The sequence below is a fragment of the Chenopodium album genome, chromosome 12 (genome assembly GCF_948465745.1).
Source record: "Chenopodium album chromosome 12, dcCheAlbu1.1, whole genome shotgun sequence".
Taxonomy (NCBI): Eukaryota; Viridiplantae; Streptophyta; class Magnoliopsida; order Caryophyllales; family Amaranthaceae; genus Chenopodium; species Chenopodium album.
In genome coordinates, this window is record NC_137845.1 from 18,779,551 (window position 1) to 18,923,729 (window position 144,179).

Genomic DNA, 144,179 nt, shown 5'->3' on the forward strand with positions numbered 1-144,179 from the left:
CTCGACCATGAGTATTATGAGTTCTCTTGTTTGATTACTAGTTTGCTTTGATGTTGTCAAACGTCTGCCATAATAGGGGATTATAACGGCAACACTCGGGCTGCTAGGTCATCTCAGTAAGAGAAGCTACATTACAAGACAGGGAATGTCCCCTTACTAAAAAAAGGGAAGATGTCTTTGTTGTTTACAAGGCCTCTCGAAGAGCGAGACTGTAAAATGCATGGCCGTGCTCGGATGGATTTTAGAAATCATCTGTTTGTTGTGAAAGGAATGGTGTCCTTCGAACAAGTGTATTATTCTGATAAAGGGTTCGGAATTATTAAAAAGCTAATTATTCAGTGAGGTCAAGTGATCGGAATGCCTGTGTGGAGGCCGCTTCCGATCAGTAATATTAATTATTATTAATATTACAGCTTAATCTTGACTGAACCCTCCGGGTCACACCCAAGCAACTAGCGAACCAAAGCGGCGAATTAATTCGGAAGGAATTAATGAGTCACCCGAGTAATTAATATTTAGACGTCAGAAATTCGAGCTTAGAGCGTCGAAACCGAGCGTCGGAAGTCAAGTAGAAAATAATAAAAAGACGAGACGAGAAAAACTAATAAATCAACAAATTCCCAAAATACCCCTAGCATCGGAATGCCCCGAGAAAACCGAGTGCTAGGGGCATATAGCCTAGCATGGTGGCTAGCATGCGCACCAAGCCGAGCCTATGGCTGGCTGGTGCGTGCTAGCGCACCTAAGCTAGCATGGCTGCCGCAGCCATGTGCGCGCATGAGGGCCGGCAACAGGCCTCGACAGTAGCCCGCACACTTGGTGCAAGGCTTGCTGGTTGAGAGCGCTAGCAGCAGCCCACGGCTGTAGCAGCCCGCACGCACGTGCTAGGCCTGCTGGCCGTGGGTGGCCGCAAGCATGGCAGCCCACTTGGGGTGCCTTGGTGCCCAAGTGGGGCTGCCTTGTGGCGCAAATCAAGAGAGTACAAGGAGAGTGAGGTGGCCGATTTTTAGGAGAGGAGTGGGGAGCAAGTTTGGACCCCCCTCCTCCAAATGGTCCTTACCTAACCCCTCATATGAGCTTGACACTTGTTGATTTATTAGTAGCTTGCTTATTCATTTTATTTTAGATTTAAAATAAAATGAATAAAATCAAAATTTCCCACATGGAAAGATGATGGGAATTTTTAGAGCCTTTGCCTATAAATACCAACCTTGGGTGTTGGGATTCTTCACTTGAGTAAGTGTTGAAAAAGGCATCAAAGTGTGAAAACCTTTGAACACTAATTACTCGGGTTTTGAGGTCGGGCCTTGCTAACTCCAAGGCAATAGATCGAGTTCAGTGCTCGCGTTGCGGGTGGATTTCGAAGGAGGTCTCCGTGTGAGCGGAGCTAAAGGGATTTCAAAGTAAGAGCTCAATTAAGTGAGCGAAGTACGCGACAAAGGTATTAATCTCTTTCTTAATCTTGTTGTTTATTTTAATTATGCATTATGGTTATAATTATTGTGAGTTTGGTTTTGGGGTAGGGTTTCTTTCCACGGTGGGTCGGACTCACCAAAACCCAACAGTGATATCAGAGCCTTGCTCATTTATTTTTATAATCATATTTTTCAAGGTGTTTTTATGGCTTGATTTTTATGGTTTTAAGTTGCTAATTAGCTTAGTAGCTCGGTTTATTAATTTTAATCTCGTATTAGAGCTGATTTCAGCCCCGAACCCAGATTTTCGCCCAAAAATAGCGAATTTGTGGAAAAGGCGTTCTGGAAATGGTTTTACCCTTTTAGAACTGTGTTTTTAGCTAAAAAATGACCAGAAATGCACTTTTCGAGGGATTTTTCGTTTTGACGTAAAATTTTAAGTCTTTCTAACCTTGAAAATTCATTGCATATTTATGGTGGTTATGTGTTTAGTTCATTCCTTAATTTTATGCAATTTTAAACCTCTTTAAGCATGATTACTTGGTAGTAATTTGTGCTTGAAAGTTTGGTTTTAATTTCACATAATTGCAAATTAATTGCATTAAGTGTGAAAAGTTTGTTCTTTGTTGCTTCCAAGTACTAAAGATTCAATCTCTAATTGTTTCAAGTGATTGAAACTTTGAGTTACTAAATTCCATGAATTTTTTGTTGAACTTTTGATTTTATCATGTATTAAGTTAATTGGAAACATAAAGTTTGAAACTTGTGATAGAAATTTCATTTATCTTCATATTGGAAGATATAATTTTTCAAGGACTCACAAGTATTAAAGTTGGAATTTTTATTGAACTTGTGTTCATATTTACAACTCCCTTTTAATTAGTCAAAATCTCATGATTAATTTAAATTAATAGTGAGTATTACCCTCATTCATTTTATAGCATCAAGTTGAACCAATTTTATTAAAGAGTAGTTCTTGGAAATAATTTTGGTCTAGTGCACTTGAATGAATTAATTAAGTTGGACTTGTTTTATTTTCATTTATTTTTGCTCATAATAATATTGATTCTAAAATTAATTTAGAATTGATTAGAAACGTCACACAAAATCGAGAAATAATCTCTGGGCACAAGCACGCAAACCAAGGCACAATAGCCATGAGCATTCCTCGGCCAGTTGGGCCGCTCGCGCAGCCCGCATGTGGCTGCCGAGGAATGATGGTTGCTACGCTTGGTGCGTGTGGTGCTAGGAGTGTGCGAGGAGCTATGTGCTTGGTGTGTGAGGGGCGTGCGAGAGGATACTAGGCGCAGCAGCAGTGCTAAGCAAGTGCAGCTAGACGCGCCCCATAGAGTGCGCGCTGCCAAGCAGTGCCCTGCAGCATCTCTACACGCAAGGCCAAGGCTGCTAGGCAGCGCCCAACACTTGCGTGCGTACGAGTGCTCAAGGGTGCTAGCCTTGGGTAGTAGAGACATTTTTCTCTCAGGTTTTAATTTTGCTTTTTGCCGTTTTAATTATTTTATTAATTTAATTTGGTTTTAATTATTTTAATAAACTAGTCTTTTGGCCCGTGCAAATGCACAGGTTGTTCATAGAAAATTAAATTGAGAGATGAGTAAGGAAATACCAATAAATCATTATGAGTGCAATGTGCAACCGAAATCATGAATAAATCAATTAAATTTTTGAGACTTTGATTCGAAATTATGCTTGAAAAAAAGGTGGAAGGACTAAATTAAAGAGAGAAAACGAAAAGTTTGAATTAAAGAGGGGAGCTAAAGATGAAGTGTTTAATGAAAGAGTTAAAGATGATGTATTAAAAAAATTTAAAAAATTAAAGATGTGAAAAGACTTGTGGCACATTGGATTGGAAAAGAACATAGAAAAGTGTAATAGGAGAGAACATGTGTCTTTCTTGGTTTGAGTTTTTAAATACTAAGTATAGATTTTGGAGGTTAGGCCTCGGTGTTTTTTTTTTTTTTTTTTTGAGCGGCATTTGCAAAATTTAATTTTGGCAAATAATTGGGTTTACCGGCTTAATTAATTGGATTAATTAAGTTGGATGCGGAATTTAGTGGGAGCTTCAATAATTAATTGCATTAAATTACATAATCAATTAAACAACTTTGACTAGTTTTAATTAGGCATGTTAATTGGATTAACAACCTAAATTAGTTACTAGTTTACGCGCGTTTTATGCATTGTTACTTGTTTTATCGTTGTAAAATGCATGGGCCATTTCACAAATATTGAATGGATGAATGGAATGTATATTCTCTCACAGGTCTTATAAAATGGCAACTAGTGGGGCCCGATTAGGATAGAAAATACGGACTGCGATCCGTGATGTATTTTTTGTAAATCTAAATACGGTCTGCGAACCGTTGAGTATTTTTGTACCTTAATATTTAGATTAGTCCTAATCGTAGATACTAGTATTTGTATAATTATGGTCGTGTCTTGAAGACGGAGGTTCTTGGAAGACGAAGCCTTGAAGTTGCAAAAGCCGCCCCTTAAAGACTTGAAGATTCAAGGGGTCATGCTAGTTGCCAAATGCATCTTTATTTATGTTTTCGACATTTATCTATTTATGAATATTTATATAGGAAGTATATGTCAGATGCATGTTTAGGATTTCGAATGTTGTGATGATTAATTAAGTTCACTTAAATCAACCAACATAGAAACCCTAGGTCCCTAAAATATTGAGTGAAATTGCCATTCCAAAACAACACTTATCGACCTAATGAGAGTAGTGATGGGATACGCCAAAGCGAGGCATCACTATTACTACGCCAAAGTGAATAAATTGTTGAGAGAGCATTAGATGCGACGATTTATTCAACCAAGAGTGGCTTGGAACCATTAGCATAGCGTTGCTTACCTTAGGAGATTGAGTGTTAAGACAAGCCAAAGCATGCTTAACCACTCTTTGTTTCTTTGGATTTTGGAATCGACTTATTTTCACTAAAATTGGGACAATTTTAATGTGTGAATAAGACGTTTAAATAATTTTGATTAAAATGCATGATTTCATCTTATTTAAGTATTATGAATGATTTTTCATTTCAAATTCTTTCAATTGTAGAATCATGTCTTCAAATAACTCAAACAACCAATTCTCGTTACGCTCAATTCTCGACAAGGAGAACTTGAGTGGGCCAAATTTTCTTGATTGGCAAAGGAACTTGCGTATAGTTCTCATGCAAGAGCAAAAGGAATATGTCCTTGATGAGGAAATGCCCAAGACTCCCAATGAGGAGGTGACTCAGGCTGCCCTAAACCGATAGCAAAGTGCCAATCGGGATATTAAATGCATCATGTTGGCCACAATGTCTCCCGAGCTTCAAAAGACTTTCTTTGAAAAAGAGACAGCTTTTGAGATCATTCCTGAGCTGTAGAACATGTTCCAAGAGCAGGCCCGAACTGAAAGGTTTGAAACCCACAGGCAGATCCTTGAGAGTAACCTCAAGAAAGGACAGCCAGTCAGCCCACATGTACTCAAAATGATAGGATTGTTTGAGAACATGGAAAGGCTTGATGCAGGGTATTCAACTGAGATGGCAATTGACATCATTTTCCACTCGCTGCACAAAGGTTATGATCAGTTCAAGATGAACTATAACATGCATAGCATGGAGATAACCCTTACCGAGCTTCATGGTATGTTGAAGCAAGCCGAGCAAACGCTCAAGGATGAGGGGAAGCATGACATGCTCATGATTAAAAGGGGAAAGCCGTTCCAATTCTCAAGCAAGAAGAAGAAAAGATTTAAGGGGAAGGGTAAGAAAAAGACCTTTCCGCCTAAGTCTAAAGCTACCATGGACAACAAGGAGAAAAAGGTAGCGTCTTCTAAATCTCATTCCGAATGCTTCTACTGTAAGAAGAAAGGGCATTGGAAGAGAGATTGCCTCAAGTTCGAGGAAGATAAGAAGAACGGAACTGTTGCTTCTGAATCAGGTATATTCGTTATAGACTTAAACTTCACTAGCTCAACATCATGGGTATTAGATACCGGATGTGGCTCACACCTTTGTTTCAATTCTCAGGGTCTAAGGAACATTAGGAAGCTAGTGAAGGGAGAGGTTGAACTCCAGGTCGGCAATTGAGCCAGAATTGCAGCCGTATCCATAGGAACTTTCAGTTTGTCTTTTCCCTCTAGGCTTATTTTGGAACTTGAAAACTGCTTTTATGTTCCCAACATTACCAAAAACATTATTTCAATTTCGGCATTGGACGCCAATGGTTTTGAATTTCGAGTAAAGAACAATGAATGTTCGTTTTATCTCGATAATGTTTTATATGGTATTGCACATTCTGAAAATGGTCTTTATGTGCTTTCTTTAGACAAACAAGTTTATAATGTGAATAATACTGCCAAAAGGGCTAAGACCATGGCGTCAAATCAAACGTACTTGTGGCATTGTCGTATTGTCCACATTAACATCAAACGCATCAAGAAAATTCTACAAGAAGATGTTCTTGACTCTTTCGATTTCGAATCGTTTGACAATTGCGAAGGATGTTTGTTAGGCAGGATAATTACACAGACATTCTCCAAGTTGGGAAAAAGGGCAGGAGACTTATTAGGTCTAATACATACCGATGTATGTGGACCAATGAGATCCGCTACAAGGAACGGACATCGATATTTTATCACCTTCACAGACGACTATAGTAGATATGGCTATGTCTACCTCATGTCGCATAAATCTAAATCGTTTGAAAAGTTCAAAGAATTTCAGAGTGAAGTTGAAAATCAACTTGGCAAGAAAATCAAAGCCCTTCGATCAAATTGAGGTGGTGAATACTTGAGCCAAGAATTCGATGATTAACTGAAAGAAAAGGGTATACTTTCAGAATTGAAAACTCTAGGAACTCCACAATGGAACGAAGTATCCGAAAGGAGAAATCGAACCTTGTTAGACATGGTACGATCAACAATGGGTCTTAGTCATCTTCCTATCTCTTTCTGGGGACACGCACTTCTAACTGCGGCACTAACACTGAACTGTGCTCCATCAAAAGCTGTAGAAAAGACTCAATATGAATTATGGACAAAGAAACCTCCTAGGTTATCTATTCTAAAGATATGGGGATGCGAAGCATATGTCAAGAAATTGATTTCTGACAAATTCATCCCATATCTGACAAGGTTTACTTTGTGGGCTACCCAAAAGAAACTAAAGGGTATTACTTCTACAACAAATCGGAGAACAAAGATTTTGTTGCTCGCGATGGTGTCTTTTTGGAGAACGAGCACCTTTCCATAATGACAAGTGGGAGGAAAATCAAACTCGACGAAGTTCATAAGGATGAGCAACAAAATCATAATGACAGTCAAAGTGCTCAAAACAGCATCTGTTGACGTAGGTCAAAATAATCAAAATGTGCAAAGTCAAACCGACAATGCAAATGCTCAGTCCATTACCCTACGTAAGTCCCAGAGGATGAGATGTCAACCTAATAGATATCTTGGTTTAGTATTAACCGAGAATCAGGACATCCTGATCATGGATGGAGATGAAGCGGCAACCTACAAGCAAGCGATGTCAAGCGCCGACTCTGCTAAATGGCAAGAGGCCATGAGATCTGAAATGGATTCCATGTTTGAAAATCAAGTCTAGGACTTGGTTAACTTACCTGAAGGTTACACACCTATCGGATGTAAGTGGATTTTCAAGTTGAAAACCAAAAGATGGAAATGTATTCATTTACAAAGCCAGATTGGTAGCAAAAGGTTACAAGCAAGTTCATGGTATTGACTACGATGAAACCTTTTCTCCAGTCGCTATGCTTAAATCTGTTCGGATCCTCCTAGCGATTGTTGCATATTACAATTGTGAAATATGGCAGATGGACGTCAAAACGGCCTTCCTAAATGGTATCTTGGAAGAAACTGTGTATATGACACAGCCTGAAGGTTTTGTCGACCAAAACAATGTTGGGAAAGTTTGTAAGCTTAAGAAGTACATTTATGGGCTAAAGCAAGCAAGCAGGAGTTGGAATCTGAGATTCGATGAAGCCATCAGTAAATTTGGTTTTATCAAGAATCCAGATGAATCTTGTGTTTACAAGAAGGTCAGTGGGAGTGACATCGCCTTCCTAGTCTTATATGTCGATGACATATTGCTCATTGGAAACAGCATTCCGTTGTTAGAGTCTGTAAAGGCCTGTCTTGGAAAGTGTTTCTCAATGAAAGACTTGGGAGAGGCTCAGTACATACTAGGCGTCAAGATCTATAGGGATAGATCGAAAAGGATGATTGGATTGAGCCAAAGTACTTATTTGATAAGGAATTTGCTCGATTTAGCATAGAGTAGGTCAAGAGAGGTCACCTGCCAATGTCACATTGCATAACCCTAAGCAAGAAGCAGTGTCCACAGACACCTGATGAGCGGGTAAGGATGAATCAGATTCCATATACTTCGCTTATTGGATCGATCATGAATGCCATGATATGTACTAGGCCAGATGTATCGTATGCCTTGAGTGCTACGATCCGTTACCAATCAAACCCAAGAGAGGCCCATTGGACTGCGGCCAAGAATATCCTAAGATACCTGAAAAGGAACAAGGATAAATTCCTGGTGTATGGTGGTTCAGAGGAATTAGTTGTTGAAGGTTATACCAACGCGAGCTTCTAGAGAGACAAAAACGATTTCAAATCGCAATCTGGATATGTGTTCAGTCTAAATGGAGGAGTGTTTAGTTGGAAGACTGCCAAGCAGAGCACAACTGCAGGTTCTACAACTGAAGCCAAATACTTAGCAGCTGCTGAAGCAACTAAGGAGGCTGTTTAGATTCGTAAGTTCGTTAGTGAACTTGATGTTATACCCTCAATTAAGGGTCCAATAGCCCTCTATTGTGATAACAATGGAGCTATTGCTCAGGCTAGAGAGCCAAGGGAACATCATAAGGTCAAACATCACAAGACTGGGAATGTCCCCCTACTAAAAAAAAGGGAAGATGTCTTTGTTGTTTACAAGGCCTCTCGAAGAGTGAGACTGTAATATGTATTGCCGTGCTCGGATGGATTTTAGAAATCATCTGTTTATTGACAGTCGGACTTGGGATCGAGAAACACTTTTGGACGAAATAAGGATGACGAATAAATCTTACCTTATAGTTCATGAAGAGACAATAAGTGACATAGGAAAAAGGCTATATACTAAATGCGCACTTGTCCGGAAGGACAAGTGGGAGATTGAAAGGAATGGTGTCCTTCGAACAAGTGTGTTATTCCGATAAAGGGTTCGGAATTATTAGAAAGCTAATTATTCAGTGAGGTCAAGTAATCGGAATGCCTGGGTGGAGGCCGCTTCGATCAGTAATATTAATGAATAACTAATATTACAGCTTAATCTTGACTAAACCCTTCGGGTCACACCCAAGAAACTAGCGAACCGAAGCGACGAATTAATTCGAAAGGAATTAATGAGTCTCCCGAGTAATTAATATTTAGACGTCGGAAATTCGAGCTTAAAGCGTCGAAACCGAGCGTCAGAAATCGAGTCGAAAATAATAAAAAGACGAGATGAGATAAACTATTAAATCAACAAATTCCCAAAATACCCCTAGCATCGGAATGCCCCGAGAAAACCGAGTGCTAGGGGCATATAGCCTAGCATGGTGGGTAGCATGCGCACCAAGCCGAGCCTATGGCTTGCTGGTGCGTGCTAGCGCACCTGAGCTAGCATGGCTGCCGCAGCCCTGTGCGTGCATGAGGGCTGGAAACAGGCCTCGGCAGCAGCCCGCACACTTGGTGCAAGGCTTACTGGCCGAGAGCGCTAGCAGCAGCCCATGGCTGCAGCAGCCCGCACACGCGTGCTGGGCTTGCTGGCCGCAAGCATGGCAGCCCACTTGGGGTTCCTTGGTGCCTAAGTGGGGCTGCCATGTGGCGCAAAGCAAGAGGGTGCAAGGAGTAGTACGGTGGCCGATTTTTAGGAGAGGAGTGGGGAGCAAGTTTGGTCCCCCCCCCCCCATCCAAATGGTCCTCACCTAACCCCTCATATGAGCTTGACACTTTTTGATTTGTTAGTAGCTTGCTTATTTATTTTATTTTAGATTTAAAATAAAATGAATAAAATCAAAATCTCCCACATGGAAAGATGATGGGAATTTTGAGCGCCTTTGCCTATAAATACCAACCTTGGGTGTTGGGATTCTTCACTTGAGTAAGTGTTGAAAAAGGCATCACAGTGTGAAAACATTTGAACACTAATTACTCGGGTTTTGAGGTCGGGCCTTGCTAACTCCAAGGCAATAGATCGAGTTCAGTGCTCGCGTTGCGGGTGGATTTCGAAGGAGGTCTCCGTGTGAGCGGAGCTAAAGGGCTTTCGAAGTAAGAGCTCAATTAAGTGAGCGAAGCACGCAACAAAGGTATTAATCTCTTTCTTAATCTTGTTGGTTATTTTAAATATGCATTATGGTTTTAATTATTGTGAGTTTGGTTTTGGGGTCGGGTTTCTTTCCGCGGTGGGTCGGACTCACCGAAACCCAACATGTTGACAGTCGGACTCAGGATCGAGAAACACTTCTGGACATAATAAGGATGACTAATAAATCTTACCTTATAGTTCATGAAGAGATATTAAGTGACATAGGACAAAGGCTATACACTAAATGCGCACTTGTCCGGAAGAACAAGTGGGAGATTGAAAGGAATGGTGTCCTTCGAACAAGTGTATTATTCCGATATAGGGTTCGGAATTATTAGAAAGCTAATTATTCAGTAAGGTCAAGTGATCGGAATGCCTGGGTGGAGGCCGCTTCCGATTAGTAATATTAATGTATAATTAATATTACATCTTAATCTTGACTGAACCCTTTGGGTCACACCCAAGCAACTAACGAACCGAAGCGACGAATTAATTTGGAAGAAATTAATGAGTCGCCCGAGTAATTAATATTTAGACGTCGGAAATTCGAGCTTAGTGCGTCGAAACCGAGCGTTGGAAGTCGAGTCAAAAATGATAAAAAGACAAGACGAGAAAATAACTAATAAAACAACATGATGACCAAAATACCCCTAGCATCGGAAAGCCGAGTGCTAGGGGCATGGCCGAACTAGCAGCCCGCACCAAGTGCGGGGCTTGCTAGCAAGCTACGGCTAGCAACCCGCACTTGATGCGTGGCTTGCTAGCAGTAGCCCGCGGCTGCAGCAGCCTGCACGCACGTGCTGGGCCTGCTGGCCGAGGGTGGCAGCAGCCATGGTAGCCCACTTGGGGTGCCTTGGTGCCCAAGTGGAGCTGCCATGTGGCGCAAGCTAATAAGGGATTAGGGGTGTTTGTTGGCCGGTTTTGGGAGAGGGAGTGGGGAGCAAGTTTGGTCCCCCCCCCCCTCCAAATGGTCCTCACCTAACCTCTCATGTGAGCTTGACACTTGTTGATTTATTAGTAGCTTGATTATTAATTTTATTTTAGATTTAAACTAAAATGGAAAAATCAAATCTCCCACATTGATGGGTGAGCATTTCTCACTCTTGCATTTCCCTATGAATACCCAATTTGGGGTATTGGGAAAAGCGCTTGAGTAAGTGTTGAAAAAGGCATCACAGTGTGAAAACCTTTAAACACAATTAATTACTCGGGTTTAGGTCGGGCCTTGCTAACTCCAAGGCAATAGACTAATTTTCGGTGCTCACGTTGCGGGTGGACTTCGTTGGAGGTCCTCGTGTGAGCGGGGCTAAGAGCTTTCGAAGTAAGAGCTTAATTAAGTGAGCGGGACTTAGTCTTGTGTTTATGTTAATTATGCTTTATGGTTATAATTATTGTGAGTTTGGTTTTGGGTCGGGTTTCTTTCCGCGGTGGGTCGGAAGCACTGAAACCCAACATTTCCTGGATGGCATCAAACAAAAAAAATTCTTTAGTAATAAAATAGATTTTGAACACACGAGATTATTTAGAAATAATAAGTTGTAGTATGATGCGGAGTATATATATCTCATTCACATGTACTAAAGTTTAAAAAAGCTAATATAAGTAGTTAATTGGTACATAATATAGGCCGGGATAGGGAAATTTACTCAATGAATTAGCAATTAAATATGAAATAAATAATAAGAAGGTTGTATCTAACACATTTTAATTTGTACACGTTTAATAAAATGTTATGATTTTTCTTAAACAATTGTTATTGTTACTATATTATCTCTGGATCAACCGGGGAAGTCGCATACGAAATTCATGTGCACTCAATGAATATAATTTTTTTAAGCACCTTAAAAAAAATGGGATTGGGTAGATTGTTTTTTTAAAAGATATACATCCTTTTTTCGTTCTTTTTTTTTTCTTTTTTTTTTTTTTTTTTTTTTGTAAACAAGTTAATAGAAAAGTATTTATTATGTTTTGCATGCAAGAATCTAATTTTGGATTGTTTATTATGTAATTTTTAAAGTTAACACTGTTTCCCATGATGAAAGTTTTTGCTTTATCAATTTTCACATCAACGGCTAATCCACAATGTTTACCTAAAGCACATGAGGGGATAATTTATTAATTTATGTAGGTTTTTTTTTTTTTTTTTTTTTTGTGCACAAGCTAACTTTCTATGCAATTTTAATCATTTTTAATCAATCTTTTGTAAAACCCCAACTACAAAATCCTTGAAACAATCAAAGAAACAAAAATGTCTAGTATATGCAAATATACTCTAATATTCTATTCTATAATCTATACCACAAATTATAAACACAAATTATGTAACCGTCAAATAAATTTTAATAAATTTTACAATTTATTATTATTATTATTATTATTATTATTATTATTATTATTATTATTATTATTATTATATTGAAGGATAGCTATTATTATTATCATCATCATTATCATCATTATTCTATATTGAAGGATAGCTATGTAGATAATAGTTGTTGCTTAAGATTATTTTGTTTTTTACATGATTATTTAGTAACAACTGTTTGATTAGTTTTACTTTTTGTAATTATAACATAACTTGGTAACATAAGAATATTGTAGTAACCATGTAAATGTTACAGTCAATGAAAAAATAATGTAAACCACATTTCTTGTAACAAGTCCATTTGTAATCATGGTTTCAGGGTATAGTCTGCAAATTGCTAATATAAATAGTTAATTTTACTTAAATTTAGTAAACGCTAATATAAATAGTTAATTTTTTTTATAATATAGGTCGGGATAGGAGTTTTGACTCATTTAATTAGCAATTGATTAGTATCTAACATATTTTAATTTAAACATGATAAATGAAATAATATGATTTTACATAAACAATTGTTATTGTTACTAAATAAATATATATCTATGTATCAGCCATGAACGTCGCAAGGACTGAAAATTAATTACCCGTTCAAGTTCACAATCTAGTTTGGAAATTTGTCGAAATCTTAATACAAGAAATGAATGACGTTATTTCAATATAAAGTATATATTATCCAAATTGATATCATATACCGGAAATTAATTAACCGTTCACGATCAATTGTTAAATCTAGAAAAACGAGATAAGTGCAGTAAAATTGATTTAATTAAATTAGAGAAATGTTATAATTAAATTGATCATGGTGGATTGTTAAACATAAAATCGAACTTGTTTGACCAGTGAACATGCTCGCAAATTGAAAATTCTAATTACTTCATCGGAAAAATCGTCAGCGTTGGATTTCGTCATCTTCTCCGATGTCCTATTCATCTTATCTGACGTCCTGTTCATCTTAATCTGTATAATGGTTGTGATAATATCATTGATAAATTAATAGAAATTTCAGGAAAAAAAAAAACAAATAAATTTGTGCATTTAATGTTGTTAGGCGCCAAGATTTTCGCCAGCCATTTTCCTGCTTATAGAGATCGTTGGGTGCCATTAAGGGTGAAATTTTCCCCCCTTATTTTCCCTCTTCTTTTTTTGGCTTTTATTGGTTGGAATTTCACTTTCCCATATACTTTTATTACTTCACATTCTCCACCTTAATTCCCGTGATTTTCCTTCAAAAGTGACAAACAGAAGAGGACAAAGGGAATACTATTTATAAGGCATACTTTGACTAATGTTTGTAATTTATAATAATAAAATTATAGTACTGTGGATACTGATTGGAATCATCTCAATAAATAGATTATTAATTTAAATTTTTTATTATTTATAGTTATTAATAATTAAAAATTATATTCATTAAAAATTTACATCAACATATTTGGTCTAGAGAAATAATGGAGCATGTAATAAAATACGAAAGGAGTAATTATTGAGTGTATTTAAAGGGGGTGTATGAGTCTGACTAGGAATGATAACGAATCAAATTCGGGTCGGATGGACTCGAATCCGAATCCGCTTGATCCGAGTCCGACCCGACTCATATTTCTTGGCATCTGAATCTGGTTCGTTTATTTGGACGTTCGATAAAATCCTCCCCGTTTGTGTGATATACTAATAATTGCTTATATTTTCTCTAATAAACTTTATTTCTTGCATCATATTGGTCGGATTCGGATCCGAAATTAGACTTTGTGGAAGGTCCAAGTCCAATAAGCCGCCTCCTATTTGGATGCGAATCTTTTTAGTTGGATTCGAAGTCGGACTAATTTTTCACAGATCGATTCATATCGGACTTTTTCTTTTAGATCAAATTGAATTTGAATCGAAATCGAATTGAATTGCCATCCTTAAGCTTGACTAGAGCTTAGAGACTCTAATCACATAAAAGCCACACTTCATATTCTTTTTTCAAACAAAAATAAAATCACTTCCCCTGAGACCTTTATCAATAATAATTGGTTTTAAGTAATAAATAAAGGAACATAAGTTTTAATATGAATTAAAATCTTTTAGTATAATTAATTTAATCTCCATTCAAAATAATTTAAGTTCATCAGAAGGAGTAACTGAGTGAATAAGACATGCCTTAAATTCACATGATATTAATTTGATGAATGGGAATTATTTTTACTAAAATTAAATTATTTTTACTGAAATTAAATTATATTTATTAAAACTATATCAACAACTATCATTAAATAAGATATTTTTACTAATTCACTACTAAATTTGTTCTTCAATTATTATTATAAATTTTTTTTAAGAACGAATAATGAGTAAAATTAATTTAGATTTAGATGGTATAAAAAATTACTCATAATTTTAATCATTAAAAATCAATTTGATCGATACATGTAATTCACCATAAATATAAATCAATAACTACAAATACAAAAATGAATTTCTTTAATATTATGGCTTTTAAAAACATCCCCTCCCTAATAATTGACAGAAAAAGTAGGCTACTCTCGTCATTTTGTCTGCATTAATATCGCATTATCACTTAAAACTTAAACACAATTAATACCCTCATAATAGTGTTAAAATCTCTACTCTCATCATTTTGTTTGAATTAATATCGCATTATCACTTAAAACTTAAACACAATTAGTACCCTCATAATAGTGTTAAAATCTCATCCTTAAAATCAAATGGGATGAACGTGCAATGCTATCGACATATTCCAAAGGGTCACAACCCTACCCGACTACCTTATCACCAATATCCCTATCTACTTCTTGACCTTAGGATATATATAAAGAGATTTTATGTAGTCGAGGTCTTTATACTACACATATCTAACATTAAGGGCCTGTTCACGTTTACTGAATTGAGTTGAACTGAATTGAGCTGAATTGAACTGATTGGAGTTGAACTGAACTGAATAGAGATGGAATGAATATTTTATAAGAGAAGGAAATTAGGAGCTGAACTGAACTGATAGAAGCTGAACTGAATTGAACTGAACTAATTACAGCTGAACTGAACTGAACTGAACTGAAATTAAGCTGAAGTGAACAGATCCTAAGTGACCCTTTCTTACACAAACAACTTGAGCCATGCTAGATTTTTGTCAATTGCAATCCCTTACATTATTGTTGTTCAAATGTTGAATTGATTGGGAACCACTATGGACCAAAGACTTTTGATCTCCGATCTTGAGTGTCACCGGAAAAACTTTAACCTATTATAATTAGTTTTTTTCCGGCTTGTAGAATAAGTTTTTAATTTATTAAAGAGAAGCAAATACGCGAAATCAAACAAAAAATCATTAAGAATAGGAAATTTTGCAAAAAAAAACCACCTTTTATAAGTAGTTTTTTACAAGAAATCACCTTATAAATTTTATTTTGCAATGATACACCTTAATCAAATTTTTTTTGCAATGCCACACCTTTGGCCGGAAAAGAGGGTTTGACCCTGTTTCTAGGCATTGACTCGACACGTGCGAGCCACGTGACCTCTTAAAGCCACTCTCCAACTACACCACCCACCAGAACGCCACCAAATAGAGTGGTTTCGGTGGTGGTGGGTGGGTAAGGCGGTTTTGATGGGTGGTTAAGGCGGTCTCGGTGTCATGATGTATCACCCCTTTTGTCTAGTAACGGTATTGACCTTGCTGACAAATCTTTACAAGTTCATCCATAGTTCTGATTCATGTTCTCCATACGTTCCTCAGCTGAGAAGTCAATACCCTATGTTTCAACTGTGCCAAAGAATCAAACAGGCTATGCCAGAAAGAGAAAAGGGAGATAACTGGAACCAACATATGATTATGAATAATTGATTAAGCAACGGAAACATCTGGCCAGAAAAGGATTCAAACGATAATGGGCAAAATATGTATACAATTGATTTCTATTGCCATATATTTCCTTTCTCAGCCCTTTCCTTTCCGTTTAATCTGTCAAGTGTCAACACATTACATAATTCTCCCCCGAAAATTTTACAAATCAGCTCTTCTTGAATCATTAACAGAACACTTATTCCCAACTCTTCTTCGAAATTCAGCAAAATCAATGATATCCCCAGCAAGACCACCTTCATCATTAACAATTCTAGCAATGAGACCAACAATGGGTAATGAACCAATAACTTTGTTTACAAAACTAGAAATTGGGTTAGTGTTTTCAATATATGCTCTAATTACTGAGAAATTTGTTCTTCCATTTGAATGATTTAAAGTTGGGGGTATTCTGAGTTTTCTGGGGTTTATAGAATTGTTGATAATTTGACGGAAAGTTCGATTATTTTGGGTGGTGATGGTGGTGGTGTAGGAGTGTTTTGCTGAGACTCGGGTAGGAGAGAGAGTCACTGCTATGGTTTTTGATCTTTTGAGAGGTTGAGATTTCTCCAGGTATATGGTAGTAGCCTAATAGGATAGTATTCCCTCCGTTCCAAATTACTCACAACAGTTTGACATTTTGCACTATTTTCACATTTTAGTTTGACCATTTTTTTAACTATTATATGAAAGTCAATGTAGTCATGTAAGATGTTGGGTCTATTTTAATGTATAGTTTCCTAATATAAACTTTTTATACTCCGTAACTTAGATAAATATTTAATAAAATATATCAACGGTCAAACATGTGCATCGACAAACGTATCCAGTCAAAATGTTGTAAGTAAATTGGGACAGAATGAGTATACAATTAGTGCTTAAGTGCAACTAGGAGCATAGTTGCTATTTATTTGGAATACATATAGGAGAGCTAATTGATAAATTCACATTATTTTTTTTTGATTTTTTATCATTTCAATGGTACTTTGAATGTACCATTATACTTACAGTTGTATTTTTAATATACTATTATATATGTAATTTATATTACTAGAGTATAGGTTGTTTTAGTAGTACTATTTATAGCTATTGTAGGTAACAGTGGTACAATATTTGTAACACTAGAAAGAAAAAAATGCATTGCTCTTTTGTCTTGTAGCTACTATTTACATGTCATGTAAATAGCAGCTATGCGCGAATACTTAACCGCTTTTTTCGGAGGGCTATCCAATTCCTAATCACTTTTTATTTATTATGATCATCTTTAATTTAATATAATCATTGTTAGAACTCTTACAATGCTTATATTATCTGAGAGTGAGAGATAACTCAAGTGGTTAAAACTTTTCTCCTGATTCCATGTGATAAGAGACCAGATTTTTCAATAACAAGTGTCTTTGATTTTAACAAGAAAATAATAGGCAGAGTAGTTAGCGGTACCTAAGAGACCAGTTAATTAAAATAGGTGATCTCTTTTTTTGTCAGTTTCTTTTTTAGGTGGAATGAGTGTACAACTGTACCTCTGTGTACCCCTTGGATCCGCCACTGAGCACTACTCCCTCCGTTTTTAAATACTTGCTTCATTTCTCCATGCGTGGAGTTTTAGGAGAAATTAGGAAAAGTAATAAAATATGGAGGTAGTGGGGTAGGTGGAAGAATAAAAAATTGTTTAAAGTAAAAGTAGTGGAGAGAATTAAAAGAAAAAGAATATAAAATTAATAAATTTGATTTATGTTGGGTCCATTAGGTGAGAGAAATTAATTAAATATTGTAAAAGATATCCAAATAAAGAAATAGAGCAAATATTTAAAAACGACCGGAAAAAGAAAGAGGAGAGAGTATCTTACAACACGAGTGGATAATGAATTCCCTTTGAATATATTCGATGCCATCCCCAAAAATACAAAAGGATATTCCGAGTTAATTGATTATGAGGCACATTGAACTGCTTAAGATTACCAATCTTAATTTGGAATTGAACCTGTCAATTGATTAAGCGAAGAAAGATTCTCCAAAACATTATTTGGTATTCATTAATTCAACCCTAGGAAAGTTGGTATAATCAACTTTAATTTGGGAAAATCACTCTATGTAAGGTATAATAATCATGTTCTACCTAATTAGATTTTTCTATATACATCGGGTTTATTTTAGAATTTTTACCATATCCCTACCTTATAAAAAGTGGAAAGATACTCTTATGAACAGTGCGAAGACAATTATACCCCTACAAAATGTTTAGTTACATGTTTGCCCCTCTTTAATATATACATTCTTCCTCCTTTGGCTTTGTCTGGTTCATCTTCTCCATTCAAGACTCAATAAAGTTTATTCGTTTTTCATCCTCTCTTCTCTAATATCCTGGCACACATCTTCTGTATTATCCTCTCCTTCACTTTGGTCATTTTCTACCCTAAAATTTAGACTTTATTTGATTTTTAATTTTAATTTTTTGATTTAAAATATTATAAAAGATGATCTGAATGTTAAATTTGGGTCCAAATCATTTGATCAATGAACCGTGCTCATCAAATTAACAATCGAAAGACTTTTGGTGTACAAGTTTATAATTCGTGCGAGTGTTGAAGAACGTATTTGTTAAAATGATATTTTGATAATAATCGGTTGAATTTCGTTTTAATTCCTGATGTTGGTTTATATATTTGATTTTTTGGGTTTAGGCGTTGCCGAATCAACAAAATGTTGATTACTCAAGCTTCAATCTTGTTCTTATTGGTGATGGTGGACTGGTGGTATAGGTAATTTTTCTATTCCGGTTAATTTTGAAAAATTATGAAAATGTTGATTAGGTGGTATTTCATAGGGATGTGAGTTAGGATCAAAGAAATAAGATTAAAATGTATATTTAAAGTGTAGGTTATTGCTGATATTTTTTGTTAAAGAAAGTTATTGCTGAAATTTTGTTTATACTGCAGAGAAAAAGTTCATCAGAATGCATAACTTGTTTTTATTTTTCAATGTTAATGTTTAATTTAATTGTTTCTTGCAGGCTATTACTTCTACTGGGACGAAGAAGGGCGAGTTGTATGTAGCTCCTCTTTTGTGTATATTTCAGTACCTTATGAAGAAAATAGATAATTATAACTTAAAGCTAATTATATGCCGAGGTTATAGTTATAAATTACAATATATAAATATGTCAAGAATTTTTGTAAATTACTCCGTATTATATCTATATTAGGGTACCATGTTGTACATGATTTTATTGTAATGAAAATGTTTATTCACTGCCTACCTATATAGGATTCTCTATATCAAGGTAAATATAATACAATTCCCTCACGATATAATATTCTTTTAACGAAATTCCAAACATTGCATGGATACGCAAATTGTTGTACCAAAATACAATATAATGGACACAACCCTAAGACATTAGCGCAAACTGCTATAACTCTCCCTAAAGAGCAAGCCATTTTACGTGCATGACCCTAAATATTAGCGCCAACTTCTATACTTCTGTTAAAGCTAGCAATTTCGCGCGCATCGCGCGCGTAGGACCCACTAGTTTAATGAAAAGTTGTTTTATTTACAGTTTGCAATATATCTATCTATATACTATTCTAAAATAGGGTACACTAACTCCAAATTTGACACGTGTCCCTGTTTTAGTTTTTTAGATTTTTTTTTTTTGTTTTTTTGTTTTTTAATTTGTCTATTGTTAGAATATATATAATTGTTAAAGATTCTATTTCTTGCCTATTATAAAAAAAATTCATGATACATATAAAATCTGATATATTTTACACATTAATATTGAATATTTTAGTTAAGATTAAGTTTAGTAAAGATATAATTGACTATATTAAAAGTAGATTATCACTCAAATACACTAATTTGTATAAATTATTTTATTTATAAAATATACTACGTATTATACTACCTCCACTTTAACCTTAAGAATAATTCGGGAAAACAAGGGTACAATTAAGTAGCAAATTAATTTTATAAAAGATGTTGAATAATATTTTTATACTTTAACTATATTAAACAATTTTAAATTCTACATACATAATCATAAAAAATAAATTCTTTGTTTTTATTCTTGTATGGACCTCAATATTATTGAATATATAGATTATCACTCATCTATCACTCAAGTATACTATTCCTTAAAATATATATTTTATAATATGTAATAATATTCTATCTTTTCATAGAATATAATATATTATTAGTAAAATGTTATTAAAAGATATGGAGTGATACATATAATTTATAGAAAAGATATCTTTATCCTATATTTTATCACTCTATATATAAAATCTATTATGTACTGTATTAAAAATCTCTTACAGTTTGGTAAAAGATTGACAAGTGATATTTTTTCTAACAATGATAGTCAATGATAGATTATGAATAGCTACAAATTATAAGTATTCTTGCATGTTTAGATTATAGTTTAGTTAATTAATGATATTATTCATAATATAGATTATCAATCATATATCATTCAAATATACTAATTTCCATAACACGTGGTCAAAATAAGAAAGTATGATAAGTGCATTTCCATATTTTTCATTTACTCGAATTTGATCATTTTACATATTTATACACTTATAAAAATTGTTTATACTTAATTATAGAAGGTGATCTGATTACTTTTCGCGAATCTTAGTCTAAAAACATGTAACATTAAAAAAAAAAAAATTACTACACTAAAAAAATCAATCAAAAAAATAATTAACTAAAAATTATTATCAGAATACTATATATAAAAATGATATACCGCTGATTAAAAATCGATCCCAAAATTATGAATTTTGATTGATTATTTGATATACTACGAATTGATTTTGATTGATTCAAAAATATTTTTTAATAGTAGTCTTTTGTTGATTGTGTTTTTTAAATATGTAAATTGTGAGCCAATTATGTTGATGTAATTATGTCAAAAAAAAATGTTGATATAATACTAATTTTCTACTGTATGATTTTACGTATATCATACCTATTTTATAAAAAATTTACATATGGTATATAATTCAATTTCACAAACTTTCATATGTGGCTAGCCACACCGTGCAGCTAGCCATATTATTTTTTAGGAAAAATTAGAAATAATCCCAACTTTCATGAATTTTTCTACAATGATCCCAACTTTGGATTATTCTGGAATAATTCGAACTTTGGGGGTTATTGTTTTTCTTTAATAAAAAAAAATTAATTTCAGCAAAAAATTTATTTAAGTTAAGCAAAAATAATTTAGTTCAGTAAAAATAATTTCATTTCAGCAAATATAAGGTGAAGTGAATAGAGCCTTAGGGCCTGTTTTCATACGTTTATTTTCAGTTCAGTTCAGTTCATCTCTAATCAGTACAGTACAATTCAGTTCAGCTTAGTTCAGTTCAGTTCAATTCAATTCAGTTTTAAGCTCTTATAACAACAACGACAATAATAATAATAATTAATAATAATAATAATAATAATAATAATTAATAATAATAATAATAATAATTAATAATAATAATAATTAATAATAATAATAATTAATAATAATAATAAATTAATAATAAAATTGTATTAATTAGAATAATAAAGAGAGTGGTATACAGTTGGAGGGGTTGGCTCTGTTTAATTTCGTTCCAACTTTTTCTTTTTTTTTAATTGTGGTAATTTTTCACAAAGTGTTTTGTGTTCTTTTGTCATAATAATATTTTATTTTTTAATTAAATAGTATATGTTTTTAAAATGTTTTGGGGTTTCATGTTTTTATTATATTTTCATAAATATTTTAATTATATAGTATATTTTTCTTAAATATTTTAATATGTATATTTGTATATACACATATGTATAATAATAAATAATCAAAGATCACTAATCCGTAGATAAAAATCACTAATTAATAAGTTCAGTTCAGTTCAGTTCAGCTCAGTTCAGTTCAGTTCAGCTCAGTTCAGTTCAGTTCAGTTCAGTTCAGCTCAGTTCAGTCAATGAGAACATGCCCTTAGAAGTTACTCTGTCAATATAATAGGGGTTAGTTTGTTAGTGTTATAGGAGTTACTCCATTTTTTTACAAGCGGTCACATGGTGTGAACAGCTGCATAGAAATTAAAATATGTTGTACTTTTTGTATATGTCGTCACGGGTGATATGTAATAATGTTATGCATTTTTTTTCTTCACTTACATGCTTGTATATTTAATTTTTTTTTATTTACTATTATATATATGCAATAAAATATTAAATGATTACATATAATTTAAAAAAAAAAACAGATAATCAAACAATTGACTAGCCTAAACTTCATTCTAAGGTTAAAATTTTAGAAAAAATTATAAAAATTATACTTTGTACCACTAAGTTAGTGGCTTTGTAGAATTCTAGACGGGTAAATTTTTGGTTGTAAAAGGTGCGATAGGTATGTGGTGATGATTAGGTGAATTCATCATGTAATAAAATTAAGGAAGTAAGTGATGGGATCAAATTAAAAATCCTATTTTTAAAAGTTTCATGTTAAAATTTGAGTGTTTTTTGAGGCCATAGAGGAGAGAAAAGATACAAAATTATTTGTGATATACAAAATACAATATACAATGATCATGTTATTATAATGGTAAACTTTTCCAAAAAATATATTGAGTTAGAGGATGGAGATAGTCATTTAAAAGACAAATATTTATATGTGGTTGTTTACATCGTGTGGCAGAGGTTTCTTGAGTTACTCGGTCAGGGGTTACTCGAGTTACTCAATCAGGGGCTACTTGATGGGTTCGATCATGGGTTACTTGAGGGGTTAATCGGTTAGGGGTTACTCGAGCTACTTGGTCAGGGGTTACTTAAGGGGTTCGGTCAGGGGTTAGTTACTCGGTCATAGGTTAATTAAGGGGTTACTCTGTCATGGGTTACTCGGTCATGGGTTACTCGAGTTACTCTGTCAGGGTTTGACAGGGGGTACTTGAAGGGTTCGTCAGGGGTTACTCGGTCAAGGATTACTTGAGGGGTTACTCGGTCAGGGGTTACTCGAAGGGTGACTCGGTCAGGGTTACTCGAGTTACTCGATTAGGGGTTACGAGTTACTCAGTCAGGGGTTACTTGGTCAGGAGTAACTCGAGTAACCCCGGCCACACGATGTGACCAGCCACACAAAAAGATCCTCCTAAACCATTTGAAAATGAGGTGGCCAGTGGCTCAAGTAGAAATGAGGGGGAAAATATGACTTAATGTGGGTATTGATTGTCAGATCATTGAGTTAAATCATTTTCAAATATTTCCATACAATTAAAGAATTAAAAAAAAAAAGGTTATTTTTAAGTAGTAATTCGTATATCATTATTTTGAGGGTTAAAAATATATGATTAAGACATATTATTACTTATTAAATCATTTTATTTTAAAATTTTATAAAATGAATATGATTATCAAGATTTGTAAGCCATGCATTGCACGAGTGCTATACTAATCAACATAATAAACTTGTATTTTGTCCCCACTCTCTTTCCTTTCAAAACAATCACCATGTGAGGAGCCACCCATTAATTCTCTCCAAGTTCCAATTTGCTCGACTACCCATCACCTATAAAGAGAATCCACTTCACAAGTTTTTTTAACAGTGTTAGTAGTGTTTTAACACTCTAATCTAAATACGGGGTATCTAATTTATCAATGTATACACTTACATGTATTGTTGCAAAGCCTGTACTACTCCCTCCGTCCCATAATTACAGGCAAATATACTATTTTGGGTGTCCCAAAATGTTCCTCCTATTACTAAAAATAACACTCAATTATTACTTACTTTTAAGCTTTTCCATACAAATTACACACATACCAAAATAATCATTACTTACTTTTTCTATTTTTCATACAAAATACACACATACCTAAACAATTATTACTTACTTTTTAACTTTTCCATACAATATTCTCTACTTTTTATTATCCCCACGCAACATTCTTCACTTTTTAACTTTTCCATACAATATTCCTCTACTTTTTCCATCCTCCTTAAAAACCGTACTTTTTAGAGTTATTTGCCTGTAATTATGGGACGGAGGGAGTACAACATACGAGGCTTTGCCGCAAATATGATGGTGGAGGCTTGGCTTTATCAATTAAATGCCTTTTACCCGATCTTACACAACCAGTCTATGCAAGTATTAAATTTGTAAATATTTGATATAATGATCCGACTCTTAATGGCTCCATGGATGGATCATAGATGATATTATTGCCAATTGAGGACACTAGAGCGTATGGCGCAGCAGTGGATGAAACTTGTACTTCTATTCATTTTTGCTGTTAATGTACTTGAGGATGACCCATATGAAATTTAAATTGTTGTTTGGTTATGTACCCGATTCGTATTCTTGTACAAGCTGCAACTGATCAAAAAACATTCTTCCATATTCTGTTCCATAGTCTATATCAGCCTTGTAAAAATACAAGACACTTACATTTATACTTAGCCAACACAAATATACTAGAAGTATAGTACTTCAAAGTTCATTTCTCAGTTGGCTAAAGTGAGAACAGCCAACAACTGTAGTTTCCCTCCCTATTCGGGATTTTCGAGCTAAAAACATTACGGCATACCCAGAAAAGGTCTCTGCCGTAGATTGAATTATAATTATTCAACAATTAAAGTAAATTAACAGATTGAATTAAGGATTGCTCATGCAGTGTACTGAGTGAGACAGCTTTAATCAAACTGCAGTTGTACTGCACGAGTTAATTCAGACAGCAATTCCAAAATTCAACCTGTCCTTTATTTTATTAACATGTTATCTTCGATCATTTGAGAGATCTTTATGGAGCACCTTCATATGGATGGATTGGGATGCGGGCAAATAATTAGATGGCTAGAATGAGCTTACTTATAAGTTGATAATCCAGCAGATTTCAACAATCCTTGCTAGCTTGTTTTTGTCAAAAATTGTCTCAGCAGTCTAACAACAGCTAGAGGATTTTCCAAGTGAACAGCATGTCCACAATCAGGAACTTCAACTGCTTCATAAATTGTTGTCTGACCCATTATACGGCTGATATTCTGACTGATACTCTTGAATTTCTCATCTTTTTCTCCAACAACAAACATAAGAGGTATTTTGCAGTGTTTCATGTCTTCCCAGAGTGGCCTGTTAACAAATGAAAATAAATGTTCAAGAAATGTGGTAATGATAGTGGTAAGAATTCGAAACCAATCCAAAGTGCAGCTTGCATGTATGGCTTTATACCCACTAAATGTAACAACTCTGGCATCTACTTTGGCAGCCACAGTAGTATGCAGTTTAACAAATGAAATCATAGATGCAAATGACAGACTATTTAGTTCATACATGAAAGGTGCTATGTGCTTCTATTCACTTAAAAAGGCAAGTGCTTTTACAGACACACACTAACACTTCTCACATGTATACTGTATAAGTCAGTGCGTATAAACTTAGCAAGTCCTTTTTTTTTTTTTTTTATTTTAATAGAATTTTCACGGAAAGTGGATGAACTGAACTTTATATTCAACAGCAAAAGATATAAGCAGCCATACTTGCTGGCTTGTGGTTTTTTCTTACAAAACAGTTATTAAAAAATCATATGACAAAGTTTAACTCCAAACCTTTAAGAGGTCATTATATTTATCAATGAAACACGGTAAATTAAACAAACATGAATATAAAGGCTCTAAAGACATCTAATACCTTAATAGGGTTTATAGTAGACAGTTTGCAAGACCATGAAACAACATAACAAATATGGGTATAGTTTACTAAAGTCTTTTTGTAGTGGCCACGAGGGGAGGAGGGAGAAGGGGAGGCAGGCTCATAGAAGAGTAAAAGCTTACATCTGCCTTCCAATACTCAAACCAGACAAAGCATTTGCTAGACCATGAATATCATGATGCTTCAAGAGACTTGCTACAATCTTATCATAACTTGGGTGTTCCCTGAAACTGTAAAGCAAACTATGTAAGAAATCCCGGAGTTTCCATAAGCAGCATCCTTTGTACAGTAAGATAATAAGACTAGATCCTAAATTCGGAATCCATAAAGAGAGCAGGAGATTACCTATTCCACAAATCACTACTGTACCAGTTTTTCAGAAAAGGCTCCAAACCAAAGGAGATGATTGACTGTGCGCGAGAATCATCTTTTGCAGCACGAACCCTTCTCTCCATTTCATATCTTAAACCAGGACTTCCAGAAATCACTACAGCTCCATCAAGCTACAAAAAAAATTTTACTTGTTGCCAAAAAAAAATAAACATATCTATATGATTACAAATAACATCTATGGTAATACCTGGCCGCTGAATCTCAATGCCATGTACATTGCTATCCTGGCCCCCATAAAGTACCCAATAAGAGTGACTTTCCCTGTGCTAATTTTATTTATCAACTGGCTCAACACTGCAGCAACTACTTCAATTGATAAACTTTGCCCTTCAGTTGGATTGCCACTACCATCAAGTGATTGTAATTTTGAGCTTCCATGGCCAGGAAGATCAACAGACAAGCATTTTGCAGATCCTGAAAGAGCTGTCATCATTGGGGTCCAGTCTTCACCAGTTCCCAGGAAATCATGAAGAAATAGAAGTGTATTTCCCTACATGCAATCTTAATTATGTTAGAGAGAATAGTAGTACAATGAGTATGGATTTGAAAATTTGAAAACAATGGTTAGATTTCCTGAGAGGAAAATGATATGAGTAGCATAATTTGCGATTACTATGCACTAAATTTGAAGATAAGAAAATCAGAACAAAAGTACAACCAGATGCAAGAAAAAGCACCAAGTACATCTCTAGAAATTAAGAGAACAAAAAACCAGTACATACATCTCTCCTTTCTCCCATCTGTTGCACCTTGATCACATAAGAACAATCATCTACTTTCACGCCAAGCTGACAAGTAGATATATTATCTTCAACAGACCTTCTTGAGATAGCATTGCAGTTAACTTGAAAATTGCGGAGGACTCGATCAGCATCATCTATAGATGCTCCTACAAATCTACTCTTTGGCTGTCAGCAAATAACAAGTGGATCAAGCGTTAAATCTTCTTTCAGCCATTTGTATGTTCCAAGACCATGAGCTACACATTTTGTCGGTTTCTTATCTACTGCTTGGGATATTTCTGAACTTCTCATCTCAAGATAATATGCAAACTGAACATCGGAAGACAATCCGAGACTAGTTTCAAAGGTTGCACTCACAACAGCCAATTTTCCCTTAATATGAGCCCACCGCGCAATCATTGCTGCATTTTCAAACCCACCAACAACACTTGGCTTAATCACCTAACAGAAGAAAAACAGCAATCTTAGTAGAGAATTGATAGTAAAGAACAGTCATATCAGTGTATTCAGTAACATCTCTTACATGCTAAAAGCAAAAACTCATTATTGTAAACTCATTACAACTAAGCTACAAGTACAACTATACAAGTAGAATAATGCCCAATATGTACAAAGAGCAAGGGAAAGGGAAAATTTCGGGGCCAAGATGAGCGACAAATCAAGAATCCTGTATCAATTATCAAGAACCACCGCCATTTAACCACAAACATGATATCGACAAAGATTTGAAAATGCATGTCCCTAGATCTAACAAAAAATGGTGTTCTGTTGAGCTTAAAATTTGCCTATAAGAAGCTAGGTATTATAAAGCTAAATATGCTGAGAGCTTATTATGAACTAATTTAGTAGAGAAGAAACAACCACTAAATCACAAGCAAGTTTATAGAGTAATGCAAACAAGAAATTAGTACAATTTGCCTGAACGTACAAGAGCCACCACTCCTGGATGCGTGAATCTGGCCAAAGAATCAGATAAATTTCCTTGAATATTGTCAATTGTTTCATCTAATGCAACAGGCAAGCCAGCTGTAACGTCCTGCTTAGTGTTAGTTTGTAAGAAAATTGATTCAAGCCATAAAGACCAGTTCTTGGGGAAAGTAGGCAGCTCTTTGATTGAATTCAAAAGGGAAATACAAGCATAAGGGTAGCTTTAGGCTACTAATCTCTGGGTTAGCACCTTTAGGGCACCACTCTCTAATCCTAGGAATTACAATGATCTTGCCTACCTAGCACATCCTACCCTCCCTTTGTTATATACACATAAACTGCCAAAAAGAGAAAACAACAAAAGTTGTTGCAGCTGTCACAGCTTCTCACGAATAGGAGGCTGCCCTGCTGCTAGGTGATTGCCCTGCTATCCTTGTACTGACATTCCATTTTGCTGACCTCCCCTCCTCCTTCTTGCATAAGTAATCAGCCCATTGCCCTTGTTGATTAATGTATCCGTTACATTCCCTCCCCCTAGAAGACTCACCTTGTCCTCAAGGTGAAAGGAAGGGAAACGTTCCTTGATGAGAGAAGCCTCCTCCCAAGTAGCCTCGAGCCTTGGTAAGCCCTCCCACTTGATTAACACTTCTGACTTCGAGGGAAAGCTGCTGGATTTCCTGACATCAAGCACCAGTTCAGGTTCTGCCTGGAGCTCTAGCTCTTCTGTCAACTGGGTGGGTATGGTGGGGGTCACCAGTTGGCTGCCAATTGCTCGTTTCAGTTGTGAAACGTGGAAGACAGGGTGCACTCGACATGAATCAGGCAGGTCCAACTTGTAGGCCACCTTCCCCACGCGTTGCACCACCAAAAATGGGCCATAAAAGCGCGGAGCAAGCTTCTCATTAGGCCTCTTAGCAAGAGATTTTTGCCTATAAGGCTGAAGTTTAAGATAGACATAATCCCCTACTTGGAACTCCTCTTCTCTTCTCCTTAAATCAGCGTTAGCTTTCATCCTTTGTTGAGCACGGAGCAAATTCATTTGCAAATCTTCGAGCACCCAACCTCTCTCTTGTAACCACACTTCCAAACTGTCAACTGGAGTTTGCCCTTTACCCACCTTAATTAGTCTTGGTGGGTCTCTCCCATAGACTACCCGAAAAGGGGTGAACCCAATGGACTCATGGTGAGCGGTGTTGTAAGCATATTCCGCCCAATGCAACCATTTACCCCATGATTTAGGCTGCCCGTTCACAAAGCACCTTAGATATGTCTCCAAGGTTTTATTGACAATTTCGGTCTGACCATCGGTTTGAGGGTGGTATGCGGTGCTTCTCTTCAACTCCGTGCCTTGTAGTTTGAACAACTCCCGCCAAAAAATGCTCATAAAAATGCGGTCTCGGTCCGATACTATAGAGCTAGGGAACCCATGAAGCTTGACTACTTCCTTGACAAACATGGCAGCCACAGTGGCCGCGCTATAGGGGTGTTTTAGACCCACAAAGTGTGCATATTTGGAGAGCCTATCCACCACCACCAAGATAGAGTTCATCCCTAATGAGTTGGGAAGTCCTTCAATGAAGTCCATGGAGATGTCCTCCCATATGGCTTCGGGAATAGGTAGGGGTTGTAGAAGACCCGCGGGTTGCAATTGTGAATGCTTGGCTTGTTGGCATATGGGGCAACATCGCACATGATCTCCAATGTTTTTTCTCATCCCAATCCAATACCATTCCGAAGCAATCCTCAAGTAAGTCTTAGTCTCTCCTTGATGCCCCCCAATTGGACTATCATGATATTCCTTCAAAAGCTTAGGAATTAATGTGGACGACTTAGGTATGGCCACTCTTCCTTTGAACAATAGCCTCCCCTCTTCCAATGTATACCCCGCAAACTTCTCTTCTCCTTCCTTGAGGGCTGCTGCTATTTTTCCCAGCAATGAATCCGCCTCAATATCACTTTCCAACTCATCCCATTTGATTTCTTGAGTGAATGTCATGGCAGCCAACTCATGTTCCGATGCGCCTCTCCTAGAGAGTGCATCCGCCACTCTATTACTAGCCCCCGGTTTGAATTGAATTTCGAAGTCAAACCCTAACAATTTGCGCACCCATTTTTGATAGTCCCCTCCCACTTCGCGTTGCTCCATCAAGTATTTCAAACTTTGTTGATCCGTCCTTACCACAAAGTGACGACCCAACAAATAATGTCGCCACTTGACAATGGCAAGACAAATTGCCATTAATTCCTTCTCATAAGTGGCTTTTGCTTGTGCTTTGGGCCCTAACAACTTGCTGAAAAACGCTATGGGTTTCGAGTCTTGCATCAACACCGCACCTAGGCCATAGCCCGAGGCATCGGCCTCAACCACGAAGAGCTTACTGAAATTGGGCATTACCAACACCGGGGCAGCCACCATGGCAGCCTTGAGCTGCTCCAAGGCCTTAGTAGCTTCGGGTGTCCACCCAAAACTATCTCTCTTCAATTGCTCGGTCAAGGGTCTAGCTATTTGGGCATACCCTTTGATGAATTTACGGTAGTAACCCGTTAGCCCCAAGAATCCTCGCAACTCCTTTAAATTCCTAGGTGTAGGCCATTCAACCATAGCCTTGACTTTCTCCATATCCATGGCAACCCCATTCTTGGACACCACGTGACCCAAGTAAGCTACTTGCGGTTGCCCGAACTCACACTTCTTGAAGTTGACCACCAAACTATGCTCCTTGAGCACGGCCAATACCATTCTCATATGCTCTCGGTGACTCTCCAAATTGGGGCTATAAATCAAGATGTCATCGAAGAAGACTAGCACAAACTTCCGCAAATATGGTCTAAAAACCTCATTCATCAAGGCTTGGAAGGTGGCGGGGGCATTAGTGAGCCCAAAAGGCATCACCAAAAACTCGTAGTGACCCTCATGGGTTCGGAAGGCCGTCTTGTGGGTGTCCTCCTCCCTCACTAGTATTTGGTGATATCCGGATTTAAGGTCGAGTTTAGAGAAAATGGCCGCCCCATGGAGTTCATCTAAGAGCTCATCTATGATAGGAATGGGATATTTATCGGAAATTGTCTCTCGGTTCAAGGCACGATAATCAACACAAAAGCGCCACGAACCGTCCTTCTTCCTCACTAACAAGACCGGGCTAGAAAAAGGGCTAACCGATGGTTTAATTATGCCGGCCGCCAACATCTCCCTTATCATCTTCTCAATTTCATCTTTTTGGAATTGGGGGTATCGGTATGGCCTTACGCTCACCGGATTACTCCCTTCCTTTAAGACGATCGTGTGCTCATGGCCCCTCTTGGGTGGTAGTCCCTTGGGTTCGGTAAAGACCTCCAAAAACTGCCCTATTACCTCCTCTAACCAACTTGGCAGCACGGTGGTGGGGGTGTTCCTTTCACTCACACTTGACTTAGCTTCGACTTGGTTGATTTCAACCCAAAGTCCTCCACCCTCATGCTGCAGCGCACGAATCATAGCTCGGAGGGACACCTTAGTGCGCTCCAAGGCGGGGTTACCCACCAAGGTCACCCTCTGCTCTCCCACCGTGAAACTCATGACATGGGTTTTCCAGTTATGGGTGACTGATCCAAGCTTCTCCAGCCACTCTATGCCTAGAATCAAATCGGCACTTCCAAGAGGTAGAAAATTATCCACCACCACAAACCCACCCTTAAGAACCACCCTAACCCCCTTACACCGTCCCTTCCCCACGATTACATCTCCGTTTCCCAAGGAAACCCCGAAATCTTGCTCACCCTCCACCGGAACTCCCACCTCCGCCACTAGGACGTCGGAGATAAAATTATGGGTGGCTCCTGGGTCCACCGAAATCACCACCGGTTTCGGCCCCACCTTGCCCTCCAACTTCATGGTGCGTGGGCTTGATAGACCTACCAGCGAGCAGAAGGTAGCTTCAGCCGCCACCTCCTCGTCACTCGAGTCGAGCTCTGGTGGTTTGGACGGCCCAGCATCCGCGTCTTCGAATTCTCCGAGCAAGAGCACGCTCATCTCCTTGTTTCTGCAGCGGTGGCCGACGCTCCATCGCTCGTCGCACCGGAAACAAAGCCCCTTGGCTTTGCGTTCTTGGTGTTCAAACTCCGTGAGCCGCCGTGGTTCGCCGGATTTGGCGGTTGAAGATGCGGTGGATCTGGGAAAATTCACCAATGCTTGGGATTCGTTGGGAGCCTTGGGCCACCCCTTGAAGGTAGATGCTTGCTGAGAGGGGGTTCTGTACGTCTGGGCCAAGCCCATACCGGTGGGAGGTTTGGATCCTGAAGATCCGGATCCGCTTGCGATTGATTTGCCCGCCCCGAAGTATGTGGGTGCCAGTTTAAACGCTCCGACCCGATTTCTTTCTTCGACCCGACCCGCGACCTCCATAGCCTGTTCTAGGTTAAAGGGGTTCATTAGCCTCACGTCAGCCTTAATCTCCTCCTTAAGCCCATTGATAAAATGAGCAATCATTATCGTCTCCGGTACATCCTCTAGAGGTGCTGAGAGATCGATGAACCTCTTGCGATAGTCCATCACGGTTGTTTCTTATCGCGCCGCCAGCCATTGTTCGTGGAGGCTTCCGGCATGGGTTGGCCGGAACTGCCGCAGTACACGCGCCTTCATACTCTCCCAGCTAGGTATCGGCCGCCTCCTATTTTCCCACTGAAACCACCGCAGGGCGTCCCCCTCTAGGGCTGAAACCGCCGCCTGGAGCTTCTGATCTTCCGTAAGGTGGTAGTGGAGGAAGTACTTCTCCCCCTTGAGGATCCAGCCATCAGGGTCCGCTCCTTCGAAAAGAGGCATATCCAGCTTGCGCGGCTTCCAATGGTGGTCTCCACCGCCGTTCTGGTCATTCCAGTTGCGTGTGCCCGGAGTATACCCCTGCCCCTGTTCCTGGTTCCTCTGGTTCACCAGATTTCTGAGCTCCTCGAAGAACTGGGCTTGTGTAGTCGTGTTCGCCGCCGTTTGGGTCTCCTGCTGCTGCCGGAGAAGCTCAAACTGGTTGTCCATCTTCTGAATGGCCTCCTCGAATGATTTCTTGAGGGTTTCCTCTTGTGTTTTCATCGTCGCTTCCAAGTTGGCTAACTGGTTTTGCACCCCTGCCATTTGTTCATCCAAGGTGTCGCACCTCTGTGATGCTGAGATAACCATTTCTTCTTTTTTTTTTTTTTTTTTTTTTTTTTTTTTTTTTTTTTTTTGAAAACAGAGAGTGGTGTGGTGGTTTCCGGTAACGGCAGGTGCAGGACCGCCGCTCTGATACCACTTGTAACGTCCTGCTTAGTGTTAGTTTGTAAGAAAATTGATTCAAGCCATAAAGACCAGTTCTTGGGGAAAGTAGGCAGCTCTTTGATTGAATTCAAAAGGGAAATACAAGCATAAGGGTAGCTTTAGGCTACTAATCTCTGGGTTAGCACCTTTAGGGCACCACTCTCTAATCCTAGGAATTACAATGATCTTGCCTACCTAGCACATCCTACCCTCCCTTTGTTATATACACATAAACTGCCAAAAAGAGAAAACAACAAAAGTTGTTGCAGCTGTCACAGCTTCTCACGAATAGGAGGCTGCCCTGCTGCTAGGTGATTGCCCTGCTGTCCTTGTACTGACATTCCATTTTGCTGACCTCCCCTCCTCCTTCTTGCATAAGTAATCAGCCCATTGCCCTTGTTGATTAATGTATCCGTTACACCAGCATCTTCACAGAACCTCACAATATCTTCTTCACACTGTACAGGTTCCTGAAAAACAATGAAGATATAATGTTAAACAACAATAAATTCCAACCTAGGGTAGATTTAACTTGACCAAAGTGTTTTAGTTCTATAACTACAATGTAGAAATCTATGTTCATATCATCCAACCCAAATCACAATCAAGTTAAGTGCAATAAAGTTCCTTGATCTTCAATTTTAAAACATTAGACTTCCTCCGTTCCTAAAAGTTATACACACTTACTTTTTATGTGGTCAAAATAAAATTTGACCGTAGTGTATGATTGATATAAAAGAAAAAAAAATAGCATGTAGGATCTCGTTAGAGTCATGTGAATGTAATTATCAAAATTTGAACTTCTCATAATTTCTACAGATAAATAATTGAAGACATTAATGGTTAAAGAAGCGTATTGGAATTTGGAAAAGTTAGACAAGCTGAAATTTCAGAAATGGAATGCTATATTGGGCTGGGCCAGCAAAGATATCAGTTGAGAAAGAATACAGGTTAATCAAGCAACAAAAAAATTATGTCTCTTCCACCTTTCAGCATATAAAAAATATAAAAATTTATGCTTTATGGAAGAGACACTGGAAAACACAGTGCTTAAAATAACCCATAAACAAGCATCAATTTTTTTTAAAACAAGAAACAGAAGTAGAAACCTATGAGGCATACCTCAATATATTGCAAGCCACAACCCTTGACAAGAGATCCAAATATGATAGCCTTTTCGTAGGTCCATTTACGGTTAGCATCCACACGAAGTTCAATCTCAGCACCAATCTTTCTTCTTATTTCCTTAATAACTGCACCATCTTCCCTCTGATCATCTCTGCGACCTACCTGTGAGAATACACAACAGTCTTATAGCAGGATTTAGAAAATGCAGTTCAATCTGCAAGTCACAGCTTAGAGCCAACATAGGTAGGATAAAAGAAATTATGAGAAACAAAACACTTATTTTCTTTGATGTTTAACTCCTTCAAAATTATCAAAAACACCTCCAAACAATATTTGCATCAAAACTGTCTCTCTTAAGTTTTAAGGCACCCAAATACATCAAACTCATTTAATTGTCACTCAAAAATTAGGAACAAAAATCTAAATTTCATTGTATTACCTTTACTTTAATAGCGCGAAACCCTTCTTTAACAAGAGCAGATACAGTACTTGCAACTTCATATGGACTCCCTTCAGCATCAACAAGGGCACAGATATCAATGCTTGCTGGCTGCTGGTTTTTGACATTGATTTGAACTGGTTGAGGCCAGAGTACACCAAGCGAAGTGCACTTTTGCCTTGCAGCTATAGCATTCAAAGTTTCCATCTCTAGGCCACATCGAACACTTGGGAATAGAGATCCTGGCTGCTGAAAAAGATCACAAAGAAACAGTACAATAAGGTATGAAGGGAAGGTTGACAGCACACAGGAATGGTGCCACTTATTCCGCAAAAATGCTTACTGGATATCTTAGCGGAACTCCAGTTACTCGCCATATCCACACAGAAAAAGACTCTCTCAAAAGGGGAAGCTGATAGCTAATAGTAGCTCCTTTTAGGGCATGGAGAAGGAAGCGCAGCTGTTCTTCCACATCTTGCAAATTTTCTTCATGAATTTCAAGAGGTGCAATCTGTTACTAAAATCTATTAGACTTATTTATGATTTACCCATGGCTTGCATATTCTGAAGAACACAACTTTCAATTCTATCACTTGGAAAACAATGGATCACCATATATAAATCAAGTACAATCATATAGCTCACCTCACCAAACCCAGTACTTCCATCATCAAGAGTCAAAGCTAAAATGAAGCCTTGTCTAACATTATTTGACGGAGTTCTGTCAGCTGAAGTTGGTGGAGCAGCAAGGCTGACTCTGAGACAACCATAGATGAGATTTACATCAACTACTGAAAATATACACGGTGTGAAAACCCTTACAATGACAAGTATAAACTCACCCATACAACGAGTACTCCAATTTGGCAACTTTAAAAAGATATCATTTGCAGAAGATTCTGGAGGAGAAAGTTGTGATAGAGTTGTGAAAGCATGAGACGCCGCTTGGGCAGCATAATTTTTCAAGAGACTATAAGAAAGAGGTGATTGTCAAATAACTTTTGCTTCAGTGAAAGGCAATCATTTAAACACAGAATGAGATGCCATGAAAATAACCTATGAAATGCTGCATTAGTGTTGATCGCGCCTGAAACTTCTATGACACAATCAGCATCAGCCTGTTGGGATGTTAATAAAGCTTCATGAAGTTCCAGTTTTGTCTCTGCCAGCAGATGCTTTACACTGCAATTCCACCAGTCTAGTGAATCATACAGTCAAAATATAAAATAAAACCTAAAAAGAGAGGAATAGTCAAATATGAAGCAAGCAATTGTAACTCTAAAACTAAAGTACAGGTTAGCACACATCCAAATAGTCACATCACTTTAATACACACAATTAACAATCAGAATATAATGAATTCCCAGCATTCAGTTTACTTTGAACAACAAGGCTTTCAATTAGACATCTAATGTAGAAATTTCCAATACTCAAGAGATGATAAAGATGTTAGAAACAAATGAGATTATTGACCTTCCACTATAGCATCATTGAAAAAAAAAAAAAAAAATGGAAGTCCTAGATTGAAGGAAATTATAAAGGATATAGAACTACCCTTGCCCATGTGCAGCACATAGCTCACTAACTGAAATGCGATGATTATAATAGAAATACTTTCCCAATATTTCAGAGTCAATTTTTTCTGCAATTGGAAGGAAACTGAAGATCCCACCACCACGATTGTTGATAACAAGTATATTGTCATAGGCTTCTGCCCCATCCTACAATCACAAGTTAACAAACAACAAATTTTAAATTTTGGAATCCTTAAGCATGACAACATTGTCAGCAAGTTGTCAGCATATATGCCAGATATAAATTACAATATTAGCACCAATAACAATACTAAAAAATTCTACAACTTAAATCCCGTCACTGGCAAGATATAAACCAAGATGAAGAGAATACTAAAAGATGCGGAATAAGAAAGGTTACTGTAGTATAATATCACGACTTTTTAGTGGGGCTGGTATAGGACCTCAGCTTTCAGGACATACATTAGCAGAGTTGATTGAAAATACAACCCAAACAAAAAAGGAAAAATAAAATCATGCCCTGCATCACCTTTCTGGTCTCAAGTTCTCAACCACGCCCTATTAATAGTCAAGGCTATACCAAAGTTTATTAGGCCTTTAACAGACTAGTTTTGTGGAAATATCTTCCATATTGTTTGGACTTTGGGGTAGCTTACATTTCCCCTTTTTGGCAGAACAGGCTATGCTAGTCCTCTGTCGGTTCAGTCAGATAAATCATTATTTTTTAGGGACAGTGGGCATTTATAGAGGTGAAAAATGATACCTTTTCTAACTTGGCATACAGTGGGTTCATTTAACAGGAAGCTGACTGAGATGAGGAGTATAATCTTGCTAATCAGCAATACAGAATCATAGTTTTCATGTGCAGTTCCCGTACAGTAAGTACAGGCACTTCAACAAACGTAAGTTTTTGCATCCTTCAGACCTCCATATTCATGCAGTCTTACGAACTAAGAATAGTGAATGGGTCATGACTCATGGGCAAACTATTATGCAGAGCCCAACAATACATTTTATTTGACAAACGAGCATGAGTGTCTCATTATCATGCTGTTTTCCTTCTAAACAGGATATCCTACAGGATACAAGTTTGTGACAGTCATAGAACCAAATTAACTCATGTAGGTAGGCCACAGATTTAGGACACAAAAAATAGAATAATAGGAGAGCACTATGAGATTGCTTCTACATCTGGGCCATTTTGCCATTTTGGAACTTCAAGATCAGGGAATCTTGTTCATAAGCTAAAATATTGAATGCTTAATAGTTAATACATAATCTCCAGCATCTATAACATGCAAGATGTAAGATTTATGCTGTGCGTTTTGAGAACGAATTCTTAAAGTCTATAATAAGTGAGATGCCCATTCTGACTACCACCTATACGTATTTTCTGATTGACAGACAGCTAGCTAGCACAGAGAATATGTTTTCCCAACTTTTTTTCCTGATATATGGTATTGCGTACCAGGCATTCTAGCAATTCTAAGAATAAAATTGACTTCTTGTCCATGCTAATGGCAGTATGGTACCATAGAGAAGAAATTTTAGTGTTTGAAAACTAATACCTTGAACTCAATATTGCCAAACCATTTGTATCATGAAGAAAAGAAACATCTCCAATTATACACAATGCCTGACAAGAAATTGATTGTCAATAACATACTCTATAATACCAAAAAAGTAATAACATAAAGACGATTTTGCACCTTGAATTATCTCAAAGAAGAAATTTAGTGGCTACAACACACACACACACACAAAAAAATAAAAAATAAAAAATAAAAAAATAAAAATTGGATTCAATGACAATGCGTGAACAACCACGGGATTAAATTTGCTGGTTCTCTATTAGCTTAGCTCAATAATAAATCAGCATATTATGGGTAGTCTAATATTATTCAGTCAGTACTCAATAGTCATCATATTTAGTATGAATAACAGAATAAGGGAGAGTAGGCATAGAGAAAAGCAATCCAGAATGTTTGAGTTTTTATTTTGTCAGTTTTAGAAGAGGGTCAAGTGAAAGTCTCTCAAATACTTGACATTAATCTTTATTTTATGAAATTTCAGCTTTAAAACAAAATCACCAATCTTTAGAATAACCCGTATTATGCTGGTTCATACAAAATCACCATTTTCATCTCTTTAGAATAACCCGTATTATGCTGGTTCATTACAAGTAGTGCAATGTCAGCAGAATAAAGTCGTAAAACTATATGAATTCACAAGTACACTTCTGGTTTAAAAGAACAAGTGATCAAAAGTAGAGAAAAATGCACCTAGCTACAAAAATCTGTCAAAATATAATGGGTGGGCGTTTTCAACCTGATCATGAAATGTTATGTGTACTTGTCAATATGTTTTTTCAAAGTCCTACTCCCGCCATTCTTTTTTATCTTTCCATTTATTATTCATATAAAACGAAGTAGTAAGTGGAAATTACGTCCCCGTTTTAACTTTGTAGGTAGGAAAGAGAAAGTTGTTTCGAAACATTGGTATTATTATACAGTTTTATGTGGGCAATGTGATGGGGTAAGGAGTGATAAAAATGGAAATTTTCTTTACCATATAAGGAATAAAGAAACAGTAGGAAGATAAAAGAACATATCAAAAACGGAAATTAGGAAGATAAAAGTAAAAAAATAAAAATAAAAATAAAATAAAAATAAAAAATAAATAAAAAGAATTGAAGGAGTACATACTTCAAAAAAGCTAATCATACACGAGTCTCATGTAGCAATAAAAAATAAACACTAATACATAGAAATTAGGTATAACAAAGATGTATTACCCTTTTCTTGCATCCCACAGCAAAACCAGCAGCTGTACTTAGCAAACCGTCAATACCACTAGCTCCTCTATTGCCCGCTATGTGTATCCCTTGACATAGTAATGCTGTCTGAGATGTTTGATTAGTGCAACTTACATGTCCTCGAGAATACATGTCTGCATCACATATAGCCATGCTATTTCCAATGAATAAAACAGTATCAGAGCCAACTACTTCTGAAATTATATATGCAACATGAGGTTCAGTCAGTGAGTACTCAGAGCAGATTAGAAATGATAACTCCCATGCCACCTGAAAGAGAGCATCCAATCAGAGCATAAGAAAATACAAGGCCAAGGATAAGAAATTTAAGAAAATGTCTATCCTAGTCAGCACAGAATATAAGAAAGACACCAGTGTACATGCTTGTGAAGAAAAATACTTCGTATATCACAATTAGTGTTTCACTTTTATTAAAAAGTACATCACAATTAGTTTGGTAGAAATGAAGATAATCTTGCTAGCTCTGAGTGTTAACTTGTACCCCAATGACAATAGAACACTATTCAAAGGACTGTTAAAGTAAGAGTCCATTTAAAAGATGTTAGGGGGGAAAGGGGTTATATCACCATTTACATGTCTTTATGCTGGTTGGTAATGCCTTTGTAAATGTTGTCAGTAGTACTAAATTATTTTTTTGTCTTTACTTCTGCTAATTCTCGTGTAATAAGAGACATCCATTCCTCCATCTTTGTCTGCTATAGCATCCATAGCAGAAATAAGCCCTTTGCGAGTTCACAGATCAACACATCAACATGCCTATCCAGTCAAACAACCATATCTTTTGTATAACAAATTCATTGTCTTCCAACAAGATATTGCACATTGTCAAATAGTCATCTTAGTATACTCCTAAACGCAGAACTCTTTGCCTTGCTAAATGCCAAACTCAATTTCAAGATTTCAAGAAGAGAGCAGAAAAGCAATTTTGTGAATGCAAATTTTAGAGACATTAAATTACCACCGAATTTGCAACTTGCAGAAAAGTAGAAAACTAATCCATTTGCTGCTTGTACATGGAAAAGTGTCTTTCAGCAGACGCCCAGTGAATTGAGAGATTGTGCTCTGAATCCGATGCGTCACTATGTGTGATGGATCATGTCGACAAGGGTGCTTGCCAACCATTATATATGAACATGGAGTGCAATGTTCCAGAAATTGAGAAATCCTTTTACTTGTTATCTTGCTCCCAACCTGCAAACAAAGAAATTTAACGTAATTAAAATGTAATGGACAGTCCCACGCCTGGATAAAAGAGGGTTACGGTAGGCCAGTGACAGCCAGTATAAAACTTTGTCACATCGCTTGGCATGAGCCACAATGATTGAGAATAGTACTAGGATGAGTGACCTCCTAGGATGTCCTCATGTTGGTTCATGTAGCCGACCCCACTAATGGGATTTAAGCATTCAAGGCGAAGAAGAAGAAGAAAATGTAATGGACAGCAAGAATCATGACTGCATGAGTCATATGAATAGTGTAGTAATGTTACACAATACTAAAGGCTACAACCAGCTTTAGTTATTTAAAGTGAAAGGTCTGTTGCAATACTCTGAAAGCTAAATACAAATGCAGTCTACAATGGCACTCCAAATTATATTACTTCATAATGATTGTATTAATCATAAGAAATAACAGTTCAGCTCCAGCGTCCCATTATTTCTAATGATGACTGAATATCAGCAATAAAAAATTTCTACCTCTATTCTACACAATTTACTCCATAGATTACATAATGTCTCAGCCTTCAATTTTTTTTGGGGAGTGGGTGTGTGTGTGTGGGGGGGGGGGGGGGAGGATGGATTCTCCAACACGCAATTTAGAGGGAGTTTAAATGCTGGAGAGGGTCTACAGAATTGCTGCTGGGGAGAAAGGAAAGAGAGAAAAGAGGCAATTATATAAGAGGCACAGATAGGTGCAGCTCTCCACTATATAAAACAACTCTCAAAGACAGAGCACATCATATAAGCAAACAGAAGCATTACCTGAATAATTACATCTAATTCTGCCCATTGCCTGATTGCATCACAGAGCAACACGTGATCAAAGTGGTCAATGAAAACAAAGTTCTTCTCATATTCACGGTAAGAAGTCAATGGCTTTCGTAATCGTAAGCCTGACAGGATGTCCACCACAACAGGCCATGAAAGATGTTGAGCTAATACAAGAGCTACCCAAATTTCATCTTCTTGGGGTATAGCACCAACGACTAATAGCCCATGCTTACTATTCTTAATCTTCCTTTCAACCTCAGATGTTAGGCCATAAGAGGCAGCATGTGCATAAGACAATTGCACTTTGATATATTTAGTAAAAGGTTGAGTGCTTGAGCAAAAATCCAGCTTGTCTAAACAGCTTCTAATCCAAATTTGGGGACTGTTATCCAATGGTTCCCTAAAAGAACAGTTGATTTGAACAGGACCACACGGTGAACAAGTAGCCCAATTGACAGCAGAATCAACAGTTGTGTGCACCATTCTTGCTTTGATATGATCAGTTGGTGCAGTAAGATTGAAGAAGAATCTCACATAAGAGCCAAAATGGTTCACCTATAACATACGCAAAGATGTGTTAGATAATTCTTGAATGTTAAAGAACTGGAAGCTGGGAGCAGCCAATCATGTCATTGGACGTGGTGTAATGACAAAGAACAACTCACCTGATATACATAAGCCAAATTGCATCTGACTTAATTCACATAAAACGAGGGCACATAGCATAACATACATCGAAAACGAATTTCAAAGTAATCATGTACATGACTCAGTGACAAGGGGTATGTAGACATAGTATACCTCAACAATGAACTTGATATAATGTCAATGGGTGACAAGTGTGCTAATGCATGGTATGAAATGTAGCACAAATGTCAAGTTCACGTGTCAACTTTCAGTCCTTACTCCTTACTCTTGTGATTACACACCAACACATCATTTTCAACTCACTCACGAAAAAAATAACTTACCTACCCTGAACCTGACATACAAAAATATACGTAGTAGTTAATTACCACCCATTGTCTTTCATGTTCTATATTTCCCCATATCTGTTACAAACTGAAAAGCACCGAAAAAACCCAAAGGACTAGTCATTGACATGATTCACAGCATATGCAGCTTTGCATTGCACCAGTTGTGCATTTGTAAATAATGTTTATATATGTCAAGATTCATGCCCTTGATACACATTTGTGGTGGTTTAATGGGAATAATGAGGTCTAAAAATCAATATACCCTCTACAAAAAGGAAAGCAGTCATTATGAGGTAAGATTTCCACCAAAGGGAAGTAAAAGAAACAACTCGTGTCTTCTGTCACCTTGCTTTAACATCTATCAGACTATTGGGCTGCCTAGGGGATTGACCTTACCATCATGGAAGGAAAAAGAAAAGATGAGGAACATCAGCTTCAGACAAACCACTCAACCATAAGGCAAGTTAGAACATCACAAAGAAAGAAAATCAGTAACTCAAAAGAGCTAATTGGACCCTCTATCATAAATCACATTATCTTCTTTATCATTATAAGATGATAAAAATCAACAACAATTCTGACTGAAATCAAATGCTACCAAAGTACCAAGCATAAGTCACATGCATCTTTAGTAGGGTACCAAAATTTTGATCGAATGTTTCTGTTAAAAGTATCAGAAACCAAAACAAATAATGTCTTTGAGCTTATAATCTATAAAAATATAACAAACACTGGTGAAGTTTGAACAAACAATCATATTCCACAGGCCGACACATCTCAAAATTGACAATGTTAATTCATATAAGACTAAATCAAAGGACACATAAGAGTATTAGACATCTTTGAGCTACCATATGAAAACTCATATCAATGATATAAAACAGTTAATGCCATTTTCATATCATTTTGCCTCATATTACTAGTTGCAGACCTGATCTATTGCTTGATTTGCTCCAGCAGCATGCAATTCTGTAGGGCGATCAGCAGTGAGCAATACTAGAGGTACAAAATCTTGACTAGCCTCCACAACCTAAAAAGACAACACCATTTGCCAATTAGAGCTTCGGAAAGGTTCAAGCCCAGCTTAATTTCCACTATGCATCCCTCATGCCCCCATAAAAGTAATTGTCAAACATACTATAGGAACAAAGTTCAGTACATGCTTCATATTTATCAACAAAATTGTAAGTGTAAAAGTTGTGATATTAAAATGTAGCAATACAGTGACTGTGCATACAAAGATTCTCAAAACAAGAGACATGATTCTGAATTACTTACAGCGGGATACAGCCGTACAGATTTGAAACTGCAGCCCAGACGTTGTAATAACAACAGCAGGTATCTGAGATCCTCTGGCATACCCGACGGCATGGAATGCAAGTGATCGCTCATCATAGCATGCAATACAAGTTATACGTGGATGAGCTGATGCTGCAACTGCAAGAGGAGATGACCTTGATCCTGGAGCTATACAAATATACTAAAATAACACTAAATCAGGCAAGTGCACACCCATGCAGAAACTTTTAGATGGATACCACGCACCGTTAAGCCAAGTCGAGAACATTCCTCAACAATAAGAGATGCCCAGACAGAATTCATGTTGGCACACTCTTGCAGGATAGAACTTATTACACTGGTATCATCCAACTGATTATTAAAAAGGCATAAAGGACTATTAAAGACTTTTGATATTCCAGTAAATTATTGCTTCAGCTAACAAAGAAATATCTGCAACTGAAATAACTACTCTGTAGTCGAAAACAAGCATCAATTTAGAGTTATAATTTTGATTTATATTAAGAGTGGAACATTTGTAACCCAAAGAAGTGACTACTTTCCTAAGCATATTCTCGTGTAACCTTTAAACGCCATATTTACTAGAATCAAATAATGAATTTAATGAGGGTACTAAAATAGTTGGTTCACTGTGCTCACTTTCTTATTGTGTGCAAAAGGCTAAAATGCTTGATCAGGATCATGAGTCTATGAAAAGGTAATGACCTAACAGGCAAAGAGGCAAAAAATACTATCTCACAAAGGAACCCAAGGGTTTCATCTCTCTTTTTAAGGTCCATAAGACAAAAACATAAGAAGTATTAGACAGCAATGTTGGGAATAGTTCATCTAAGTAGCTGACAAATAGATGCTTTTCAAATTAACGGCCTGGCAGAGATATAGTCTATCCTGTAATAACAAAGGTGACCCTCTACAGGAGAGCTTCATGAAAATTGAAAACAACTGGATTGATGATATACAAGGTATGATAACCAGAGGAAACCAAAGGATGACACTGATAATAGGTAGGAAAACATGTTATGAAGTCAGAATAATTTAACACATGCAGTTTCCAGTCAGGTCATTTAAAACATGAATGCAACCACATTAATAATAGCTAGGAGAAAATGTTATGAAGTGGGAACAATTAACACTTGCAGAATTCACACACATGACATGCAATGTGAAAATCATCAATAAGAATCAAAAAAATTCGGCAGATTAATGTTCATAAGAAAAATCGCCAATGCTTGAAGAAGGAACTCCAAATAAATAAAACATAGCTATCTAATGTTGAAGCAGATGAACAAATATACTGACAGTAATTTACTCCAAAACACCTTGGATTATCTGAAATACCTGGATAATTTTTGTGAATTGCTATTGGCCACAATGAAATTACTCAAGGTATAGTATTAAAAGACTTTCATGCCCCTTATAATTTTAAAAATTACATAACAATCCAATCATTATTAACTACTAACTTTGTCTTAGCTCTACCTTGACCATTAGCTCCACCACCATACCACCACTCACCTTTGACTGGTCCACCACCACGACTCCACCTTGACCGGTCCACCCCGACTCCACCTTGATCATCATACACCACGAATCCACCTTGAATGGTCCACCACCCACGACATATAAAATGAGTCGACGACGGTCGGCGTTCATATCGGAGGCACTTGGTGGGGACGAAGAACCGTCAACGCCGTCGAGTCGGGTATATGTCGGACTTTTTTTTCAATTTTTGTTGTACCCAATCGCATGTTATATGCGACTATACCACGGTGTGGTCGCATGCTATATGTGACTCCACCACGGCATAGTCGCATATAGCATGCGATTACACCGTGGTGGAGTCGCATATAGCATGCGACTACACCGTGGTAGAGTCGCGTGCTATATGCGACTGTACCGTGGCGTAGTCACACGCTATATGCGACTCCACCACGATGTAATCGCATGTTATATGTGACTATGCCGTGGTGGAGTCGCATACAGCACGCGACTATGCGAATCTATGCGAAAATTAAAAATAAAAAAAAAACTTACCGACGAATTGGCCGGCGTTTTCCCCGCGTTTCCCGACAACCGAACCCCCTTCCCACGCCACGATTCCATTATCGTCAGCCTCTTCCTTTTTCCGGTTGATTTGGTGTGATAGATAGTGAGAAAATTGGATGATTCCGGCGACCTTAGGGTGGTGGTGGTGATGGTGTTTAGGGTGATGGTGATTCCGACGACCTTAGGGTGGTGGTGGTAATGGTGTTTAGGGTGATGGTGGTGGAAGGAGTATGGTTGGTGAGAAAAATTGAATGATGTCAAACATGGAATTTATAAGGGTAGATGAGTCATTTAATACCGCGCCTTAAGTAATTCTATTGTGACATTTAGTAACCCTCAAATTGTGTGATATTATGCCTATATGTTGACGACATACATATTTGACATACATATTTGTGCCAAACAGGAGCATGTCGTCAACATATAGGCATAATGTCACACATTGGGCACCAAACATCTTTGAGTACACATACATCACTACCATTGACGACAAAACCAAAACCAAGAACAGTTTATGAAATTTTTCATACCATTGCTTCGGAGCTTGTTTCAAACCATACAAGGATTTCTTTAGTCTGCACACCTTATTCTCCATGCAAGGAACTACAAAACCCGGAGGTTGCTCCATGTAGATCTCCTCCTCCAAATCGCCAATCAGAAAAGTTGTCTTAACATCCATCTGATGCACAATTAATTTGTAAGATGAAGCTAAGGCAAACAAAACACGAATAGTTGCAATTTTAGTCACAGGAGAGTAAGTATAAAAATAATCAAGGCCAAATTTTTGAGTGAATCCTCTTATCACCAATCTAGCTTTGAACCTTTCCACGGTGCCGTCGGTTCTCATTTTTCTCTTGAAAATCCACTTGCACCCAATAACTCTACTCCCTTTTAGCAAGTCCACGAGCTCCCAGATCCCGTTAGACATGATTGAATCAAGCTCACTGTTCACAGCTTCCTTCCAGAAGGTTGCATCTACTGAACTCATAGCTTCTTCGAACGATTTTGGATCTTCATCCACAACCTGTAGACACAACATGATCTCATCTAGATCATCCTCGAATTCACCAAGATTTCCACACTCTGCTATAAAGGCTGTTAGGAAATCCGGCCCAAAGCTTGTCTCTACTCTCTGCCTTTTACTTCTCCTAGGTTGAATTTCACTTTTAATCCTAGGGGAAGCATCTTCTGGCTCTGCAGATGAAGAAACTGAAGAAACATCGTTAATAACTAAGATTTTCTTCAACGGAAATACCTGTTCAAAGAACTCTGCATCACGGGATTCACTTATAGAGCGATCTTCCAGGCTCATAAACCTGTATGCGGCACTATTCTTAGCATAACCAATGAACACTGTATCATAGGTCCTAGAACCTATCATTGAGCGCTTGAACGATGGATAACCCACCTTAGCTAGACACCCCCACACTTTCATGTGATTCAAGTTTGGAGCATAACGCTTCCCTATTTCATATGGAGTCTTGTCTAACTTCTTGTGAGTCACTCTGTTCTGTACATAATTTGCTGATAGAACCGCTTCACCCCACAAATTTTCTGGCAACCCGGAACTCAAGAGCATTGCATACATCATTTCCTTCAAGGTCCTATTTTTCCGTTCTGCCACACCATTTTGTTATGGAGTATACAGGGGCAGTACTTCATGAATGATTTTCTCACTTTCACATAGATCTTTGAGGAAATCGGAGCCATACTCTCCACCCCTATCTGAGCGAACTCTCTTTATTTTCCGCTCCAACTGATTTTCTACTTCTGCCTTATACACAAGAAACTTGGATTCAGCTTCATCCTTTGTTCTCAAAAGATACACTCTGCTATATCTCGAACAATCATCAACGAAAGTGATGTAGTAGCGTTTCCCACCTCTACTTTCCAAGTTCTTAAAAGTTCTTAAAGTCTACTAAATCTGAATGAATTAGCTCAAGTGGTGTGGTCTCTCTCTTTGTGACAGATTTGTAAGGTTTCTTCACAAATTTAGACTCCGCACACACTTCACATTTTTCAAGTCCATCTAATGACATGTTTGGGAGCAAATTTAAACTCTTCATTTGTTTCAATTTTGTTGCACCAACATGACCCAATCTACTATGCCATAATTCAAAGGACTCAACAATATAAGCAGAAATAGAAATCTTATTCATTGAAGAAACAGTTACAATCTCAAGGACAAATAGGCCCCACTAAGGTAACCTTTTTCCAACATACTCCCCATTACGAGTTAACACAAGTTTATTAGCATCAAAAACTAACTTAACTCCTACTTTGTTCAACAAAGCACCAGAAATTAAATTTCTACGAAGAGAAGGAACATACAATACATTGTGAAGAGCCAAGGTCTTCCCTGAAGTCAGCTTAAGAACCACTTTGCCCTTCCCAAGTACCTCAGAGCTGCTTGAATTTCCCATGTAGACTTGTTCACCTTCCTTTGCCTCTTCCATACTGACAAACAGATCCTTGTTAGCACAGAAGTGTGAAGTGTCTAGATGCACCAGTGTCCACAATCCATTCAGTGTTGTTCTCAACCAAGTTGACATCAGAGACAACTACAGCGATGACATCTCCATCCTCATCCTCAACCAGATGAGCCTGACCCCTGTTCCCTCCACTCGACTTCAGATTTTTCTTCTTCTTGTTCTTGCACTGTGAGGCAAAGTGCCCCACTTCACCACATGACCAACACTTGACAGTGTTCTTCTTCTCAATCTTGCCCTTAGCTTGGAGACTTTCCTTCTTCTCAGATTTCCCCTTCTTGGCACAATTGTCACCTGATTTCCTGTCAGAGTCAGCATTTGATTCAACAAGGTTAGCTTTGACTGCTAACACGTTCTTTGGCTTAGAGGAAACATCCTTAAGCCTATTGGCTTCCTCAATCTTCATGTGGCTCACAAGTTCTTCTAGGGTTAAATCCCTCTTTTTATACTTGAGGTGATTTCGATAATCAGACCAGGAATCTGGTAATTTCTCAATTAGTACATTGGCCTGAAGGATTTCACACATTTTCATACCTTGAGCAAGAATCTCAGCAACATAATTTTCATACACATGGACTTGGTCCATGATAGGCTTTTAATCAACCAATTTGAATTTCAACCAATTTCCAGTCACATACTTCTTTTTCCAGCATCATCAGTACCACATTTCTTTTCTAAAGACTCCCACATCTCCTTAGTAGATTTCATATTAACATACAAATCAAATATGTTGTTTTTCATGCTGTTCAAAAGATGACCTCTAACAAACTTATTATCACGATCAAATTTCCTGATTTCAGATTCATTAACAATGACAGTAGTGGTCCTCAGTATCAGATTCTTTATACCCAGGAACAGGAGTACTAGGAATTTCAATCATAGCATTGGTTTATTCAATAGGTTTTGGGGCATCCCTAAACAAAACATAATCAACCTCTACTTGTTCAAAAGCAATCAACTTTGGTGAAAAATGTGGGAGACAGTGTGTCTGAATATGCTAAGGTGCTTGGTAGTCTGAACTGCACTCGTCCTGATATTGCTTTTGCAGCTAGTAGACTTAGTCGCTATACCCATTGTCCTAGTGAGCAACATTGGGTTGCTTTGAGGCGTGTGCTTAGATATGTGTGTGGAACCATGACTTGGGGATTGAATTTTGTTGGTCATCCTTTGGCTCTTGAAGGGTATTGTGATGCAAATTGGGTAACGGATAGCGATGAAACAAGTTCTACCGGTGGCTATGTTTTTACCCTTAGTGGGGGTGCAGTTTCATGGAAGTCTGGAAAGCAGACGTGTATAGCTCAATCGACAATGGAAGCTGAGTTCATCGCATTGGATCTTGCTACTCAAGAGGCAGATTGGTTGAGAAATTTGCTTATTGATATTCCCTTGTGGGGGAAGCCGACACCACATGTGTCAATGCATTGTGATTCACAAGCTGCTATATGTGTTGCTAAGAACAGCATTTACAATGGTAAGAAAAGGCACATAAGAGTCAGACACACGAGTCTGTGAGGCAGTTTATTGTGAATGGGGTTATTTCGTTGGACTATGTTCGAACAGAGAAGAACTTGGCAGTTGGTGACGGAGTCATCAACTGGTATGGGTCTAGGACCTATGTTGTAATGACTTGAAGTTGTAGCTATATAAGCTATGTGACATGATACTTTGGTTTTTAATAAATCTGAAACCTGTTTTGGTTTATTTGTTTCATTGTCATGAATCATGTGGATTTGTTAGTTATGTATCATGTGTTTGAATCTATTACTCTTTAAGAATGGTAAGTTTTACCGGTTAGATTCTGCTAGGATGAGCTTGTCTCTTAATGTCATTTGTTTTCTGAGTAGGGATTGATGGAGGTTCTTAAGTAAGTTAAGACTTTAGCCCAGTGGCTTTTGAAACAGGATTGATAATGACACCGAAAGTTGAGGGTTGAACAGTTTAAAAAAAAATTCTTCGAATTTTGTGCACAAAACATGCTTTTCATAGGTTTAGGAAGCCATTTTGGCCCTATGGGTCCAATTTGAGGTCAGAATTGACAAAAAATGATCGAAAATGTCTCGTTTTGCGTGTTCACGCAAATCAAGGTATTTTTAAACACGCAAAATGAGACATTTTCGATCATTTTTTGTCAATTATAACTTCAAATTAGACCCATAGGACCAAAATGCCCCACAAAACCTCTAAAGAGCATGTGTTTGACACGAAAATCAAAGAATTTTAAAAATTCCGTTAGGTTTTTAACGACAGGTGGTAAAAAACAATTTCTAATTTTTTATTTGGTGATAAAATAAAAGTTTTAGAAGTTTTGGTGGTAAAAACAATTTTTTGATTTTTTTTTGTTGAAAAAGTCAAAATTTCCTTATATTAAAAGTTGGAATTATTGGATTTAAAGAGGATTTATTGAATTATTATTATTAATGCTTTACAAGCATGTTGGTAATCCCACTATGCAGATTTGGTTTATTGATAAGGCCTTGGACTTTGTATGACCGGGTCTTTCCACAAGAATAGCCTTGTAATATAAGGAGACTAGCTTAGGGGGTGTGCACACTTGGGTGAGGAATTAGATTAGAAGGAATTGGTTTTAAAGGAATTGGATTTTTAAAGAGGAATTGGTTTATTGAATTGACTATTGATATTGATTATTGAAATTGGTTTCGGAATTTTGAGTTGGAATTATTGGTTAAATCATTGGAAATGATGGAATTGATTTCAAAAGCATGTTTGCTAATAAATTGAGTTTAATTATCTTGCACTTATCGTACTTAGCATATTTTGCTAATCCGTATTTCTTGTTTTGTTTTGGTTCGCCCTGTTTACCTTAATGGTAAGCAGTGTTGACTAATTTTAGGTGGAGTCAATAATTGAGCATATGGAGTCCCGGGAATGGTTTCACCTAGATTAGGAAATGTTTGGTCTTTATATTTATTTTTGAGTACTCATGACAATGGATACTATTAATAGTCTATTATTAATAAGAGAGGAGTATTGAAGTTTTCCGCTGCAAAGTATTGGTTTTGTTTAGTAAGTTTCTTGCGTAATCACGCAGTGGTAATACGCCTAAGTCTATTTCCGTAGAGGGAGATTTGGGGGTGTTACACAATACCCATATCTGAAACGATAGTCACCTTGTACATATCTATCTCTATCCCTAATTCAGAAATGGCCAAAAGGGGGAAAATGCAGAGAGCTGAAATCAGCAAATAAGTAGAAGAATGGTATCTTTGTATTTTTTTCAAGATTGTGAATTTGTGACCTCTTTGTTTTTTCCTCTTTGTAATGGTTATTGATACTTTCTTAAAAATCATCAGTTACATAATTTGCTACAGTTATTAAAACTATATAAATATATTAAGAACAACTATTCAAGGTTTCGTAACTCAAAAAGAAAAATGATAGGTTTATGAGGTAGAGTGTGATGAAAAGCAATGCCTTTAAAATATACACTCCCTTCATTGTCGATTTATGTGTTTTGCTTTTTACTAAATACTTTTACTTTATTTCTTGTCCATCTTATCCCTCTTACCCCACAACGTATCCATCATTCTACATTCACTTACTTCGTCCACTTTTTCTTATACTTGCTCACTTTTTCTTAAAAAAAGTAGTATAGATGTGAAACTGTTTCTAATCAGCTCATTATGCAGTTAACTTTGATAGTAGTATAAAAAGCAAATAAAGCTCCATGCTCGCTCAAAATTTTTCTGTTTAAATATACCCAAGTAGTTGGTTCAGCATGAATTGTCGCTGATGCACAGTATCCTGTTTATGGCAAGAATTGCCCCTATTGGCCTAATGCATATTATGTAATTTAAATTATCACCATCTACATAAAGACTACACCCACAAGAGGCCAAGAATCATTCAAGAAACCCCATATAAATAGTCACTGACATTTCTCAGCATTCACATCATCAAAATGTTGAAATATCAATTTACTTACTTAAACACCAAAACTGAAGTTTTGTAAACTTTAACAGCTAATTTATCACCATCAGATTTTGTTGCATGGTAAACATTAGCCTGCAAAAAAAAAAAAAAAAAAAAGCCATAATCATGTAATGTAATTAACTGTTACATTACACATACAAAAAAAGGTTAATTCTAGATATAGATGATATCCTACATTTAAGATGATAAAAATATTTTACCTCCTTCCCAGTTGATATACAGCCATTTATATCATTAAAAACCTCATGATTCAACATCTTGAAGAGAACCATCCGAGTCCTGGGGTCAATAGCCTGGTATACAATAATATTATTGTAGAAGGTAGACATTAAGAAATCAGAATAACAAGATCAACAAAGCATAAGAATCAGAAAATGCACTCATAGGACCAACGGAAAAACTACACCTTTATTGTTATCAACTTATCAATCAAGAGGTTATTAATATGTTTTCAAGGATGCACTAGGAGAAGGGGGATGGGTGTGCGGTGGGTGGCCCGGGGGGATTTGGGGGGGCTGTTTGTAGACTTGCATTAATTTCTATAATTACGAAGAGCAGCAGTTCTTATTTTTGTGGATTGCGGTTACATAAAACAGAGGCAACATCGTTTTTGCAAGTATAATTCAACAATAGTAAAAGTAGGGGCTTATCATTCTAAAAAAATAAAAAAAAAAAAATTACATGACGGTTGATTGGCTGTGTAATGTGGCGAAAAAGATCCTTCAATTAGTGTAACAGCTTTATTCGATTCCACAGGGCCATCCTCAGAAGTTCTTGTATTGTAGACACATATCTAAAATATAAGTGAACTACTGAAAGAAGGATGGCCAGGGTCCCTGCTGCCAGTTCACATGGAAAGATATAACCTAAAGCTCTAAGAATTGGTATTGTCTACAACATAAAATATGCTTCAAAACAAAATACCTAGTACCTGACTACCAGCACTGTCTAAGTATCTATCATAACACCATAACCTATAAACCATTTTCTATTTCCTGTCATACCGGTACTCCCGGGAAAAAACACACACCATGTAATAATAGCCAATAAATTACGTATGGAGGCTTGATCCTATGAGTCAAATATTTTTAAATTGTTTTATCATTCCATATATTCACCTTAAAATGTCAGCAAAACCAGACAATAAAACTAACCCTAGCTTCCTAACATATCAAAAGCATATAACTGTTTTTTAAGGCTCTAAATCAGAGGTAGTAATTCTATTAGTTGACCCATGTGATGCTTCATCATCTAATGACATGTGAAACAGAAGTTACATCACTGGCACCGTAAAAAATACAGCATCTGATATGAAGGAAAGGAACTATATATAATATTATATATATATATATATATATATATATATATATATATATATAAAAATTAAAAATTAAAAAAAAATTAACCAAAAAGAGGTACACTTAGACAAATTGCTTCAAGAAATAAAAACAAGTAGTACCATAATATACCCATCTGTTCAACAGTTGTACGGTCTGCTTTCTCCCTGTTCTTTGTTTTACCAATAGCCATCCCCCGTACACTCTCACGAATTGCAGTAGTGACTGAGTTGGACATGCCAACATTTGTCTTGCCCTCCCATTCCTGTGAAAGCAAAGAAACATAAATCAAAATACTCAAATAATAAATCCCCCTTCCATTCTCCATCACCCCCCTCCCCACAAACACAGGCAAACAAAGAAATACACAAACAAAAGAGTTGAATTGTAGGATTAACAACAACCCAAATTAATAGGGTGTTTAAGGGAACTCAACTGAATATTTTATGTGAGAAGAAAATTAAGATAAGAAATGAACTGAACTAAACTGAAAATAATCTGAAGAGAACAGGCCCTAAGTGCCATTTCAAAAATGAACTTGCGATGTATAGACAACATTTAAATAAATAATTCTTATCAAATCCTCCACAATTTTGAGCACAACTAAGTATTTGAGAAAGAGCCCATTTAGCAAGTTATTCAATAAATCATAATCATACCATCAAGAAAGAACTCGCATGTATACCAACAATTGCAAAAATAAATAACTAAAGAAGCATAAATAAAACATGGTACAAGAAGATGAAGCTATGGATACAACTACATGGATAATTATATACCTCTAGAGGAGAAGGACGGATGTGATGAGTAAACTTCTGGGTACAATTTGAGAGAGGCTAAAGTGTTGAAGAACTTGGCCTAGACAATGCTCCTCCATGAGCATTAGGCCGTCGAGCATTAAGGGTAATTGATCCGCCTTCATAACCACCCTCATCGATGTCCTTCAAATCCAACCAATGCAAAGCCTCCCCAATATCAGAATCTGAAGACCAACCCTCCTCCTCCTCCTCCTCCTCCTCCTCCTCTTCTTCCCCTTCTACTTCTACCTCTGCTTCCCTGCTTGGTTCATCATTGAGCTTCGCCACCATTTTTTCATCTTCCTTAAACTCAACGACATCGTCTAACATGTTTCACTGTTTCAAATATAGACTTTATCACTCACTAGCCTCCAATCAAATAAATTCGGCAATTATCATATCAAGAATGTTTTTACTTTTGAATAGCTAATCAGAATTCCAAAAATAAAAAAAAGCTATAAATACTCAAAAACGCAATGTATAAATTTTTGTGACTTATCTCAACCTCCCTTCTAAAAGGATCATAAGCTTTCATTTGTCTTCCAATTATAGCATTCATAATCACAATTTTATTTTATTTTTTTTTTAAAAAAAAAAAAACACATAATTATGTAACTATGTAAGAAAAGAATTAGAAGCTCTCATCAATTACAACTTAAATATATAATCAAACAATAAATTAAAAGCTGAAACATTGAAAAAATTAAAATGAAAAGTGAAAATTTTTAAAGAAGTAACCGACTTACCGAGTGTTCTGAGTTCGAGACACCGGGTATTTGTCACCGGTCGGTGGGAGTGCGCGGAGAACTGGGAGAGAGGAGGCAGGGCTATTTTTTTTTCTTATTCATTCAATGGGTTGGAGCCCCATCAATGAAAGCCCTCACCTGCCGCAGTTATAAATGGGTCAGATCCGTCCAATAAATGTATGGGCCGGGTCTTTATAAAATTGTCAAATTATATTTATGGGTTATTAATAGAGTGAGCCGGTCTTTTTACTCTTTCATAAGGATTTAAAAACACTTCGTATACAAGGTTATCCTCGTGCGATGCGTACGGTTAGAATTAGTATTTCTTAGTACCTCTGTTAATTATTATGTGCAATTTTAGTGTATTATTGTACGGAGATTATTCATAAATTATATAAAAATTAAAATATTTTTTTTCATGTTTCATTTAACCTAATTTGGTCTTTGCTATTTTTCAAGAAAATAGGCCACTAATTTACAAATCAAAATAGACCTTTAACATTTTTCCGGCTCAAAGATTTTATTATTTCAATATAGAAAGATAAAGATCGATTAAATTTGTATGCATAAGATTAACAAAGTATTTTAACAATACAATAAAATGCATATGATTAACAAAATTGAGCATTATTAGTCACGTTGATTATATGATTAACAAAGTATTTTTAACAATTGATTGTATCTTGTCAACTAGATACATAAAATGAGAAAATTATGTACTCCATTTTAAATTTCATTCAAAAAGTTTTCTAAAAATATTCTTATAGCGGTTCAATTTCAATTAGATTTAAAAAAAAAATTCATAGTATTTTTCGCAAATATTCCTTACCATATACGATAGATATAAAAATATTAAGTTAAATTGTTATGGAAGAAATATGGTTGCAAAGTAGCGCAACTTATTAAATACTTAGTATTTCCTAAGGAGAATGACTTGCCACCATATTAAAACCCTAAAATTTTATATGTCCTCTCTCTTCAAACATTGCCACCATATTAAAACCTAGGGGTTGCCATCGATTTTTATCGACGGTAATCCCCAAATTCTTCTCTAATTTAATGTTTCTAGCTAATAAAGATCACCATCAGTATAGTGATTATAGTCAGTCCCTCCATGTAGGGTTTAGTCAGTCCCTCCACGTAAGGTTTAATATTGTTTGTTTCTAGTATGTGCATGGATACAAATTTGGAAGATTCTTCTTGCAAATTTGTGGAATTGCAAGTCTGTTGATATAGGGGTGCAGATTTAGAAGATTCGTCTTACAAATCTGTAGATCTTGATGACCAATCAAGTTTTATCACTTTTGCGACTATACATCAATAGAGCTCCATCAAGAACGATGAAAAGACATCTAAAATTATTCAGGAGCAGTTCAGAAGCGATGCCATTAGTTTAGGGGTGTTTTATTCTTGTACTGGAAATCTAGATCTCTTAAGCTAGGAATGATTGTAAGTGCTGAATGGCTATTGTTATTTAATGAAATCACCCCTTCCTATTCCATTCCAAAAAAAAAAAAAAAAAAAAAAAAAAAAAAAAAAAAAGTATTTTCTAAGAGGATTTTTTTAAAAGTATTTTCTAAGCAGTCTTTACCCAAAAAAATTGTGGGGAAACATATGGCTAAATATAGTTAGATACATATGGATTAAATATATTTGCAAAATAGAATAAAAAACTCCACATAACATTGTATATTTTGGTGTGTAGAAAGCCACAAGATTAGGGGTGAGAATCGATCTCAAGATCTCCTGGAATCGGGAGAGAAGCTTAAACCACTTGAGCTATCCCTCACTCTCATATAACATTGTATATGAAATTTATTTTTAGAAGACTTGATGAACAAAATGTTATATAATGATATGTCACATCTGTAGACACCTAAAAATGTCTCCCCAAAACCAAACCCGATGATGAACAACCTTTCACCGCCATTATTGCTCGGGTTGAGTATTTAATCTTTAGAGTGCTTAAATCCATTTTTCCATTCAATACATTTCATAAACCAATCCATTTCCTAGCTCATTTCCCTACACCATAACTTGTTTTCCTCTTTTTGTGTCCACATCACAAAATCGAGAGAAACTGATTTTGTGCCCCTATAATTTTGATCCAATTATTATTTGGTTGGATAGGCCCTGAAATTCCAAAAATATATTATAAGCCCAATTCCGATTTAAAACGAAGAAGATATGAGCAAAATACTAAACTCGACCCAAAACCGACACCCTTTCACTAAAACGGCAATATCTTAAAATCTACAAATGATTTTGACCTGATTCTAATTGGGTTCGAAAGTAGACTTGATAAACTTTCCAATGATATATTATATGCCTTATTCCGAGTTACGGTTCAAAAGTTATCGTAGATTTAAAAATGCGTAAAAAACTGGAAATACCGCGCAGCAGCTAAAATGCCGCGACGCGGCAAAGGACGACGTGGGACGGTGCTTATTATCGTGACACGGTACTCTACACCGTGTCATGGTGCTTTTTTGTGTTTTTCCTCCTTTCCTCACGCATTTCGAATAAAAAATACACCGTGACACGGCGCCACGTGCCGTGCCACGGTGGACTTTGCCGTGTCACGGCATTTTCTGCCGTGTCACGGTACATGTGCCGTGTCACAAAGTACACTGTGACACGGTGCCACGTGCCGCGCCATGGTGGACTTTGCCACGTCACGGCATTTTCTGCCGTGTCACGGTACATGTGCCGTGTCATAAAGTACACCGTGACAAGGCGCCACGTGTCGCGCCACAGTGGACTTTGCCATGTCACGGCATTTTCTGCCGTGTCACGGTACATGTGCCGTGTCACGGAATGTTTTCGTGTTTTCTCCGCGTAAAACCTTCACGCGCTTTATCCTCCGTAGGTCAAATCTTTCCTGCGTCACACCAAAGTACCCCGCGTCACACTAAAGTATACCGTGTCACGGCATTTCTTACCGTCTCGCGGCATACTGTTGACGTGTCGCAGCAACCTTTTTTAGGGTTTTTATCTTTTTAGGGTTCCATGTGTTCCCTCTGCTCATTTTCTCTATAAATACCCCCCTCATTTCTGTAGTTCGGGGGCACCAAATCATTTTCTCTTCCTCTCTTCTACACCAAAAATCATTCTCTTCTCTCTCTCATATTCTAAACCTTAAACCTATATTTCTAATTACATCATTTCTTCCTTAAGCACTCCAAGGAGTTCATACAATACCCGAAGTTCTATACTTAAACTAAGGCGTGAAAGGTAGAATTAACTGAGGGTTTGGGCCAAATCAACTCTACTTTTAATTTAATTTAATTTAATTTAATTTTCATTTTAGAATTATGTGTTGCATTAATATTCAACCAATTTAGCCTAATAATAGTTTGGAGCAAATTGAATCTTTGTTTGCATGCCTTTGAGATCGCAGGAATCACTTTTCACAATAAGAATCGAGTAAAGGCCAATACGGGCGAATGTGACTCCATGACTCACTTCGTACCATCATCCCCGATCCTCCTTTCGTGGTTCCAAACCATATGGAGTTAGTAATCTCATGGATTATGAATGGGGTGTAACCTTCACGGGTCAATCGTTGTTGCCTTTGGTTGTCCCTTAATCGTGGTTGCCTTTTATGATTCGTGAACGGATTACAAGTTCCTTAAAAACTTGTTGGCGGATCCCTACTCTATTTGTCTCTAATCGTATACGTCAATTCCCACTTCTTATGAGTGCCAAGCATATTCACAACATGCTTAATGTAGGCGCACTTCAAACGACGCCTTTTTTTTATCAACAATAACTATATTTTTAAGAATTTTAGCAAAGGTAATCATTATGAATCTACAAAAAATAATATTTGTTTCAATACTTTAATTTAGTACGTAGTTATTGATGTTTCATAATTATACGAATTATTTTTTAATTCCTCATTTTTTTTTGTACAGTAGATATTCATATTACATGAATATTAAAGGTCGGTGTGAATAATATGAAAGAATATTTAGTAGAATATATATGGAGGAAATATATATGTTTGCAAAATAAAAAGTAATATAATATTGTACGTATACATAGAATATTTTCGTAGAAAACTTGACAAAAAAAATTTCGTAAAAAGATGCCATATCATTTTTTAAGGAATAGTTACTATATTTATAGAAAAGATCGATCTATAGTATTTGTATCTCTAATTTTTTATAATTTTTTTAAAGAAAAAAAAAAGACACACCAGGAGATGACACGTGTCATTGCTGGTGTGTCTTTTAGTATATAGTTATTATTGATGATTTGTGAGATATAAAATATTTTAAAGTTGTAAATAATAATAATTAACGAAGGTTATATCATAAGCCCAATTCCGATTTAAAACGAAGAAAATATGAGCAAAATACTAAACTCGACCCAAAACCGACACCCTTTCACTAAAACGGCAATATCTTAAAATATACAAATGATTTTGACCTGATTCTAATTGGGTTGGAAAGTAGACTTGATAATCTTTCCAATGATATATTATATGTATTATTTCGAGTTACGGATCAAAAGTTATTGTACTTTTAAAAACGCATAAAAAACTGAAATTACCGCGCAGCAGCTAAAATGCCACGACGCGGAAGAAATGACGTGGCACGGTGCATAATGTCGTGACACGGTACTCTACACCGTGTCACGGTGCCTTTTTCGTGTATTTTCTCACGCATTTCGAAATAAAAGTACACCGTGACACGGCGCCACGTGCCGCGCCACGGTGGATTTTGCCGCGTCATGGGATTTTCCCGTGTTTTCTCCGCGTAAAACATGTACGCGTTTTATCATTTTAGGGCAGCTATTGCACCGCGACACGACATTTTCTGCTGTGTCATGGCACGCTTTGCCGTATCGCGACAACCTCTACCGTGTCACGGCACCCCAAAACTAGGGTTTTATCTTTTTAGGGTTCCGTGTGTTCCCTCTACTCATTTTCTCTATAAATACCCCCCTCCTTTCTACAGTTCGGGGCACAAAAATCATTCTCTCTTCCTCTCATCTACACCAAAAATCATTCTCTTCTCTCTCTCATATTCTAAACCTTAAACCTGTATTTCTAATTACATTATTCCTTCCCTAAGCACTCCAAGGAGTCCATACAACACCCGAGGTTCTGTCCTTAAAAAAAAAGGCGTGAAAGGTATAATTAACCGAGGGTTTGGACCAAATCAACTCTACGTTTATTTAATTTAATTTCCATTTGATTTATATTTTTATTGAAGTTACTAACAATTTATTCATGACGCAGCAATTTTAAGAAACGCGCGTAATGTGAGTAATTAATTATTTTAATTACTTATTTTATTTTTATATTGCTTGTATCAAGATTTGGTTAATTTATATTTGATTTGACTAACAATTTATTGTTGAATTGCTTCCAATATTAATGTTTATTCTATTATTATTATTGATCACCATATTGCATGTTTAAAGGGAATATGTAATTGAAAACCATGCCTAATAAGATAATTTGGACGACCGGTTTAGGTTCCTTTTTAATCTTTTTGTTAATTAAATCAAGTGATCACGATATATTAGAATTATGTGTTGCATTAATATTCAACCAATTTAGCCTAATAATAGTTTGGAGCAAATTGAATAATTTGTTTGCATGCCTTTGAGATCGCAGGAATCACTTTTCACAATAAGAATCGAGTAGAGGCCAATACGGGCGAATGTGACTCCATGACTCACTTCGTACCATCATCCCCGATCCTCCTTTCGTGGTTCCGAACCATATGGAGTTAGTAATCTCATGGATTATGAATGGGATGTAACCTTCACGGGTCAATCGTTGTTGCCTATTGTTGTCCCTTAATCGTGGTTGCCTTTTATGATCCGTGAATGGTTTACAAGTTCCTTAAACACTTGTTGGCGGCTCCCTACTTTATTTGTCCCTAATTGTATACGTCAATTCCCACTTCCTATGAGTGCCAAGCATATTCACACATGCTTAACGTAGGCGCACTTCAAACGACGCCTACACCTAGATTCATAAATAATTGATTATTGAAGGATTATGATTTAGGGTGGTTTAAACCTTTAATTTAAGGGTTTTAAAACATAATTACAGAAATTTTTTATTAATATATACTGCTGGAATTTTTGGTAGTATGCTAAAAATCAAGTTTCTTGAAAGAATTTTAATTACCCATTAATTGGGATTAAAGTATAGGGTTTTAAATAAATTTTCAGCTTGTTTTAATTAAATTATGATTGGTTTAATAAGAGTATATATTGCTGGAAATTTGTGTAGAGTGGATTTTAATGCCGTATTATAATTTTGGTTTATAGGAGACTTTGAAGTGAGTGATTTCTATTAGTCGTGGCAATTTTATGATCGTATTCAAGGTACGTTTGCGTACTTAGCATTTTTTGATGATGTAGTAGCATGCTAGATCTGATTAATTAATTCCAAGTAGTATCATGCTAGATTATGATTGGAAATTGTGAATTGATTGATATTGGTGATTGAATTATGAAGCATGATTTATTTGTCATGGATTATTGATTTGAAAATAATCGTTTGGCATGTTGAATATGAACCACACTTTTATTTATGGCATGATAGAAAGCATGTTTAATTAAACTAAATGTTTAATTTGGTTTGGAATATTGAAAAGGAATTTTATTATGATTCATATAATTTTTATTGATGCTATAAGCATGAGGAAGGAGCTATGTAAGTGTCTATGTACACGAGGAAAAAATTGTATGTTAGTGTCTTAGTGCACTTAAGGTGTTTTTAACACCGAGGGATAGGATTTGTGGCGCATTATGCGTTTAAGGTGTCTTTGACACCGAGGTAGATTTAAAAAGAATTCAACATTAAATATTATGTGGTCACTAATTATTCAAGAATTAAATTAGAATGTTTAATTGTTTGAATAATTATAATGTTTGACTTTGTTATGGTTTGAGAGTCATCACTAAGTTTAATAATATGTAATAACGTAAAGTGAAAGAGATTACGCACCAAAACTCTTGGAACATATATACCTTGAGCATGAACATATGGGGGGAGTTATGCGACTTTATATTTGACCATAACTTCTACTGGGAGTACAGGACGCTGTATTTTCCTTTTATTATTATGCGCAGGAATTCCGCCACTTACGAGTGGTTATTTTATACTGGCATGGTTAGCTCTGTGTTAGTACCCCTTTATTGGGGCAGGTTAGAGGGGAAACCTGTTCGATGCGTAATCAATACTAAATAAATTATTTAGTTACTTAATTGAGAAGTTTTGTGGCGTGTTGTGTGCTTGTAAACAGGTGCAACAAGGTAAGTTGTGTGTTGATAGGTAAAAGCATGTTAGTGTGTTTAACTACGCTTATGTACTAAGCTTTGTTGTGTGTGTTGTGTGTTTGTTGGCCTTGTCTTTACCTTGGCCCTAAGATGACCCATTTTTAATGAAGAGTAGTGGAAACAAGTAGAGAGAAACTTTTCAGGTGATGAAGCATATTCATGGATGGGCATTGAGTGAAGAGCGATTCATGCTAGTTTCCATAAGTTTATGATATGTTTATCGCTTTAATTATTTTATGATATTAATGTTTGTGAGACTAACGTGAAAGTTTTGAATTCGGTTTGGTTTTGTTAAGGGTCTACAATGGTTCCAAATTGTAGGTTGACTTTGTTTTACTTTGGTTTGACTTTACTTTCGTTGGTTGACTTTTTAAGTTGAGTCGTTTTTAAATATTTTCAAGGAGAGTCTTCTGTTGTGTGTCTTTGATAGTTGCCTTAGCCGTTTTCACGATGGCGGTAATATCTTAGATTTTCCTAATTTGAGTTTTAAACAGAGCAAAACATGTATTTTTAAAGAAAGGAATTTCTAGGGTGTTACAAATAATCCTAATCAAATACTTTATAACTCATAGACACGGGGGCTAAGAATACCGACTTTAACTAGTTGTGAATGAACAATTGATTATTTTAACCTTTTTTTTTATAAATTTAACATTTGCTTTTATAAATCTTTAAGAATACACATTAATAATAATAATAATAATAATAATAATAATAATAATAGTAGTAGTAATAAGTACGTAGTAGTAGCATTACTAGTATATAGTGGTAATAGTAAATCAGTTAATTATAGAAATGTTGATAACCATTATTAAATAGTAGTGACAAAATAAGTAGTATGTAGCAGTACGTAGTATGGTAGTAGTATATAGTAGTGCATGATAGAAAGTTTAAGAAGTATATATTTTGGGACTTACGGTCAGCAACAATCAAGAAGAAGGGGCTACTTTTGGTGGTCGGTGGCTGTCGGTAGCAGGTGGCGACAACGGTGGTGATAAGTTTATATTTTATATACTTTATTATATCATTTTTATGCTATTTTAGAGTATAATTTAAGTATTTATATAGATTTTAATGTCTTATCATGAGATCTACTTTATTAAGTTTAATTGATTATTTTTAGTTAATTATACTTGTATTATGCTAAAATGTTACTAATATGGAAAAAGAAATTAAGAAACCCATTTTTCATATTGTTTACAGGTTGTTGCAACTTTGCAAATAAAAGAAAATCCCACTAAAAACTCACGTGCATATAAGCAAAAGAAGTAGTAGTAGTGGGATTTAATACCCACCAACTCCTAATGGCCCAAGAAAGAAAAGCTGCACACGCACAAAGAATTGGAAGAAAAACCCTCAAAATTGAGATACAGTATTTAAGGGGAAGCAGAGGAGTAGCGAAGACACACGGAGACGAAGAGCAGCCGGAGAAGAGGACGAAACATCAGCAAACCGCGCCTCTAGACGAAGAGCAGCGTTCAACCTCTATAATTGGAGTTTACTCTTCTCTCTTTAAGATTATGCAATTAACAATGTTATATATTATTGATTGTGTTTTCTTAATCTCCATGTCTAGCTAAATTCCCTTGTTCTAGGTTAGGGATGTAGTCCATTATAATCTATCAATGAATTGAGTTATTTTGTTTGGGTTTGATTTATATAATTGCAATTTGGTAATCTTGTTTTAATTCGTACTCTTAATCTGGCCAATTGATTGTATGTTTAAGGTATTGGATTATTAGCGGAAGTGAAATTTCAATACTAGTTCGTGGGATTATCAAACGTCAAGTAGTATAATTTTAGGAATAGTTATACACTTGGGGTGGTCTTTTTGAATTCCTATTCTTAATGAGTTTATTTCAATTGTTGTGATCACGGAAGTAGACATAATGTTGATTTAAATATGCGTTTTCTACCTTGGAAGAGGAGATTACATACTATTGGTAATTCGATCATTGTTATATTATGTATGTTCAACCCTGCAATTAGTTTAATTTCATTATAGAGTAATTGGCGAAACCCGAAACCTAGAACTACTTCTTATTATTGTCTATCGTCTTATTAGTTTGCAAGCCTTAATCGTTTATAGTTTAGTACTACTTTTCTCACATTTTCGTCGTCTAAATAATATTCTAGTTTCTTAATTTGGTACTTGAGTAGACCTCCTTGTGGATACGATACCTTGCTCACCCTATATTTACTGTAATTGACCCGTACACTTGCGGTAGATTTAGACCCGATCAGGTGGCAGTGTCATGGTGGTTGAGCGGCAGTAAGGATGAGCTCCAGCCAACTCACGATCAAGAAAAAAATGAAAGAAAGAAGGAGATGAAGAGGAAAGAAGGAGAAGATAGTTTGGAAGAAGGAAGATAGAGTAAGAATGCCTTACTACCATGGCTATATATAGCCTTCAAATGGCACTATTGCAACCATAATCATTTATGGTGTCGGCCCAATAAATGCTGCCGGCCTAATAAATGCAGTTGACTCAATAAATGCTGCTGACCCAATAAATGCAGCCGGCCTAATAAATGTTGTGAATAGGAGTAGTATATATAAGGGTGGACTTTGATTATGAAAGGAGGAATAATTCGGTACTTGGTAGTTTGACTTGAAAGCAAAATATTGAAGGTTGAAATTCCGACAACTTTGAGTTGACTCATATAATTAAATCCTTTATAAAGCGTAATAAAATTATCTTTGTAAAATCATATATGGACTTAAATAGATATTTTTTTGTAATAAAATATTTCGGAAAAATCTATAATTAATAATTAGTAAATGGCTTAAAAATACGGGGTATTACAGATTACCTTGGAATCTTAACATGCGTCAATTTTGTTCAACTACTTGTGAATATAGTGCTTGACTAGTTGATTTGGTTAGGAAAATGTGTTAGTTCCTGTTATATCAATGAATTTAATTATTGGTTTGCAACTATGAATAATGTTTATATGATTCATTATTATGCACAATGAGGAGGACGAAGGCGTTCATTCTTTTTAGGTGGCCTTCAGACGATATTAGAAACATTTGTTCCCTTCTTGCTACCCATGTTGTTTCTTGTGCCCTTTTATTATTTATTTAGCCACATTACAAACCTACCTAGCCCCATTGGTTACTAGTCCCAAGCATGGCTTGGGGGAGCTTTTAATTAGTGAGGTGAGAGAGTTGTAGTGTGCACATAATTTGCACAATGTGGGAAAATGAGATAAATGATTTGTTCTTTTAATTTAGTGATTGGAAAAAAAATGAGAATTTATTGTTCAAGGTTGAAAATTTCCAATGTGAGATAAAAAAGAATAAAAAAGAGCAAAAAAAAAAAAAAAAAAGTTTGTTTCAATGTTCAAGTGTTCTAGTTGAAGGTTGCTTAAAAGAAAAGAAAAAAAAAAGAATTCAAAAAGAAAAAAATTCAAGTTCAAAAGAAAAAAAAAATGTTCAAAGTTTGTTTATTCACTCAAGTTCTATAATATCATATTTTTATGAGTGAACTTGTAAGCAATGGTGGAGCCACCCTTGTGCATGGTGGGTCACGTGACCAAGCAAAGTGACCCAACAAAAAGAAAAAAAGCCATCAAATATTAAACATTACATTTAATAACCACAAGTGCTTATCAGTCTAGTGGTTAAGGACTTACTCCTCTATATTGAGGTCACTAGATCAATGCCCATGAGCATGATCCAGTGAACACATATTCTCACTAGGTAACTTGTTGAAATTTAATTTTTTATTTATTACCTTCATCCCTCAAATCTTACATTCTTAGTTCCCATTAGGTAACTTGTTAAATCTCACCATTATAAATCTTTTTGGTGATTTGTCATTATTCGTCACAAATCCTCCTCCTCTCCCACAAGGTATTTTGACAAACTTTTAAATAAATCGGATGTACAATAAAATATTGTACATCCGTTATAAAGTTACCTTAATATGAGTAAAAGTTACCCTGATATAAATATAAGTTACGAAGTATTTATACTTTATTAATAAAAGTAACTCAAAAAATTGTAAAATTGAGTTACTTTTATTTATGTCAGGGTAACTTTTACTCATATTAAGGTAAAAGAGTCCTCTGATGTACAGTAAATTACTGTACACCGGATGTATACAAAAGTTTTAGAATGACTTTTTTTGAAGCTTTTAGAATATATATACATTAATTATTGATTTGTATGTGGTCGATTGGTGACGGTGAGTCGGTGACCCAGCACCCATAAAATCCTGGATCCGTCACTAGTTGTAAGTGATGGTGAATTTGTGTAATATTGATTTGGATGTTTGGTGATCTTTGTAAAGTTGAGTTATGTTGGAGATGATTGGTCATTATTTATTTTTGACCTTGGTTTTATTAGGATTTGGCTCCCTTAAGCATGGCTTTGCTCTCACGTTTTTCCCAAATATTTCATACCCTTTTCCCTAGCCTTACATTACAAGCTTTAAAGACCTTCGACCTTTGTACATAGAATTGTGTGAATGTGAAAACAGTTGTTCATCAATGCGAAGGATGAATTGATATATTCCGAGTCGACTATCTAGGTTGAGTGCTTATCTCTTTAAACACACGAGTGTTGTGAGTTTGGGAGGGCATTGTTCACATTAAAGGGGTTGGTTGGAGAGCGATCGAGTACATCTTTTACTCACTACATAAATGAGAATCGAGTGTGTGAGCACTAGTCTTGAATTCTATATTGCTCTTGTGGTTTGTTCTACATGATAATTGTTAGGAAAGATAGGTAATTGGATGGATTTGAGTGATTGATTATGATGCATGTTTGTTGGATTGACTTTGAGTTACATTATGAATTTTGGATTTAATTTGGGGAGAAGTTATGATTTGTTTTGATTCATTGTCTTGCTTAGGGACAAGCAAGCGTTTGGCTTGGGGGAGTTTGATATATGTGTTTTATATGCTATTTTATCCCCCATCCCATGGTCATTTATATGCGTATTTGAGCTCTTCGGAGCTACTTTTAGCATTAATGTATGGTTTCAAGTGTTTTGTAGGGTTGGCATTTGTTTTGTAGGAATTTCTCGGTTTGTCGGTAATTCCTATAGTTTTACGGCCACTACGAGATATTGAAGCTTGTAGCACATTCATGACTGTTGATTGTAGCCCAATACCGACCGTATAGGTGACTAAGGGCTTAGTTCGTGAAATTGGTCCGAGCAATGGACCAAGAAGGAGTTGGGCTCTTGATGATTAAAGCTTAAGGAAACAAAGAAGAGAAAGCCATGGCCAAAGAAAGCAAGGCCCGATCGGGCAGCCAATGGTTCGATCGGGCGGCTGCCCAGAAACAAGAACAAGAGAAAAAAGGCGGACCCGATCGGGCGGCCCTTCGCCTGATTGGGCGTGTCTAATTCCAGGCGATTTAGGACTTTTTTTTGGCTAATCTCCGAGCTTAGGATTAATACTTTTCTTGTAATCTTTCTTAGTTACGTTTTTCATTATTCTCTTTTCATACTCAAAACTTTAGAGAGATTTTAGTTGGTGATTATTATAAAACTCAAGTTTTCCTCTTTTAGTGCAATTTCATATTTTTTCTTCCTTTGGTATTCTTTCTTCTCTCCTTTATTGCTTATTTTCTTGCTTTGATCTTAATTATGTCTTTTTCATATGTTTTGATTAGTTTAGATTTAATTATGTGTGAGTAGTTTAATTCTAGGGTTCTTGGGGGATCCATAATTAATATGAAGGGATAATTTGTTATTGTTGATTATTGATATTGCATGATAATTTCTTATTGAATTGTTTTAATTCTTTACAATTGGATTATGAATCGAGCAGATGTGATTTGATTGTAAAAGTATAGCAATATTGAATTGATGAATTGAGCAGATGTTAATTTGATATTAAAGGCTATTTTCAATAGGAACTTAGATCTAGTAAATTGCGAGAGCCTGTTAGATCTATGTTGATTAATAAATTGCGAGAGCCTGTTAATCATGTTATATGTGCAATGTTAATTATTGATTATTATGTTTTATCTCGAAATATTAATTATTGGTGAACCTGTGACCCTAGGCTTCTTAAAAAATAAATTGGTTACTTGATAGTTTAGATTATAATATTTAATTAGGAATAGAAGAACATTGTTTCCCTGTGGATTTGACCCTACATCCCTATCTATTATTAGTTAGTGGTTTTAGGTTATTCTTATGATTAGGTGATACAACTTTAGTTTATCAGACGATCAGCGAGCAACTTAGCAAAAGTTGGAGAGAGCACAAAAGATATAAGTGCCTCCTTTTTAGTAGCTTCTAGCTCATTCTCCCTCCTAGCTCGCAGCTCGGCCATCTCAGCCTCCAACATTTGCACTATGGTCTAAGAAGCTCCCAGCTGCCCCTCACAATCCGCCAGCTTAGTCTTGGTGAGTTGGAATTCTCTTAGCTGAAGCTTTAGGGCATCCACTCTCTCCCTCAAGAATCACCTCACTAGCCATCGCGTCCCTCTCAGAGCGAGCCAACTGAACTTACCTTATCCTTCTGAACAAGGGCTGCACTCTGATTTTGGTACTCCTTCTCCACTGTAAGCAAGGCATTAGCCAAGTCGCCAACATACATGGTAAGCTGCAAGCAAACAAAACGATAAAAATAAGCTAAGGCAAAAGCAATAAAAAAAAAGCAGAAGGAGAAAGATGAAACAGGAAAAAAGAAAAACCAGAGATACGAAAGCTAACCTTCTGCAAGTCATGGCACGCAGTGGCAGCGGGAAAACTGACTGAACCGCTAGTAGAGTCAGCAGGAAGACAAATTCCTTGAGTAAGGTGATAACCCAAGGTGTCACCTTGCTGCGGGTTATCCACAAACAAGGATTCGTCAGCCCGAACATTCATCAAAGGGCGAAATGGAGCGTTCTTAGCCCCAGCGGGGCATAACGAAGGACGGAGAGAGACATCAATGGGCACTTCCCCAAACTCTATAGGTCCAGTAGGACGGAAAGTACCTCCATCAGAGATTGAGGTCGCAGAGAGAGGATTCTCAAATGCATCGCTCAAAAACTAGTGAACACAACGATTAAGTTCACTATAGTTATGAGTACCAGTCTCCTTAGCAGCATTCTCATCAGGAAGCCTAGTGTTGGCAGAATGAGAAGCAAAAAGATCAAGGGCAGAAGAAGTACGAGCCTTTTTGGCAGCGGGCTGGTCGCCGTCATCTGAAGGAGAGACCACATGATCATCATTCAAGTTGATAATTGAATGATCCTGTTTGTGCGAACTCCCAGGTTGAGTGTGCCCTCCCCTGCTCGCACTTTACATATGGCCTTGAAGCCTAGCAAAGCGAGGCGGGATCTTGGGAAGCTCTGTGATAGCTTCATCAGGTAATTGGAAGGCAGAAGCCTCAGTAGAAGGATTAGTAGCGTCCTTAGCAGCAATGGTAGCACCAATGCTGGGAGAATAGAGCAGAACATGCTCAGCAGAAATTGTAGGTTTCTCACCACCGCAACGTTAATCTCAGCCTTCCCGTCAGGGGGAAACTCAAAAACGTTGTTAGCAAAGTTATCAGCATTATCATTTTTAGGATCATCAGAAGCTTGATTCAGTGGTTCATTTACCACTAGGGGTGAAAGTTTGGTTTTCGGTTTGGTTTTTTGCCCAAATCGAAACCGAACCACTTTAATTCGGTTTTTGGATTTTAGAAACCACACCGCACCATTTTACTTTAGAAACCGAACCAAACCAAACCATATTTATTTCGGTTTCATGATAAAAAACCGAACCAAACCGATTTTTTTGGGCCTCATTTATTTGGGGCAATAATCTGCAATTTTTTGGGCCTCATTCATCAACACACTAACACAATAACACAACAGTACTGTACTGCAACTTCACAAAACAAAACCAAAGCAAACCAATCCAATTCATACAGGGCATACACATAATTTAACAAGTTTTAAGTTTTAACAACAAACTAACAAAGTATCAAAATCAAACCAATCAATCCATACAAACTTAAAGTAAACAAGTTTTAACAAAAATACATAATTGAACAAAGTTTTTAACATAACATGACTAACAGCAGCACTGCAGTCTGCAGCAGAATGGAAGAACAACAGTCAGCACTCAGAAGAACAGCAGTCGGCAGGAAGAAGAAACAACAGTCAACACTCAGTAGATCCAACAGTCAAGAGTAGCAGCAGAACAGCAAAGCAGTAGCAGCACAGAGCATGCAAGTGAGCTCAATCACTCAAGTATTTCGACCACTTCATCAATATCAGCATCACCAATTGCCATATTCTTCAAGTCTATCATAATTCAATAAATTCATAACATAAGAATCCAAAATAAATATATATACATAATGAAAAATAATTAACTTTTGATTAAATGTTCTTATATATTACCTTCTTCAAGATGCTCAATTTCCTCTAAACATTCTTCAATACTTGGAAATGGTGAAGCACATAACCAATTTTGAGCACAAACAAGACCTTCCACTACTCGAGGAGTTAATGAGCTCCTAAACTGATCTAGAACCCTGCCACCAGTGCTGAATGCACTCTCAGAAGCTACTGTCGACACAGGGACAACAAGAACATCACGAGCAATTCTAACAACAGTAGGAAACCTTGAACAATTAAACTTCCACAGCTCAAAATGTCAAAATCATCAATATCTTCCGCCATATCCTCCTCCAAATATTTGTCTAACTCTATTTTTGCATCTCCATCTCTCTCACACTTGTGTTTCTTATACTTATTCTTCAAGACCTCAATCTTCTTATGTTTGGGAGATAATGGAATTTTATCGTCACTACTTGGAGACACTTCCACCTTATTTCCACCACCATATGAAGAAACACGATACTCCTCATACAAAGCATTCAAAGCTTCTTTCACATTATTAACCAACTTTGATGCAACAATAGAACCATAAATTTCAGTTATCATCCACTCAACATAATCAAGTTTATAACGAGGATCAAGGACAACGGCAATAAAAATCAAGAGGTTTATTTTTTCTGGATTACCCCAATACTTTTCATATTTATCTTTCATTCTACAAGCCATAAGACACATATCCGGATCATCACTTGACTCTAGATCTTTCAAAAGTACAGCAACACTCACCAATTCATGAAAAAACAAATTCGAAGTGACATATAAAGAGCCAGAGACATGCATGGTCAAATCATAAAAGGCTTGCAGAAATTCAGAAAATCTTCTCACATTGTTCCAATCATCAACATCAGAGCTACCCTTACCATCCCTCTCATTCAACTCAATTACATAGTGAGGGTTTTCCTCAGAATACCTCTCAAAAGCACCCTCAAGTTCAATAGCAGCATTCAACATCAAATAGGTGGAGTTCCACCTAGTGGGTACATCAAGGCACAATCCCTTTTTTGTGTTGATTTTTTCATCTATGACACATTTTTTAAACCTTTGCAACCTAGCAGGAGATTGTTTGATAAACCTAACAGCATGCCTAACACGTTGAATTGACTACTTAACACTTTTCAACACATCAGAAACAACCAAATTGACAATGTCTGCAACACAACGCATGTGAATAAAACGACCCTTAAGAACCCCAGTTTTCCATCCATTCATTTTCCTTCTCATATACCCAATTGCAGTATCATTTGAGCTAGCATTATCAACAGTTATACACATGACTTTTTCAAGCCCCCAATCAAGCAAACACTTTTCAATTTCTTTGCCAATATCATCACCCTTATGACTAGAAATAGTACAAAAATTCAGAATTCTTTTGTGTAATTTCCAGTCATTATCAATAAAGTGGACAGTCAAGCACATGTAATTGATTTGTTGTATAGAGGTCCGTGTATCAGTGGTTAAAGAAACTCTTGAATTACATTTCTTTAACACATTTTTTAGCTTTCGTTTCTCAGTTAAATAAGTTTCAAAACAATCTTTGGCTACTGTAATTCGAGAAGGAACATTAAATCTAGGTTCCATTACACCACAAAAGTGTCTAAAATCTATACCTTCAACAAACTTAAATGGAAGTACATCAACAATTACCATGTACGGCAAAGTTTTTCTAATACTACCAGCATCAAATTTGTGGTATGTCAACCCACTAGTACCACCAGCAGCACTTAGTACTTTAGCACTTTTGAATGAAAGTGAACTTTGTTTGAATCTTTAGGGGTGTTAAAGGGATACTTACGACATCGGCTAATATGAGCCCATAACATACTAGTGCCGTTTTTCTTTGCCCCACACCTGTAGCTCATCCCACAATACTTGCAAGTTGCCTGCCTTCCAGAAGGTAAATCTTCATTAACAAAATGCTCCCAAACTTCGGAGTACTCTTTCATCCTCTTCCTTTTTGCACCGTCTTCTTTTTTCTTATTAGAGACTTGGTCAGTCTCATGTTTGAGTTCAGGTTGGTCAGGATTGTTTTCCATTGGCCTAGGACATAAAAAACAGTAGCAGTAAGCAATTAAGCAGTAGCAGAGCAGTTAAGCAGTAGCAGAGCAATTAAGTAGTAGCAGACTAGCAGTCTAGCAGAGCAGTTAAGTAAAGCAATTGTACATGCAGTAGCATAGCAGTTAGGCAGAGCAATTGAGCAGTTGAGCAGACAGTATAAATTATAGTCATATTCCAAGTATAATGACAACAAGTTGCACAGTGTTAAATTATAGTCTAATTCCAAGCAAAGGCAAGCCTAACTTATTTATCAAAATCGACCAACTCAAAAATAATTGCTCAAAAATAATTGAAAGTGAAAATCGCAATTCACAAGTATAATCGCAAGCAAAATCGCAAATTGCAAAGATTAAAACTTAATTGCATACCTTAAAAAGAGTAGGAGGAGACAAGAGAGAGAGAGAGAGAGAATTGCCGGTGGATTGGACGGTGGTCGACTGGTGTCACTGGTCGGAGAAAAGATAGGAGAGGATTGAGTAGGAGGAGTGGAGAGAGAGACTGAGAGAGGCTGAGAGTAATTAGGGTTTTCTTTTTTTGCATTATATACCTAGGGTAATTCAGTGTTGTGCCAGGGGTTATTAAGGGTTAGGCCTCTAATTCGGTTTGGTTCGGTTTTTCATTTTCTCAAACCGAAATCGAATTTTTTTTTTTTTGGCACCGAAACCGAACCGCCCAAAAAAAAAACCGAACCAAATTTCTTATTCAGTTCGGTTCAGTTTTACACCGAGTTTCTTTCACCCCTATTTACCACGGCGGGCTAAGGTGCCACCTAGTTGGAAACCACAGCAGGACGCTTCTCAGAAGGAGCACCTTGCGCTACTAACGCCTCAGACCCCGAAGTAACATCCTTGGGCAAATCACGAGTTTTCCGTAATCTCCCAACAATAGAAGATAAAGGCTCAGCCTCAGCACGACTAGACCCTGCGCGATCAGTAGCGGTCATAGTGCCAAAACAGCTATCAGCTCAGTAGGAGCCAAGCGGATCTCACCCTTCAAAGAACCAACATTAACCTCCAAAGTCTCAAAAAGTTTTGGAGGATTATCAGGAGTGGCAGTGAGGGGATCCTTCCAGTTGTCTTTCAGCCCGAGGATGCGCCTATCCAGTTTGTCATAACCTGAAAAATCAGGTGGCAAAAGAGAAAAAAGCAAAAAGACATAAGAACACAACACAGGCAAAAGTAAAGGAAGGAAAACACTCAGAAAAACAAGAAACAAGACTTACCAAGCTCATGAGTAGAACACAAGCGCATAGCAGAAAACTGCGCATTGCCCACAATGTACAAAGAGTTAGGCAGCCAGAACTTGGGAAACTTTGAATCACCTGTGCCAGCTTCCTGCAGCGTATCAAAAGCCTTTGTTTCTCGAGCAGATTTAGAAGGGGAAACAGTAAATCCAACCTTATTAGCACGAATCTCCAGGAAATTGCGTGGCACGGCAAAAGATGAGAGCACTACAACCCAAAAGAATTTAACTGTCCAGTCCCTAAAGCGACCAAGCTTAGGATAAGACAAGATCCTACCCTCTTTGGAAGCCACGTAATACCAGCCAGACTTAGAGCCAAAGGACGACCTCCTCAGGCTCATTAAAGACTTAAACAAATGCAGCGATTCAGGGTACCTCCGAAATCGCAGAAACCATAACAAGCATATCAGGGTATGCAGAGACGTAGGGTGTAACAGGGCAATGTAAAGATTAAAGGCACGAAAAACCTTGTCCAAATTGGGGTCTAGAGGGAATCGCAAACCCAAGTCTAGCTAAGAGGCAAAAACGGCAATGTGATCAGCAGGAGGAGCAGATACCTTAGAGCCCTCAGCTAGCAAAACCAGCTGGTAACCCGAGTCAAACCCATAAAATTTCTGTCTTACGGCAGCCAGATCTAACTTCCTAGCATCCTTACGCCAGCTAGAGTCCCGTACGCAATTTTTGGGACCGTGACACCTCTCATCCAGGACGAAATTAGATTTTCCCTCTTCCACGGGCTCCACAACATAAGTGGGCTGACAATCATGAAAAGCGCGCTCACTGGAGACTCAACCGTCCCACCCATATCCGCAGCCGGGGAAGGAAATGGTGAAGAAGTCGCAACGCTGCCCCCCCTCCCCACACTACATAATGATCAAATCGATTCACATTAGCCATATCATCAAGCTAGGAAAAACTGTTTAAAGGCTGAATATGGGGAATGGGGCTAACAAGGGACACATCAGGAGGATTAGCCTTGACCTGGTCAGCTAATTGTTTATGGCGCATCGCGCGCATCCTTAAACGGGTGATATGGGACAAAGGACCCCGTCACAGGTAAGTACCCGTTCGTAATAAGGGTCAAAGAAATCAGGACGAGGCTTGGATTGAAAAGGATGAAAAGTGCTACCGTCAGCAGGACGACTACTACCCGATCCAGGTGTAACAGGAAGAGTCGCAGCAGTACTCGCTCTGCTCGCAGCAGGAGCGCAATCGAATGGCATTACCATTTGCGAAGGAAGAGGGGGAGAAGCAGGGGAAGTAAAAGAAGTGCACGCAGAACGCTCACCTGAGTGAGATGACTCGGTGCCCACAGAATGGTCACTCATATTTTGACTGTCAGTAGCGTCAGACATCCTAAGATCTACAAAGACAAAAAAAGCCCCCCAAAGAAGATGAAGAAAATGGAGTGCCAAAGAATCAAGGATCAGTCAAATCCAAAAGAGCAAGAGTAGAAAGAATAACGCAAGAAATTGGAAGAAAAAATCGCGAGTACAAATACAACAACAAAACGGGAAGAATTGGGCGAAAATAATCAAAATTGATCAAAAGACGCCATCTTGCGAAGAAAAAAACACAAAAAGAAATGAAATTGGGCAGATACATACTAGGAAAGGTACAAAGAAAGTACCTTTACAACAAAGTTGCAGAAGCAAGAAAGCAAAAAAACAATGGTGACACCAAGAACCCAAGCGAAGAACAGGGTTTCAAGCTACAGTAAAAAAAGCTAGAAATCTCAATAAAGAATGAAGAGCGAGAGAAAATAAGCAAACAAAATAGAAAACAAAACAAAAATAAAGACGAAAAGAACGAGGAAGACGAAAACTTACAGCAACAATGGAGGAGCGATGGGCGTCTGTGAGGAAGATGAAGGGCGAAAAATTTGAAAAATGAAAGAAGAAGATGAAAAAATGAAGAAGGTAAAAAGAAAAGAGGGAGACAGTGAATTAAATGGGAAGTAAATGGGCGATTGAATAGGCAATAAAGCCAAACCGTCATATCACTTCAGTAAAAATAAACTAACCCTCAGATGGCTGACATGTGTCCCACTCATGCAAAACACTATTCCCGCCCAAACAAAAAAAATGATGAGAACACTTCAGCGGGAGTGATCGAAATTCCTCCCTGCTAGTTCGTAATTTCTCATACTTCAGCGGAAGTGATCAAAATTCCTTCCTGCTAGTTCGTAATTTCTCAGACTTCAGCGGGAGTGATCGAAATTCCTCCCTACTAGTTCGTCATTTCTCAGACTTCAGTGGGAGTGATCGAAATTCCTCCCTGCTAGTTCGTCATTTCTCAGACTTCAGCGGGAGTGATCGAAATTCCTCCCTGCTAGTTCGTCATTTCTCAGACTTCAGCGGGAGTGATCGAAATTCCTCCCTGCTAGTTCGTAATTTCTCAAACTTCAGCGGGAGTGTTCGAAATTTCTCCCTGCTAGTTCGTCATTTCTCAAACTTCAGCGGGAGTGATCAAAATTCCTCCCTGCAAATTCGTCATTTCTTAGACTTCGGCAGGAGTAAGAGAAACTCCCCTAAGTAGAGTCAAACATCGTCATCACACGACCGCACACCTAAAAACTTCACACTTTACATATTACCTTAAGTCTCAAAATTGTGTAACCAATCTCAAGACTTGAGGGGCTAGAGGTATGTAGGAAGACTCGGTCAGACGACCTATTGAGCAGCACTGACAGAAGTGTACGTTCAAAGAACAGCTGGCATGAGTAACCTCATACCACCTCTTGAGGGGCTAGTTGTATGGGATAGATCTTGCTGAGATATTCCCTCCCAGCTGAACCCACCTTGAGAGGACATCAGCGTCCAAACAAGAGTTGGCATGAGTGACCTCATACTACCTCTTGAGGGGCTAGTTGTACGGGATAGCTCCTGCTGAGCTATCACCAGGCTCCCGGCTCCACTCTCGAGGTGCCTAATCACCGCTAAAAGAGTGCCTTAAGGGCTCACCAGTCCGGTAGAGTCAGCCAGCAGGTTGACCAAGTAAGACTCTCCACAAAGGAGATCGTACACAAAATACAATGGAAATGAGGTTAGACAAACATTCTATTACATCATCTATCTCCCTAAGTACACTTTCTCTCTCTAAAAACACATTCTAACTTAGGCATCGGAGGGGGGTCCCTCGAGCCACCCCCGAGGGCAGTTCACGTGTGTTGCCTTGCGTAGGTCATCAACTGGACCCAGTTAGTTAGGGGGGTAACCATGGATTAGCTTATTTTTATTTTTCTTTTTTTTGTTGGTTAAATTGCATAACCATGGGTTAAATGTGAGTTAGTGACGTCATTAAGGTCTTAAAGTGGAGGTTGGTAGTAAAATAAAATTTTAAAAAGTTTTTATGGTAGTAATTCACAAGTTTTTTATTTCGCGGTAGTAATTTTCAAAGTGGCTTTAATATGCGGTAGTAATTGGCAAATTTTCCTTTATAATTTTCCTTAGTCAACATAACCCTTAGGGTCTGTTCTCTTCAGCTTAATTTCACTTCAGTTCAGCTCCAATCAGTTCAATTCCTAATTTCCTTCTCTCATAAACAATTCATTTCAACTCTATTCAGTTCAGCTCAGTTCAGTAAATCAAAAACGACCCTTACTCAACAAAACGAAGGTAGTAGGCACCAGGCAGATCGTCCAACGCTCTCGTCTAGTGATAAAATTACAAATATACCCTCGGTAATAGATACACACAACCGACGACCCACAAAGTCACCAACTCACCACTCTTGGCTACATTAGAATCTCAATCTACTAATCTAGCAATTGAGTCGTCGACATTTCTTTCCCCTTTCACAGTTTAACGCAATCGGACTCCACCTCGAGTCCTCCACCTTTCTAAACCCCCTCTTTTTCTCTGTCCTCCATTGAAGCTTACTCTGAATCCTCCATTGATGCACCTTCTCAGCTTTCTCTCCTCCATTCAACCACCTTCTCAGGTCACATGCTCTTTTTTATTCAATCATTGGACATCAATTAATTGATTTTTTAAATCATTGAATATCAATTTAATCGTTGATTTAATTGCTGATATAGTCAATTTAGGGCTCTTCTAAGGTGTACTGAATACTGATCACTTTGTTCTTGTTATAGAGTTGAATTATTGAAAGACGCCATTTTTTTGGGTTAAGCTGAAGATGTGGCGCTACTTACCAAAAGCTTTGCTCAGCTACAGACGACTCAATTTATGTCAAAATGTGGTAATTTCCATATATGTTTTATTTTGTTATATTGTATTCTTTGGACTTATCTACTTTCTAAACCGCTACCTTGTCAAACACTCGTATTTTTCTCAGGTTTAGGAGTAACATGGTGATAGGCACATGTTTTTTCTCTTACAAATTTACGTACAAATTCATTCCTGTTATCACAATTATTACTATTTACCAAATGGGTCCATCAGGATACTTGAAAATTGGTTATGGAAATTGAAATATTTGGCTTAAGATTTTGTCACATTGGAGGTTGTAATGAATCTTTCTCTATTGATGTTGTTGACCAGTTTGATAATGGAAATGGGTCTTTTTTTATGGCCTGTAACGGTGCTTCTCGAGGTTTGATCGATAATTTTAGTCGTGGTTCTGTCTTTGATACATACTCAACATCTTGCACTAAGATGGTTGAAGATGATACAAAAGGAAGCTCAGTTTCTGACATGTTGGTTGATTCGTTTGGGAGGTTGCATACGTATTTGAGGATTTCCGTGTCTGAACGTTGCAACCTTAGATGTCAGTACTGCATGCCAGCTGATGGGGTGGAGCTCACTCCTGGCCCTGAACTACTCTCGAAAGATGAGATAGTGCGACTGGCAAGTCTATTTGTCAATTGTGGAGTGAATAAGATACGTTTGACCGGAGGGGAGCCTACAATTGGGAAAGATATTGAGGATATTTGCTTGCAACTGTCTGAATTGAAGGGATTGAAAACACTGGCCATTACAACGAATGGACTTACGCTTGCGAGAAAACTGCCAAAGCTCAAAATATGTGGCCTTAATGCAGTGAATATTAGCTTAGATACATTAGTGCCTGCAAAATTTGAATTCATGACCCGGAGAAGAGGGCATGAAAAGGTTATTGAGGCAATCAATACAGCTGTAGACCTTGGTTATAATCCAGTTAAGGTATATTATTCATCTTTAAATTTGAGTATTATCCCTACCTCTTTATATTATGTTTGTTCATTCTTCACTATTGCCTTTTCAGGTGAACTGTGTTGTCATGCGTGGGTTTAATGACGATGAGATATGTGATTTTGTTGAATTAACGCGTGAGAAGCCTATTAATATTAGATTCATCGAGTTCATGCCATTTGATGGAAATGTTTGGAATGTCAAGAAACTTGTGTCTTATTATGAGATGATGGATAGAGTGGTATGTCTATCGTGTGCAATTTTTCCTGTTTTGAAAAGTTTTTATGAATCATACTCTTTAAATCCTCATCATCTCTATGTTTCATTGGTTACTCCTAAATTACAGGTCAATAAATTTTCTGACTTGAAGAGACTAAATGATGATCCAACAGACACAGCAAAGAATTTTCGGGTTGAGGGACATCGTGGAACTGTTTCCTTCATCACATCAATGACTGAGCATTTTTGTGCTGGCTGCAATCGATTGCGACTTTTAGCTGATGGGAACCTGAAAGTGTGCCTCTTTGGGTCTGCAGAGGTAATTGTCTCCATGATTTTGTTATTTTTTTTTTCCTGAACTTTAATCATGGGCTATATTCTGCCACTTCACTGGCGTTTAGTGTCTCCCTTCATTTGTATACGCTTTCATTAAACTAGCAAAACTGCAAAAGTACCTTTAATCTTCCTTTGTAATTTTTGTTGCGTCTACTTCAAGGCATGTTCCTTTTAAAATGCCATGGTCAACATGTCTTTTTGAAGGCATGTGTTCTGCTGTTTAGTGTCTCCATCCATTTGTATGCTCTTTCATCTAACTAGCAAAAATACCCTTTTACCTACCTTTGTCAATTTTTTGCATGATACTCTCTATATATTCCTTATACAATGCCATGGTCAACTTGTCTTTATGAAGGCATTTGTTCTGTGGAGTGATAAATGGGTCTTGTTGAAGTGCCTTGGCCGACTTTGAGTTAATGACTGAACTTAGTGAGCAATTTTTTGTTTGCAGTTGCTTGAAAAAAAATCCTTTTTACAATGGAGGTGAAAGATCTGCTTTCACTTTGGATTGTGATGGTCCAAATGATATTTCTCTTGATAATAATGTCTTTTGTTTGAATATATTAAGCAGCCTGACTGAAATAAACCTACCTCACTGGCCAGAGAAAGAGAGAGAAAAGAGGGGGTGGGGGGGGGGGGGGGGGGGGGTGTGGCTCCTCCCAAGCCATCAAAGAACCTCGTTTTGTCTCACATAGAATCTTGATTTTCAAGATCAGAAGGCTGAAGTAAGCAAATAGAGAAGGTTGGTATCTCCTGGCCTTGAACGTCATCCAGTCATAACCCATCTCCTAGGATTACCATCTACCAACTCTGGAAAAGTCAAGGTGGAAAGACCACTATTACACCTTCTCTACCTAAACAAGAGAAAGAGTTTTCTGTCAATAACTTTATCCTGTTATCTCACTACCCCACTTAAGCCTTCTTAGAACATCAAACTTTAGAATGGATTCTAAAATTTCTTCCCTTATGAAGAACTTCTACCATCATGTTCAGCACCAGATATAAGTCTACTCTTCACAAAAGCTAATTGTTTTGAGAAAATCTTGTCAGGATGAAACTTGTCCAATGTATTAGAAAGAAATTTTGCCAAGATCTTGTAATATACAAGTGTACAATTGATCGGTGTAAAGTTGGAAGCTTGAAGCTACTGAAGCATATTTTCTTATCACATCCAGAAAGAAATTTTGAAAAAGGAACCATCATGAAACTTTATAGATCTAGGAACTTGTTGGGCTCCATATTTTAACAAATCAGTAATATAACAAGGCCTTTCTAAACAAAATTTTGTTGGCTCAAATGATCAAGCTTTACTCTAATCTGTCAAGCTTTGCACAATTTACAATCTCATTGTAAAAAAATTGGTAGGAGAAGAAGTGGAGAACTCGTTATAAACTTGAGCTTTTATAATAATTTCTCCACTTAACTACTACCTCCGTTTTTTTTAAGTGCATCACTTCTATTTTTGGACATTGTCATTTATTTTTTATATTACCACTCTCCTCACATGGTCCCCAATCCTAAATCTTTTTCTATTATTTTCCTCCTCTCACTACCCTTACATTTTAATTAACAATTACCCAGCTATCTCTTTTCTATCATTTTTTTAATTTCCCAATAATTCTACTTACACTATATTTTACTCCATTCAACTCACCTTCGGATGCACTTTAAAAAAACGAGGGAGTATCTAAAGAACAGCTTGCTCCCCCTGTTCTAGTCCTCTTCTACTTCATAAATTTTACGCATGCTACATATCTTCTGAAGAATAAAATCATCTAACTCTATTCTAGCCTTCATTCCTCTGTTAATTTACCTTAACTATCTGGTATCAATCTCTGAGGTACCATTAAAGGCCAGTTTGCCAAAGTAATCTAAGTAGTTACCCCTAAAATAATTAACCTTAGATCCCCAAATTTCTGTATGTTTTACATCAATTTTTTTCTTAACAAAGTTGAGCTTCCTCATCACTGTAAAGTTGCTCGAATGATTCATATAGTCCACTACAGATAATATCATTTGATGACAATCCTAGTATTACTTAACCTAAAGAGCATCTCTGACTACTTTTGAAGACTTCAACCAGGGTAAAATAATAGGACTTAACTCTTGACCCTCCCATTCACCAGATTTGGGAACTTAAGTATATACTTCCTTTGTTGTTTTTTACTTGCAAAGTTTCTGTTTTTCACATTTGCCAATGCATAACTTCAATTGTTAATATCCTTAATTATGCATTTTAAAAAATTATTAAAATTAAATTTCTTAATAGTACAACATTTAAACGGTCCAACAAGATCCCATATGCCTAAGTTTCCTGAAAGTATAAATTGCAGTGAAGTAGAGTGCGTGAATAGTGCACACAGGAGAAATGTTGAAGTTACAAAAAAAAAAAAAAAAAGGAAAACGTAGAAACATGTCCAACGCACAGTCCATATTTCAAAATTCAGACTAGGTGAAGTTAAGGTCTCTAGAGGAAATCCCCTAACAACCCAACTTATTATAAAATATGCAGGCACTGCAGTTTTGGTACTAGAAAGTATCATACAACTACCCCTTCTCTTACCTCCATGCAAATCAAATTTAAATTTACTCCCTTAGTTATACCACAGGCCCATAGCAGGGCCTCAAATGTTTTTATCAAATAGTTACTTGCCTTTTTCCTAGAAGATGTGCATTCTGCTTGTAATTATCTTAATCTCCCACCCTTTACCACCCTGTGGGATTTTATTTGTAAAAATTAATTGACCACACCTTCAAACATGGTTTCAAATCTTTGATGCAGTTGTGATCACAATAATGGTCGTGGAATGGTTTGCGCTTGTTGCGGCCTTATATCACAAGCAATGGTAATTGGTAAGCTAAGAGAACCATTACAATGCCATCACGATGTGGCTGAGATTTAATTCCATGCATGCCTAAAACTATTAGTATCACTAATTATGAATTACGCATTGGCCCCTCCCTGTAGGCTCCTTGACCTAAAAGATTTGAGCCATTGATCAGAAAAAGCGCTTAGAATTTAAGTACTGTGTAACTCTTTGCTGTAACCAAATAAAAATCCAAAATTATCAAATACAATGTAAATTTTTATGGATTTTTAGAAATAGTGGATCTATATTGAAGTTTTGGAGTAGGAATCTATAACAACAAAAATGTTATCATACCAATGATAAAAATAAATAAATAAATAAATAAAAGAAAGAAAAAGTTTGTAAGGGACACATAATCTGCTAGTCTACTATTCCATTTTGTCTTGGTGGTACCTGCTACGAGTACTTTTATTCTTAGAAGTGCTAATTTAATATTTTGATTATTAAATTATTACGGTCTTTGTTCCTAAACTAAAACCCCATTTCTAGGAGAGGAATTATAGTAAAGTATTGTTGATTAAATTTTTATGAAAAAAAAAAAAATCGATAGTTGGAATAATTAATAATTTTGAGGGGAAATGAGAGAATATTGCTAGGAACTAGGAAAACACACACAAGCACAATAGAGAAATAGCCAAACTGATGATATGATATATAGTGCGATTTTGTTGATTAAATATATAATTATAAATTAAAAAATATATAATAAAAAAAAAAAGTGCTACTAGATAGTGGACCCCACCCAAATAAGAAACACGGCTACTATTTAGGGACAAGAAATTTGATAGAAATAGTACATAATTTGGGAATGAAGGGAGTGTTATATATGTGATACTGACTGCAATTAAATTTTATAACTATAGTTCTTCTAACTTGTTCAAAGTTGAACCTATGTTTCTTAGATGAATATGAACTTATGTCACCTCAGGGGATTAAAGGCTTAGATCATTATTTTTTACAGCCCAATAAGTGGATCTGATAATAAGGACGTGCAACAGTTGATGTCTTTCTGAATTAAAAGAAAATACATATTTTAAATTGGCTTTCGAAATTAGGGTAAGATGACAACTATGGAAACGATTGTTATTATATATTGCAATACCTGGTAGAGGATAAAGAAAATTAGTGGATGGAATCTGTATTCTTACAGCTCTACAATGAATTAAATATCTATTCTGATTCTTCTGTCTCTAGGTTAGCTTTATTGTGGTTTGGTATAAGGAAGATATAGGAGAGGGGGGGGGGGGGTGGGGTGGGTAGGGGAGTGTGAACCTAATAGATTTAATGACACTATTAAAAAGACCAATTAGAAATAATTATACATATGAGATGGAGGAGAGAGAAGTGAGGAGAGGAAGAGATTACGAAAATCATACTATAAGACCTATGATACAGTTGAGGCTCCAGTATTAAAAAGCAGAACTTGGTGTTCCTTTGTTGACAAGAAAAGTTCATACCAATCATTGATTTACCAATGTCATTGAGATCTAGAACCTTCTGATTGAAAACTTTGATAAAATCTACTTTCGTGCTCTCCCATAACTTCATAAGCACTGCTAACTTCTTACTTGGGTGTGGTTAACCGCTTTGATATGCCTCTTTCTATGGTTCGACCATCTCTTTGGTTACCTGGGCAGAAATGGTTCCTTTTTGCAAATAGCTGAGTTTACTATCCTGCAACAGGTTACTACGCATGATAGACTTATCACAACTCATCACCTAAAACTCTATGCTATGAGAAGTGTCTTTGGGACTGAGGGAGTCAGCAATTATACCTGTCACCTCAAGAAAAAGGACCATAGTGCTACTGATATGAATAATAAATCATCTAAGTCTGCCGGCCAGGTTGCGAAAACGTAACGTGTTACCTAAGCAATCCCAAATTCCTAGGCTTTTTTTACCTGTTGAATATGTTCATAAGATTGAGATTGGTAAGTATTGGGCAATTGGCCAAAGTGCTTTTGGAGCAAAGGTTCATCGTCAAAGTCATAACTTGCATGTTCTGATTTTCTAGTCTTTGACCTGCTTTGATTTTCCTTGTCCACTCAATATATAGGGTTAATTGCAATCATTAATGATTCTTTTGGAGTGCAGGTGAGCTTAAGAGACCCCATCCGCAGTGGTGCTGATGACAATGAACTCATGGAAATAATTGGAAGAGCGGTATGTTCTAATATCTCAGCTCCTTTGTAAATGATGCATGTGACTCCTATAGTCAATTAGTCATACTTTTAATGAGAAGTTAGGTGACTGAAGCAAGTTGCACCCTCTGCTTCTGGAAAAGTTGTCTTATAGAAGAATTTATATAATAAGAAATTATTTGTTATTCTGATGTAGGTGAAAAGGAAGAAAGCTGCTCATGCAGGAATGTTTGACCTTGCAAATACGGCTAATAGACCAATGATACGTATTGGTGGCTAAGGCTTGGTGGTGTATCTTCATTCAGAAACCTAAGGTAGCTTTTAAACCTAAAGGTCTTGTTTGTTTTGTACTTCATGATTTCCCTTGTTAGGTAACATAGTTAACAGGAAAAATCTGATAACCAAACTTTTGATAAATGATATTGATAGATGTATCACTTTTCTTGCGACAGGTCTTAGTTAGACTTATTGATGTATTAATATCTACGATAGATGCTAAAGCTGAAATTTGTCCTTGGCAATCATAAGTTTCATATTTTGTTTTACTCTGATTCTGGTTTTTAAATCTTCTGCTTGCTTAATTTTCTCATAAGATATCTTTTTCGTGAAAGTTAAGTCATGCTCAATAATGCATTTATTGTGCCATGCCAGAGTGCCAAACTGCTTCTTGAATATATATAGTCAGCAATAAACATGTTAGTTTACTCTTTTACCGACGGCGAAGCAGGTTAGGGCTGGATGATGATAACTCAACAAATTTAGTTTGCACTACAATTTGCGGTCATGGTCTAAAGACTATGTAGCTGTCAAGTTACTGCTTGCTGATATCTTAGTTGTTGTATGCTTAGGGCAGCAATTTTATTTATTTATTTACGGAGTATTATTTATTTTTGTTATTATATTTCCTAAGTTTTTGTTATCTGAAGCTTGCCTACTTAGCATAGTCATATTTCGTGTGATGTATGAAGTTGGTAATGGTTCTTTTACTGCTCAAAAATTAGTTTTTTCATGCTGAAGGACGTGTAGGGAGCTGTAAATATTTTTGTTGCAGCTCGCTTTTGTGCAAGGAAATTAATATGTCATCTGCTATCTGTCTCTCGCTCTCTACCAAAATGAGAATTAGAAGCCAAATTAGTTGAAAATCATCATTCACTGCAATTTATGAGGGGATTGTTATTTTCCCAGGCATATGCTGTTGAAACAACACGATGGTGAAGAATCTAAAATAAATAGGAGCATTATTACTTTAGCCAGAAGTTTACTTGTAAATGCTCATTTTTTTTGTACAATGTTTATGTGAAAGTAAATTCACTTTAGTGCTACAATGGTTTGTTATTGTAGGTTATTTCACTTCATGTTTCAATTGTCCTTTGAGCTCTGGTTGATTTCTTATAGTTTTTTTTTTCTTTTTCTTTCTTTCCTAACTAAAGTCTGCCTTGCAACCATTTTACATTTACTTTGAAATTTTTGTTTGTCGGTTGAGGGTTTAGGGTTTATCCAAGTCCGAGTAACATAGGTTGAGGGTTTAGGGTTTATCCAAGTCCGAGTAACATAGGTTGAGGGTTATAGAGTTTCTTTTCAGTCAGTAATTAAACATACGTTCCTTCACTTTATGTTCATAATAGTATGAATTTGATAAGATGATTACTGAAATGGACTTATTAAAGGAGTACCTTTTAAAAGGTACGTGTTCACGTATATAGGGTGTATGACATACATGCATCAATAGAAAACAAATACATGAATATTACAGATAAAATGATTTGGATAGATTATAAATTTTAAAAATTAGATAAAGTTTTTAACTTTTGCTGTTGGAATTTAAACTGCTTCTTTTTTCGAGTAATTTCTTCATTCTATTAATGCTCCTTGCCTATTAGTCTTTATGGGATTGATCAATCTTCATCACTCTATTGATCTGTCAATTGTGTTGTATTCTGCTATTATTATTGAACTTTTTGGTTATATTTTGAGTCATTTGACCCTTAATTTTCCCTTGATGTTTATTATTCTTGCAGAATCAGGTATAAGTGAACAATGACCATTCTTTCTCAAGTACAAGTTGATCTGCTCATCCTATACGTTGGTTATGATGCGTAACAGGATCATGCAATGGCACCAGGCTGGAGACTGGAACAGCAGGCATTTGGTTCACATATCTGAAATGTGAAATGCTTCACTGTCGCGAGACCTTGTATGTATAAGCTGATACCTTGTATGTTGTATACACAGTACCATAACATAACTTAGCAGCAGACTCGTGGTTCATAAGAACGAATTTGGACTTGTAATTACAAACACTATTCTCAGTATCATCAAATAATAATTTTGTTGTATCCCCTGTATTTCACTTTGTTTTTTTCAGCAAATAAAAGTGCTACATACGAAGTATGAAATTTCTTCAACCGTACAGGTAACATACAGCAATTTCACAATGTTACACTAGAACATAGCAGATATCATTTACCTTATGTCTGTAATATCGTCTACATTACTGTCGTAGTTAAATAATTGCGACGAAAAGAAAGAAATTTCCAAAGAGGAATACACCTCACTAATATGTGTACCAGGAAAAAAAGGTACATATATCTAACTTGTCCCTTAGTGAAACATGCCAAGCTGTAATCTCACTATAGATCCCACTTACTCCACCATCCAACCTATCATTCAGTTTATTCACCAAATCATTTAAACACCTTCAAATTATATAATTAATCCATCTCTTTATGTAACCACATTTTCCCTCTCTTCTTTCTCTCTCTAACTCTTATCACATTCTTAGCAACATTCAGTTCCCTTTTAACATTTAATGGCTTCCTTAAACCTTCCCAAAATACTTCTAAATCTCACCATATTTTACATAACATGCTGCAATGCTTACACAACACATAAAACTACATCATTTAAGCTGTCAACTATAGCAGCTGAACCAAGTGTACTGCCATACTCTCCTCTTTCTTCTGTTTCCCCTGCATTATCACCTGATATTACTCCTCTGTTTCCTACTACACCAACCTCTGCCTCGAACCCGCCTTCATCGGAATCGTCACTTCCAATCATTCCATCAAGTCCAAGCCCCCCTAATCCTGACTCCCTCTCCACCCCAAATCCTGATTCATCACTGCCTTCCTCCATGTCCCCTACAGCATCCATGATACCGGAATCCTCTGCTTTCGCTTCGAAACTATCTGTTGTACTGAGTTCTGCAATGGTGATTCTTGTTTTCATTGCTTTCTGGTGAATTCAGCTTCAAGGTACTGTAATGGTGTAATACTGCACCACCCACTTTGTATTTTTTTAGCTTACTTTTTGATAAAGTTGGTATATATTTATGTTAATTACTTATATGATTGAGTTGTATTAGGATGATAATTTATTTGAAGTTACTTGAGTAGTTTATAGAATTTATTGTACTAAAAAATAACAAGGGGGACAAACTTTTTTTGTTATTTGGTATCAGTGGAAGAGATTGATGAATTATGAAATTGAATGAAACTTTTTTTTTTGTATTTTTTGGTTTCAAAAGGTGAATGATGAGGCAATAGTTAGTGTCTTTTTTTATGTGCTAATTCAATGGAAAAGCTGTTTCTTTTCTTTATTATTATTACTTTGTTAGTCTCCTCCAAAAAGCAGCTGATAAATTTGCCTTTTGAGGTTTAAAATGAAAAGAAAAAAAAGTGGTTAAAAGCATCTTTACTGTTGATTGTTAAATCACAAGACCTCTCTAGGAATTATTTGGGCTACATGCTATGAGAGTGTTAGGTACGACTTCACATCCGGGGACTAACCGAGTTTAGTGTTAAAAAATGGCTACCCTAATCGCGGTGTATTTTACCCTTAACAAAAACAAAAACTAAAGTAATATGAAGTATATCTTTTGTGCACTGAAGTATGAAGTGTTTGTCGAGCTTTATATTCATGAATATGAGCCAAAATCGTATCCATTCTCATTGGTCTTATTCCTCAATTTGAAACTGATAATCTTACATACGTATTTTAGATATTTGAAAAAAGTTGTCGCATCTCCTAATGCTTTTATAGTTAATAAGTTTATTAAATTTTCTAAATCCGCTTGGATTAAATGATGAGGAATGTTGAGAAGATAGGCAACTATTATTAAGGGTATACACAACTACACAAGTATGCAATACTTGTGCCAAATTGACTAAAAAACTTAAATACCAATTTTATCAAGTCATTTGAAAGACTTCAGTACATAAATTTTATCATGAGAGTATTTGAGTTGCACCCTGTAGTAAACACTAGTCTGCTGAAGGTTATCAAATACGAAGTATACGACTCACAAGTTGCTGGCTTTAGCATTTTGTTTCTCTGGATTATCTTGCTCTTCCTGTAGTCAAATTACTTGCTAAAAATTACTTTCATCAGTGTTTTAGTGTTTGTAAGGGCGGCAGAACCCTGCAGCTGCTCAAAAGTACATTTGTAAAACCATATCATACCCTTGATTGTGAAGGATTTGAACAATGTGACAACAGTTTATAGTACTTACATATACAATTTATTATAGACCTCAAATAGAAATAAAAAAATATGCCACATATTATTGTATTAAGATACATGAATACAAGCTGCAATTTTACAATCTGACCAAATATTCGAACATATGTACCCTACAATAACATATTATACAACCTAGTATCATAATCCTTATCCTTAATCTAGATTCAGATCGACCCTATGCCTGCTGGAACAAAACTGTGTTCTAGATGTGCTAATATGTTCAGACGAATGTCAGTTTACTTCAGAGGTACAGCACTAACTTGGCTGCTCGAAGATAAGTTGAACAATTTGCCCAGATTAACACCCTTGAAAATTTGGTAGTCAGCATTCTTTTTCTTGGGGGAAATATCGACGATTGACTTCTTAAGCATCTTACTCTCCTCCCTGAGGATTTCCATGGCCACACTTAGCTGCCTAATCGCCTCACGTTTCTGCTCATCTTTTTCTGCAAGTGCATCCTTGAGCTGCCTAATTGCCTCTTTGTTCACGGTATCTTTTTCTACAAGTGCATCAGTCAGCTGCCTTATTGCATCTCTTTTCTCCAAGTCTTTTTCTATCAGTGCATCCTTTAGTTTCCTAATTGCCTCGCGTTTCTCCTCATCTTTTTCTACAAGTGCATCCTTCAGGTGCCTGATTGCCTCTTGCTTCTCTTCATTCTTTGTCTGCCCATTCTCTTTGTTTATATCTTCTCTCAACTTCGCTAACTCAGACTTAGCCTCCTCAAATTGCCTCGCACCTTCTATGTTTTCTTCCTCTTTTAGAACAAGTGCATCCTTCAAGTACCTATATTTAGTCTCTGCTTCTTCCTCAAACTTCATTAACTCAAATTTTGCCTCCTCAAACTTCTTCGTTATCTCAATTACCTCATCCGCTTTCTTCTTCACCAGTTCCTGTTGATTCATGTTCTCTACCTTTAGACTCTCCATTTCGTCCTTCAACTTTGTCACCTCGTCAAATGGTACTAATACATCACTAGTTTGCTTCATCACAAGCACATTATCTTCCTTAACTGCAGCCATTTCTTCCCTCATCTCCCGGATCTTATTGATGTTGTCTGACAATTGCTTAACTAACTCCTCTTTCTCCCCATCTTTCTGCTTGATAATGTTCTTCTGATTCTCATTCTCTTCTCGCAATCTATCCAATTCTTCCCTCAGTTTCATCAGTTCATCATAACTAGCCCCACCAGAAAATGGCTTTTCTGTCTCCTGAACAATTTGCACAACTTCATCTTCGTGATCAGGATCATCTATTTCAGACTCAGCACACTCCTCAGAACTGTACGCCACCTCAGCAAAGCTATCAAAAGATTTAACTGAGTTAGTAGCTGAGTCAAGCACATATTCATATTCCTCCTTTGGTAGAGAGAGTGAACTTCTCAAGGGGGACCTAACACGGGCACCACGATCACTCTTAAGTAGATCGTATCTTTCAGCTAGTGATCTGTGAGCCCGATAAAAGTCCTCCACCATGCTTATAAGCTCTGGCCTTTTCTTGTAATACATCTCTGCACGCTGTGCAAAGGAATCTGCGTCTTGCTCGATTAGCTTCAGCATTGAATCTGTCTTCTCATTGAGCTCTGTCACATTAACAGCAATACAAATGAGAACAGCAAGCCTGAATTCATTCATTGTGTATGCTTATATTCTAAATCACTAAATACAAGACAATAACAACATCAAATGTCACAAGGATCTGATAACATCGATCTATAAACTGATTTAACTTGCAACTATTGATTAAAAGAGTAATTAACATGCTAATAATCAAACCGCAACCTTTACTGCAAGCATTTTCATGTGACTCCATGTACTAACTCGCTCCAATTACATTTCTAGTCATGACACACACAAAAAGTCATTCTATCTTGAATGATATAAACTTTTATGAAACTAAAGCGAAATGGGTGGCGAATAGTGATGATTCCTACTCATAATTAGAGTATTTATCTCAATAACTTAACCAAATCATATTACAAATACACTATCCTTTTCAAATAGTACCAAGTGATCCCTTGAAGCCACATTTAAATCTCACAAACGTTTGTAGTAAAGATGATAACTCATTCCGATCAAATTCACTTCAGGTCATAATCATGTACTCCATGACTTTTTTGTGAGACAATCCTCATCCAATGAAGAAAAAAATTTAGAGTCGACGAAGTAGATATTTTAAAATAATGTAAAGGAAAACTTCTAATCCTAGACAAGGAACAAGTTTGCACATTTGCTAGTGATAACAGAAACCAACAAAAGTGGAAAAAAGATACAAGAAAAAGAAAGAGTGGACCGCCACATAAATACATAATGCACTATCCTTGGTTTAAAAGTTTGAACTAGACAAGACAATTACATCATTTTCTTTGTACAAAAATAACAATTTTAAACAACCATACTTGTATTCAAATTCACAATAGATCGGTCGGTCATAAAGTCAACACTCCACTAGTCACAATTTTTAAATTCACAACTTTTGTACATCTTTTTAAAAACCTCCAACGGTCGAATTCAACATTCAATTATACTAAAGTAATATTCTGTACATAACTTGTTAGTAACACAACATTTGTGTGCTATGATTCATGTACATAACTTGTCAGTAATTAATTACTCGTATTAAGTAACATTATGAAATTAATTAATTATTATCCATCCTTAGTTTAAGCAGGATTATGAGCTACTTAACACTTAATAACTCTAAATAAGGTTTGGCATGATTATTTTGTGACACTTTCTCATCCAAGAATTTAGGGATTACGCGATATATTTAAAACAACCCGAAACTAAGACTGATTGACCGGACCGGAACTTGTTTAGACTCTTTCCCTACTACATTTAATTACTTTGATGGAACTTGTTTTGATTTAATATTTTGCTGTCTCGTCTTTCCCCTCTAAAAACAACAGAGTGAGATTGACCGGGTAACTGATTATTGTAATGACATAAACATCAAATATCTGGTAATTATAATGAACTGCATTGAATTTAAATACTTCATTTATCAAAGAAACCTATTACGGTATTACCAGCCTTAAAAAATAACAGGCCACATTTGAATTTTAATTATTTTTCTGAATTAAATTAACAATTAATTTGAGTAAGACTTGTTGACTGAAATTATGATTTTTTTTTTTTTTTTTTTTTCGGTGCAATGAATTTCATGATTTTGGTGATAGCATAAAACACAGAAATATCACAGATTTTCAGGGAAACAAATAAAGAATCAAGATTTATATGCCTAAAGAGGAAAGATTGTGACTTTGAAACACACTTATAATCAAGAATCAAAATTTAATTTTTAAAATGTACAAACAGAGAATTCATAACCCAGAAATTATGGACTAAAAACAAGAAAAAATGTAATCTTTATTAACCCAAATATGCTGAACTCAATCAACCCACTAATTGAAATACTCCTTCCGTCCCAAATTAATAGTCATGAGTACGGCCGATAACATAATTTGAACCAGTAACGTAACAACTAAACCCGAAGACGAATAAAACACGAAAAAACATTACTGAAACCAAAATTAATGGTAAAAGAAGAACCTGTAACAGTAGATTCAAGCCAAGGAGAACACTTTGCGCTATTGTAACTGTCAAACCACCAACAATGAGAAGATTGCTTCTTTGTCTCCATTTCTTTGTCGTTCTACCTTCACTTTTTTTTCCTCAATTTTCATCAAATAAAACAACAACAAACCAACTTAGCACAAGAATTCAATAAAAGAAAAATATATACCCATTAATCCAATTTTCTTACAAAAAAAAAAAAAATATCATTGAAATTAACAAGATTACAAAATAATTCAAGAGAAACAAGAAAATTATTGAAAAGGGATAAATAAAAATAAAAACCTGAAAAAAGAATGGCAGAAGGAGGAGCGTTCTTGAGTTTGTCTTTCTCTCTGTTGGTGTTTTGAGTTGGGAGTGAAACAGGGGTTTTAAATTGAACGCAGTTTACAAGAATTTGGACTCTCGATTTTCGTTATTTTTTGTCAAATTCCAACATTTTTTAATGTTTTATGACAAATGGAAATTTGACACGTGTAGGGGGATGAAATCGTGTGGGATTTTAATTTTGGGGGATTTCTTTCCATGAAATTAAGGATATAATCTTTATTACAATTATGTGAGTCAAATTTTAAAAAGTTTGACCATAAATCACACTCACTTATACTCTGTCCGTTTTTAAATAATTGATACAGTTAAATTTGGCATACAAGTCAATGCACTAAGGGTTTGTTCTCTTAAGCTTAATCTCAATTCACTTCACCTCTAATCAGTTTAATTCAGTTCCTAATTTCTTTCTCTCATAAACAATTCATTTTAGTTCTGTTCAGTTCTTTTCAGCTTAATTCAGTAAATCAGAACATGCCCTAATTTAACATTTTTTTTTACACAAAAAAAATAAAAAAAAATTATAAGTTGATACTTGTATTATGAAAACAAGCTAAGAGATACACGCTACGTATATACAATATAAAATTATTATAGCGTGATCCTCTTAGATTGTGTATGATTAAAGAGAGTAGTTTTTGTACATGACATATATGTTCTTTATTTTGTTTTTGTTAAAAATCAGTTTTTATTAGTGGTTATTTTTTTCTATGTGGCATAAAATAACTGTTTTAAGTAGGGTTGTACACAGTTTGGTCTGGACCGTAACCAAACCAGACCAAACCGTATTTTAGCGGTTTGGTTTGGTTTACGGTTTATAAAATTACGGTTTGGTCTCGATTTTTTTATAAATATGGTTTATGGTTTGGTTTGGTTTTGCAAAAATTATAAACCAAACCAAACCGTAAACCAATAAACCGTATTATAAAATTTATATAATTTTTAAATAAAAAAATTACTTATTATATAGTAAAAAAAAAATTAAAGAATAAATAAAAAAACCATGAATAATAAATAAAAACTATATGGTCAATACTATATAATTAATGACTATAATGTAGTACTCCGATCCGTATGAATATTTTTTATTGTTATGTATTATTTTTATTATGTATTAGCACTTGATTAGTTTATTGTTATTTTTACTGTAACTTTATAGTAATTCATATAAATATTTTTTATTTTTATGTATTATTTTTATTATGTATTAGCACTTGATTAGTTGATTGTTATTTTTATTGTAACTTTGTAGTACAATTTAATCTGTTTGGGCTACTTTTTAAAACTTTATTATAAATTAATAAAATATTATTTGACAATATTTGAGGAAAAAATATCATCACATCATAAACCGCAAACCAAACCGCACCAAACCGTATTATTATGGTTTGGTTTGGTTTGGTTTCAATACTAATATGGTTTGGTTTGGACTCAAACCGCACCAAACCAAACCAAACCATGTTCACCCCTAGTTTTAAGGGTAAAAAAACATGAATAAAAGGAAGTTATTATAGGAAAAATATTTAATGTTTAATTGTAGATAAAAGATATGTAGTTGAAGATATTGTATAATGTTTGCATAAATGTAGTTGAAGATATTTACATACAAACATATTATAAGTACTGTTATAAATTAAATTGGGCTAACACATATTGATAGAGGAAATACGAGTAAATTTTGTGTACTTTAAGAATTACTTCTTCAGCCCCATAATAGATTAATTTAATACTCTTTCATTGTCAAATTTTTAAAACATGAACCAAAATTTCTCATTAATATTAATACAAAATTTATAAGTTGTACTACCTTCCATGTTCCAGATAATTGACACAATTTGACCTTATTATCATTGTACATGTACTTTCTTCATTTTTTTAGTAAATACATTTAGACGGATGGCATTATTCACAAACAATACTTTGACTAATTAATTACGATAAAATATAGCCGTGTGGCTTCTGGTTTAAATCATCTCAAATTAAATTTTTGTTCACTTCTTATAATTTTGTCTTGTACTTTGATTGATAAATCCAATAGAAATTCTTCTTTTTTCACTAAATTATTACTCCCAGCCTCCTCCCCTAACCCTTATGTTTGCTTCATAAGAGTAGTCAATACTAATACGGAGTATTTAATAACAGGAAAATTTAAGAGAAATCTAGAGTGCCACCTGTCCTTTTCAGTTTTCCTTTTTTTTTTTTTTGGTTGTGGGTAAAAAAATAAAAACTTTTACGCCCTAATATTCAGTTATTATTCCCAAAAGACACTTTGTTCGATCATTCCTCTGTAATTTCTTCTTCCCAAACAACGTTTCAATTCATCTTTTTTCACGCCAAAACAATATGTTGATTAAAAACTCTTTTTTATTTCTTCTTCCCTTTTCTCACTCCTATACCATGATTCGATTTTTTAGTTTTGAATTCAACATTAATTAACATATAAAAATCCAATCAAAATTCTTTAATTTAACCACAACAAACCGTCAAATTCATCAAGTTTTATCATTGATTTTACTATCAAATTAAGGTTTCGGGGAAAGTAATCAATCAAGAGCATAAAACAAAAATGGCGGAAACTTTGTATTGTCATCATTGTCACCATTATCAGAAGTTAGAAAATTATGGAAGGAAAACAAAGGAGGTTGCTGCAAACTACAATTAGTTTCATCTTCGACAAATTTTTAACTTTGTTTTTCCAATTATCAGCATTTTCGTCAATTAGCAACTCATGGTGGGTGTAATCATGTTAATCTCAATTCCATAATTCAAATAGTTACTGTTTTTGTATATTAAAAATTTAAGTATCATGTAAGATATATCAACCTAAAGTTAGATATTATGGCATTCTAATCAATAGTTTGAAAAAGTGAAACCTGGGTTACTTAATGCCAATTACTGATGATTTTGTTGAGGAATTTGTCCAGGGGTATTTTGTATGTGTTTTTTTTTCACTTATTTGTAGTTTTGATCTAGGTTAAATATGAGTAAGATTACTCTGTAATTTTTTTGGTTTGTTTTTGTTGTGAAACTTAATATGCAGTATCAGTTTGCATAATATCAGTTGATGTGAGTTTGATATACGAAGTATCATTTGCTCAAAGTAAGAGTTTAGATGCTCGCCTTCGTGGTTTTGAAAAAAAAAAAAAAAAAAAAAAAAGTTTAGATTTCATCTCATGGTACATACTTTAAAGCAATTATATATTTATACGTTCTATGGACTTATAGACTAAAAAAGTAAAAAGCGACCAATTGATTTAACTTTTTTTTTTTTAAAAATAGCAACATATTCTTCTGTCTCAAAAATTAATTAATCAACAGGTTATGTTTTTTTCTTCTATTTTGTAAAATATCCATACTTTGTTTACCTTATTGTTTCATAATTTAGTAATCTTTGGTTGCAATTTAAAGGTAGGCACACACGGAGTATAAAGGATTTTTGAGATTTTGTTTCTCCTCAATGTTTAGTATTTTGTTCCAATTTGGTTTGATGGGTTATGATTGTTTATCGGTAGGAGCTTTTTAGATTTAAAATGTATTTGGGGAATATTGAATTTTACCTCTAATTTTTTCTTCTATTTTTTTGGTAATTGAAAATACATACTTCCTCCGTTTTCTTTTACATGCAACACTTCCCTAAAAAGGAAATGTCACAATACTTGCAACACACTATAAAAGGAAAGTTACTTTAGGGAAAAACTATACCATATCCCCTTATTTAAAGCACATGACCCACTAAATTACACTCCTAACAACCACTCATTCTATTTTAAAGTTTATTATATCATGTAAACCCCACCTTTCTTAATTACCGCACTAAAGGGTGTGTTGCATCTAAAAGAAAACAGAGGAAGTAGAAGATATAGACATGTAGTATATACAATTTTATTGGCAATTAATTTTTCTAGAGTATAATTATAGGGGTTAAGTAAATTGTTTGATGGGTTGTTGCCACTTTTTGTATATTTTTATTGGAGCGATGACAGAAACAATTGATTGGACTTTAGATTAATTTTAGGTATGTAGGAAATTATGCATAAATACTATTAATTAGTCTAAAGTTTTTTATGCCTATGTTAAGGCATACAAGTGCAGATAATCATGTCTCAACAGCAAGGTAACGAATTTGACTACATGGCTGCTGAGTGATGAGTAGAATGTGCCTGCATTTTTTATGAAGTGGAAGGGGAGTTTTATGCTAAATATGATGGCAGTATAGGAATGGATGAGTATGAAGTGGTATCACTGGCATCAGGCTGTATTTCAATAATCAGTTTCTAATAGCTAATGAAGGTGACATATTCCTCTGCTCTTAGTGTTTTAAGACACAAACTTTTAAGGAATTCAAATTATTCAATAGGATAGAGAGAACGAAATACAGGTTAACTAGGCTTGAACAGTACAAGAATTATGACTTATGCGAATGTCAATGGCAATCTTGTAATTATTGGAAGAAAAAAAAAGTTTTCACATATCAGTAATTTGTAGATTCATTTGCTGAGCTTTTTAAATAAGTTTTCATGATCCGTTTCAATTTTAAAGGCTCACAAAGCAAAAAGAGTTTGAGATGTATTGGTTAGAGTTACCTTTTTTTTAGGGGGTAAAAAGAAATATTACTACATCACACTTTGTATCTTCACACTTTTCTTTTCCTTAAATTCCATCAGAGATCTCCCTATATGCAATTGAACAAGCCTTCAATAAAAAATACGTAGTACTAAAAAAAATTTAACAACCATTATAACCCGTGCATTGCACGGGCTAAATACTAATTATATAGTTATTTGTTGAATATAAGTTTTGATTTGTATAAATATGACGTGTGTGGTAGAATATTGGCGGGCCAACAATATTTTTATGAGATTACTCAATTAGCATAGTAATTCAGAGCAAAGCCATTAGTTGCCCAAGCCTATGGTGGTCAACAACTTTTTTTATAAATATCTCTCTCTTCCACTTTATCCATGCCCAGTTATGTCCATATACACTCATTGGTTGCCCTCTAATTTTTTTTATGATCGATCATAAATATTCATCAAAAAATAAGAAAAATAAATGACAACCCACTCATACAATGACAAGTGGCACGTGCATATTGTTTGCTCACCCTTGGTCAACGGTCATGTTCATGGTCATGAATGGGTCATTAGATTTTTCTCTCCTTAAGTATCATATTTTGATTTTTAACTACCGAGTAGCCAGGCATTGCCCCGAGTTGTTACTTTTGTTATTGTACAATTAAGGTATTTTTTAAAGATTTTGAAATCTTAAATCGACATTATTGGATGTGTTTTTTTTTTAATAATTAAATCATTTTTTTTTACACGGAAAGATACGTGGGGGGGGGGGGGTGCGGTGAGGATCGAACCCAGGTGTCACTCTTGCGTGAGATGGAAGGACAAACCGTCCCTCAACTCCATTAAATCATGTGGTTTACACTTATGTATTTTTTTTTTTCATATTTATAACATGCTTGATTATGGGCTAAGATGGTTAAATAGCCAACTTTGTTATAAGTAGTTGAATGTTCGAATCCCCTTAACCTTATATTTTTCTATGAAGTAATGTGGGTTGCTTCAGTGATGATGTGCGTAGCATAAAGAGATGTTGTGTAGGTGATCTGATGTGGCGTCATGAAGTGTTTGTGAAGTGATGTGGCGTAATTTAAAAGGAACTTCATAACACAACATGGACGTTTTTATAAATACATTTTAATATATAAACTAGTGTGTGGCTCGGGCGATGCCCCAAGTTTCTAGTTTGTACTTCTTTAATTTGATAATTATTTTCTACTGTTTGTATAGTTAGTGTGTGGTTCGGGCGTTGTCTCGGGTGTTATTGTTTTCTTTTTTATTATTTATTTTTACCTCATATGTATTTATTTTCTAATCTTGTGAAATATAAATTAAAAATATAACCTCTAATTTACTAAATATATTAAAGGAATATATAATGTTAATTATGTTAAATTTAAGACGTTAATCAAAGTTGGTTGATATGATAAATGTATGATCTTTTGTAGTTTGGAGGTTACGGGTTCGATTCTCACTCAAAGCATAATTTATTTTGTTAAATGAAGTGGCAAGCTTATGTGGCGCATAAACCTTTGAATAGTGACATGACATACATTGTGCAAATACTTTGAAGAGTGTCACGTGGCACCGTTCCTTTCACTTTAATATATAGTATAAACTAATTTTTATTATTGAATGTGTTTTTTTAATAATAAAATCATGTGGTTTACACTTATGTACATTTCTTTTTCATATTTATAACATGCTTGATAATGGACTAAGATGGTTAAATAGCCAACTTTGTTATAAGTGGTTGGATGTTCGAATTGAATCCCCATAACCTTATATTTTTCTATGAAGTAATGTGGGTTGCTTGGGTGACATGGCGTCGTAACGATTAAGGTTAATTCAATGATGATGTGGCATAAAGAGATGTTGGGTAGGTGATGTGGCTTCATGAAGTGTTTGTGAAGTGACGTGGCGTAACGTAAAAGGAATTACATGATACATGGACATTTTTATAAACGTATTTTAATATATATTTAACTAGTTTTTGGGCCCAGACGATGCCTCGGGTTATAACATGTATTACAATAATTGTGAATGTATTAATGATTCAAATCTTGTATTATAATGATAATTATTGTGTATATTATGTTGTAATATATTAATTTTTATTTGATATTAAAGACACATATTAATATATAGCTCAATGTTTAGTTCTTATCAAATCACCTTGAGATAAAGAGTTCGAATCTTATACGAATCATGTTTTTAGATTTTTAAATGTGTAATGACATGGAATAATAGCGTTATAGATAGCCGAGGGAGTGCCATGTGGCATGTGAACTTGATTCGAAACACCGGGAAAGTGTCATGTGGCATGTGGACTTGATTTGAAACGCTTTTTAATCTATAGTATAGATAGATACTTGTTATTTTTCTCTATAGTAGTATAGATAGAAACAACATTTGTTATTTTTCTCTCTCTTGATCTCACCTTAAATGGGCAACCAATGTTGCTCTATAGTAGTATACAAATTATTTGTTTAGAGGGATAAAAGAGGAGTAGGGATAAAAGGGGATCGATTAAAGTATTCTTTTGTTTTATTTAGAGGGATGAGCATAATAATAAAGGGGGTGGGGAGATAAGGATGCAAAAAGTTAGTGATCCCTCTCAAATTCTTAGTGGTATAAGGGATGAGGATAAATATTTCTTTAAAAAAAAAAAGGGATGAGGATAAATATAAGGGATTAAAAGACTTTTTTACCCTTAATGAAAGGGATGGGGGTGGGGGAAGGAACCGGAGGCCAGAAAAGAGTTAGTAAGGGTAATGAAGTAGTTTTCTTACTAGGTTGGTCCCGTGCGATGCACGTTTTAACATAATTAAACATGAAAATAAAATTCCCAAAATCCATCATTTTCATATTTAATTAGGAAAAATCAATCAAAATATATTATTAGCTATTTTTAACACCTACTCGCAAAAATCATAATTTGCATAGAAAACCAAATTTTTAAAATTCAATTAAAAACCCTGTTAGAAAAAGGGGAAAAATCAAATAAATTCTCACAAAATTAAGCAATCAACAAACAATCAAATTATATAAAAAACACTTTTCTAAAAAAATACATAAAAACACAATCAAATCACCATTCCATATTCGATCGATGATCGTACAATGAAATAAAAAAAATTTGTGTAAAATTTTTCAAATAGTGTAAGAAGAAAAATAAAACTAGGAGAGGAAACCATCTTTCAACAACAACAAAAAAAAGTCGAAACTAATAAAAATGAAAAAAAGGGAGAAATAAAGTCAAATCAAATTGTAACACACATTTGATTAAAGTAGGAAAAAAACCAACAAATTTCACAAACAAAACCCAAATAATCAAAAAACCATTGTTACATGTTATTATTCTAAAATGATAGCACAATAAACAATCCAAGAATAATTATAAAGAAAGAAGAAGATATACCAACACAAGAGAAATATTAAACAATTTAAAACTTAAATTATAAAATCAAAATTAAAATACAGTACGTAAAACGAAATTGAAAAAACAAAATTATGGCTAAGAATTGAGTAAATGGAGTAGTGATATGTCTATTTTATATAGTGATTTACCCCCGTCCTTTGGTCATAATTAAGAGAATTTTTGGCTCTTTAGAGCAAATTTTATTACTAATATGTGTTTTCTAGTGTTTTCGTAGTTTTGATAGTGTTTTGTAGGAAATTGCGGATTTGGAGCATTTTCCCGGAGTTATTGGAGCCACTACGAGTACTAGAAGATATTGACCATATTTCGTAGCTCAAGGCCGGTTAGAGTCATCAAACCAGTGATTAAGGGCCACTACTAAAATTCGGCCAATTTGCGACCGTTTTTCTACGACCGTCTTGAAAACGGTCGCAAAATATAAAATTTGCGACCGTTTTGAATGCGGTCGCAGATTTGCGACCGTTTTTAAAGCGGTCGCAGATTTGCGACCGTTTTTGGGTCATAAAACGGTCGCAAAGGTATTTAAATAATTATTTAAAATAAAATATATGTCAAAAATTATTCAAAATAAAAATAATGCTGTTGCGACCGTTAGTAGCGGTCGCAAATTTCTACAATTGCGACCGTTTGAGGGTCGGTCGCAAAATTACGACCGCTATTGCCTGTCGCAAAAGTTTTTTTTTTTTTTTTTTAAAAAAGATAATATGAAAGAGGGACACACCCTAACCCTAATGTTATGTACAGCCGCTCCACTTTCCCTCTCTCATTTTTTCATCTCTCTTTCTTCTCACGCCTCTTTCCTCTTCCCTCTCTCTCTTTCCTCTTCTTCTTTCCCTGATCTGCTTCCCCTTCTCCTTCTGTTTCATCTCCGATTTCTTTCCTCTTCTTTTTCCTCTCTCTCTCTCTCTCTCTTCTCAACCGACCCTCTTCCTCCATTTTCCTTATCTCCACTCTATCCTTCTCACGCCCCTCCTCTTTTACTCTCATCTCCTAATTCTCTTAATTTCATTGCTGAAAATGAAGCAAAGCACTTGAGAATTGAAGAATAAGAAGCCAAAATCGCTGCTCATTCAAGCTTTGGCTCAATCGGAAGCTCCACCGTAACAAGACCTCCACCGTTACAAGAACGAGCCTAAGAGAAGTCAAGGTTTTCTAGATTTGATAATTTTTTTTTTTTTAAAAAAAAAACTTCTAGATCTAATATTTAATTTAGGTTATGTTGTTGATCTATATTTATTGTTTCTAATTTCAGATTATGTACAATTGTTTTATTGTAATTTTAGTTTTTAATTTTGAAAGATCTATAATATTGTTTTATTTCTGATTTGTGTTGTTTTATTGTAATTTTAGTTTATAATTTTTGAAAGATCTATGTTATTGTTTTATTTTTGATTTATGGGTAATTTTTTGTAATTTGCATAATTATTGTATAATTTTATTTCTGATTTTGTGGGTAATTTTCTTAATTTTTTTTTAATTTTGTGGGCGGCGGTGGGGTGAGGTGGTTTCGGGTGAGCGGCGCTGGGCTGAGGTGGTTTCAGGTGAGCGGCGGTTGATTTACTAGTTAGGGTGGGGAGTTGTGGTGGGTAAAGGTGGTTTGGGTTGGCGGTGGGTTAAGTGGTTTTAGGTGAGTTGCGGTGGGTTTTCGTGGTTAGGGTGGGCAGAAGTGGTGGGGTAAAGGTGGTTTGGGTTGGCAGTGGTAGTGGGCAAAAGTGGTTTCGGTGGTGTGAGGCTAGATGCGTAGTACAGTAGCATGATTTTTCTTTTTTTTTTTTATTATTTTTTTTAAATTTTAGCGACGGCTTATGGCGGTCGCTAATTCTAAAAATTGCGACCGCTGATATTACCTGTCGCAATTTTTAATTTTTGCGACCGTTTTCTAAACAGTCGTTGAAAATAATAAAAACTGTCGCAAAAAATCTGCGACCGCCAAACAGTCGCAATAATGATTTTTTGCGACCACGTGAATTACGACCATCACCTTACGACCGTTGACGGTCGCAATTAATAATTGCGACCGTTTTGACTATAATCTGCGACCGTCAAAGACGGTCGCAATTTGGCCGAATTTTAGTAGTGGGCTCGACTTAGAAGAAAATGAGGCATTGAACCGAGTGAGTAAAGCCCTAAAGAGGAAATTAGCATTTGGGCCAAGTTATTAGCCCAAACGAGAGTCCAAGAGGTGCCCAAGAATTACCACCTGATCGGTGAGCCCTTGCCCTGAGGCAAGTACGACCGGGCGGGTCGGAGAAGGAGGAAGCATCCTTCGCCCGAGCTCGCGCCCGACCGGGCGCGAGAGAAACTCTCATGAAGAAAAAGGCGCGCCCGACCGGGCGTGTGTTTTGGAGTTGATTTCTGACGATTTTTACTTAGTTTCTAATTATGATTTTAAAGCTTTGTATAAACACGTTTTGTTTAGCCTTGATACAATTATCTCTTTCATTAGCTAAATTCTCTCTTAAGCTTAGACTTCTTGTTTCTCTCTCTACAACTCTTAGCTTTTATACAATTCATTATTTCCGTTAATTTTGGTAACGATTTCTTCCCTTTTATTTTCAGTAATTTATTTCCTTTTATTCATCATGTTTTGTTTAATTGCTTTGATTAGTTTAGATTTAATTATGTGTGAGTAGATTATTTTCTAGGGTTGTGGGGATCCATAAATAATATGAAGGGGTAATTTATTATTGTTAATTATCAATGGTTGATTAATTTCCTATTGATTGATTTAATGCTATGCAATTAGATTAGGCCTGGTTTAATTGTATGAGTTATGCAATATTGATTCGAAATTCGAGAGATGAGAATTGATATTTAGGCTCAATTTCAATGGGCAGGTTAATTTATAAATGGTTAAGTCAATATTCAAGATATGCGATTTAATACCGGTAGATTAATTATGTGATTGTAATACGTAGCGAAAGCCCTTTATGATCTGATTAATTATTGCATTGATGATTGATTATATGTTTTAACCTAGAATATTGTTTATTGGTGAACATATACTCTAGGCTTTTATTATTTGATTTCTCCTTATACTTTAATCTCATTAGTTTAATTCTTTTCATAACAATAAATCGGTTACTTAATAATTTAGATTATTTTAATTAATTTGGAATAAATTGACTTGTTTCCTTGTGGTTCGACCCTACTTCCCTATCTACTTTAGTTAGAGGACTTAGGTAATTATTTTGATTAGGAGATACGACTTTATCCTGTCAAAATTTGGCACCGTTGCCGGGGAGACGGTTTTATTTTTATTTCTGATTGCTTTTGTAGTCTAGATTATTCCCTTTTGTCTCAGAGAACGCAAGTTCTTTGAGGCAATTCTCATATTTGTTGTTTAGTTCTTTGTTTATGCCCATGTGTTCTAGATCAGGTTATATCCCATTCGATCCTGAGATCGAGCGCTCTTTTCATAGACAGAAGAATCTTTACAAACAAATACTGGTAAGTTCAGGGAGCAATATTCTTAGGGACCCTCTATCCGATTCAAGTGATTCGGAGGCTTCTTCAGAACCAGAATCAGAGATGACAGCTCCTCCACCTCGCAAGTTCAGCGATTATTCGCAGCCGTCCTTGACGAATTTTCCACATCTTACCCCTACTCTAGATCTCAAGGGAGTGCAATTCGAGATCAAATCCGAGTTTATCACGATGATCGAAAGAAAGCAATTTAGTGGAGCTAAGGGTGAAGACCATAATCTTCATATTGTAGATCTCTGCTAGTATTGCAATACCATTAGGCAAGCTGGGGTCACGCAAGACCAAATCAGGGAGATTCTTTTTCCCTTTTCTTTATGTGTTAAAACTAAATTGTGGTATAATGGGTTGAATAGAACTGCACTTGGTATTACCGACTGAGAGACTCTTGCTTTGAATTTCTATAATAAATAGTACCCTACAGAGAGGACAGCTTTATTGAGGAGTGCAATTCAAAACTTTGCCCAAGAGCCAGAAGAAACTTTATATGAGGCTTGGGAAAGATTCAAGGATCTGTAGAGAGAATGTCCCCATCATAATTTAGCACAGTGGCAGTAAATCCAAGCCTTTTACAATGGGATTGAAAATTCATCCAGAACAATTTTAGATTCTGCAGCTAGCTAATGGTAGATTTATGAATCTTAATGTAGATGATGTAGGTCAAGTTATCGAAGAGATGGCAATTCACAATTCCCAATACGGGAATCCTAGAGGCTTTGCAAACAGAGGCAAACATAATGTCGATTCAGTATCCTTTTTGCAAGCTCAATTAACTTCAATTAGCAAGAAATTAGATAATCTTAGTACTGCTAATCCTACTTCTATAGCTACTGTTTCTGCTGTTAATAGTTCTAATGAAGCTTTTTGTGAAAATTGTGGAATTGTAGGACATTGGGAGAAAGATTATAGGAGTTCCATGGAGCAAGTTAATGCCTTCCAAACCTATAGGCAAAATAATCCATACTCCAACACTTATAATCCTGGCCTCTGGAACCATCCATATCTTTCCTACCGGAGTACCAATGTGCAAAAACCCTCCACCTCCACAACAACCACAACAACAACCACCACCACAGCAGATTTATTACCATCCTAACTCTGGTCAGAAAACCCAATCACAAACTCCTCTATCTTTTGACCCTACCTTGTTAGAAATTAGAGCGATGCTATCATATATGCAAAAGCACATGGAGGGTAAGGATGCACAAATTGATTCGATCTTAGCTCATAATAAAATTATGGATAATCAAATTACGCAGATTTCCTCTACTCTACAAACCCGCCTATAGGGAGCCCTACCATCGCAACCGATCTACCCTACGGATCATGCTAATGCAATTACTCTAAGGAGTGGTTCACACTATGATGGGCCTTCTACGCCCAAAGATGATGAACCTGTTACAACAACAATTGCTAATCCCGATTCCCTTGTACCAAGTGCTAATGTTACTAACCCTGTAGGGCTACAGGAGAAAACTAATTCTTCTAATATTTCTTTGCAGGGTAAATCTCAGGACAAGGTTGGAGATGTGCAGGGCCCAGTCATCAAACTTCCATTCCCTAATAGACATTTGAAGAGTAAATTTGATAAGCAATTTGGTAAGTTCTTGGAGGTTGTGTAAAATCTGCAGGTAACAGTTCCTTTCACTGATTTAATCACTCAGGTTCCTGCATATGCTAAATTTATTAAAGATATTTTGACTAGGAAAAGGGCCTTTGATGAGGTAGAAACTGTAGCCTTTTACAGAGGAATGTAGTGCTTTATTGCAAAATAAATCCCCTCCTAAATTAAAGGATCCTGGTAGTTTTTCTATCCCTTGTCATATCGTTAATGTCTTCATTGATAAAGTATTGTGTGATTTGGGTGCTAGTGTTAGTGGCAAGCCATCGTCTATGTGTTCTAAACTTAACATGGGTGATTTAAAAGTTACTAACATTACTTTACAAATGGAAGACCGTTCTGTTAAATACCTGTAGACACCCAAATGTGTCTCCCCAAAACCAAAACCCAGTGATGAATACCTTTCATGTCATTTGATTATCGAACGAGGTGAAAATGTGAAAAGTCTAGTGATGTGGATGTTTTTCATATCTTTCTTTCTGTTTTTGAAAATATTTTTTTTATATACTCTATTTATGAAAATAGTCAGTCCAATTTAGTTTGGTCCATGATAAGGTTCCAATAATAGTGTAGTTGGATTGGGCTTGAAAAGAGCTTTGCAAGATATATTATAAGCCCAATTCCGATGAATAATGAGGAAGTTATGACCTAAATACTAAATTGAACTCGAAATGAATTTTATATGCGGCCCAATGATCTAGAGGAGGGCCTATTAGTTATTATTCCTGAAGTTATTAGGATTGATTTTAATCTTCTAGAATATTTGGAAGGTTCTTTTGAATTCTAAAGGAATTAGGATTAGTAATTATATTTTAAAGATTTTATTTGGAATAAAATAAGTGTTTTATGATAAACCTGATTTTAATTTGATAAACACGGAATTTTCTGCTTAATCATATTAACAAGAGGATTCCGCGTACCAACGCGTTTTATCTTTTAATTAGCGCCAAACGACAGAGTCTGTTGCCTGGCGATAGATGCCAGTTTTATTCCGAATAGGACTTGATTTGTTTCTGGACTATTTTTTCTATAAATAGGGGTCGTATCTCCCCATTTTCAATCATCAAGAATTCACAACCATCATCTCTCTCTATTCTCTCTCTAAAAGCTAGAAGCTTTCTCTCTCTCTATTCTTTTTCTAAACCTTCCCTCTTACAAAATTCCTCATACATTAGTTCTAGACACACCTAGCCAAGTTCGAAGTTGCCTTCGCCCTAGACGTGAAAGGTTTAATATTTATGAGGGTTTGGTCCCAAATCCCTATTTTAATTATTTAAATTAATTGTTTGATTTATTATTTTCCTTGAAGTTACTAACGTGTGTATTTTTGTTATTAGAAAGAGGTACGAGGCATCGAAGTAAGTACTTTAATTTTTTTATTGATCTTTTGATATAGAAATCATGCTTAAATTATTTTGTTGATTCTTAGTATCATGTTAGGATGTTATATTGTTCCTAGTATCATGTTTAGGGTAATAACTAAAATTTTTAATATCATGTATATTATTATGATGCTTCTTATTTCTTTCCTAATATCATGTTAGTGTCATGTTAGGGATAAAGCTTTGATCTTTAATGATTAGTGACATGCTAGGATTTGTTATTAATCTTGTTAGTATCATGCCTAGGATCTTGCTATTATTTTTATGCTTTATTGAGATTATTATGATGATGATTGATATTATGTTGCTTGATTTATTATTATTATTATTATTGCTTGATCACGCCCTCTCTTGCAGGTTTAAAGAGAATTTGTACTTGTAATCACACTTAATAAGATAATTAATAATCTTGTTTAGGTTAATATGATTATAATTCAAGTGATCACCAATAATAAATTTGTTTGTGCATTAATATTCAACCAAAACAGGTTTAGGGTTAATCTAATGATTGCATGTTAGTCAGAAAGCGCACATGAATACGAGAAGAATAAAGTAGAGGCCTTTTAGTAGGGCAAGTTCAATCTACTTTAGGTTGGATTTGTACCTTCATCCCCGAACATCCAGTCATGGTTCCAGACCTATTGGAGTTAACGATCTCCTGGATCGTTATGGGGTGTAACCTTCACCTTGTGAACGGTTTACAAGTTCCTAAAACTTGTTGGCGACTCTTTTGTTCTAGCTTTCTTCCCTTTGGACGCCACCATGCTTAAGTGTATGATCACAGTGGGGCTCAAGTGTGGGATGCTTGAAATATTCCCTATAGTTTTTTGGCGACTCCACTGGGAGGATTTCTATTTTAATTCCTAAAATTTATTTTGGCAACGATTTAGAATGAGTGGATGAGACTCGAAAAGTTCTAAGTATTTCATGTGCGTAATTTTGATTAACACCGTGGCATGTGCATAAAAAGGTCTGCATTGGAAAGACCATCCGAAATGCGTCAAAAACATAGGATTTTTACACATAGGAAATTAAGGAAATATCTTTCATAACTAAAGTCGAAATAACACTGCGAAAAATTGGAAAATTCAAGAACAAAAAGCTGCCGAGGCATGTAAGAATTAGCGCTGAGAAAACAGCATCATCGCCAAGTGATGGCTTTGTCACCTGGCGGCAATAATTGTCGTCTGGCGACAGTTCCATCGTCTGGGGACAGACGCTATTTTCTCGCGCTGAATTCTTCCAATACCGAGCCAGAAATCTACCTTCTTGTTTCGACTAGTTTCTAGTACTGTTTGCTCGGTTTTACTTCCTGATTGAGTTTTTCCCGTTTTTCTAAAACCCATATGTGTTCTACAGATGGCCATAACCTCCTGGGAATTCACGCTCCATCTACCCCATCGAACGCTCCTGGCAACGAAGGGTACATCCGAGTTTGTTGAATTCACAAAACCGTGGAAGCGAGTTTAACTCGCGGGGTCCCATCCACTCGCGCCAACCCTTCCAAAGGTAAGGCTTCCGCGTGGTGCATCCGGACTCATAACCATGGACCCTCTTTGACTAACCCTATAACACCCCGAAATCTCCTTCTACGGAAATACTAGTATAATACGTATAACTATACCGTAGAGATAGATTTAGGCGTATTACCGCCGCGTGATTACGCAAGGCTACTCAAAATACTTAACTCAATAACAAAACTTGTAGCGGAAACTCAACTTTCTTTTATTAATACTTATAAAAATAGTAACATTGTTATGAGTACTCAAAATAAAGACACAAGACCAACACTTCCTAATCTAGGTGAAACCATTCCCGGGACTCCATATGCTCAATTATTGACTCCACCTAAAAATAGTCAATACTGTTTACCATTACGGTAAACAGGGCGAACCAAAACAAATAAGAAATACGGATTAGCAAAATATGCTAAGTGCAAGATAATGTAAACTCAATTTATTTGCAAACATGCTTTTAAAAATCAATTCCAATAATTAATCCAATAATTTCAAACTCATTATTCCAAAACCGATTCCAATGATTAAATATTCAAATTAATAGTTAATAAAACAATTCCTTTATTAAGAACCAATTTCTTTTAATCCAATTCCTCACCCAAGTGTGGACACCCCCCAAGCTAGTCTCCTTATATTACAAGGCTATTCTTGAGAAAAGACCCGGTCATACAAAGTCCAAGGCCTTATCAATAAACCAAATCCGCATAGTGGGATAACAAACATGCTTATAAAGCATTAATAATAACAATAATTTAATGGTTCAATAAATCCTTTTAATATCCAGTAAATTCCAATATAATTCAAACTCCTTTTTAATAATTCCACATACTTTGAAAATCAAAACCTTTTAAATGGATACTTGAGAATAAAATCTCATATTAATAACTTTTCAAAATCAATAACTCTTCCTTGAAAAACCTTTTATTTAATTCAACAAACCTTTTAAAATCAATTCCTTTATTTAAACATGATAAGTAATTCAAACCATTCAAAACATGATTTAAAAATCAATCATTCAAAATACTTTTATTAAAACCAATACCTTCAAATATAATTTATTTCAAAATCATAATTCAAATCAGTTTAATTCAATCACCAATCAAATCATGTAAAACATGTTATTCAAACCAATCACTTTCAAAGGTATCTAGCCACCTAAACGTACCTTGATCCTTGCTAGAAAAACCACACAAAAAGAACCTCAAGAACCTTGATCCGAATATCAATCAACACTTCACACTTTCAAAGTTCAATCACGAATACACCTTGCAAATAACATAACCATAAGGTTATCATAAACTCAAATCTAATGTGCATGGACTATAAAACTCTTTTAAAATAATACTTTAATATAAAATTATAGCTTTAAAATAGGTATTTGTATTTTAGAAAACTAACCATGAAGAAAATAAAAGAATAGGATTAAAGAGAATTGAATTTTCGTTGGAAAGAATAGGCAGAACTTGCAGAGGCTATAACACCTTCAATATAACTCCGAATTGGGTGATTCTTGAGCCTAACCTCAAGGATTTTTTGAGAGAAACAATCTTTTGTGAAACATCTATACCCCAAAAACTGATCAGAAGTGCCCGAAAACTGGCTTCAAACGTATACGGGATAATATTTGAATGAAAAGAGGAGAAGAAAAGTATGAAAAGGTTTAGGGAAAAGAAGAATAAGAGAGAAGAAGAGAATTGGGTTTTGGTGTGAAGAATATGAGAGGTATGAAGGGGTATTTATAGGCTAGCTCATGCAAGAATTATGGCAAGAGAATGTGGGAAGAATTATGGCAAATAGGGTTTAAGAGATTACTTGGAGAAGTGAGTAAAAGAATTAAGGAAAGTTTGGATATTAAGGTGATTGTGTATAATTGAATATGGAATGTATGTATGTCATGAAAAATAATAAGGACATTGGAATTACTTGGGGAATAATTAAAAAGAATGAATGGCAAGAAAATATGATGATTAGATATTAAAAAGATGGAGAAATAGAATTAAGGAAAATAAGAGATTTTAAGGAGATAATTAAAAATATAGTTTACCAAAATAAGTCACCCAAAAATCCATCATGGTGGCTTTAGATATTTAGGGAATTAATTTGCTAGTTTTAAGGAATTAAAAATAATTGTGTAAATAATATTTATTGTATAAAATAATTAATCAATAAAATTCCAATTATTCACTAAATAAAATAACTAAGATAATCAGATTTTCTACACATAGAAAATCCAAAAATCATAGTTAATAATTTAGGATTTTCGGCCCTTTTAAATAAATAATAAAATATAATTTTGTTTAATTAAAATATCCGAAATATATATAAATAAGCCGATTTTTAAAATAAAAAAAATGGATAATAAATCTTATCCAAAATCCAAAAATAATAATTGAGTTTTAAAATACTTTTGGCGCCAAAATTCAAATATCATTTTGGCTCCAAAATTCAAATAGAAAAATAAATTACTTAAAATACCCTTTTTAGAAAATACTAATTAATTAATTAATTAGAAAATACGTTTCAAAAATACGGGGTATTACAAACCCATATCCTCAACTTTAGAGAACTAGAGCCATGGTTAGGTTGCAAACTCATTGCATCATATTGTGCTTACTTGACTACTTGTGCATTATTTGTTTGTGCATAACCTATATGTGTTTCCACTAACCGTTTGTCTGACTTGTGAATGAGTTTAAATGAACTAATTAATGACTAAAGGACTTTGCTAAATTAATTAATAAATTAATAAATTATTAAAGTCTAAATAAATTGATCAAACTTGACTTAGTACGACTTTAGGCTTGTCCTTTTGAAGTAAAAATACTGGAAACAGTTCCAGACCAATGTTCCAGCAATGGCGCAGAAGTCTGGACTGTAGCGGCATGCGCTAGTCATTAGCGCCAGGCGACAATGTTGTCGTCTGGCACTGGTCTTTGGCGTCTGGCGACAGTCCATATTTTTGCTCGAGTCTTCACGACGAGTCTAATTAATCAGTTTATTAATGACAATAGTCATATTTAGTCTAGTCACATAGCCTAGTCCCATGGTCATGACACGAGTCAAACATGTCACCTACACTCACTAGTATTAGCACACACTTTGTACATATGTCACCCTGACCATGTCTTAGGTTCATGCATGAGTCGTTCTTTCCGTCATTTGAGTTGGGGGTCCACTCTATTCCTAATTTTTCCATATCTCTCTATCTACATCACCTTTCTATACATATCTCACACTTTCCTTCTTAAACACTTTCTACATTCACATTCCTTCATCTTACATGCTTCCTCCATACATCATTCACCTCACTACACTCTTTTCCCATCCACGCATGTTGAATCGAGTTTGAGTCATGTGATTGACAAACAAAAAAGGGTAATGATGAAACAAATGCACAAACCAAGCTTCTCACCAAGATTTCATGCTTTCTTCTTCTTTTTTTCAAACCCTTCCCCAACAAGTCTAGCATAGGTACCCTTCATCCTCCTTAGATTTATTTCATAGAGTTTGATTTTTTCACCCTTCACTTTTTAAATAAAATGAGCATTTATTTCCTTGCATATGATCAGTGCATTGCACAAAAAAATAAAATCCATGTCGAATTGAGCACAAGGTATACTAATGATTTGAGGCACCCCTTGTAGCCTATCATATTACCTTTCACCCTTCAAATATACAATTCTTTCTTGATAAACCACTTTGAGCCTTGTCTGACGACAGACCTTTCTTTATTTAACCCACATCTACCTAACCTTGGAATGGGATGGTGTGCAATTTATTCAATTTTCAAAGAACAAAAGCTTGAGTGATTTTACATAGAACCCAAAATTAAACTTTTTTTAAAAAAAAAAGAAGAAGAAGAAGAAGAAGCAATAACAATATAAAAGTGTGCAAAAGGGCAAGTATTCCAATGTCATTGATATGAACATGTCTTTGATATGAACACGTCTCAGATTGCGTCTCTTATCGAGTGTTAGGTATCGTGCCTAAGAAACATGAATGCCAAGTGAGTGATAGATCGCATGATCGGGATTGCCAACACTTATCAAACAATGCAAAAGCAAAAAGAGAGAGCAAAAAAATAAACAAAAGAAAGAGAGTTAAAAAAGTGAGGAAACCTCAAGCATAAAAATATAAAGATTTCAAAAGCTAGGTTGCACACCTTGGGGGCTTATCTAGGGTCTTGAGCCTTTATCCCCTTCTTCTTCAACCTTTAGCCTAACCACGTTATAACCCTTAAAAAACCTCTTTGAGGTATACACACACTTGTGCGAGGTTTGGTTAGAGCTATGTTCGACCTGATTCCTAACGGATACGTAGGCAACCTCACATTGGGGTTGCGGCCGTAATAAAATGCAATCATTCATATATATACATTCATGCATGATCATATCAAGGAATTTCCAACGCTCATCCCTTTCCATTTAGAGCTAGACTTGTGGGCTTGATCCCTACATCATTAGCTTACCTAGCGTAAGAGTCACCATCATTTGACTCTTCTTGAAATAATTTTTCCATACCATTAGGCTTTGCAGCCTAGCTTTAGTGTCACTTTCACACATATCACAGATACATAGACAAATAATCCTCCCCTTAGGAACCTTTTTTCATGAAATCTCAACACGACGTTGAAGCATGCCTCGTCATCTTAGAGTCGTCCTTCATCACTCACTCATTATTACATCACAAAGTATGAAGTGCTTAGCCTCTGTGCCTAAGTTACCTAAATACTTGCATCATCAAGTCAACAATTAAGATAGCATAGGATGAATTAATCCTCGCACTATGAGATACAACATCAATGCATACATTCGACTAAGTTCATTCAACATGCACCTCAAACACTTCATTTTTACCTTTTTTGCGTCTTTCTTTGTTGGGAGAAAGTCGGTACCCTCCACAAAAATGACGGAAATTTTTTGCTTTTCTGCATTTTGAGTCAAGCACATCATAATACAATGCACACACGAGTCATGCACATTGAGTCATGTCATGTTATATCACATTAAGTTGAGTAACACCGAGCCTTAGGTCAACCCTAAGATAATTACAAACATGAGCAAAGTCCTATAGTCCAAGAATTTAGATGCAGGTACAATCACAGGAAATTGGATTGAGCACAAATGAATGAGCAAAAAAGCTCGGACTTGGATTAAAGCACAATGCAGCAGGATGCACCTCGATGCAGGACGATACACCTTGGCGCATTTGACGCGGCGCGACAGACCTGTTGCTGCGCGACGGCTTTGATTTTTTCGCGCCGGCCTTCGATGGTCTCACGACTTTGATTTCGAGCCTTTTTGAAGAACATTTGAGCAATTGATAGATATTTGATTAGTAGTCGGCCCGATTACGATCTTGATTGATGATCGGCCTGATGACGATCAAATTATCGACTGCATATTGATTAAGCGAATTTGAAAACTAATTTGAGTAGTGATTGATTATAATCACAAAGGATCCCTAGGATGGAGATTTCTACAAAGATTGACTTGAAGATCAAAGAATCTTAAGATAAAATTCTTCCCAAAGCTAGAAAGGTTGATTACTCCTAAAAGTAAGGACAAGAAGATTTGAAGATTCAAGATGAAGAAACTTTCAACAGAAGGCTCCAAAAGAGTCTCTCGCTTAGATTTGAGAAGGATGGTTCGAGATGAAACGGCCTTCGATAGCTTTCACTATGATTGGGGAGGTTATTATTTGATTTGAGAAAAGAACGATTTGAGATGAAGCGGTTTTTGATAGTTTTCGCTAGAATGGTGGAAATTATTACTAAATTTGAGAAGATGGAATGAGATGGGCGGTCTTTGATGACGTTTGCTAAAATTGTGGAGGTTGTCCCCTAGATTTGAGAAGATGGCACGAGATGGGCGGTCTTCGACGACGTTCGCTAAGATTGTGGAGGTTGTCACCTAGATTTAAGAAGATGGCACGAGATGGGCGGTCTTCGACGACGTTCGCTAAGATCGTGGAGGTTGTCACCCAGATTTGAGAAGATGGCACGAGATGGGCGGTTTTCGACGATGTTCGCTAAGATTGTGGAGGTTGTCACCCAAATTTGAGAAGATGGCACAAGATGGGCGGTCTTCGACGACATTCTCTATGATTGGGAAGGTTGCCACCATGATTCAAGAAAATAGCTCGAGATGTAGCAGCAATGATATACGGTGTTCCCTAGGATGTGGAAGATTGTCATAGCAACCCCAAAGATGGCTACAAGCAGTCACCTTCGACGACGTTCCCTAGGATGTGGAGAGTTGCCATAAACAATAGAAGATGGCTACAAACGCAGTTATCTTCAATGGTGTTCCCTAAGATGTGGAAGACTAAAACAGCAGAAATTAAAGGCATCTACAAGCGGAGCAGTCTTCAGGCGATGTCCCCTAGCTTGAGGAAGATCGTCAAACAAAATCGGTTACTTCAAAGATGTGTGCTCGACGGTGCAAGATACGCGTTTCTTAACTCTTTTATCTGTTTTAACTAATGCCAGTTTGCAGGTATAGGCGTTACAAGAATGATTTAGGATCGCAGAACGTTCTAAATCATTCTCCGTCCCTATCGCTACTTTGACTTTCGTTTTCGAAACTTGCGTTTCTCCAAACTCAGTCAAAGTTGGGGCTTCTATAGACACCCAAATGTGTCTCCCCAAAACCAAAATCCAGTGATGAATACCTTTCATGTCATTTGATTATCGAACGAGGTGAAAGTGTGAAAAGTCTAGTGATGTGGATGTTTTTCATATCTTTCTTTCTGTTTTTGAAAATATTTCTTTTATATACTCTATTTATGAAAATAGTCAATCCAATTTATTTTGGTCCATGATAAGGGTCCAATAATAGTGTAATTGGATTGGGTTTGAAAAGAGCTTTCTAACGATATATTATAAGCCCAATTCCGATGAATAATGAAGAAGTTATGGCCTAAATACTAAATTGGGCTCGAAATGAATTTTATATGCGGCCTAATGATCTAGAGGAGGGCCTATTAATTATTATTCCTGAAGTTATTAGGATTAATTTTAATTTTCTAGAATATTTGGAAGGTTCTTTTAAATTCTAAAGGAATTAGGATTAGTAATTATATTTTAATGAGTTTTATTTGGAATAAAATAAGTGTTTTATGATAAACCTGATTTTAATTTGATAAACACGGAATTTTTTGCTTAATCATATTAAGAAGAGGATTCCGCGTACAAACGCGTTTTATCTTTTAATTAGCGCCAAACGACAAAGTCTGTCGCCTGGCGCTAACATCTGTCGCCTGGCGCTAATGTCTGTCACCTGGCGACAGATGCTAGTTTTATTCCGAATACGACTTGATTTGTTTCTGGACTATTTTTTCTATAAATAAGGGTCGTATCTCCCCGTTTTCAATCATCAAGAATTCACAACCATCATCTCTCTCTATTCTCTCTCTAAAAGCTAGAAGCTTTCTTTCTCTCTATTCTTTTTCTAAACCTTCCCTCTTACAAAATTCCTCATACATTAGTTCTAGACACACCTAGCCAAGTTCGAAGTTGCCTTCGCCCTAGACGTGAAAGGTTTAATATTTCTGAGGGTTTGGTCCCAAATCCCTATTTCAATTATTTAAATTAATTGTTTGATTTATTATTTTCCTTGAAGTTACTAACGTGTGTATTTTGTTATTTGAAAGAGGTACGAGGCATCGAAGTAAGTACTTTAATTGTTTTATTGATCTTTTGATATAGAAATCATGCTTAAATTATTTTGTTGATTCTTAGTATCATGTTAGGATGTTATATTGTTCCTAGTATCATGTTTAGGGTAATAACTAAAATTTTTAATATCATGTATATTATTATGATGCTTCTTATTTCTTTCCTAATATCATGTTAGTGTCATGTTAGGGATAAAGCTTTGATCTTTAATGATTAGTGACATGCTAGGATTTGTTATTAATCTTGTTAGTATCATGCCTAGGATCTTGTTATTATTACTATGCTTTATTGAGATTATTATGATGATGATTGATATTATGTTGCTTGATTTATTATTATTGTTATTGCTTGATCACGCCCTCTCTTGCAGGTTTAAAGAGAATTTGTACTTGTAATCACGCTTAATAAGATAATTAATAATCTTGTTTAGGCTAATATGATTATAATTCAAGTGATCGTCAATAATAGATTTGTTTGTGCATTAATATTCACCAACATAGATTAAACAGGTTTAGGGTTAATCTAATGATTGCATGTTAGTCAGAAAGCGCACATGAATACGAGAAGAATAAAGTAGAGGCCTATTATTAGGGCAGGTTCAATCTCCTTTAGGTTGGATTTGTACCTTCATCCCCGAACATCCAGTCATGGTTCCAGACCTATTGGAGTTAGCGATCTCCTGGATCGTTAAGGGGTGTAACCTTCACCCTGTGAACGGTTTACAAGTTCCTAAAACTTGTTGGCGACTCTTTTGCTCTAGCTTCCTTCCCTTTGGATGCCACCATGCTTAAGTATATGATCACAGTGGGGCTCAAGTGTGGCATGCTTGAAATATTCCCTACAATACCCCTTAGGTATTCTAGAGGATGTCCCTGTCAGAGCTGGTAAATTTTTTATCCCTGTTGATTTTTTTGTTTTAGACATGGCTGAGGATACACAAATTTCCATCATTTTAGGTAGGCCTTTTCTCCATACTATAGGAGCCATAATTGATGTTAAAAATGGAAAACTAACCCTTTTTGTTGGAGATGATAATATCACTTTTAATTTAGGAAAGGTTTTAAGGTCCTATGCTAGAGGAAAATTGTTGTTTAATTGATGTAATTGATGTGATGGATGTTATTTGTGAAGATAGCTTACCACAGGTTATTGCAAGGGATCCCTTGGAGGAAGTTCTTTGTGGTGAATTTACTGCAGGTGACGCAGGTATTTGGAGTAGAGAGGTGGACGGCATAGGAAAAGCTCTTGCTATTGAAGCACTTGATCCTATAGAGAGTAAGAAGGTAGTGAAATTAGTTAAGGAATCAAAACCTGCAGAGGTCAAGAAACCTGAACTAAAACCTCTCCCTTCCCATTTGAAATATGTTTTTCTTGATGAGTAGGAATTATACCCTGTTATCATTAGTACTACACTTGATGGCCCACAAATTTCCCAACTTCTAGAGGTTCTTCGAACCCACAAAAGGGCAATAGGTTACAATATTGATGATCTCAAGGGTATTAGCCCTGATTTTCGTACTTAGAGGACAATTATAAGCCATGCATTCAACCCTAGAGGAGCTTAAACCCTAATATGCAAGAAGTAGTCAAGAAAGAAGTTATGAAATTTCTTGATGCAGGTATTATCTATCCTATTTCTGACTCAAAGTGGGCAAGTCATGTTCAGGTGGTTCCTAAAAAAGGTTGGATGACTGTTATAAAAAATGATAAAAATAAATTAATTCCCACAAGAACTGTTACAAGGTGGCGTATGTGCATTGACTATCGTAGATTAAATATCGCCACTAAAAAAGATCACTTTCCTCTCCCTTTTATTGATCAAATGCTTGAGAGTTTAGCTAATCATAAGTTCTTTTGCTATTTGGATGGGTATTCGGGATTTTTCTAAATTCCAATTCACCTTGAAGATCAAGAAAGACTACATATACATGCCCTTATGGTACTTTTGCTTATCGTAGAATGCCCTTTGGTTTGTGTAATGCCCCTGCTACCTTTCAACGTTGCATGATGAGTATCTTTTCTGATTTCATAGAGTCTATTATGGAAGTTTTTATGGATGATTTTAGTGTGTATGGTTCTTCATGTGATGCATGTCTAGTTAATCTCACTAAAATCTTGAAAAGATGTGAAGAATGCAATTTAGGCTTAAATTGGGAAAATTGTCACTTTATGGTGACAAAGGGAGTAGTTCTTGGTCATATTGTATCTGATAAGGGTATACAAGTAGATAAAGCTAAAGTTTCTATCACTACTAGAATTCGGTCATATTGCGACTGTTTTTCTACGACCGTCATCTAAAACGGTCGCAAAACTAGAAATTTGCGACCGTTTTGCATACAGTCGCAATTTTGCGACCGTTTTAAAGGCGGTCGCAATTTTGCGACCATTTTTTACCTATTAAACCGTCACAATGGTATTTGAATAATGATTTCTTTAAAAATACATGCGAAAAAAAATTTTAAATAAAAATAAAATATTTGCGACCGCCAAAAACAGTCGCAGAGTCGCTATTTGCGATCGTTTGTGCCGGTCGTAATTTTTTTTATTTATTTTTTATACAGGGTATAAAAGGGGTTCCAACTCATACTTACCCTAATTTTTTTAGCACAGTCGTCTTCCTCTTTTTTCTTTCTCTCTTCCTTCTTTTTTCTTTATCTCCTCTCTTCCTTCTCACGCTCCTCCTCATATGCCCCTCCTTTCTCAACTTCATTCACCTCTTTCCCTCTCATATCCTAATAATCTAACTTTCATTGACAAAAAATCAGACATAGCACTTCGAGAATTGAAGAATCAGAAGTCGAAAATTCACTACTCGTGAATTCTTTTTCCTCTACGCTGCTCATTCAAGCTTTGGCTCAAATCGGAATCTTCGCTTGTGGTGTTGATGCCGACGCTTGCTCTCTCCTCCACGCTGCTCATCACGGCTGCACACTCGAGCCACCGTCACGACCTCCACCGTCACAAGAACGAACCTTAAACAAGTCAAGGTTTTCTAGATATGATAGTTAAATTAGGTTAGATTGTAGATCTAGTTTTATTGTTTCTAATTTCTGATTATGTATAATTGTTATATTGTAATTTTAGTTTATAAATTTTGAAAAATTTTCATTATTGTTTCATTTCGAATTTATGGGTAATTTTCTGTATTATGTATAATTGTTTTATTTCTGATTTTGTGGGTTTTTTTTTTCAATTTTTGATAATTTTGTTGGCGGTGGTGGTGGGTAAAGGTGGTTTTGGGTCAGAGGCGTTTGGTGGGTAAAGGTGGTTTCGGGTGAGAGGCGATTGGTGGTTGTGGGTTGAGGTTGTTTCGGGTGAGAGCTGGTTGGTTGAGGTGAAGGCGGTGGTGGTTGTTTCGGTGAGCACGATGGTGGGTCAATGTTGTTTAGGGTGGGAAGTGGTGGTTTGAGTTGGTAGTAGCGTTAGTTTGGGTGGGAAGTGGTGGTGGTGGGTAAAGGTAGTTTTGGTGGTTAAGTAAAGTTGGTTTGGGAGGTGGGATCGCTGGCTGCGGCGTACAGGATGTAGATGGGTTTTTTCTTTTTTTTTTCGTTTTTTTTAACTTTTTAGCGATCGCCAAAGGCGGTCGCTAATTCTCATATTTGCGACCGCTTATAAAACCGGTCGTAAGTTTTAATTTTTGCGACCGTTTACCTAACGGTCGTTGAAAATATTAAAAACGGTCGCAAAAAATCTACGACCGTCAATCGGTCGTAATTATTGTTTTTTACGACCAAATAAATAACGACCATTGACGGTCGCAATTATTTTCAGCGGCCGTTTTTGCTATTTTCAACGACCGTCAGAGGCGGTCACAATTTGGCCGAATTTTAGTAGTGTGTGATTGAGCAATTGCCTCCACCGGTTAATGTTAAGGGGGTTAGAAGTTTCTTAAGTCATGCGGGGTTTTATCGTCGCTTTATCAAAGATTTTTCTAAAATTGCTAAACCACTAACTCAGCTTTTACTCAAGGATGCCCCATTTGATTTTACTGACGAGTCTCTTGAGGCTTTTAACAGGATTAAGCAAGTTTTGATATCAGCACCTATCATATGTGCTCCCGATTGGGATCTTCCTTTTGAGATCATGTGTGATGCTAGTGATTTTGCATTAGGAGTCGTCCTAGGACAGAGAAAGAACAATTTGCATGCTATTTATTATGCAAGTAAAACTTTGGATGAACCCCAAGTCAACTATGCCACTACGGAGAAGGAGTTTCTTGCTGTGATTTATGCTTTAGAAAAATTTAGATCATATCTAGTTGGCTCTAAAGTTATTGTTTTACTGACCATGAAGCTTTGAAATATTTGATAGCCAAGGTGGAATCAAAGCCTAGGCTCCTCCGTTGGGTTCTCTTGCTCCAAGATTTTGATGTAGAAATTAAAGACAAAAAAGGTGCAGAGAATGTCGTGGCAGACCACTTGTCATGAATCAGGTATGATGAGGGTAAGGATTCTCTTCCTATAGATGATTCTTTCCCTGATGACCACTTGTATGCAGTTATAGAGCAACATCCTTGGTATGCCAATTTTGCAAATTATTTGGTGGGCTTTACCTCCTGACTTGTCCTACCAACAGAAGAAAAAAAATTCCTTTATGAAGTTAAACATTATTTTTGGGATGATCCTTTTTTGTTTCATGAGTGTGCAGATGGATTATTTCGCAGGTGTGTTCCCGAATGGGAAGTTCACGGTGTTCTCACTAGATGCCACAACTGTAACACCTTAGAAATTCCTTCCCTTTAAAATACCTGTTTTGCACTTTTTAAAACTTAAAATAGGAAAATCTAAGACATTACCGCCACCGTGAAAACGGCGGCGGTAACTATCAAAGACACACAGCGGAAGACTACTTTTAAAAAAAAAACCATTCAAAACAATTCAACTTAAAAAGTCAACCAAACGAGAGTAAAGTCAAACCAAAGTAAAACGAAATCAACCTACAATTTGGAACCATTATAGGCCCTTATCAAACCAAACCAACTTTAAAATCTTTGCGTTAGTCACACAGCATAATATAATAAAATATCAAAGCCATAAACATATCATAAACTTATGGAAACTAGCATGATTCGCTCTTTACTCATGCCCATCATGAATATGGTTCATCACCTGAAAAGCTTCTCTCTACTTGTTTCCACTACTCTCCATTAAAAATAGGTCATCATAGGGCCAAGGTAAAGACATGGTCAACAAACACACAAACACACAATCAGCAAAGCTGAGTACATAAGCGTAATTAAACACACTAACATGTTTTCACCTATCAACACACAACTTACCTCGCTGCACCTGTTTACAAGCACACAACATACAACATGACTTCTCAATTAAGTAACTAATTGATTTATTTAGCATTGATTACGCATCGAACGGGTTTCCCCATAACCTGCCCCAATAAAGGGGTACTAACACGGGAGCTAACCGTGCCAGTATAAAATAACCACTCGTAAGTGGCAGAATTCCTGCGCATAATAATAAAAGGAAAATACAGCGTCCTGTACTCCCAGTAGAAGTTATGGTCAAATATAAAGTCGCATAACTCCCCCCATATGTTCATACTCAAGGTATATATGTTCCAAGAGTTTTGGTGCGTAATCTCTTTCACTTTACATTATTTACATATTATTAAACTTGGTGATGACTCTCAAACCATAACACAATCAAACATTATAATTATCCGAACAATTAAACATTCCAATTTAATTCTTGAATAATTAGTGACCACATAATATTTAATGTTGAACCCTTTTCAAATCTACCTCGGTGTCAAAGACACCTTAAACTCGTAATGCGCCACAATTCCTATCCCTCGGTGTTAAAAACACCTTAAGTTCACTAAGGCACCAATATATAATTTATTCCTCGTGTACATAGACACTTATATAGCTCTTTTCTCATGCTTATAACATCAATAAAAATTATATGAATCATAATAAAAATTCCTCTTTAATATTCCAACCCAAATCAAACATTTAGTTTAATTAAACATGCTCTCTATCATGCCAATAATAAAAGTGTGGTTCATATATAACGTGCCAAAATAATTATTTCCATTCAACAATCCATCACAAACAATCCATGCTTCATAATTCAATCACCAACATCAACCAAATAATAAATTCCAACCAAAAACTATCATGATACTATTTGGAATCAATTATTCAAAGCCTAGCATGTTCCTATATCACCAAATAAATACCAAGTACGCGAACGTACCTTGAATACGATCTTAAAATCACCACGACTAACAGAAATCACTCACTTAGGAGTCTCCTACAATCCAAAATCAAAATATGGCATTAAAATCTACTTCACACAAATTTCCAGCAATATATACTCTTACTTTAATCCCAATTAATGGGTAGTCAAAATTCCTTCAAGAAACTTAATTTTTAGCTTACTAACAAAATTTCCAGCAATATTAATCCATGAAAACTTGTTGTAATTATACTTTAAAACCGTTAAATTAAAGGTTTAAACTACCCTAAATCATATTCCTTTAATAATCAATTATTTACAAATCTAGGGTCTCAAATTTGGGGCTTTTCAATTAAAATTAAAATCTGAAAATTAATTTGCACCATACTTAAAATCAATCATCATAAAATCATCACAAAACTCATAATTAATAATTAGATTTAGGATTAAACAAAAGAAATAAAAAAAAAATTTGTTCGACGGCCGCAAGTAGCAGCACCACGGCACGGCTGGGCTGCTGCCGCGCCTTACTGGTGTCGCCGCGGTTGCTGGCGCTTGCGCCGGTGGTTGTGGTGGCGGCCGGTGGTGTGTGGTGGTGGCCGGCCGTGCAAAAAGGGGAAGGGGAAAAGAAAAAAAAAAGAAAAAGAAATAAAAGAGAAGGGAGAGAAAGTTTACCTTGGGTATTCTCCACTCTGGGCAAAGTTTAATTTGCCCATGTGTTGAATATTTATATCCCTTTCTCTAGAAACCCTTCTAACCTAAAATTTTCCTTTTTATCTTTACTAATCTCTTTCCTAATATAACTTTACTAAAATAAAACTTTTCTAAAATAAATCCCAACTTAATAAAATAATTAGTTAAATAAAACTTTTCTTTTATAAAATATTTCCAAACTTATTTAAAATAAATAATTAAAATGCCATAAATAATTCATTTTAAATTATTTAAATACTTCACAAAATACTTACTTAAAATAAAGTACGTATAAAAATACGGGGTATTGCAACAACTCACCTTATGGAGGACATCATGGTCCCACCAAAACGGTGGCAAAGATCAATGAGTCAGGTTTTTACTGGCCTACCATGTTCAAGGATGCTAACTCCTTTGTGCAGGCTTGTGACTCTTGCTAGAGGACTGGCAACATCTCACGGTGGCATGAGATACCTCAAACAAGTATATTGGAAGTAGAAATTTTCGATGTTTAGGGTGTTGATTACATGAGACCTTTTCCTTCTTCAAGAGGGAATCATTATATACTTGTCGCCGTTGACTATGTATCCAAGTAGGTTGAAGCCATTGCCACACCTACCAATGAGGCCAAGGTGATCCACAGGCTTTTCAAGAAAACCATCTTTCCCAGATTTGGAGTACCTAGAGCAATTATTAGTGATGGAGGATCTCACTTTCACGAGCGGGAGTTAAATACCCTTCTCAAGAAGTATGGTGTATACCATAGGAGAGGTTTAGCTTATCATCCCCAAACTAGTGACCAAGTGGAAGTTTCTAACCGTGAGATCAAGGCCATTTTAGAGAAGGTGGTAGCAAAATCTAGGAAAGATTGGAGTGATAAGTTGGATGACACCCTTTGGGCATATAGAACCGCATTTAAGACCCCAATTGGTACTACACCTTATAGACTTGTGCATGGGAAAGCATGTCACCTTTCGGTGGAATTAGAGTACAAAGAATATTGGGCTATTAAAGAGCTTAATTTGGATGCTAAGCTAGCGGGAGAAAAGAGGCTTCTATAACTTAACCAATTAGATGAGTTTAGGTTGATAGCCTATGATAGTGCACGCGTCTACAAGGAGAAGACCAAGAGATGACACGACAAGATGATCCTTCCAAGAGAATTTAAAGAGGGTGACAAGGTTTTATTGTTCAACTCTAAACTTAAACTTTTCCCAGGAAACTTGAAGTCAAGGTGGTCGGGTCTTTTTACTGTTAAGAGGGCAAACAAATTCGGTTATGTGGAATTAATTAATGAACATGGTGGTGAGTTTAAGGTTAATGGCCAATGACTTAAGTTATACCACGAAGGGGCTACGATTGGTGCGGTTGAATTACTTCACCTAATCGATACTGTTCCATCTTGATCAATATATGGTAAGAAGGTCGTACGGGACCTATATAAACCAGCGCTTTGCGAGCGGCAACCCGTATTTTCTTGCATTTTAGAATAGTTTTCTTTCTTTCTTTTTTTCTTATGTAAGAGGAGAGATGAGGGAATTTAATGTGTTTTAGAGCGTTTTTGCACAAGTTGGAGAAAAAGAGTTAGCTTAATCGTGAGTAAGAAAAGAAAAAAAATCGGACTTCTTTGTACTATAGCGCGCTCGACCGGGCGCGAGAGGTAGGTTCGAAAATACGGAAATTTGCCCAATTGGGCGAATCACCGCCCGACCGGGCGCAAGAAGAAGAGTGTAAAATTCAAAGATGCTCGCTCGACAGGGCGAATACACGCCTGACCGAGCGCAAGAGTTGACGTGTACGGAGTGCTATTTTTACCCGATCAGGCGAAACACCGCCCGACCGGGCACGAGAGTAAAGGATCCCAAAGTAGAATTCGCGCTCGATCGAGTGAAGGGCTGCCCAACCGGGCGCGAGAACAAAAATTTTTAATCCCCAAAATTGCCTGATCGGGCGAGGTCTCGCCCGACCGGGCGCGACAACATGGCAGCCGAAATCCCTCTCTTTTCTCCTTTTTTCTTTTTCTTTCTTCTTTCTTTTCTCCATATTTTCTCTTTCCTCCATTCTTTCTTTCTCTAAAACCTTAATTAAATCTAACTTCTCTCTAAAATCTTTTCTCCATTTCTCACCCAAATCCAAATATTTTTACATATTCTTCATCCTCTCTTCATCCTCTACAACCCTACACTAATTTTGTTCAATTTTGAACAATTTTTTTTCAAACCCATACTCATAAATGGCTTCAAAGAGGGCAAGAATATTGAGAGGACGTGGTTCAGGTTCGAGTCAAGCCTATGATCCGGATTTGCAGCTCGAGCAATGGCCGACCATCGGATTACAACACCGACTCAACGAGAACGGCTCATTAAGCTCTATGAGCGTGAGGTAATTCCTTCTCGGTGGCTACACCGACCTATCTTAAATCCTTAGGATTGTATGATCATGTTAGGAGGTTTATGAACGATATTGGTATGCGAAAATTCATGGACATGCATTATCCGACATATCGTGAATTAACTTGTGAATTTTTATCCTCCTTGTATGTTGAACAATCTAAAAATGGCCCTATTTTGCATTTTAGGTTAAACAATAAAAATATTAATTTAACTTATGTAGAATTTTGCAAGCTATTTGATCTTGATTCCCAACCCCCTACCGCTTGGCATGAGAACTATAAAATGGAAGATATCTACACTATTCTAACGGGTTTACCGACCCCAAATGCCCAACATGCTAGTGTCCGACCTATTCACCATCCCGTCCGTAAAATCTTCCAAAGATTTTCGGGGACTTGTTTTCTAGCTAGACATGAGCCACATAATGCAAAAACGAACGAGCTAGCTATTATCGGCCACTATGTATTTGGGTATGGGAAATTGAACATAGGTAGATATATAATTCATCACCTAAGTAGGCATGCCACCGCTAGTGGTGGTGTCACTAAGACCCCTATCCGATTAGGAGGTCTAATCACTAGGATAGCGGTTAAGAAGGTCGTGTTTAATGAATCTAGGAGTGAGGGTTTGACTAATTGTGGGGGGGACACTCTCATGAACTTGAGATACTTTCAATGGTTAGACTGGGTTACAGTAGAACCGACCCCCCAATGGTGTGTTAGGATAGGACCAAGCCCCTTGGCTATCTTCCCCCTTCCTAACCTCGATCTTGCTTCATTTCCCCCTGGGCAAGAGTCCTACACCTATGACCTTCTAGTTGCCCATGCCTAGGGGCGAGGACCACCACCACCACCACCTCAGGTGCCACAGCCAGAGCCCATGGTACCACCATCACCGCCTCATGTCCCACCACCACCCCCTAGACATGATCCCGAGACCATCTAGGACATGCAGTGTATAGGTCAGGACATAGGTTGCATTGAGCAGACTCAGGGAGACCTTAGGAGGATGGTTGGCTCCTTAGACCAACGGTTAGGGTATGTTGAGAGGAACCAGGTTAAAGCTCTTTTTCCTATGTATGATGATTATGCTCGTCAGGAAACTAATCCGGACTCTGCTATTTATCTCAATTGGTATCAGCCTCCACCCCAGGGATACGTAGATCCCACCTCCCGTGGCATTTATACTGACTATTCCTTTTTTCACGGCTGTGGCCAAGACTTTCCTTTTGGGGGGCCGAGGGGGCATGTTTACCCTAACTATTTTGGTGGTAGCTCTCCTAGTGGTGCAGGTGGTAGCGACGGAGGATTTGGAGCAATGGATGATGATGAGGAGGAGGATTAGCCGCGCTGGGCTAATTCCCGAGCCAATGAGGATATTGTCTGATTTTAGCTTGGGGGAGATTTTTGAATTTAGGTATCTTCTTTTTCTTTTTCTTTTACTTCTGGTATGTTTAGTGTGGATTTATTGCTTTCTAATATAGATTTTATTGCTTTGAGAAAAAATTGAAAAATACAAAAATATGATCAAATGAATGATAAATCATGCTTCCCTGTGCCCCATACATACATGAAAATTGTTTTGATTCTTGGTATATGATGATGAGTATTGTGGATAGGCTAGCTATGATTTGATGTTTGATTGCTTGGATGTCTTAACATGAGTCAATTTTGCCCAACTACTTGTGAATATAGTGCTTGACTAGTTGATTTGGTAAGGAATGTGTGTTAGTTCCTGGTATGTCAATGAATTTGAGTATTGGTTTGCAACTTTGAGTAATGTTTATATGACTCATTATTATGCACATTGAGGAGGACGAAGACATTTGTTCTTTTAGGTAGCTTTCAGATGAATTTAGATACATTTGTTCCCTTCTTGCTACCCATGTTGTTGCCTTGACTTTTTGTTGTTTATTAACCATATTACAAGCCAATTTTTCCCCATTGGTTACTAGTTCCAAGCTTGGCTTGGGGGAGCTATTAGTGAGTGAGGTGAGGGAGTTTGTGGTGTGCTATTTATTTACACAATTTGGGGTGGTATTGAGAAGTTATTTGTTCTTGATTGTGGTTTATTTTTAATGATTTTGAAAGTTTAATTTCTTGAAAAAATAAAGCATGATAGTGAAAAAAAAGAAGAAAAGTTCAAGAAAAGGAGAAAAAGTGAACTTCAAAAGAAAAAAAAGAAAAAAAGAGCAAAAAGAAAGAAATTGTTCAATGATCAAATGTTCTAAATAAAGGTTGTTCAAAAGAAAAAAAAAATTGAGTGCAAAAGAAAAAATCAAGTTGAAGAGTCAAAGTTTGTTTATTCACTCAAGTTTAGGACTGGCAATTTCACCCGAATCCATGGATAACCGAACCACCCGATCCGATTAAATGGATGAAAATCGGACAAAACACGGATTTTATATGGATGATGGATGGATCGGGTCGGATTCGGGTGGAGCTTCATCCGTCCATCACCCGACCCATCCATCCATCCGCGTATATTTTTTACAAAATTTCAAGTATTTTTTTACCTATTTGTAATACTACATAAGTATATACTTCATATATACTAGTAATATAAGTTAAACTTTGTATAATAGTGTGAATATTGGAAAATTTAAAGATTTTGTCAACTATATATCAAATTATTAGTTTATGTATATTAGTATTATGACTAAAGGATGGTGTATTTTATTTCACCCGATTCATCCGCGGATGATGGATAGATTGGATGTGGATGAAGAATTAAATGGTGATGGATGGGTTGGATGACGGATGGATCGTTGGCGGATGGAGGTGGATTAAGCACCACCCGATCCACCTCCGATCCATTGCCAGCCCTACTCAAGTTTTACATTGTTATATTTTTATGAGTGAAATTGTAAGTATTGGGAATTATTGTTGTTGATTGAATTGGATGTTTGGTGAACCTTTGGTAGAGTTGAGTTATGTTGGAGATGATTGGTCATTACTTATTTTTGACATTGGTTTATTAGGATTATGGCTCCATTAAGCATGGCTTTACTCTCACTTTTTCCCAAATATTTCCTACCCTTTACCTAAGCCTTACATTACAAGCTTTGAAGACCTTTCGAACTTTGTGCATAGAGTTGTGTGAATGTGAAATTAGTTGTTTATCAATGTAAAGAATGATTTGATATATTTGAGTGCATGTCTTTCAAACACACGAGTGTTGTGAGTTGGGAGGACATTGTTCACATAAAGGGGTTGGGATGGAGAGCAAACATTTTATATCCGCCACATAAATGAGAGTTGAGTGTGTGAGCACTAGTCTTGAATTCTATATGCTCTTGTGGTTTGCTCTATTTGACAATTGTTAGGGAGGATGAGTGATTTGATGGAATTGATTGGTTGGTTTTGATGCATACTTGTTGGATTTGCCTTGAATTGGTTATGTTTGATTTTGATTGATTTGGGGTGAAGTATGTTTTATTTGTTCATTGATGAGCTCTTTGCTTTGGGACAAGCAAAGGTTTGGCTTGGGGGAGTTTGATATGTCTATTTTATATAGTGATTTACCCCCGTCCTTTGGTCATAATTAGGAGTATTTTTGGCTCTTTAGAGCCACTTTTATTACTAATATGTGTTTTCTAGTGTTTTCATAGTTTTGGTAGTGTTTTGTAGGAAATTGCAGATTTGGCGCATTTTTCCCGGAGTTATTGAGCCACTATGAGTTCTAGACGATATTAACCATATTTCGTAGCCCAAGGCCGGTTAGAGTCATCAAACCGGTGATCAAGGGCTCGACTTAGAAGAAAACGAGGCATTGGACCGAGTGAGTAAAGCCCCAAAGAGGAAATTAGCGTTATTGGCCCAAACGAGAGTCCAAGAGCTGCCCAAGAATCACCGCTCGATCGGTGAGCCCTCGCCCTGAGGCGCGTCCGACCGGGCGGGGCGGAGAAGGAGGAAGCATCCTTCGCCTGAGCTCGTGCCTGACCGGGCGCGAGAGACGCTCTCATGAAGAAAAAGGCGCGCCCGACCGGGCGCGTGTTTTGGAGTTGATTTCTGACGATTTTTACTTAGTTTCTAATTAGGATTTTTAAGCTTTGTATAAATACGTTTTGTTTAGTCTTGATACAATTATCTCTTTCATTAGCTAAATTCTCTCTTAAGCTTAGACTTCTCTCTTGTTTCTCTCTCTACAACTCTTGGATTTTATATAATTCATTATTTTCGTTAATTTTGGTAACGATTTCTTCCCTTTTATTTTCAGTAATTTATTTGCTTTCATTCATCATGTTTTTTTTTTAATTGATTTGATTAGTTTAGATTTAATTATATGTGAGTAGATTATTTTCTAGGGTTGTGGGGATCCATAAATGATATTAAGGGGTAATTTATTATTGTTAATTGTCAATGCTTGATTAATTTCCTATTGATTAATTTAATGCTATGCAATTAGATAAGTCATGGTTTAATTGTATGAGTTATGCAATATTGATTTGAGATTTGAGAGATGAGAATTGATGTTTAGGCTCAGTTTCAATAGGCAGGTTAATTTATAAATGGTTAAGTCAAGATTCGAGAGATGCGATTTAATACCGATAGATTAATTCTGTGATTGTAATACGTAGCGAAAGCCCTTTATAATCTAATTAACTATTGCATTGATGATTGATTATATGTTTTACCCTGGAATGTTGTTTATTGGGGAACCTATACCCTAGGCTTTTATTATTTGATTTCTTCCTATACTTTAATCTCATTAGTTTAATTCTTTTCATAACAATAAATCGGTTACTTAATAATTTAGATTATTTTAATTCATTAGAAATAAATTGACTTCCCTGTGGTTCAACCCTACTTCCCTATCTACTTTAGTTAGAGGACTTAGGTAATTCTTTTGATTAGGAGATACGACTTTATCCTGTCAAGTAGATTTGAAATATAGAGTAAAATTAAGGAGATAAGAGGATGAAAATCTTTGTTATCCAAAGGAAGATGAAACAATAGTAGGAAAGATCGGAGTAGGAGGTCTGTAGGGAATATTTCAAGCATCCCACACTTGAGCCCCACTGTGATTATACACTTAAGCATGGTGGCATCCAAAGGGAAGGAAGCTAGAGCAAAAGAGTCGCTAATAAGTTTTAGGAACTTGTAAACCGTTCACATGGTGAAGGTTACACCCCTTCACGATCCATGAGATCGCTAACTCCATAGTGGTCTGGAACGATGATTGGATATTTGGGGATGAAGGTTCAAATCCAACCTAAAAGAGATTGAACCTGTCCTAAAAATAGGCCTCTACTTTATTCTTCTCATATTCATGTGCGCTTTCTGACTAACATACAATCAATATATTAATCCTAAACCTGTTTAATCTATGTTGGTTGAATATTAATGCACAAACAAATCTATTATTGGCGATCACTTGAATTAAAATCACATTAGCCTAAACAAGATTATTAATTATCTTTTTAAGCGTGATTACAAGTACAAATTCCCTTTAATCCTGCAAGAGAGGGCGTGATCAAGCAATAACAATAATAATATATCAAGCAACATAACAATAACAATCATCATCATAACAATCTCAAAGCATAATAATATTATTAGCAAGATCCTAAGCATAATACTAACAAGATTAATAACAAATCCTAGCATGTCACAAAACATTAAAGATCAAAGCTTTATCCTTAACATGATACTAGAAACATACATAATATTAAAAATATTAGTTAATACCCTAAACATGATACTAGGAATCATAAAGACATCCTAACAAAATACTGGGAATTAAAATAATCTAAGCATGATTTCTATAGAAATAAAGCAATAAAACAACTTACTTTGATGCCTCGTATCTCTTTCTATCAAAACAATTCCCACGTTAGTAACTTCAAGGAAAATATTAAATCAAACAATTAATTTAAATAATTGAAATAGGGATTTGGGACCAAACCCTCAGAAATTATCAACCTTTCACGTTTAGGGCGAAGGCAACTTCGAACTTGGCTAGGTGTGTCTAGAACTCGTGAATGCGATATTTTTATTTGAAAAAGCTAGGCTTAGAAAGAGGGAGAAAGAAAAGCTATTGCTTAAGAGAGAGAAAGATGATGATTGTTGGTGATTGTGAATGATTGTTGATGAATAAAAACGGGGAAATACGACCCTATTTATAGAGAAAATATCCCGGAAACGATTAGGAGTAAAACTGCCTCTGTCGCTGAACGACAGAGTCCAGCGCGACGCGGCAGCCTTGTCGCGGCGCGACAGGCTTGTCGTTCAGCGCTAGCTTTGTCGTTACGCGCTGATTCACGCGTTTTCTAAAAACCTGTACGGAATCCTTAATCTAATTAAATTGATTAACATCCGTACTTATCTTCTAAAAATCAGATTTAATCTCTTTAAAAACACTTGTTTTAATCCAAATAGAATTCTTATTTTCATAAAAGATATAATTATTATTCCTAATCCCATTAGAACTCAAAATAACCTTCTAGATTATTCTAGAAGATTAAAATCAATCCTAATAATTTTAGGAATATTAAATAATGGACCTTCCACTAGATCATTGGGCCATAAAACCATTTCAGGCCCAATTTAGTATTTTGGCCACAACTTCCTCATTGTTCATCGGAATTGGGCTTATAATATAGCGTTGGAAAGCTCTTTTCGAGCCCAACCTAACTAAATTATTATTGGACCCTTATTATGGACCAAACTAAATTGAACTAGACATTTTCCATAAATAAAGTTCATTTTCAAAAACAGAAAGAAGAGTTATTTTTAATAAAAACAACCGCATCACAAGATTTTTCACACTTTGACCTCGTTTGATAATCAAATGACGTGAAAGGTACTCATCACTAGGTTTGGTTTTGGGGAGACACAATTAGGTGTCTACAAGGTCATTTATTATTTTAATAGTCAAAATTATTTCAATTTCCTAGGATAAAAATATAAGATGATACTAAGGTATACTTGTATTCGTACTATAGAAGCTTGGAATATAATTTTCAAAGCAATGTTAAATAGGATAGCTCGAAAAAAAAAATTATCTTTACATTTAGGGTGGAAAAAAATTAATAAAAAAAGTGACACGTAGATAGTGATGACATCAACGGTTGTTAATTAAGTATTCCCTCTATTTATATACTTGCTCCATTTCTCTTGGGCACGTATGCCGATGCAAATATTTCTCAAGTATATCTTTAATTATATATTAATAAATATAAATTCTAACAAATAAAAATAAATAATCTATTCATTGAAACAATTTAAGCAAGTATCCACAAGACTATATTTTTTCTTATGTATAAATCACAAACATTAAATTAGTCAAAGTAAGATAAATAAATAGTGCAAAAAATAGAAATTAAGTATTTAAAAACGGAACGAGTATTATTTATAGATAGATAAATTTATTCAATCTATTTTCTAACTCATACCAAACAAGGGATAACATCATGTCTTTCCTTAATCCCACCTATTAATTCTCTATCCTCACCTTCTTATCCTTATTATCCCTAACATCTCGTTCAGTTATGGAACAAACTTAGGGTTTGTTCACATTTACTGAACTGAACTGATTAGAGTTGAACTGAACTTAACTGAACTTAATTGAACTAAATTGAGATGAAATGAATATTTTATGAGAGAAGGAAATCAAGAGCTGAACTAAACTGAACTGATTGGAGCTGAATTGAACTGAACTGAAATTAAGTTGAAGTAAACAGGCCCTTAGTGGAATAATACATAATGAAAAGTGGAGCATATAAAAAAGGGATAAAGGGGAAATAACAAATTATATCATTAAAATATACTAGATGAAACCCCTGCGATGCACAATTTGTTTGTATTTTTTAACACAAATATTTTTTTGTATTTATCTGATAAAATTTGTTATTTCATTCGTTGGACGTACATTTAACATTTATATTTTAAAATAAGTAGTGAAGTTCCTCTCATTCGTTATATATTAAGATAAAATTCATAATCTCAAAAGATAATATATTATATTTGATTAATTTAAACTATAAAATCTCATTCACCAATTTTGCTCAGGGGGCATTTGAATTACTTAATTCTAAAAGAATTTACAAATCTTTTATTTGGTTGGCTATAACTAAAATTTATAATCCTATCTAGCGCGTTAAGATAAATGTATCCTACGTGACTCTCTAAAAACTTGGAAAAAAACTCCCCTTCATATATATACTAGTTTTGCGCCCGGGCAATGCCCAAATTGTTCATAAAATTTTAATTAGGATAAACTTTTTAGCTTAAATGTTCATTAATACGGTCATGTAATCCCTTTTGATAATGCATGATATATATATTTTTTTTTGAATAAATAATGCATGATATTAAAACATACGATTTCTTATCGCTTATTTATAGAATAGTGTACTTTTTGTAGTTTTGTTTGTAAATAGATATCTATGTTATTATTGATTTGAAATTATTGTTATTGAACTTACTCAAAGTATATTTACCAAACCAAAATTATTTTTATTTATATTATTATTTTTTATAACTAAATTAAAAATATTATAAATGGATCTTATCTTAATTCATATTTGTCGCCTATGTGGCGCAACACATGGCGAGAAACTGGAATATCAAATGTCGCTATCTCGTGGCCTGGTTGCGAGACCAGCTTTATTTATTAGTGATATGATATATATATATTAGATTGTTAGGTAGATAGAAACATAAAAATATCAATAAAAAATAAAAAATATAACACCACAAAATCCCCACCCTTTTAAAAGTATGACTAAACACTTATGAATAGTATTGATGAGGCAATTATGTCTCTCAAGAAGTTCATTTACTTATTTACCTCTATATTTGTTACTTCATTTTAAATTATGAATAGTGTTAAGATAATTATACCCTTTAAAATATTTATTTACATATTTACCTTTAAATTATATTTGTTTTTTTTTTATGAATAATGTGAGATAATTATGCCCTTTTAATATTTATTTGCCCTCATTAATGTATACAGACTCTTTTTTGAACTCTTAATAATAGTATGCGAACATCTATACTAATATATTAAAAGGCGTTTATAAAAACGTCCATATGTCACGTAGATCCTTTTAAATTACGCCACGTCACTTCACAAATATTTCATGATGCCACATCACCTACCCAACATTTCTTTATGCCACATCATCACTAAATTAACCTTAATCGTTACGCCACATCACCCAAGGGACCCACATTATTTCATATAAAAATATAAGGTTACAGGGATTCGAACACCTAACCACTTATAACAAAGTTGGCTATTTAACCATCTTAGCCATTATCAAGCATGTTATAGACATGAAAAAGAAATGTACATAAGTGTAAACCACATAATTTAATTATTAAACAAATAAACACATTTAATAATGTCGATTTCAGTGTTCAAAATCTTTAGAAAAAGAATACCCTCTGAAAAAATGGATTATAACACCACAAAAAGCTAAGACTTTTATACAACACCACAAGTAATCCAAAAAAAAAAATGGATTTCACCACCAGTTAACGAATGACATCCAAAAACCCGGTATTGGGCCCCACAGTGCATACGTGTCACTTATCTATTGGATTAAAAAAAGGAAAAATTAAAAATATAGAAAAAAGCCCTAAACCCTAACCCTACCACCACCCCCACCCCCACCCCCACCCCCGACAGCCATACACCCCACCGCTGGCACCCCTATTTCTGCCAAGCCCACCCCGCTGCCGGAATCTCCTCCTCCACTGTCATAACCTCCATTTAACCCCTGACAAACCCCATCGCCACCAACCCCACCCAACACAACCCTCTAGAATATAGTGATACCGTTAATATACTTCTATTGTAAAATATAAACTTGCCCCAATCTTAAATGAACACAATATTGTTTATAAATGAACATATAAAATTGAATGTGTATGTTTACCTTTATAATTGTATTATTGCATGATAATCATGTGCATTTTTAATGTAGTATTTTTTTTTTTTTTGACAGGTTTATTTTAAACGTATGAATTTTTTTATTTCAAGTGTACTAATTATTTTATTTAAAGTGTACTAATTATTTTATTTAAAGGATCTTTTATAATTTACTAAATATTTATTTTTTTCATGTACATTTTTAATTTACTATTCCTCAAAAAAAAAAAAAATAAAAATTACTATATACGAAATATTTATTTATTTATGTGCATGTTTAATTTTTAATCTACTACCAGTTCATGTTATAGAGTCTAATTTAGCTATTCTAGTTACTGCAAGAACTCATGAAGTACCATATAATATAAAATCCTTCAACATAAAAAAAAGAGTACCATATCTATAACTAATACTAAAGTAGCAACCGTTGATGTCATCTTTTTCCAAAGTTGTACATTTGGCACTACCTCATGAAAAATTTTCCTGCTCAAATGTTAAGTCCATTTATGTATACATCTAAATATATTAGATTTTTTTTTTTTTTTTTTTTTTGAGAGAGAATTTTCCCTCCTAAACTATATTTTTTTAGTTTAAATTTTTGCAAAAATATTAATATTTCTAGGCACTTTATACTTTAATTATTTATTATATGATGGATTTTTAAATCACATTTTTCATGAGAATCTATATTTTTTTTTTTTTGACGAGTCATGAGAATCTATATTTAATTTCAATTATCCTCATTAAAAGCCGAGCATGGCTCGGGTATAATCTAGTAATATAATTATTGCCCAACCAGGGCTTTATCCCGAAACGGGTCAACCCTTTGATCCTCAACCCCAACCCGGACCATGATCGGGTTAGACAGAATCTCGGGTAATTGGTGGACACTACAAGCGTGTCAACAATATTCTCCTACAGTCCTACGTTTGAAGCCTTCTCACGCTGACTCTGCCTCGCCGCACCCCTCCCCCTTTCTCTCTCCTCCATTGCACTCTACTCTCACTCCTCCATTGAACCACCTTCTGAGCTTTCTCTCTTCCATTGAAGCACCTTCTGAGCTTCCTATCCTCCATTGAACCAGCTTCTCAGGTAAGATGCTTCTTTTTTTCAATCATCGAATATTCTTTTCACAGTGTAGTGTTATTCGCTAATTCAATTGTTAGTATAATCGTTTAGGGTTCTTCTATGTCGGATTATTGGACTTATTTGTTGTAATTGCTGAAGTTATGATAAATTATGTGCAATTTCTTTGTTAGAGTTTTCGCTAATTCAATGGAGTTTTCGTTTTATTTTTTCACAGTAATGGCAGCTCGGTCTGATTTTATGGGTTCTAAATTACTCAACTCAGAATTTAAGGTATTCAATTCTATTTTGTTTTTGTTTTTGATTGATTATGTTACTTATACTTGGCTAGAAGTGTCATGTACGGCCGTTTATTGAAAAATTTGCATGATTTTGTGTCAAATAGAGTTGTTTAAGTGTCATACCCATGTCCGAGCGATTTCGAGGGTGTTTTGTTGTGTAATTTGACTTATCTATGATTATTTATTTATTTATTTATTTTTGATGTATACAGGGTTGTGCACAACGTAAATTATTTCTGTCTCGAAATTCGATTAGTACTCGTAGGCATTTGGGTGTCGGGTTAGGTTGTATCACTCAATTGCCAAGTTTGCACACTCGTAGTGTTGGGTTGAGAAGTTCTGGATTGGGGAAGGTGAAGGCTATTGTTTCAGGAGATGTGAGTGTCACATTAGATGATGAAGTACAGCTGTCAGTTGACAAGGTTATACATTTCTTCCGTGTTCCGCTGATTCAAGATAATGCAGCTGATGAGCTACTGAGGACAGTTCAGACGAAGATATCAAATGAGATAGTTGGTTTGAGAACTGAACAGTGTTTCAACATTGGGGTGGATACCGATCTTTCTGGTGAAAAGCTTTTGGCACTTCGGTGGCTTTTGGGTGAGACTTATGAACCTGAAAATTTAGGGGCTGAGAGCTTTCTTGATAAGGAGGTAATGGAAGGTTGTACTGTTGTAGTTGTTGAGGTAGGACCTAGATTATCCTTTACGACAGCATGGTCCACTAATGCTGTATCTATTTGTCGATCATGTGGTTTAACTGAAGTAAATCGTCTGGAACGTTCCAGGAGGTATCTGTTGTTTTCTAACAATCCATTGCAGGAGCAGCAGATAAATGACTTTGCTGCCATGGTTCACGATCGAATGACTGAATGTGTGTATACTGAAAAACTTACAAGCTTCAAGACGAGTTTGGTTCCAGAGGAAGTTCTGTATGTGCCGGTTATGGAGCAGGGTAGGAAGGCTCTTGAAGATATTAATGTGAAAATGGGTTTGGCATTTGATGAACAAGATCTTCAATATTATACTTGGCTTTTCAAGGAAGATATTAAGCGGAACCCAACTAATGTTGAATTATTTGATATTGCGCAATCTAATAGTGAGCACAGTAGGCATTGGTTTTTTACTGGTAAATTAGTCATTGATGGGAAACCTGTTGATAGAACTCTTATGCAGATTGTCAAGAGTACACTAAAGGCGAATCCTAACAATTCAGTGATTGGGTTCAAGGATAATTCTAGTGCAATAAGAGGCTTTTTGGTGAATCAGTTACGCCCTCTTCTTCCAGGTTTAACCTGTCCATTAGATGTGCAGATGCGTGATCTTGACATTCTTTTTACTGCTGAAACCCACAATTTCCCATGTGCTGTGGCACCTTACCCTGGTGCTGAAACAGGTGCTGGTGGCAGGATCAGGGACACGCATGCAACTGGAAGAGGGTCATTTGTTGTTGCTGCTACAGCTGGTTATTGTGTTGGAAACTTGAATATGGAAGAATCTTATGCTCCCTGGGAAGATGTATCATTTACTTATCCATCAAATCTGGCTTCTCCTTTGCGGATTCTTATTGATGCAAGCAACGGTGCCTCAGATTATGGGAACAAATTTGGGGAGCCCTTGATTCAGGGTTATACTAGGACCTTTGGGATGAGGCTTCCAAATGGTGAGAGACGGGAATGGTTGAAGCCAATTATGTTTAGTGCTGGAATAGGGCAGATTGATCACACCCATATAACAAAGGGAGAGCCTGAAATTGGCATGTTAGTTGTAAAGATTGGTGGCCCTGCATATCGCATTGGAATGGGAGGAGGTGCTGCTTCTAGTATGGTGAGTGGCCAGAATGATGCTGAACTTGACTTTAACGCAGTACAACGAGGAGATGCTGAGATGTCACAGAAATTGTATCGTGTTGTACGTGCTTGTATTGAAATGGGTGACAAAAACCCTATTATTAGCATCCACGATCAAGGTGCTGGTGGTAACTGCAACGTTGTAAAGGAGATAATATATCCAAAGGGTGCTCAAATTGATATCAGGGCTATAGTAGTTGGTGATCACACAATGTCAATATTGGAGATATGGGGTGCAGAGTACCAGGAGCAAGATGCCATATTGGTGAAGGCTGAGAGTCGTAGCATGTTACAATCAATTTGTGATAGGGAGAGGTTATCAATGGCTGTAATTGGAACAATAAATGGCGAAGGGCGTGTTGTTTTGGTAGACAGTGCTGCTGTTGAGAAATCCCGTCGTGATGAAGTGCCTCCTCCTTCTCCTGCTGTTGATCTCGAGCTTGAAAAAGTTCTTGGTGACATGCCCCAGAAAACCTTCGAGTTCCAGCGTATGACTCATCCTCAAGAGCCACTTGATATAGCTCCAGGAACAACGGTGATGGATTCCTTAAAGAGGGTGTTGAGACTCCCATCTGTGTGCTCAAAACACTTCCTAACCACTAAGGTGGATAGGTGTGTCACTGGCCTTGTGGCACAGCAGCAGACTGTGGGCCCCTTGCAAATTACTCTAGCTGATGTTGCAGTTATTGCTCAGAGCTACACCAACTTCACTGGGGGTGCATGTGCTATTGGCGAGCAGCCTATTAAGGGTTTGTTGGATCCTAAAGCAATGGCCAGATTAGCTGTTGGTGAAGCACTCACGAATCTCATCTGGGCAAAAATTACATCTCTTTCTGATGTTAAAGCCAGTGGCAACTGGATGTATGCTGCCAAGCTTGAAGGGGAAGGTGCAGACATGTATGATGCTGCCACAGCGCTTTCCGAGGCCATGATTGAACTGGGCATTGCTATAGATGGGGGGAAGGACAGTCTTTCAATGGCTGCAAATGCTGGCGGTGAGGTCGTCAAAGCTCCAGGAAATCTTGTAATCAGTGCCTATGTTACTACTCCTGATATAACAAAAACAGTCACTCCAGATCTAAAGCTCAGAGATGGAGTTCTGATTCATGTTGATTTAGCCAAGGGAAAGCGACGCCTAGGGGGTTCTGCACTTGCTCAGGTATCTTTTTTTTCTTTTCAGGACCCTATTGGAAATTTTCTCTTTGCATTCCTACTATAGCAGTTTTTAGCTCATGGCATATGTTTTCCCTGTCTCTATTCTTGGTTAAACATTTAGTTATATACCACTGATACTCTTGTCTAAAACTTCAGTCACTTTATCTTTTGTCTTTTGGAATTTTTCAGCAGCTTTCTTTTTATATAGATATAAGGACATATGTGGACAATGTGATGTTAACCAGTACCTCATGAATTTGCCATGCATGAAGCTGCTAGCCTTTACTGGACTAGCAAAATCAGAAAATGCTTTTAGAATAGGAACTGTGGGGGTGAAGTCTATAGTGCTGTATTCTAAAATGTTAGGAATTACTGATTGAATCCTTGTGAGGATGCCTTGTTTTCCTTTTTATTATACCTTGGATATTTTATTAAATTGCTAGAGAAATATTTTGTAGTTAATTAGTTGAATTGTGTCATAATGTTTAGGCATTTTTCTTGTTATGTGAACATTGCAGTGTGACTGGTGTTTCATGTCTTAAAAAAGCTGATTGTGTGTCTGGGTGTGACCACAAAGAGTAGTTTGATCCATATGTTTATACTAGTTAGCGGTCTTATTGGTAATATACTTGTGATGATTGTGAATCCGGCCATATAGTAGTTATTCTCGCAATAGCAATTCAAAAAGGTCATGTGTTTTCACAACAGTTGGAATAGGATGTGTTGCAATCAAGTAATAAGTAATGTTGCATATGATTTGTTGATATTTCAAAAGAATAGTCGTATGTTTATCTAAATTTTGAATATGATGATGAGAAATTGAGTCTGATTATGTTTTGGAAATATTAAACCAAAAATTGTAGTCACAAATCCCACAAAAGGAAGAAACTAATTATAATACTTTTAAAGATTTGACAAATTGTATGTCTATAAGTAAGCAAGTTGTCTCAAACTCATAGCACAAGCTCGATTCTTTAGCCTAGTCTAGGTATTCCTCCTCTTCGTATTCATCCTTGTCTGAAGCTCCATCCTAGTATTTCTGGTGCTCAAGGAACTAAATAGTTCATGTTACTTTTTGCTTCAGTAAACTCCATCTCATCCATCCTTTCACCTGTGTACCAATGTAAGAACACCTTTGAAGTTATGGTTGTATGAATTTTCCACATTCTCTATGTCCTTACTTGGTTGAAGCTTACAAATGAGGTTTCCGAACTTAGAATTTCCACAACCGCACCAAAAGTTTCTCTTGGTCCAGAGCTCCACCTCTACAAAAATAACAGTACGTAAAGGTTCACTAGCTAGCTGTCTCTGGTGCCACGCCTCCAGGCACCAATGTTACATGCAGTTTTAACAAACTACTGTGAGGAAGGGAGTGTTAGTGCATGTCAAATAAAATGCTCAATTGTGAGGGGGGGAAAAAAAAATCACAACAACAATCAACATAGAAGCAGGAAAAGAAAGATCATAGGGAGTTTTCGTGAATATAAATGATAATTAAAAAAATAAAAAATTAAATCAAACTTACAATAAAACAAAATCCTAGATTCTAGTTTGCTTTCTCTATAACTTCCGTTTAGTTTCCTTTTCAATCCCAACTCCCAAGCACATGAAAATCAGAAGGCTAAACATAGCAGCAACAACAGTGAGAAGGGAGATTAGATAAGAGAAGGCGAGTAAGATGAGAAGGGAGAGAAAGTTGCTGTGTTCTAAATTTCTATTCCTTGTTAAAGCATGGAGAAAGGTGAGAAGTTTGAGGAGAGTGATAGCTGAGAATTTGAGATCAGAGTAGACAGCTGTAGTGCAGATAAAAAACTGAATGAAAGAGAAAAAGTAGCCTAGCTTGAGTAAAACAAAAGCAAAAACAGTAGTTAGTAAAACTGTAAAAAGGCAAAAATGTCAATAAACATTTTTAGGGGTAGAACCGTCGGAGAACTGTTCATAAGCTTTTCTAATTGTCAAGTTGTGGCTTTTTAAAGGTTATTATAGATTCCTGATTCTCTTTCTTTGGCTTCTGTTTTCTTGTAGGCGTTTGATCAAATTGGCAGTGTGTCTCCTGATCTTGATGATGTCTCCTACTTTAAGAGAGCATTCAATGCAGTTCAAGAGCTTATTGAAGATGATCTTATTTCTGCTGGTCATGATATTAGTGATGGTGGGTTACTTGTCAGTATCTTGGAGATGGCTTTTGCGGGTAACTGTGGGCTTTCCTTAGAACTAAAATCTGGAGGTCATAGCCTATTTGAGACTCTTTTCGCTGAGGAGCTAGGTTTAGTTCTTGAAGTTGACAAAAATACATTGAAATCGGTAATGGAGAAACTGAATACTGCTGCCATTTCGTCAGAGATCATTGGGCAAGTCACTACGGGGAGGACTATTGATTTGAAGGTTGATGGGGTTGCCCATTTGAATGAAGATATGACGTACCTGAGGGACATATGGGAGGAAACTAGTTTTAACCTAGAGAAATACCAGAGGTTGGCCTCTTGTGTAGATTTGGAGAAAGAAGGTTTAAGGCACAGACAAGAACCTTCTTGGTCATTGTCCTTTACTCCTGCCTGTACAGATGATAAATACATGCTTGCAACCTCAAAACCAAAGGTGGCCATCCTCCGTGAGGAAGGTAGCAATGGTGATAGAGAAATGTCTGCAGCATTCTATGCTGCTGGTTTTGAGCCATGGGATGTTGCTATGTCAGACCTGCTCAGTGGAGCTATCTCTTTGAAAGAGTTTCGTGGAATTGCATTTGTTGGAGGCTTTAGTTATGCTGATGTTCTTGATTCAGCAAAGGGTTGGTCAGCTTCAATTAGATTTAACCAGCCTCTTTTAGATCAATTTCAAGAATTCTATCATCGACCTGACACTTTCAGTCTTGGGGTTTGTAATGGGTGCCAGCTCATGGCTTTACTTGGCTGGATACCAGGCCCCGATGTTGGTGGTGTGCACGGGAATGGCGGTGACACTGCACAGCCTAGGTTCGTCCACAATGAATCAGGGCGATTTGAATGTCGTTTTACAAGCGTGACAATTGGAGAATCTCCTGCTATAATGTTCAAAGGGATGACAGGTAGTACACTTGGTGTATGGGCGGCTCATGGTGAGGGAAGGGCTTATTTCCCAAATGCTGATGTTCTCAACAGTATTCTGGGTTCTGATTTAGCCCCCTTGAGGTATTGTGATGACAACGGGAAACCAACAGAAACCTACCCATTTAACCTCAATGGCTCACCTCTTGGGATTGCGGCTATTTGCTCTCCTGATGGAAGGCATCTTGCTATGATGCCTCACCCTGAACGTTGCTTCTTAATGTGGCAATATCCCTGGTACCCAAAGCATTGGGATGTCAGCGAGAAGGGGCCGAGCCCATGGCTGCGCTTGTTCCAAAATGCCAGGGAATGGTGTTCTTGATTGGCAAGATTATCTTTTGTGGTGGCTTTCAAGATTTTCAGCTATATTTAGCTCGCATCCAGGAGGTTAATAGCGGGCAAAAATGGTGCCAGTCTTCCGCTTTCTCCAATGAGAGTCATGGAGCTTTTTGTGGATTGGAATTGAAGCATGCAATTTACGCTGGATTTATGATTTTTGACTTGTTCTGAGGATTAAACTACCATTGAATCCAAGTTACCTTATAACCTTGATTTAATTTGCAAAAGCATAATCACCTAGAGGAATGAAATTCCTGTATTTGTAATAACATGTAGCCTTCTTAAGACAATTGATGTATGTTCTGACTGCTATACCTTGCTACAAAGTTGAGATGGTAAGTTTTGAGTACTGGCTGTTTCAGAGTTCTTCGTGCTTTTTAAAATAGTTTGAAATTTCTGTATTTCATTCAGATACACGTTCTTTGATACTCGAAGTTTGTCCACTTCTGGTGCTTTGCGCAGGACAGATATAAGGTAGTAACAAGCAACAATTTCTCGTTAGATGATGTTTTACTGATTTGTGATTCAACAACGGGAAGTTCAGATGATTTTTTTTTTTTTTTTTTTTTTTTTTCACTATGTTCATTTTTTACAAAGTTTGTGGAAAATATCGCTGTGATTCTCAACAGCTGTACTGTTTCTTGATGTTATGGTTGCTGCTGCTGTAGTTTTGTTATGTGTGCCTTTTTTTCTGATCAAGGACAAGTGTAAGAAGAAAGTTCTGAAATGTGTTTATCAGTGTTCATCTGATGTTGCAAAAACATGATCCAGTTGGGAGGTTTCATAGTATCCTCATTCCTATTGCATAGTGACATTGGACACAATAGAAGCTAGCAATATGGGCATGCAATTTTTGCTTTGAAAGTCTTCTGTTTGACTGTCA

At 36.1% G+C, this 144,179-nt stretch overlaps 3 protein-coding genes, 2 long non-coding RNA genes, 1 other non-coding gene and 2 pseudogenes across 14 annotated transcripts; 4 read left to right on the plus strand and 4 right to left on the minus strand.

Annotated features, from left to right (window-relative positions):
• The first annotated feature begins 18,292 nt into the window (after positions 1–18,292).
• On the plus strand, positions 18,293–19,276 carry LOC145572186 (uncharacterized). The gene is made up of 3 exons (XR_014096714.1): positions 18,293–18,396; positions 18,678–18,755; positions 19,007–19,276. It is a non-coding gene; the product is annotated as an uncharacterized LOC145572186 (long non-coding RNA).
• A 5,157-nt stretch (positions 19,277–24,433) lies between these two features.
• LOC145571023 (protein PHYLLO, chloroplastic-like) lies at positions 24,434–47,712 on the minus strand (annotated as a pseudogene). The gene is made up of 24 exons (XR_014096559.1): positions 47,465–47,712; positions 46,934–47,139; positions 45,646–46,873; positions 43,457–43,586; positions 43,200–43,391; positions 42,843–42,941; positions 40,926–41,489; positions 39,902–40,134; positions 38,902–39,192; positions 37,676–37,743; positions 36,127–36,293; positions 35,629–35,784; positions 35,415–35,542; positions 35,218–35,329; positions 34,916–35,083; positions 34,573–34,821; positions 34,128–34,295; positions 33,427–33,475; positions 27,744–27,841; positions 26,795–27,256; positions 26,260–26,562; positions 26,025–26,182; positions 25,802–25,909; positions 24,434–25,100 (listed from the first exon to the last, which is right to left on the minus strand). The product of XR_014096559.1 is annotated as a protein PHYLLO, chloroplastic-like (transcript).
• A 786-nt stretch (positions 47,713–48,498) lies between these two features.
• On the plus strand, positions 48,499–49,376 carry LOC145571024 (secreted RxLR effector protein 161 pseudogene; annotated as a pseudogene).
• Positions 49,377–51,799: 2,423 nt separating this feature from the next.
• Positions 51,800–54,685, minus strand: LOC145572187 (uncharacterized). The gene is made up of 4 exons (XR_014096715.1): positions 54,577–54,685; positions 53,813–54,166; positions 53,156–53,298; positions 51,800–51,989 (listed from the first exon to the last, which is right to left on the minus strand). It is a non-coding gene; the product is annotated as an uncharacterized LOC145572187 (long non-coding RNA).
• A 22,576-nt stretch (positions 54,686–77,261) lies between these two features.
• LOC145570438 (GTP 3',8-cyclase-like) lies at positions 77,262–86,569 on the plus strand. 6 transcript variants are annotated; one of them, XM_081629513.1, is made up of 8 exons: positions 77,262–77,465; positions 77,620–77,723; positions 78,029–78,649; positions 78,732–78,899; positions 79,005–79,196; positions 84,178–84,246; positions 84,421–84,538; positions 86,243–86,569. In XM_081629513.1, the coding sequence occupies exons 2-7, from the start codon at positions 77,664–77,666 to the stop codon at positions 84,502–84,504; spliced, it is 1,194 nt and encodes a 397-aa protein (XP_081485639.1). In that variant the 5' UTR covers positions 77,262–77,465; positions 77,620–77,663; the 3' UTR covers positions 84,505–84,538; positions 86,243–86,569. The 6 variants fall into 6 exon arrangements, 4 of the variants coding, with proteins under 4 accessions (XP_081485639.1, XP_081485638.1, XP_081485637.1 ...); XM_081629512.1 differs by having other exon boundaries at positions 77,263–77,465; positions 77,620–77,726; XR_014096462.1 differs by lacking the exons at positions 77,262–77,465; positions 77,620–77,723; positions 86,243–86,569 and adding an exon at positions 81,996–82,066 and having other exon boundaries at positions 77,819–78,649; positions 84,421–84,486.
• A 2,214-nt stretch (positions 86,570–88,783) lies between these two features.
• LOC145572188 (uncharacterized) lies at positions 88,784–92,736 on the minus strand. Of its 3 annotated transcripts, none has more exons than XM_081631196.1 (3): positions 92,603–92,710; positions 92,294–92,415; positions 88,784–90,324 (listed from the first exon to the last, which is right to left on the minus strand). In XM_081631196.1, the coding sequence occupies exons 2-3, from the start codon at positions 92,382–92,384 to the stop codon at positions 88,982–88,984; spliced, it is 1,434 nt and encodes a 477-aa protein (XP_081487322.1). In that variant the 5' UTR covers positions 92,385–92,415; positions 92,603–92,710; the 3' UTR covers positions 88,784–88,981. The 3 variants fall into 3 exon arrangements, with proteins under 3 accessions (XP_081487322.1, XP_081487323.1, XP_081487321.1); XM_081631197.1 differs by having other exon boundaries at positions 92,294–92,405; positions 92,603–92,649; XM_081631195.1 differs by having other exon boundaries at positions 92,294–92,736.
• Positions 92,737–104,575: 11,839 nt separating this feature from the next.
• On the minus strand, positions 104,576–104,682 carry LOC145573468 (small nucleolar RNA R71). Its single transcript, XR_014097486.1, has one exon. It is a non-coding gene; the product is annotated as a small nucleolar RNA R71 (small nucleolar RNA).
• Positions 104,683–136,426: 31,744 nt separating this feature from the next.
• On the plus strand, positions 136,427–143,650 carry LOC145570439 (putative phosphoribosylformylglycinamidine synthase, chloroplastic/mitochondrial). Its single transcript, XM_081629515.1, has 4 exons — positions 136,427–136,595; positions 136,807–136,862; positions 137,083–139,878; positions 141,900–143,650. Exons 2-4 carry the CDS (start codon positions 136,809–136,811, stop codon positions 143,277–143,279), a joined length of 4,230 nt encoding a protein of 1,409 aa, XP_081485641.1. The 5' UTR covers positions 136,427–136,595; positions 136,807–136,808; the 3' UTR covers positions 143,280–143,650.
• Positions 143,651–144,179: the final 529 nt, after the last annotated feature.

Coding starts and splice junctions, on each gene's coding strand:
- LOC145570438 (XM_081629511.1), top strand. CDS start 77,948: ATGGAAATTGAAATATTTGGCTTAAGATTTTGTCACATTGGAGGTTGT. Junction 79,197..84,177: donor GCCTCTTTGGGTCTGCAGAG/GTAATTGTCTCC, acceptor TTTGGAGTGCAG/GTGAGCTTAAGAGACCCCAT. Junction 84,247..84,420: donor TGGAAATAATTGGAAGAGCG/GTATGTTCTAAT, acceptor ATTCTGATGTAG/GTGAAAAGGAAGAAAGCTGC.
- LOC145572188 (XM_081631195.1), bottom strand. CDS start 92,384: ATGGAGACAAAGAAGCAATCTTCTCATTGTTGGTGGTTTGACAGTTAC. Junction 90,325..92,293: donor GCTTGAATCTACTGTTACAG/GTTCTTCTTTTA, acceptor TTAATGTGACAG/AGCTCAATGAGAAGACAGAT.
- LOC145570439 (XM_081629515.1), top strand. CDS start 136,809: ATGGCAGCTCGGTCTGATTTTATGGGTTCTAAATTACTCAACTCAGAA. Junction 136,863..137,082: donor TACTCAACTCAGAATTTAAG/GTATTCAATTCT, acceptor TGATGTATACAG/GGTTGTGCACAACGTAAATT. Junction 139,879..141,899: donor GGGGTTCTGCACTTGCTCAG/GTATCTTTTTTT, acceptor GTTTTCTTGTAG/GCGTTTGATCAAATTGGCAG.